The sequence below is a fragment of the Jaculus jaculus genome, chromosome 9 (genome assembly GCF_020740685.1).
Source record: "Jaculus jaculus isolate mJacJac1 chromosome 9, mJacJac1.mat.Y.cur, whole genome shotgun sequence".
Taxonomy (NCBI): domain Eukaryota; kingdom Metazoa; phylum Chordata; class Mammalia; order Rodentia; family Dipodidae; genus Jaculus; species Jaculus jaculus.
In genome coordinates, this window is record NC_059110.1 from 28,289,209 (window position 1) to 28,433,387 (window position 144,179).

A 144,179-nucleotide genomic window follows, 5' to 3' on the forward strand; every position below is an offset into this window, starting at 1 on the left:
GGAGATGGAGGAAGTAAGGAGGAACCAGTGACGAATACTTGGTCAGCAACAGACCCAGTTATTCCATTACTGGGCATTTACCCTGAAAGCTCCAAGCCTCAGTTCAGAGATATTTGCTCAACCATGTTTATAGCTGCTCAATTTATAATAGCTAAGAACTGGAATCAACCCAGATATCCATCATTGGATAAATGGATTACCAAGATGTGGTGTATCTACATGACAGAATTCCACTCAGTATTTAGAAAAAAAAATACAATGAAATTTGTAGAAAAATGGTTGAACTTGGCACAGATCATTCTCAGTAAACTCACCCAATCACAGAAAGACAATCATCGCAGGGTCTCACTCATTTGTGGCTCCTAACCTGGATCAGCCCGAGCTGCTGACATACCTAATAGGCATCTCAAAGACCAGACAATGGGGGGGGGGGGGAGTGCAGGTGTTTGCCTGCAAAGCCAAAGGACCCAGGCTCAATTCACCAGAACCTATGTAAGCCAGATGCACAAGGTGGTGCATGCATCTGGAGTTTGTTTGCAGTGGCTGAAGGCCTAGGCATGTCCATTCATTCTGTCTCTCTCTGTCAAATAAACAAATAAATAAAAATAAAATATTTTTTCAAAAAGTACAAACTCATAGTGTATAGAACAATACAGTGTATCCCAAAAGCAATATTCAGAATAAAAAGCCAAGTACAAAAAGCTACAAACTGCAAGATTTCATTTCTGGGGCAGTAAGGAAAAGGCTAAACTTATATGGATAGAAAAAAAAAAACAGGGTTCACTGAGGGCTGGCAAGGGAGGCAAAGTGTGACTACAGAGAAAGTGAGGTCACTTTTAGGAGTGTTTGAAAAAAATACTTCAACTTAACTGTGCTGGTAGTTCCATGACTGAATAGGCTGTCAAAATCATGAACCGACACAGCTGGGAGCCATGAATTTTACTGTACAGAGGCAATATTTTGACAAACCTGATTTTAGAAAGTTCCATGAGGACAAGGAGCTTATTCTATTCACAGCTGTGGTGGTTTGAATGAGACCCCACCACCACCTCCACCCCACTCTCATCCCATAGGCTCATGTGTTTTTGAGTGTTAGGTTCCCATCTGGAGACAAGCTGGGAAATGTGTTGAGCCTTCGAGAGGTGGAGCCGTGCTGGAGAAGGTGTGCTGCTGGAGCAGACTCTGGGGTAACACAGCTATCTCCCCAGAGCCAGCTCACGTTTGCTACTTCCTCTCTGTTGCCGATACATGATGATGTGAGCCAGGTTTCTGCTTGTATCATGCCTTCCCCGCCATGAAAGACCTTTCCCTCAAAACTGTAAGCCAGAAATAAACCTTTATCTTCCATAAGCCATGTCTGATGGTTTGTTCCCAACAACAAAAATGTACCTGGTACAACTGCCTTACCCTTAAGATCTCAAATAATAAATAGGACAAAATCAGCATTTATTGAGAGGAGGGAAGATAGGGAAGAGAAAAGGAAAGGAATAAAGACAGATGGTAGTTAAGGAGGGAAAGATAAGGAAAGGAGAGAGAAGTAAGATCAACCTGTGAATTTTGACTGAAAGATTTTTTTTTTTTTAGGTTTTCTAATATATGTTTGGGAACTAGTATGTAGTTCACCCTAAATTCAAGGTCCAGAACATATTTACTAAATATTTCACTTCTAACTTATTGAATGTTTCATTCTGTATTTCTTTTTACAGATTAGAGTAGGGAATAAAAGCTGATATTACGGCTTTCTGTTCATCTTGAAAATGGAGACAAGGATGGTCAAGACCACATATTTCTGGTTGTGATAACACAGACATAAAGTAGAAGAGAAAAACACACCATACAATACATCTTGCTGATTGATGGGGAGCTTGTGAGAATACAAGGCAAGGATAACTTCACATATAACTGTTTTTTTAATCTATTGTAATTATGTAAGATAGAAGTGGAAAATCAGTCATTCAAACACCTATGTCTCAACATAGATTCAGTGAGTCCCAGTAGCAAGAACTAAAATAGTAAAGAGAATTGCCTCAAAATTACCAATGCATTTTGTGCCAAACTTCTGCTATATTACTAAAGGGCAAAACCGGCTCTGAGTAGTGCCAAAGCATGAAGTATAGAGGTCACCTCAACTAGTGGCCAACTTTAAAATAACTGTGACCAAGAGCAAGTGACCCACTAGAAAAAGTCAACATTAAAAGGTGTTTTAGGGCTGGGGAAATTTGCCTGCAAAGCCAAAGGACCCTGGTTCTATTCCCCAGGACCCAGTAAGCCAGATGCACCAGGGGGCACATGCGTCTAGAGTTCGTCTACCATGTCTGGAGGCCCTGGTGCACCCATTCTCTCTTTCTCTCTATCTGCCTCTTCCTCTTTCTCGAATAAATATATAATAAAAAATTTAAAAAGGTGTTTTTTTAAAGAGATACTGGGGGACTGAATATATGGCTCAGTGGTTAAAGGTACTTGCTTGCAAACCCTGACAACCAAGGTTCAACTCCTTAGTACCCACATAAAACCAACTGCAAAAGGTGGTGCATGTGGCTGGAGTTCGTTTGTAACAGGCAGAAGTCCCTGGCATGCCCACACTTTCCTTCTCTCTCTCTCATCAATAAATAAATACTTTTTTTTTAAAAAAAAGAGGTGCTGGCAGCTTAGCACGCTATTTCATTTTCATTTATTTGTAAGCAGTGAGAGACAGAAAGAGAGAAAAGGAGAGGGAGAGAGAATGAGCGAGCCAGAGCCTTTAGCTGCTACAAATAAACTCCAGATGCATGTGCCACTTTGTACATCTGGCTTCGAGTACTTTATGTAGGTACTGGGAAATGGAACCTGGGCTGTTAGGCTTTGCAGGCAAACACCTTTACTGTTGAACCATCACTCCAGCACCAACTCAGCACTATAAATAGTAATAAGTGAGACTAGTATTGAAGCCGCCCAAGATCGGGACGTCGCAGCCAGAGAGGAACTCCTGTACGACCCTGGCGAGGGCAGCAAGGCCTCCGCTGAAGCATTAGCCACGGTGGTGCCCAGTCCTCCACCTCCTCTTCTTCAAAGGACAAAGTGCTCTCAAAGGGAAATGATTTTTTTTTTAACATACTTAAACTTAGAGTATTCAGATGTTTTAAAAAAGTATAATAAGATGCTTTTTTGAAGTAGTATTTAAATATCTGTTACAGGTTTCCAAGGTGGACTTGAACAGATGGCTTTATATTACCAATATTTTTCATGTTCTAGCTATTTTTGTACCTTTTTTAAAAAAAATTTTGTTACTTTTATTTATTTATTTGAGAGAGTGACAGAGAAAGAGGCAGAGAGAGAGAGAGAATGGGCACGCCAGGGCCTCCAGCCAGTGCAAATGAACTCCAGAGACTTGTGCCCCCTTGTGCATCTGGCTAACATGGGTCCTGGGGAATTGAGCCTCGAACAGGGGTCCTTGGACTTCACAGGGAAGCGCTTAAGCGCTAAGCCATCTCTCCAGCCCTGTACCTTTTTGCATACAAGTCGAACGTTCAAGCTTCCTGTGCATGCAGTCAAAGACTCAGCACAGATTTTCGAGGAAAGAGTCAACCTTGAACTAGGAAGCTGGGTTAGGCTTTGCCCTGCGTTGAAAGCCAGAACTTCCCCCGCACTCCACAGCAGGCAGCCACACTTGGCCTGGACTGGAAGTCTCTTATTCTCATAGTCTCAACAGATGTGCATCAAAGTGTATGAACAGGTTTTAAAAGGCAGCGAGCTACTCTTCTCCTCTACTTTCTTGAAAGCTTACCTGCCTGGAGCCTTGGAGGCACCAGCCAAGTGCAGGCCCTCTCTTCCATGGGCCGGCTGCTTTCCCAGGTACCTCCAAGCATCAGACCAGAAGTGTGCCAAGAAAAGCACTGTTTTCTTGAAACTGCATTCATTTTTTATAGAAATGTGAAGGCTGGATTTATTTTTAAAAAATAAGTAAAAAACAACAACTTATATTTATATAGGTCTTGAAGTGAGTAAAATAGCTATGCTTTTATTTTCGTATTCTTTTCATTTTTATCTTTTTGGCTTTTTTCAGAGGAGACTGAAGATGGTATTCTGTTCTAATCAAAAGAAAAGTTTTGTAGTGGGACCAGAAATTACTAAAACCGACCACTCCCTCTTCTGCTGCCAAGACCTGTTTGTCAGATTAGATTGCCTGGTGTCCTTGCTCTTGACCCCTGGCCTCATGATGTTGCTACCTAAGAAACTCTTCCCTGCAACGCCCCGCCCCCACCCCTGCTAGCCTGGTCACAGAATTGGAGGAGGATCAGACAAGAGCATCTAACTGTGAGATTAAATGTCTTGATTGTATCTATTTTGTGATTTAGCTTTGTATTTAAATAGCAAACAAACAAAAAAGGAAATAAACTTGAAAGTTATTTGTCATCATAAAAATGAAACAAAAAATTTAAATATTTATTGCCAGCTCCTCCCCCCTCCCCAAATGAAGTTCTGGCATGGTGGTGCACGCCTTTAATTCCAGCATTCGGGAGGCAGAGGTAGGAGGAGCGCCCTGAGATCAAGGCCAGCCTGGGACTACATATTGAATTCCAAGTCAGCCTGGGCTACAGCAAGACCTACCTCAAAAAAAAGAAAGAAAGAAAGAAAAAGAGGGAGAGAGAGAGAAGAAAGAAAGGAAAGAAGGAAGAAAGGAAGGATGAAAGAAAGAAAGAAAAGGAAGAAAGGGAGGAAAGACAGAAAAAAAGGAAGAAAGAAAGAGAGAAAGAAAGAACAATGAAGTTCCCATCTGTGACTGACTTGTCTTTCAGATGCTGGAGCTGCCGAAATTTCCGAATGTTCAATTTGAGAATCACTTGTTGTGATCAGCCTCAGTTTTTCAATGCCAGTTATAGATTGCCAGCATGAAGTCTAGCTACCTGCCCTCCCTATGGTTTCTCATCTGCACCCTAGGTCAAACTCACCCTTTATCTCGGGATGGAAACAGCTACCCTAACCTGCTGAGAAGGAATAGTAAGAAATAATACAAATAGGCAAATCGATTAATGAATCATAGAACGTGACAAAGAAAATGAACTGCATTGTGCAACAGCAAGAATAACAAATCGCAAAAGGCAAGCAAACATGAGGAAAGATATCACCTTACCTGAAACCTGAGTGGGCTTCCCTCAACTAGAAACCTTCACTAATGATGCATAAGCCAGTAGTACTAAGAAAGCCACACAGAAGACAATTCTATATGTCATATGTCACTAGTAGGAGCCATATTGGTGAAAATATTTTTTGGAATACTTATCTAGCTTTTCAAGTGTTCAGATACTTTGACAAATAATTTTACATCTAGATGCCCACTTAGTAAATAATCAGGAGTACAGAAAAGTACTTCTGTATTAAAATGTCAAGCACTGCATTGCTTGCTTGACAAAGAATCAGAGACAAATTGAATGTCTACCATCAGAAGAATGGGCAAGTACATGATGAATTACTTATTAATTCAAAATAAATACAGCATTTCAATTTTATTTTATTTATTTATTTGACAGGGAGAGAGAGAGAGAGAGAGAGAGAGAGAGAGAGAGAGAGAGAGAGTATGAGTGTGTCAGGGCCTCTAGCCACTGCAGAGAAACCATGGATGCACCCACCTTGTGCATCTGCCTCACATGTGTACTGGGGAATCAAACCTGGGTCCTTAGGCTTTGCAGGCAAGTCTTTTATTTGCTAAGCCATCTCTCCAGCCACTAAACACAGTATTTTAAAATGATGTTTATGCAAAGCCACTCACAAAAAATACTAGAACATAATATCAAGCCAAAATAAGACAGGATTCAAAGTTGAATACTCAGCACATCATAGGTATATAATTTTTTTAATTTATGCAAAAATAATTGGAAAGAAATACCCATAAATCTAATAATAGTTCTCTAAGGTTATGAGATTTTTATTAATGTTTCAGGTTTTAGTTTTTTGTTGTGTTTCATTTCTTGAGGTAGGGTCTCTTTCTCTTCTCTCTAGCCCAGGCTGACCTGGAATTCACTATGTAGTCTCAGAGCGGCCTTGACCTCATGATGATCCTCCTACCTCTGCCTCCTGAGTGCTAAGATTAAAGGTGTGTGCCACCATGTCAGGCTTGCAGCTTGCTTGGTTTTGTTTATATTTCTTTGAGGACTTTGTGGGCGATCTTATAAGAATGCATTGAAACTGGGCATGGTAGTACACACCTTTAATCCTAGCACTCCTGAGGCACAGGTAGGAGTCCAGCCTGGTACCACAGAGTGAGTTTCAGGTCAGCCTGGACTAGAGTGAGATCCCACCTCGGACAAGCTAAGACACCAAACCAAAACAAACAGACTAAAGCATGCACTAGAAACTTCAAAGACAAAGTTTTACAGTTATTGGTAGCGAAAGCATCTAGACCCAAAGGACCCCTGCATGCTAGGAATGTAGCTCAGTGGTGTAGCTCTGTCCTCACAGGCACGGTGCCCTGGGTGCAGACCTCAGCATGGCCAAACAGGAAGGAGGCATATGAAATGAAATCTCACACACATACGGCACAAAACCAAGCAAAATCCACTTCTCCTGCTAGCGATAGGGGAAGAGACTCCCCTTGTGCCCCAGGGTAGAGAAGCCAGAAGCATGAGGGAAACTTAAGGGTACTGGTTACTTAGAAATATTCATTTTCCAAAAATGAATAATTATATTGACTTAAGACATGCAGTTGTCTGCACTTCAAAATTAGCTGAAATTGATTTTAAGAAAAAGCATTAGTTTACTTCCCAGAAAGAGTCAAAAATTGGACCTTGAGAGCCCCTACAATTGTTTATAAAACTAAATTTCTAATCATAACAATCTATATTCTTGGTAAAGAACTTAATATATTCTATCATATAAAGCAATCTAGCTCTCCAGGATCTCACAGATACAAGGCTGGCTATGAAATGTTTAGTGAATAGAACTATGCTTAAAAAACAAAGCAAGTGCCGGGTGTGATGGCGCATGCCTTTAATCCCAGCACTTGGGAGGCAGAGGTAGGGGGATCACCATGAGTTCGAGGCCACCCTGAGACTACAGAGTGAATTCCAGGGCAGCCTGAGCTAGAGTGAGACTGTACCTTGAAAAAAAAAACAAAACAAAAAACAAAGAAAGAAAACCACAAGAAAGCATTAAGGTAGAAACATGACTCATCTAGAGGTTTCTGCTGGTGAGAAATTACATTACCATTTCCTTTTGGGAAGGTGAGAACACCTTTTGTAATCCTTTCTTGCAAAGGAGTAGAAAGGGGAGAATGAGGGCAGTCAAGCAGAGAAGGAGGGCTGGACCTCCAACAAGTTTGCCCTTCCAAGGTCTCTCCTGAACATCAGAAGGAAAGGATTATTGGTAAATACTAACAATTATTTTTTTACATGTTTGTGTACAAGTACACATGCATGTTCATATGTGTGCAGGTCCACACATGTGAACATGTATGTAGAGGCCATCTGATGGCCTTCTCCACTGCTTTCACCCTGATTTATTGAAGCAAGGTCTCTCACTTGAACCCAGAACTTAATTTTTTTTTTTTCCGGCTTGTCTCAGGGATACCTTGTGTCTGCCTCCTGAGGGCTGAAATTACAATCCAGTAAAAAGTCCACTGACCATTTATGTAAGTGCTGTGGACTCGAACTCAAGGTCTCTCAGTTGCACACTGAGCAGTTCACCCATTGAATCCATTACAAACCAATTCTGGAGCATCAAGACCAGTTCTTGTTATATCAGAAGCCAGTAACAAGAGATGGTCCCCATGCTTACTGAATGCAGAGACATTTAAGGCCATGGTATATAAAGTGAACTACAAAGGCAGGAAGTAAAATAATGTGGAACAATGTATATTTGTCAAGATGGTTTAAAAATATTTTCCTTTACTTTTTTTGGAAGACACAATATCCATACATACTTATAAGGTGGCATTTTGATCCTATGTACATTGAGTAGTGTAAACTCAGGGTAATGACTGTACTAATCTTTAACAAAAGTTGTAAATTTGGAGCCGGGCGGTGACACACGCCTTTAATCCCTGCACTCAGGAAGCAGAGGTAGGAGGAGGATCGTAGTGAGTTTGAGGCCACCCTGAGACTACATAGTGAATTCCAGGTCAGCCTGGGCTGGAGTGAGACCCTATCTCGAAAACAACAACAAAAAGTTGTTAATTAAGCCAGGCGTGGTGATGCACACCTTTATTCCCAGCACTCGGGAGGCAGAGGTAGGAGGATCTCTGTGAGTTCAAGGCCACCCTGAGACTCCATAGTGAATTCCAGGTCAGCCTGGGCTAAAGTGAGACCCTATCTCAAAAAACCAAAGAAAAAAAAAAGTTGTTAATTAGAAAAAAATGTGGCTAATGGAAAATATAATAGGAAGAATGAGTATCAAAAGAAAGAAGAAAAACATTGATCTCTTTTCTTCCCTTCTCCACTTGTTTTCGCCCTCAGGAAACAGCCTTCTCCTGGAAAGGATCCAACACACAAATCTGCTTCCTCAGTGGTACAGTGACTCATCTTTTCAGCACAGCTGGCCATTTTCCTCTTCCCACAGTACAAAGTGCCTCTGATAGAAAGTTCACCAAAAGTTTGAAAACACAAGCTTTCCTTCAGTAATTGAGGCCAAGGGAATTTTCACGGAGAATGACATTAGCAGGAAGTTTGTAAGAACGGAAACTTCCACATCACATCTGGCCAAGGGTGAACCAGCCAGTCACCTCACTTGGGAATGTGGGCCAGCCCCTCTCTGTATCCACAACCCAAACTGATTACCCACGTTGGTGCAACAGATAGCTTTTACCACTGCTGAGAATCCAATCATATGCCACGTACAAGGGCTTCTTAGACTAGTGACAGGTTCTTGTTGGTATTGTTGTATCAGAAGCCAATAGTGAGAGATGACCCCATGCTCAGGCCAGCTGTGGGGTAAAAATCAAAAGTACTCAACATAGTTCCTGGACCAAGGCCCCAAACTGGATGCCTCCAATTTTAATTCAGAATGTGACACATGTTATTCTTCACATATCCTTTATTTAAAAAAAAATTATTGACTTGAGAGAGAAAAAGAGGCAGATAGAGACCCTTTCATAAAAACTTGTTTGTTTATTTGCACACATGTGTGTATAGGTGAACCAACATCCCTATACACTGCAATTGAATGCCTGTCCAGCTTTTGTGGGTGGCTGGGAATTGAAATTTGGCCAGCAGGCTTTGTAAGCAAGCACCTTAAACAGCTGAGCTATCTCCCCAGGCCCTTCATGTCATTCTTTTTATATGGCTTAAATTAACTCATGAGCAAAAATAAAGCTATATATTTATTTCTTTACCTATGTGCATGAAAACAGAAAACCAGTAAAATGGCTTTCTTTTCCCTAGTTCCTCTCATACTCTAGTGCTTATTTCTTTTACCAAAGCCCAGTCTTCAGAGACCCTAAGATGTCCCCATATCCTCTCAACAAATTCCACATTTTAGAATAAATCAATAGACAACTTCAAAGCCTCATACTGATGCAAAGGAAAGCCAAGGTAGATTCCCTGGAACCTCCTGCTTAGAAGATAGAGTTATTGTCAATGTTAAACATGGTATAGAGGCAGTGAACCCCACATTCATCCTCATACGGTTCTGACTGGACCAGAGAATTAAACTGACATAAGATGTAAAAGGCAGAAAAGTGTGCACATTTATGTACAAATTTTACATGGCATGAGAGCCCTCACAAGGACATGAAGAGCCCAAGAAGCAGTTAGAGTCAGGTACTCATCTACAAAGTTGAACAGAAAACAGTTGTGAAGTAACGACAAACCCTGTGTGGAGAATCAAAGCATATCTAACTTGGACTGTGGTCCTTCCAGTGTGGTTCGGGCAACTTTTACATGGGTAATTCAGTTGTCTTTATGAAACAGTCATCTTTCTGTATCTGTTACTTTTCAAGTGTCTTTATGCTAAATAGTCAAGATACAAGAATAACTTCTTTTTGTTTGTTTGTTTGTTTTTGTTTTTCGAGGTAGGGTTTTACTTTAGCTCAGGCTGACCTGGAATGGTCTATGTAGTCTCAGGGTGTCCTCGAACTCATGGTGATCCTACCTCCGCTGGCTGAGTGCTGGGATTAAAGGCATGCGCCATCATGCCTGGCAAAAATAACATATTTTAACCCTTCCCACAGCTGAAGAAGACTTGACTGGTAGGAACAAAAGATGTGGGTATGGTGGGAAAGAACATAGTAACATATGCCAGGCTGCTGTGTGGCCAACCAGGACTACCTAAGACCTACACAGTGACCAATCACTCATACACAGAGGGGAAAAAAAGCCGAAATGGTGGACAACATTTTGTGGCCTAGCAGATTTTAATTTAAGACATATGTATCAATTTTCAATTTTCTATTAGCTGCGTTAAATAACCACAAAAGACATAAAAATGGGAGAAATTAGTTACTGTAATATATTTTAACTCAATCTATGTAAAATATGATTATCTAATATGTTATCTATAATAATCAAGATATTAAGGAAATATTTTGCTTGTATTTAAAAAATATTTTATTGATTTATTTGAGAGGCAGAAAAGAGGGAGGGAGAAGGAGAAAGAGAACTATGCTAGGGCCTCTTGCTGTTGCAAATGAACTGTAGACACATGTATCATTGTTTTGCAGTTGGCTTTGTATGAGCATTGGGGATTTGCAAGCAGGTGTCCTTAACCACTGAGCAATCCATCTCCCCAACTCTTATTGTATATGTGTATACATGTGTGTGCACGCACGTGTGTGTGTGTGTGTGTGTGTGTGTGTGTGTGTGTGTGTGTAGGCCAAAGGACAACCTTGGTTGGTATTCCCAGGTAGATGGTATACCATCTACCTCTTTTTAAAACAGGGTCTTTCATTCACCTAGCACACATCAATCAGGCTAAACTGGTTGACCAGAGGGATGCAGGGACTCTCCCAATTCTGCCCCCAAAGCACTGGAATTCAGATATGTAAGGAAAGTGAAAGAGAAAATCAGACCAGACTTGATCTCAACAGTTTATTGAAGCACAGTGAGGGGAAGCAACCTTCCCGCCGGACGGAGGCTAAAGCCCTGAGCTAGGCTTGGGTTCAAGTTTATAAGGAGGATCCTAAGAAAAAGCAGCAGGTCCAAGGGAAATAGAAAAGGAACTTGTAGCTATTTGTGTCTTTTGCTCGGAATAGGCTTGTTTTTTTTTTTTTTTCTTCAGCAAGAATTGTCTAAGGGAGGGTACTGCAGATGGCTTCTGTTCCTTCAAGGCCTTCCAAGTTAAAGGAAGTTCATCAATCATGGGCGTTGCCAAGCTAGTCTGGGAATGGCTGCCTCTGATGTTTCTTTAAAGCTTTCTAGTCTTAGGGACAGTCATTAACTCTTCAAGGTGCATGCCATCACATCCAGCATTTTCTGAGGACATGGGGATTGAACTCAGATCCTCATGTTTGCCAGGACAGCACCTTACCCATGGAGCTATCTCCCCAGCCCTTGAATTATTCTTTTGCTCAAAGTCATCCAGATCTACTTGTGACATTTGTACTTAGGACACATTTCCATTTGGCTAGCTATACTGGCCAGTGCCCCTGTTTTCTGGAATGGGGCTTGTGATTGTGTTTGTGCCCACAGGGCACCAAGACAGGATCAGGATAAAATTCACCTCCTTTCACCAAATTCTTCAATAATTCGCCTTCTCTTCTGCCTCAGATTTGCAATTTTCTTAAGCCAAAAAAAAAGCACTGAATATAGTACTGACCATCTTGAACAATGAAAGTTTAGATGATTATGACATCTTAAGATGTTTTAATTTCCCTACATAGAGACCTACTTGTAGTAAATAACTTTTTTAAAAAAATCTAAATATTTACCTTTTAAAAATAGAATCTATGTTTGAGCAATTTTGTTTGTTTCAATTTCACTTGGAGACTGAATCCATTCATATAAGTTAGATTTTAAACAATGCTCACAGTGAGTGTTTGGGCAAAAATGCCCACAACTACAGCTCAACAATACCCCTGCATCCTCTTCACTTCTGACATATTAACCCACTTTTCAAACCCTAGAATAAAAAAGCAAATCTTCTGATGAGACGAGGTAATGATTAGAACTTAACACCTTCTAAAAAGGAATCCTGTTACTGTTGTTGTTTAATCCTCTAAGCTCTAATTCAAATCTCTCTGAAAATTTTTGACAGAAAAAAAAATAACCATTTATACCATCTAAAGATCGTTACTGCCATTTTAATTCCCTTTTCCTGAATGAAATATAAAATAAATTACTATAATCATCAGTAGCATAACCATTTTATAATAAATTTATCAAGTAATGGGTCATTTTAAAACAATAAGAGGTAATAATAGAATGTGTTTCCCATGAAATTGGGCACAAGCACCACTGTCTTCAGGACTGAAGTTTTTCTGTGCTCATACAGTCACACATGGTACCTGCATCCTGCAAGACAAGATCAGAACATGACTTACCTCCCTCCCTCAACCTCTTCCATCATTCACCTTGTCTTCTGCCTCACACTTTCAATGTTCATAAGGCAGCATACCTAGACTACATGAGAAAGATATATACTGTACACTGATCTTCTTCTCCCAGAAACCACTGAGCCAAATTCAATTATGTATCTGGGTAGTCTGGCCTTTCTCACCTACTACTAAGTCTGTTTCGAGGAATCTGGCTCTGGACCAGCTTCAGCCCACTCAGAGATAAGCCCCCCAGACTACAACCGAAAGATAAAACATGTAGCAGACACCTTCAGGTTGCTGGGATGCACTTCCAAACCAGGAGGAAGGAAATCTACTTGAAGATTCCAGATTCAGGGCCAGTTCCATTGTGGCAGAAGAAGGTGACCCCTTTTCATAGGATCAGGTAGAGAGAGAGAGAGAGAGAGAGAGAGAGAGAGAGAGAGAACAAGAGGGACAAGCCGCCACTCAAAAGCAAGCAAGCACACTTCAGGAACTCCAGGAAAAGCTCAAGCGCTTTGTGTAACCTTAAACAGGAATTCCAAATCCACCCCACACCTCCTCCAGCCAGGTGGATACAGCTTGAAATTATAAACTTTAAGAAATTCCTGGAATTTCTTAGGCATGGTGGCACATGCCTTTAATCCTGGCACTCGGGAGGCAGAGGTAGGAGAATCGCCGTGAGTTTGTGGCTACCCTGAGACTACATCATAGTTAATTCCAGGACAGCCTGAGCTAGGGTAAAACTCTACCTCAAAAATAAAAAAAGAAAGAAAGAAAGAAAGAAAGAAGGAAGGAAGGAAGGAAAGAAAAGAAAAGAAAAGAAAGAAAGAAAGAAAGAAGGAAGGAAGGAAGGAAAGGAAGGAAGGAAGGGAGGGAAAGAAAAGAAATTCCTGTGTTTTGGGAAGACATCCATTCAAACTACTTCACCACAGTAGTAATTCTGCCAGCAGGCAACCAGCAGACTCAAACTGCAATGCTAGTTGTTCCCAGGTTTCCAGTCTCCTGGCTATTACAGTTGGATACAAAATATACTTCCTGGGGCTCCAGCTTATTAATCCACCCTGCAGATTTTAGCTCTGTTGGTTACCATAATCATGTCAGCCAATTCCGTAAAATCTCCCTTACTCTAATCAAATACAATCTGTTTTAAATATTTTATTTATTTATTTGTAAAGAAGCAAGGAGGAAGGGAGGGTGATAGAAAGAAAGTAAGGGAATGGTTGTGCCTTTTGCCACTGCACATGAATTCATGATACAGGCACCACTTTGCACAACTGGCTTTATGTATCTTCCCAGCCTCTGTTTGGAATTTGTAGAAAATTCTATGTCAGTAAATAAAGTTTGTTTGTTTGTTTTTTAAGGGGAGAATTGGGGCTGGAGAGACTGCTTGATGGTTAAGCACATGCTTGAAGCCTAAGGACCCTGGTTCAGGGCTCGATTCCCTAGGACCCATGTAAGCCAGATGCAGAGCAAGCTTTTCTTATAGTATTCTACCAAATTGCAAGTGTATTTAAATCTAAAATGAATGGCTAAGGAATGGAGTGGAGGGGAACCATTTGTGGGCCAGACAAATGTAGGAGCTGAAAAAGGCACAGACCAAAAGCCAAAATGGTAAGCAGTAAGCATGCTCTTCAAAAACACCTCATTTCTTATTAGTCTAAAGAAAATGCATAGTTCAAAGGTCTCCATCTTCTCTGCCATTATTTGGCAGTTGCTAGGAGCCTGAGGTGAGATTAGAAACTGCTTTCAAGGTTCAAAGATCCCTTCCTATTGCAGAATATCCTGATCACCTACTGCCTGTTGGAATAGAAACAACACCTCTCCCTATTGTGTTCTCACCAGAGCCAATGAAAAGCTCTATTGCAAGCCTCAAAATGCTGTAGCACTTTTTTTTTTTAGTCTAAAAACCTCTCTTCTCTCAAACCAAGCTCTCATTAAGTCACTGACATGGGTAGATGGGAATCTAGGCATTAAAAAACCACAACTAATGTTAACTTATCTGCCTACTTGTTAGGCATAGGAGTAAGCCTTTTTCATAATGATCTCACTTGAACTTCACAGAGATCCAATGTGGTATCCATTATTTTTCCTTCACTTGACACAGAGACCTTAAGAAACTGCCCAAGGTCATGTGACTGACCAGTGGCAAAGGGAATTTTCAAATCCAGGAGGTCCAGCCTGTGGAAATTCATGCTGATCACATAGCTCAACTGACTCACTCACAAAATGACTAGCTGACTGAAGTCAAGGTGACTTGCTCGCTTCTGACATGATTCCTGTGACAAAATTAACATATTTGTGTAGGTGCTATCACAGATAAAAATTACTTTCAACACAATTTAGAGCAACAAGAAATCATGTTTTCATTTTCAGCCAATTTCCAGTCCAAAAGTCACATCATAAATCACTTACTTGTGCAAACTTTATTTTAGTTCTCTCTTAGTAATAGAGATGTTCATGCATATACATTATTTGATCAAGGTGTTGATTATAAATCAGAGTGCAGGAGAGAAGTGAGATCTTTTCTCACCCATGGTTTATGGTGGATGCATGGACCACAGAAGACAGATTAACTAGAGAAATGCAAACAAGTATATTTCATGCAAGTTTTAAGTGAACAACAGCCTTTATAAGAAAAGGCAAGTCCATGGAAATCTGTGTTTTTGTGCTAACGTTGATGAAGTGAGTTGTGGTTGTAGTAAGCTGCAGGTCACTGGGATGAACCTCCAGAGCAGACATAGTTGATGGGAGGAAGAAGGGACTTATTGAAGCTCACAGAGAGAGGGGAAGTTCCATCATGGCAGGAGTTGGTGCCCCTTTCACAGATCAAGCAGAGAGAAAAATCCACCACCAGCACAAGCAAGCAAGCACACTGCAGGAACTCCAGACAAAGCTCCAGCGCTTTGCGTAAGTTTAGACTGGAATTCCAGGTGCGCCCTCAAACCTGAGGGCTGGACCCTAGGATCCACCCACAGTGACACCAAGTTACGAGCTTTCATAAAACTCCTGAGTTGATTGGGGGACAGCCATTCAAACCACCATGGTGGTGGAGAGGAATGACTGCACAACAGAGGTGTGGCCTAACTGGAAGGAGCAGTGAGCCATGCTTGTCTAGATTCAGCTCTGTGTCCCTGTGTCTTCAGATACAAGGACATTCTTTTCCTCCAGTTAAGAAGTTAATTCAGGGCTGGAGAGATGGCTTAGCGGTTAAGCGCTTGCCTGTGAAGCCTAAGGACCCCGGTTCGAGGCTCGGTTCCCCAGGTCCCACGTTAGCCAGATGCACAAGGGGGCGCACGCGTCTGGAGTTCGTTTGCAGAGGCTGGAAGCCCTGGCGCGCCCATTCTCTCTCTCTCCCTCTATCTGTCTTTCTCTCTGTGTCTGTCGCTCTCAAATAAATAAATAAAATTTTTTTTTAAAAAAAAAAAGAAGTTAATTCAGGCCGGGTGTGGTGGTGCACGTGTTTAATCCCAGCACTCTGGAGGCAGAGGTAGGAGGATCGCCATGAGTTCAAGGTCATCCTGAGACTACATAGGGAGTTCCAAGTCAGCCTGGACCAGAGTGAGACCCTACCTCAAAAAACCAAAAGAAAGCCGGGCGTGGTGGCGCACGCCTTTAATCCCAGCACTTGGGAGGCAGAGGTAGGAGGATTGCCATGAGTTCGAGGCCACCCTGAGACTACAGAGTTAATTCCAGGTCAGCCTGGACCAGAGTGAGACCCTACCTTGAAAAACCAAAAAAAAAAAAAAAAAAAAGAAAAAAAAGAAAAGAAAGTGAGAGAGAGAAAGGAAGGGAGGGAGGGAGGAAGAAAGAAAGAAAGAAGTTAATTCAGGAATGAGAATCTCAGAAGGTCAGAGAATTATTTCATTTCCTACTTTAGGGAAGAAGGGAAGGAGGTTAGAAAGTCCTTCCTATTTCCTGTTTTCTCAAGTGCCAAAGTACCATATTTTGGCATAATGTGTCTTCAACACCACCAGTAGCAAATGCCTAAAATAAGAACCAAGTAGTTAAATGTAAGTGCACAGGTGTGTGAAATTGAGATAATGGCCATGGAGCTCAGCTATGAAATTAAGGGCCACCAAGAAAATCTTCTTAGTTCTGAACAATTAAACTTTTAGAAGCATCAATTAATTAACTTATGGTATATGTATGTGTGTGTGCCCCATTTCATTGTGGAGACTGTTCTTGGCTTCATTAGACACAGATAACAGACCAGAGTAGAGAGAAATATTAAGTAAGATGAAGCCTTGTGGATTAGAGCAGTTCTATCTAGTCCCAAAGAAGGAAGGGGCTGGGTGCCTGCAAAAGCAGTGAGGAGCCACTGGGCACTGGAGCAGCAAGTTCCCTATTTGGTGAGCAGCCCAGAGAGGAAGATGCACTGAAAGTGCAAGGAAGGGGCCCAGGGGACAAGATGCAAGGAAGGGGCCCAGGGGATAGGCTGCAAGAAGGGGCTCAGGGGACAGACAGCAAGGTTCTTTAGAGTGCTCAGTTTTTTTTTTTTTTTTTCAAGGTAGGGTCTCACTCTAGCCCAGGCTGACCTGGAATTCACTATGTGGTCTCAGGGTGGCCTTGAACTCACGGTGATCCTCCTACCTTTGCCGCCCGGGTGCTGGGATTAAAGACGTGCACCACCACGCTCAGTTCTTTTAGCAACAGGTTTTGTTTTCTTTGCATCCTAGTGTTTTGAGTGATATGGGGAAATGTTTTCTCAAAGTACATGGTGATCATCCTTTTCTGAGACTGAACATATGGTTAGATGTTGCCTTAGTGACAAGGGACGGCCAGAAGAGGAAGGGTCACCTCAGAGAGCACCATTTAGGGCACATGGCAGTCCATCAAGCCTTGCCCCTGCTGCAGTTGTTTGGTTTCAATATTTCCCCCTCCACAAGGGGTCTTCTTGGCACTGCTAGTCTAGTTTTCTCTGCACTGAGCCTGCAGGGTGGTCTCTTCCTTTCCTCTCCTCCTCTTCTATCCTCTCCTCTTTCTTCCCAGCCAGCCTCTTCTTCACTGTGTTTGACATCCAGCTCTCAAAAACAGAACTTATTTAGGACAGTCTGACATTGAGTGAAATGCAACACAATTACCAGAAAATCAAGTTGAATGTTGGGGTCTGGAGAGGTGGCTCAGCAGTTAAAGGCACTTGCTTGCAAAGCCTGGTTACATAGTAGACTGGGTTCGATGCCCCAGTACCCATGTTAAACTAGACGCACAAAGTGGCACATGCGTCTGGAGTTCATTTGCAGTGGCAGGTGGCCCTTGTGTGCCCATTCTCTCTCTCTTAAATAAATAGTTCTTAAAAGAAAGTGGCTTAAATCAACAGGCATTCTCTGTTCTATAAGAAGCATCTAAAGATGGGTTGCTGCAGACACTGGCTTAGCAGCTCAGTGACACACAAGGTTTCAATATTCATATTCTTCCATTTAAAACATTTACTTATTGATTGATTTCTAAGCAGAGAGAGAGAGTAACAGTGGGGGGGGAGGTTACAGAGAGGGAGAGAGGGAAAAAGGTGGGATGCACCAGGGCCTGTAGCTCCAGATGCATGTGCTATTTGGTGCATCTGGCTTTATGTGGGTACTGGGGAATTGAACCTGGGTTGTTAGGCTTTTCAGTCAAGCACATTAACCGGTGAGCCATCTCTTCAAGCCAACTTTCTATTTTTAGTTGTTGACTTTTCACCCTCAGTCTTTCTGTTCTACCCTGGCACATGACCATTGCAGAAGTAGACATTGTGCTATTTCCAAAGCAGGAAACTGGAAAAGTGCCAAGGCATTGCATCTCTTCTCAGAGAAGAAAGTTCTCCCAGAATGCCCCTCACATACCTACAGATCCACAGATACTTGCTTATAAATAAAATCACTCACCAAAATTATAGCATACAACTATATTCAGCTACAACAGCAGCTAAGGAAGTGCCATTAAGTTTTTAGAGCCTCAGTGGAGGGAAGGCAGTGAGGTAGGAGATTAAGGAGAGATTCTAGCAGTCAGCCAATGCTCCATGCTTGGAATTCTGCCATGCAGCACATGGCATTTCTCTTAGGCAGTGCTGTATGATGGGCCACGTAGCAGGTGACTTTGCTGCCCTATAGTTAACTGTCATAGAGCCAGGGTTGGTCTGACATGATCAGATGAGGTTGCACAGGGCAAGAACTTTTCTTAGTATGATATAAAAACCCCTAGAAATTCTCATCAGTTATACCTTAATAAACCATAAGTTTCACTATAACTTTTCACTCCACATCTCTATACGCTTGCCTTGTTTATTCATATATTTATTGAATAAATGCTACTGGAATGATAGGCACGTGTTAAGATGCAGGGGTATGGCAGTGAGGAACATAAGGAGTCCATTTTCCAGAGGTAAAGAGACAAGTGAGGGACTGGGAAGATTGCTCAGTGGTTAAAAGCAATGGTTTGTATAGCCTGCCAGGCACCGTGTCTGTCTTGCTTGGCCTGTGTCTCAGGGCTTAGTCATGGTGGACACATGCAGACGCAGTCAATAATACCTAATGAGTGAACATCTTTGGCCTCCCGCTGCCTGGTACAGGATCTGGGAAGAAGATTTTGCAGTGGTTTTCTGTATTTGTGCAGCTTTCTCCAAACACTCCTTCAGGAAAGGAAAACTTAGTCCCACACTGTCCCTGCCACCAATAGTGCGGCTAATAGGCAACCTCTGCCTTCTTCCCCGGCAGTGGCTCGCATTAAGTCCTGGAAGACCCAATTATGACCTGTTCCAGGAAATGCTTGCATTCAATGCTAGGAACATATGGCTTCCCTCACACCCATTCTAGGCATCCCTATTATGCCATTACAGCTTCAAGGCATCAGGTGATCAGCATTACATTGAAATGCCTTGCGCTTTCACTGTCTCCTCAGAGTCTACTTCCTGGGTAAGCTAGCCTGTGATGCCAAATACAACAATGTCTGCAAACTGAGTACTAGCATCTGTCCTACTCCATCAATTCCTAAACAGCAAACATCAGCTATTTGCTCTTGTACCCTTGCAAGGACTGGAAAACACCTTTCATGTGTTGGATATCTTAAGCACAACAAAGGAAATATTCTCCCAAACAGCCTAAAGCCTTCCTATTCAAACTGTACTCCCAAGCACTAAGGGAATTGCCATTCCCTGTGTACTTGGCAGGCATGTAAAAACCCCCGCCCCTATCCTATTAGATCTACTGAATCACATCCTGCCTCTTTATAAGATCCCCACTGACACTAAATTTTTAATACCGAGCCAAGGAATTTATCAATATAAATAAAGAGATCTAGCCGAGAATCCCTGAATGATGTCTTCAAAAGATTTTTGTTCTCTCTCTCTTTAAAATTATGCTGAAGATCATGTAGTGATGCATTCTTTTCATTCAACAAATACTAAGTGGGTACCAAGCAACCATTCTAGATAAAACTAACATGAATATTGTAGTGGGGAGATGAGTGAGAAGCGTCATGAAAAAATAGGGTGGGATAAAGAGAATGGGAAAGTAGATTGCAATTTAATATTTTTGTTGTTGCAAATAATCGCGATAGCAGAGAAGTGAAACCAGGTGGGGCAGGTATGTAGCCACAGTATATTTGGGCACAATCCTTGAGTCCTGTTTATGTTAAGGGCGAAGATACCAAAGTGGCTGGAGTGGATGTGGAGAGACACAAACTAACAGATGTGGTCAGAGAGGCAAGAGGGCCGGTTTCTTGATGGGAGACTGCTAATAAATGCCATTTAAGATTTCATTGCTAAATAGGTCATGTATGTTGAGAGAGAAAAAAGTGAACCATTGGCGGTATGCCCAAATCATTTCGAAAACTAGAGAAGCCTTAGGTTCCTCAAACGAACTGCGGGGGACTTGGAGAAGGCCAGACTCCTTGACGCCTGCATGACGATGTCAAATTGGGTGAAACAACGCTGGCGGCCCGCGCTGCGGACCAAGACCGAGCGCCGCAACCTCGGGACACTACGCCAACGCGGGGAATTGCAGGGGGAGGCGGGTGACAAGCTGAAAGAAAGGAAATAAACTTTGGATTCAAGTTCCACCCCTCCGAGCCTTCCTTGAGCCCGCAACTCTTCACCCACGCCTCACACCCACTCCGACTCCTCCCCACGCCGAGACTGAGTCCAGGCCCCGCCTTTATGAAAGCCCACCCTTCCGGGTTTTCTCCATCCTAGGCCTGCCCATCACGATTATGGCCCCGCCCCTCCGCCTCAACGCCCCGCCCACTGCCGATCTCTCGCTCTACGCCTGGCGTCCGGACTAGGCTGTTGGACCCGCCCAGGTATCCCGGACCTGACCCTCAAGGCCGCGCCCTGTCTAGGCCTGCCCGTTGGCGCTCTCGACTCCGCCTATCTCCCCACACACCCTGCCTGCTCTAGATTTCCTGCACACTGTACCTCCGAGTCAGGGTCTTCGGCCCGTCCATTCTCCGCCCCTTCCCATCTCCTTCAAGTTAGGCCTGCACGTCAATCACTTGGCCCCGCCCAGGCTGGGGTTCCTCGTCCAGGTCCCGCCTCTTCCCGTCTCCTTCACTCTAGGCCTGAGCGTCAATCAATCATTTGGCTCCGCCCCTTCCCCCATCTCCTTCACTCTAGGTCGGCCCGTCAGTCACTTTTGGCTCCGCCCAGGCTGGAGCGCCTCGTCCAGGCCCCGCCCCTTCCCGTCTCCATCTAGGCCTGCGTGTCAATTACGTGGCCCCGCCCCTTACCCCGTCTTCGTCTGGGCCTGCGCGTCATCGCTTGGCCCCGCCTCTCCGCTCCGGCTCCGCCCCCGCCGGACAGTCGAGCAGCTCCGTGAGCGCTCAGGACTTAACAGCCGAGCCTGCTGGACCGCTGGGGCGGCCGCTCGCTGTTGCTCCTGGGCGAAGCTGGAGGTTCCCCAGGAGCAGCATGATTCTCCTCGTGCTCCTGATCCTTTCGGTGGAGGCCGACAGCCGAACGGTGATGAGCATCCCGGAGCCAGAGCCGTCCTCCGGTACTGTCACGGTCTGAGCCGCTGCAGGGTGGGGCGGGACGGGACGCAGATCGGGACCGCGAGCGGCGCCAGGCGGGAAGTCCCGTGTGCTCAGGCCGCCCCCGCTTCTCCGCGGGCGGCCGCGCCTGCCCCGCACCCACACACCGAGTCTCCGCACCCACACACCGAGTTTCCGCGCGGGTGGGCTCGGGGCGGGGACGACGCGGTTGTCACTGCGGTTTACCCACTTCACTTTCGACCTCTTGGCGTCTCTGCGGACACAAACTAAACACACCTCCTGATTTCTCTGATTCTTCGGGTCTCTTTTTCGATAGTGCATGTCCAGGTCAGCTTTGACTTTGTGGCCGCAGCTCACAGATGCCCAAATCCTTGGTGTGAAAGAGTCAGTGGTGTGCGGCCTTCGGTGATGAAGTGGTCTTCAGTGGTGGCCTGCGCGCACTCTCTGGGGTTCACCGCGTAGCTTAGGTCCCCGGAGCCTGTGATCTGCGGAGTGGCGTTTCCCAAAAATCAAATGCTGGTTTTATAAAGTCCATAGTGCTCATGATTAGCAGCTCAAGTGAGATCGGTAAGCCTTTTCTGCCAGCCCCTGGCGTTGGATGCCTGCAGAATTCCCAGTTAGCAGACCTGGAAGGCTTGGAGAAGCCCGCTGTAACCTTTGTTGAACTCCAGCTCTGAACCTGTCTTTTACTGTGATCTCCATAAACTCCTGTTAGGGGTGCTCAATTCATATCAGCCTTCCTTTGACTTGATCTTCAAGAGTGAAGCACACAACTGTTCCCAGTAGCTGAGTAACGGAACCAGCCTAGGTGTCCATCCATAGATGAATGGGTAAAAACAAAATGTGGTGCATATACAAACTGGAATTTTACTCACCTGTAAAGAAAAAAATCAAATCAGGACATTTGCAGAAAATAGATAGCAGTGGAAATGTAATTAAGTGAAATAAGTACTGTGTTTTCTCTCATCTTGGGACCTAGTTTTAAATATGTGTATGTGTATATGTGTGTGTGTGTGTGTGTGTGTACGTAGTGAAAATAGAAAGTGGACCATGAGAGGTGAGGAAGAGGTTTTAAGGGAAGGGAGAAGGGATGAAAGAGAGGGTAATGGAATCCAGGTAGCATGAAAGCAGGAGCTTGCACTGTTTGAGGAAGTTTCGAAAGGGTGCCAGCAAGAGGAAGGGTACAGGGGCCAGGCTAGGATAGTGGGGAGGGACATAAATTAGGAAGTATAATATACATATACACATTATATACATATATAAATGCCATACTGAAACCCATTGCCTTGTATGCTAACTTGGAAAACTTAATTTAAAAATAGAGCACTCAGGGCTGGAGAGATGGCTTAGCAGTTAAAGCACTTGCCTGTGAAGCCTAAGGACCCAGGTTCCATTCCCAAGGACCCACATGAGCCAGCTAAACAAGGTGGTGCATGCATCTGGCGTTCATTTGCAGTGGCTGGAGGCCCTGGCATGCCCATTCTCTCTCTCTCTCTCTCTCTCTCTCTCTCTCTCTCTCTCTCTCTCTCTATATATATATATATATATATATATATATATATATATATATATATATAATCTTCCTCTCAAATAAATATACTTTTATTTAAAAAACTAGAGCACTCGAATGATAAGCTATGAAAACTATATTTAGCCATTCCTTGGGACACATGTGATGCCAAATGCTAGGAAGATAAAAATTGTGACTACTTAGTTTGCTTCCAAAGACCATGATGACAATAGCAAGCATTATAAATGGCTGACCATGATCTCCAGTGAATAAATAGATCTCATTTTCACAGCCACCTCTAAGGTAGGTGCGGTTGCTGTTTCCACTTATGGATGAGAAGTCAGTGAGGTACACGGGGCTGCCCAAGTCACACAGGGGTCAGTTTATGGGGGAGCCGAGGCACTTGGCTTTTTAACTACTTGGCAACAGCCATTGTCTAGGACAAGTTGCCCATCGATTGCAGTACACTGTGACAAGAGGCTGAACTTTTTCAGGCTACTGGAAAGCCAGATGCCAGGTTCTATCCAGGGGGCTCTAGAAAGATGTCACAGAGAATTAAGAGGTTAAGAGTTGTATGTAGGGTGGGAAATTGCACGCTGAGTAGCTGAATTGTAAGCATTTTGTCATAGACCAAGGTTCATTAAGTAAGTAGAGAGGTAGGAGCCAGTTAATGAAGTACCTCCTGCATAGCAGCAAGAGGTAGAAACATCACTCTAGCTAACCTCACCAAAAAACAGGTGCAGAGAATCCACAAAAAGCGCTAAACAGTAGAGAAGTCCGCAGAGCCTCAGGAAGCTACCACGGGAACTCAGACTGTCAGAACCCACCGTTTTTTATTCCAATTGCCTGAGTATTGGCAGGCTCCTTAGTTGGCAGAAATCGTGGTTGCCCATAGCTTTAATGTAACAAAATCCCAGAGAAAGATTCAGGTTTGCATCGCCAGATGCTGTGGAGGGACACCGGTGAATGCTGTGGAGTGAGAGAGTTCTCACAAGTAGAGGCGTGATGTTCCTGAAAGAACTGAAGGTACCAACCGAGCCCACAAAGTACCGTGCCAACTGTTTCTGACTGAAGCCAGTGGTTGATTTTGTGTAGGATTAGGGAATACTGTATGGAAAGGCCAAGTAGTTTGAAGAGAGCCCACGAGAAAGCTGCCACTAAGGTCTCAGGAGGAGTCCATGAGAAGCAGCGTGTCAGATGGAGATGAGAGGACCCATTGAAGAAGCATGTAGGGCAGAATCAGTAGGGTTCTTACTGGATTTGGGCAGGGAGGAGGATGGCATAGCTCCCTGGCTGGCATACAGCATTAAACCAGGTGCCATAGGCAAGTCATCCTAAGTCAGAGTCCTCCCGAGTTTGGGACTCCTTGTGACTCACAATTTGCTTATCTTCTCAGCCTGCCTGATAGTGGCACTGCATGCCTGCCATGAGAAGGTCTTTGGCATTCCCAACAGAAGCATTTTATAGCCCAAGTGGGTGTAGGCCTCCCTTCCCTTTTTATTTTCAGTACATGGCTTAGTACATTTGCTAACTTCCAGTGCATTTCTCTGGCTTTTGTTGTGTTTCCTCTGTTGACTTTGAATATGAAATTATTTTGGTTGTGCATGAGAAGTCACATCCAAGTCATGAGATGATGAAATTTAAAAGATGCTCAAGGATTAACTCATCCCTCTTTTTCTTTTCTAAAGCAGGAAAGGCCTTTCATGTTATTTCAGTTCCTAAACTATTTCTCAACTTGGAATAAATTAACCCAGGTACAGGGGATATCGCTCAGTAGTAGAGCACTTGCCTAGCATCTACAAGGCCTTGGGTTCAACCCCCAGTGCTACTCCCAAAAGTGATCAAACAAACAGTTCTCAACATGTCCCTATGTAGCTTAAATCTAGCTGCTCACTAAGATGGAATTTGGAGAGCCTGATGAAAAAACAGCTATTTTATCTGCACTATGAAGTCATTCCAGGGGTAGATTGTTGTCCAACTAATTCAATATAAATAACTAAGTCAAAAGAAAAGAAACAAAATAACAAAAGCCTTAATATTACCCCCTTACCCAATCTGAATTTCTCGTGCCATTTCTCAGTTTGCAGTGCAGAAGTAACCTCTGAAAAAAAAAGCCATGGCCCCCTATCCTTAGATAGATCTTTGCTCTGAGAGTGTTTCTTTCATAAAAAGACCTGGGTGTTATAATGTGGAGCATCTAATTTTGTGTCAGATGACGTAGAAAACACGTGCAAGTTTAATCACTCTTCTCTTCCTTCGGCCTCACTTCTTTATGGTCCCCACAGAGACAGGTCAGGGATGGACTGTTGGGAGGGTATGGGCAGAAGCTATAACTCCACCCTGGCAGTTTCCATGGGCACATCTTTTAAATGGCTTCTGATAACTAGTGTTTAAATGGCTGGTGAACTCCTTGAACCACCTCTCTTTCAAAACCAGGGCAGTTGTTTAGGGCAGTAGCAAGGTGGCGGCTCTTAGTCCTGTCACCCATCCTCAGACTGTGTCTTCTGCTTCTGTGCTTGCTTTCCTGTGATCACCAGCTCTGGCTGCTGCCTCTGGTCCTTCGTGATATGCCTTCAGTGGCACTGCTTGGTCACCTGAACACCTTCCCTACTTAAAAAAATAGCAACGTACGCTGCACAAGTCTGTTTGCGATGTTATGATGTGTGACTCAGTAGCCCCGTCCTAAATACAAATGCACTATGATAGAGTGTTTAGCATGTAATTGGAAATTCAGATTGAATCTATACCGTCAGAAAGTCATTTCTATTGGGAATAATTAAAAAGAGAGGCTTAGCAGGAAGTGAAAGACTTGTTATTAGAAATTGGAGGAAGGGGATTCCTTGTTATATAGAGACAAAAGTTGCCTTCAGTGACATGGAAAGCAGAAAATGTGCTTCATGCTTCATGGGCTGTGGGATCTTGCTCAGTTTTCCAAGTAAAGCATTGAAGGTGCCGCTTGATTTCTTTTTGCTTCTTGTGTAAAAGGCAACTCTAAACAGATTAACAATGGAAAGGAAGGGGGCTGGGGAGATGGCTCAGCAGCTAAAGGCATGTGCTTGCAAAGCCTGCCAGCCAGGGTTTGATCCCTAGTACTCATGTGAAGCCAGACCAGAACAAGTGGTACATGCTCATTGGCAGTGGGAAGAGGCCATGGTATACCCCATCTCACACATACAGGAAATAATTTAATTTAATTACAAAAATGCAGGATCTGATGGTTTGAGAATTTTCAGCCTCCCAAGAGGCAAATAATGTTAAATGAAGAAATGGCTTGTGAAAAAGGTTCAGATCCATTAGTATTTTCCCCCATTTTTTGAGATAGGCTTTCACTATGTAGGTCAGCCTTCAACTCTCAATGCCCTTGCTTCTGGCCAACTCAAGTCCTGGGATTGTAGGCATGCTCTACCACACCTGGGTTTTGCTTTATTTGTAGGTTTGGATTTTTTGTTGTTGGTGTTTAGATTTTCAAGGTAGGGGTCTCTAGCCCAGGCTGGCCTGACACTCACTGCAAATCTCCTACCTCAACCTTCTGAGAGCTTTTGATTTGGATTTTTGAGCCCAATCCAGAGTCATGCCCATGATGAGACTCCTGACTCAGCCCCCCACGCTCTGAGATTCTGGTTGTGAGCCACCGTGCCCAGGCACATCTGATTTTTGTTAGGGTTTTTCTTAGCTTGGGCATATTTCTAGTCTGGTTGCAAAATTATAATCCACAGTGTGGTTATTTGATATTAATGTTGAACTGCTCCCGAGAGAGAGAGAGAGAGAGAGAGAGAGAGAAGGAAGAAGTAGCTTTTATTTCTTGTGACCCTATGACTTTGTTCGGAGGCTGGGGAAATGGCTTACTAATGAAGGCACTTGCTGCTCAGGCTTCGGTTCTAAGGTTTCAATCACCAGACCCCATGTAAAAGCCAGAAGCAGTGATGGACTTCTGTAATCCCAGCACTCAGATGATGAGATGGGAGACAGAGAGCAGAATTTCCTGGGAGCCCTAGGCCAGGCAGCCCGGGGAATGCAGCACTGCGTGACCACAGCGACAAGACAATGCGAGAACTGCCTCAGAGGAGGTGGAAGGGGAGGACCAGCCTCAGAAAGTTGTCCTCTGCCATCCTGTACTCTCCACCATGACACCTATGTGCACAAGCGTGTGCGCACACACTCCTACACAAATAAGTGATTACACCCCATCCATAGACTGAACCTTGATGGCTTCAGAAGGTTGAAGCAGAGACACACGGATCAGAAAACAATACCCTCTCAAGGAAACCTCAGCATTCCTTGTTGCATGTGGTCATGACACTCGCCCAAAACCAGTCGAGGGGAAAGAGCCAGGAAGTTGCTCAGGGAACCAAGGAGGGTCAGCACCAACAGACAGCTTCAGAGGGCTGGAAGCATTGGAAAGTTTGCATTTGTGGCTAGTGGCCCAGAAAGGTCAAGTAAATAGTTTGGAATGTTTTCTTATTGGATAGCTTCATAGTCTCAACCTTTGGGCACAAGTTGTTATATTACTGTGGTAGATGATATGGAAGCTAGATATTTTTGCAAAAACAAGTCTATTGGGAGATCCCCAGATACACAGTAATCACTTTGTTATGAAGCATTTTAAAATCTGTTTTCCTTACTAAGTTAAAAAAAAAAAAAGAAAAAAAAAGCACTTACAGTTATAAACACACACAGCAGAGTTTCTCAGTTTTGGTTCTCAGGACCTTTTTGGGTGGGTTATTGCTACTGCTGAGCTGTGTGTTATGCACAGATCGTACCTTCCAGATGCCCAAAGTACACCTACCCCTTCCCAATCCCTCCAGGTTGTAAGAACCAAAAATGCCTGCAGACACTGCCAAATTTCCCGTGGGAGACAAAAATCAGTTCCTTGTGCAAACCTCAAAGAAAAAGTTAAACAAAAAAGAAAAAATAGTACTGGTATATAATTCCCCTTTTAAGTCTTAGTAAGAGAGATTTTCTGAACTGGTTATTTAGGTAAAGGCATATCTCAGGTAGGAACTGTGGCTAAGCTGGGTATAGAAGCTCAAATTCAGAGTGTCGCTCAGCAAGCACTCCGTCACTGTGCTACATTGCCATTCCCTAAATGACCTTTCATACATGTTCTGCTTTGAAAAAATAAGAGATGTACTGGTTAACTGTAAACTAAAACAGCCTACCAGTTTAGCTTAAATATTGAATTTTTTTAAAAATATGTTTTGTTCATTTTTTATTTATTTGAGAGCTACAGACACAGAGAGAAAGACACATAGAGGGAGAGAGAGAGAATGGGCGCACCAGGGCTTCCAGCCTCTGCAAACGAACTCCAGACACGTGCGCCCCCTTGTGCATCTGGCTAATGTGGGTCCTGGGGAACTGATCCTCGAACAGGGGTCCTCAGGCTTCACAGGCAAGCGCTTAACCACTAAGCCATCTCTCCAGCCCTGAAATTTTTATTTTAGGAAATAATCTAGTAGGTGTTTCCTTCAACATTAAGCAAATATCTTACAACCTATGTAAAATTAACGCCTTAAGGAAATGTAAATTAACTCTCCTTTAACAGGTTAACCAGGAAGAATCCATTTTTTTTTTCTTGAAGTTCTACCAAGGGAGAATCTTTTATTAGTGAGCCTCATTACTATCTGAGTGCCTTGAGAAAATATAAACTGGTGCTTAAGAGCTTAGGGTTTTGAGGATGTACAGAAAGTGGTCACATTGGCATTCATTTGTATATTTTAGTGTCATTCAAATCAATGCTGGTTAATGGTTAAGCCAAATAAGATGGAATGATCTTGGGGCATGTCAGCATCTGTCTACTACTTTATGTTCATCCACTGTTCTCTCATGGGCCCCTTGTAAGTCTCACCAACAGATATTTTCTGAAATGGTTGCTTGGGTAAAGGCACTCAGGTCTCAGGTGGGAACTGTGACGAGGCTGGAATGGCCCTTGGCTGCTTCCGTCACGGCGAGGCTCATTCTTGTACTCTGTGGAAAAAGTACAGGTGTCATAGCATGGGGGACGGAGTGGAGGACGTGGTATTGTGAGCGCCAGTGACAACCCCTGGTATGGCCACTTGCTCTGTAGACATTAATTACAGTTGCCGCTAGCAGATACCACAAGTTAGAGTGATTAAGTGAATCAACGGTTGTTATTTTTTGTTTCGTTTTAGGAAATCCCTAAAATGTTATTGGAATTTCTTGCCTCCCGCAACAGGTGTTTCTCATATGTAATTAGTGACAAAATACCCAACCAAGGCAACTTAAGGAAAAAAGGGTATATTTGGGCTGATAGTTTGAAGGGATATAGTCCATCATGGGGAAAAAGGCATGAAAATGGCAGGCGGCTGGTCACATTGAGTTACTGTCAGGAAACAGAGCGAGATGAATGAATGCTGGTAGTCAGCGTGTGTTCTCCTCTCTCATGTTTTATTCAGTTCAAGATCCTGCCCATGGGGTAATGCTCCCCACATTCATGATGGCTCTACCTTTTGCAAGCACTCTCAAGTGTTTCTCTAGGTGATTCCAAACCCAGTCAAGTTGATAATGAAGATTAACCTCACATCATGATAAAGTTCCTGTAATTCAAAGTGAATCAAAACTCTTGGCCAGGGAAGATGGCTTAGCAGTTAAGGCACTTGCTTAGTGGTGCAAGCATCTGGAGTTCAATTACAGTGCATGCGGCCCTGGCATGCACTCTCCCTGTTTCTCTAAAATAATAATAATAAAAGGCTGGTCTGTTGTGCTTGTCTCAAAAAATTTAAAAGAACACTTCTGTATATTTTTTTTCAATAAAATGCATTTCTAGAACTTTGTTCTTAGCTGAAAGGGCTTTGGTATCTGTTCTGGCGATGGCTATATGAAACATACAGATTTGTCTAAGCTGACATTTCATAAGGTTTTCTATTGCTGATGTGAGTTTCTAACAGTGTCCCTTTTGTTTTCTTTTTAATCTCTTACAGTGCCCATACCAACCAATGTGATACTTAAGGCTTATAACTTAAACCCTGTACTATACTGGGAATACCAGCACATGCCACAGCCCCCTGTGTTTACTGTGCAGGTAAAGAGCTATTAGTGAGTATGACTCATTTATCACTTTCATTTGGTTTTTTATTGGACTCTTTGTATATTACATAACTCTGTTCTATTTATCATCTTCCCTCCTACTTGGCAAAACTTGTTCAACTACTTGTAGATGTCCTAAAGTACTGAGGATTCAAATTAGTTCTTTGCAGAATACTTTCTACCTCTTTGTTTCTTCTTCCTGTCAATATTAAAGTAAAGAAATATTACTAACATCTAATATTTCTCCTCTCTACCCCTTTTAATAAAACTCAGACTTATTAATTGCAAGCAAGGAGCAGCTAAATGTATTTCAGTTAATGGAAGTAAGAGTCTACACCAACTTGGCAGAAGTTGAGAAAATTCAGAATAAATAATTATAGCTCAAATGCTCATATTGGAAAAAAAAGATTTCAATATGGGTTCATCTACTTTTTTTTAAATTTATTCTTATGACCTAATTGAAGTTAAGGATTTTTAAGCATATGCCTTTAACTGCTGGGCCATCTCCAAGTCCTGAGGTTAAGGATTTTTGACATTCAATGACAGAACAGTGGCAGAAATTAATCTCATTATTGGTGCTACGTTGTTTGGCAATTTGACTAAGGTATTCAGCTCCCAGATTTACGCATTATATGAGTTCTTTTAAGTGAATAATCTGCGGGGCAAAACTTTATGAGAATGTAAATATCCTGCTCCACCTACATTCCACAAATATTTCAGGACTTGTTAGTTTTCATGTCCCTTACTAAATTGGTAAAAATTTCAAAACTTCGCAGATATGCTAGGTGAAAATTATTAGAGGTAAGCACTTTCATACATCACTGGTATAAATGGGAAGGACTTAGCAGTATCTTAGACAACTCCAGGTGCTTACCTTGGCACTTTAAAAACAGTGCTGGAGATCAAAGTTGGGGGACCTTGCTCATGTGAAGCAAGTACTCCACCACTGTACCCCTGTGTTTGCTTTTGATCTGAAAATACCACATTGGGAACATTCCTTTAAGGTACTTGATGGCATTACATATATGTAGGAGGTTGATTACAGAAATAAGCTTTAGGGCTGGAGAGATTGTTTAATGGTTAAGGCACTTGCCTGTAAAGCCAAAGAACCCCAGTTCGGTACCCCAGGAACCATGTAAGCCAGATATATAAAGTGGTGCGTGCACTTGGAGTTCGTTTATAGTAGCTGAAGGCCCTAGTGCACCCATTTTTTATTTCTCTACCTGCCTCTCCCCCTCAAGTAAATAACTAAATAAAAATAAAATATTAAATAAAAAGGAAATATAGCTTTATACAAGAATATGAAGAAAAAAATGTCCTATATGTTGTGATTTCCAGGATATATTGTTTAGTGAAAAGAGCAGTTAAGTTCAGTAAAGCATATGTAGTATGTTCCTTTTGGGGTTAAAAATGAATGGGAATAAATATTTATGTAGGCTCTACCTTAATTTGGGAAAGACACGTGGGAAGTGACAACCTGAAGCTAGTGAGATGACCCACAGGAGGGAGGTGACAAGGACATGGAAGTGTCTGTCACCCACTTTGTCCTCAGTGAAGCACTGATTTCAGGTTGAAGCCAGGGGAAGCATAAGATTTTCTGCTCTGCTTGTTTTTGTGTTTAGTTTTCTTTTTGGAGTACTGAGGATCCAACTCGGGCCCTTGCGTATGTCTGCTAGGCAAGCGCTCTACCACTGAGCTGTAGCTCTAATCTGGGAAAGTCTAAAGTCATTAGAAAGTCTCCTTGTGACATACAGATGATGGGGACATGTCCAAAGGATCCAAGGGGTACCACTGGATAGGCTCCTCCTAGACAAAGGATGGGACAATTTAAGCAGCTACATAATTAAGAACCCCATGTTTAAGTTGTTAAGTAGCAACAATAAAATAGTGAAGAAAATGAAAAAAATCTTCCATAGACAAATCATACAAGAATTTAAAGCATGAAATGTTATTACTTCAGATGTCATTTGCTTGTAGTTGTTATAAATTATAATAGAAATAAACTTCAAAAAACTTATTAAGAGTCTTTCTGATGTATTTTGTTCTGTAATTGAGTTGTATTGGCATTAATAGAATTCAGACTTTTTTTAAAAAGCAGATTTTTAAAACTTAAATGTGAAATGTATTCATACAAGTCTACCTTTTTTTTAAAAAAAAAATTATTTTTTAATTTATTTATTTGAGAGCGACAGACACAGAGAGAAAGACAGATAGAGGGAGAGAGAGAGAATGGGCGCGCCAGGGCTTCCAGCCTCTGCAAACGAACTCCAGACGCATGCGCCCCCTTGTGCATCTGGCTAACGTGGGACCTGGGGAACCGAGCCTTGAACCGGGGTCCTTAGGCTTCATAGGCAAGCGCTTAACCGCTAAGCCATCTCTCCAGCCCCAAGTCTACCTTTTGAACGGAATTCTCTTTATTATAAAGTAAATTTTAGTACAGAAGCTTGGAGGCAGAGACAGGAGGATTGCCATGAGTTTGAGGCCACCCAGAGACTATACAGTGAATTCCAGGTTAGTCTGTGCTAGAACAAGACCCTACCTCAAAAAAACAACAACCCCCCCCCCAAAAAAAAATTAGTTAAAAAACATCCTTTACCTCAAGTGCTTGGGACCAGAAGTGTTTCATATGTATGAATTTTTTTTTCAGAATTTGAAATATTTACAAACACAAAAATAGATATCTTGGTGATGTGACCCAAATCTACACCCAAAATTCATTTATATTTCATAGCTTGAAAGTCATATTTGTAACTTCTTAAAAGTGTGTGTGTGTGTGTGTGTGTGTGTGTGTGTGTGTGCATGCGTGCGCGCACGTGCACGTGGGCCTCTCGCCACTACAAACAACCACCAAATGCTTGTGTTACTTTTTGCTTCTGGTTTTACATGGTTAGCTTGGGAATTGAACCCAGGCTAGCAGGCTTTGCAAGCTAACTGCTAAGACATTCCTAGCTCATTTTTGTGATTTTTTAAATAGTATTTGATTTTCTTTTAAATTTTAACTAGTTTTATTTTTGTAGCATTGAATTTTGATGCCAAGGCCTGAAACCACATCCCAGCCAAGCTTTCTGCCACTGAGCTACATCCCCAGTCAGTACAATATTTCAAATAAGTAATTTCATACGTGAAGTAAGTGTCATGATACAAAATTTTCTACCAGTGGCATCAAATGGACACTCGAAATGTTTTGGATTTTGTAGCAGTTTGAATTTTATATTTTTTGGATTAATGCTACCAGGCTTATTCTAACTAAAGAGTAAGGGCTTCCTATCTTGTCCGGCTTCTACATTCTAAAAGCAAAGCACAGGCAGGGATGGTTCAGGGTGGTGTGATAATAAAATTGACCTGTGCTTCATCCCTTTTCATTTCAGTAAGGGAAAGTGGATTGATGTCTGCACCAACATTACTCGCCATTCCTGCAATATTATTCAGGAAGTTGATGATCCAACTGTTTCACTCTGGGCCAGAGTTAAAGCTCGGGTTGGACAAAATGAATCTGGCTACGTAGAGTCAGAAGAGTTTGTTTTGTGCCAAAAAAGTGAGTAGAATGTGCGCATTGGTAAATTGCAGTATGTCTTCCGTGGGCGCTTGCTTTCGTGGGCAGTTGCTCCAACTGATCCCACAGTCTAGACAACATTGAGAGGAGGCTGAGCGGTTCAGGAAGGAGTCAGTGTCATCCTTCCGCCTGAGCCCCGCAGCATAGGGCTGAGAGCGAACTTCCTGTTGCCACATCTACGCCACTGAGCACCCATTCCACACATATCTGGGCCAGGGCTGTCCAGCTCAACTGGACATCAGCCCAGTTCATTTCAGTTATATCCACAGAGAACTGTGCCCCTGGGCACTTATTCTTCCTATCTCCCTGAAATCTCAATACATAAACAGCTTTAGAGTTCCAAGCCAGACATGACGGCTCACCTCTGTAATCCCAACACTTAGGAGATCCAGGCAGAAGGACCAAGAGCTTGAAGCCAGCCTGTCTAAAAACAACTACACCTTTCTATCTCTGCACCCCACGATTTTCAGCTGCTCATTCACTCGGCCTTTCATTCCCGAGTTTACCCGGTCTTGGCTCTTCCCTCCAATTCGAAAATCTGCAGTGCCAACTCTGTTTTCTGACCGTGACGTCTCCACCTTAGCCTTTAGTTTGGGGGTCCCTGCCCTGGTCTCCTGGGTCTCTGTTCCTGTCCTCCCAGCTTCCCTGCCTTCCCACTCAGATTCCGCCTCTCTTACTTTGGCCTTTACCGCCCCTGGTTCTCACCACTTTGATTCTCCTCTGGCTCCACTGATTGCAGCTGAGGCTTCTTCCCAAGCCCTCCCTCTCTTTGCCCTTGAAGTAATTTTATCCTCTAGAGTCCCCATTTTTGTCATCTGCTTTAGACTATCTGAATGCCACATTTGTCACCAAGAAAGTATTGCCAGGCTCTGAGATACATTGGTAGTCAAAATAGACCTGGTTGGGGTCTAGGGAGATGGCTTCATTAGTAAAGTGCTTGCTATACACACACGCCCCCTGGGTTTGGATCACCAGCACCCATGCCTTTGGGTTTTTTAAAATTATTTTAATTTTTTATTTTTTTATTTTAATTTTTTAAATTTTTATTAGCATTTTATATGATTATAAAAAATATCCCATGGTAATCCCCTACCCCCCACACTTTCCCCTTTGAAATTCCATTCTCCATCATATTATCTCCCCATCTCAATCATTGTACTTACCTTATATACAATATCAACCTATTAAGTACCCTCCTCCATTCCTTTCTCTTCCCTTTATGTCTCCTTTTTAACTTACTGGCCTCTGCTACTAAGTATTTTCATTCTCACGCAGAAGCCCAATCATCTGCAGCTAGGATCCACATATGAGGGAGAACATGTGGCGCTTGGCTTTCTGGGCCTGGGTTACCTCACTTAGTATAATCCTTTCCAGGTCCATCCATTTTTCTGCAAATTTCATAACTTCATTTTTCTTTACCGCTGAGTAGAGCTCCATTGTATAAATTAACAGTACCCATGCCTTTGAAAGTCAGGTGTGGCAGTGAGTTCCTAGAATCCCATTGCTGGGCAGACAAGAGGGTCCCTGGGACTTGCTGGCTAGCCAAATCCATGCGGTTCCGATTCAGTGAGAGACCTTACCTCAGTGAGAGACCTTACCTCAAGAAACGGTGAGGGGCTGGAGAAATGGCTTAGTGGTTAAGTGCTTGCCTGTCAAGCTTAAGGACCCCGGTTCGAGGTTTGATTCCCCAGGACCCACGTTAGCCAGATGCACAAGGGGCGCACGCGTCTGGAGTTCATATGCAGTGGCTGGAGGCCCTGGCATGCCCATTCTCTCTCTTTATCTCTCTACCTCTTTCTCTTGCTGTCTGTCGCTCTCAAATAAATCAATAAAAATACAAAAAAAAAATTAAAACAAAAAAAAAGAAATGGTGAGGAGTAAAGAAGACTTCAAACACACCCACCATGGCTGAAAGCATTTTACAGAAGATGGGGAGGCAAGACTGTAAGAGCCACAGGGTGAGATGTCATGCCCAGAGGCATTCTTCCCTGCTCAAAAAAATAATAATAATAATTGACTGCTCCTATAACACATAACCCATAACCCCATGGGGACTACCTGAAACTCCACTGAGGAGGGTCCCCATGGAATGGGGGCAGGGTCAAGGGAAAAGAGGGTACCAACACATAACATATCCATACAAAATAGTTGTTAATAACAAAGTAAAAACTAAAAAGAAAAAAAAAAAGATAGTGATGGAGAAACACACCCATCTCTGACCTCTGGCCTCCTCCCATCCACGTATGTACACCATCACACACACGTATCCATACATGTAAGAACAGACGTGCATCTACTACACACACACATGCAAAAACAAGATCTAGTTGGCAGACAGTGAATACATAGTCAATAATATGAGACGGATGCAAAGATGGTTCACCGTGCAAGCCCCCAACACCAAAGACACAGGAAATACTGGCTGAGTCCTCGGCTGTAGTTGTGGTTCACAGGACAAGTTCTGCTTTCAAAGAACCTTCTCCTGAGACCCTGAGGCCGTGGTGGCTGCGGCGCTGCGGGAGGTCCCCCGGATGCCCAACCAGTCTGTGTTTACAAGCCACGCTTCTCAGTCTATGGGAAACAGCACTGAAGGGAGAAGTTCTCAGTGGAGTTTTCACTTCTCTGTGTGGGGCGGTGGGGTTGGCATCAGTCCAGCCGTGGATGTGCCAAGCAAGTGCTGTGCTACTGAGCTACATCTCCATCCTTCCTTTTACTTTGTATTTTGACAAAAGGTCTCACTAAGTTGCCCAGGCTGGTCTCGAACTTACTGTGTTGCACACACACAGCCCTTGCCCTTGCAATCCTGTTGCCTGACCCTCCTGAATAGCTGGTTTTTACAGACCTGTATCATCAGGCCTAGCTTTTTAATACAGTTGTTTTTTTTTTTTTTTTCTTAGAAGTGAAATTAAATGGCCAGAGAGGGGTTAGGATAAGGGAACTTCCTGCTAGATCTTTGTAATCCTACTTAAAAAAAAAAGAGCCGGGCGTGGTGGCACACGCCTTTAATTCCAGCACTCGGGAGGCAGAGGTAGGAGGATCGCCGTGAGTTCGAGGCCACCCTGAGACTGCATAGTGAATTCCAGGTCAGCCTGAGCTAAAGTGAAACCCTACCTCGAAAAACCAAAAAAAAAAAAAAAAAAAGGTAGGTAGGTGAATTGCTTTGAATAGATGTAGGAGATACTTTACACAGTCCCTAACCTGGTAGAAACTCTGTTTCTCCTTTCTTTCCCAGGCAAGATTGGACCACCGTCATTAGATGTCAAGGTGTGGGACAACAAGCTCCTGGTTAACGTATACCACCCTGTGGTGGAGATAAATGGAGAAGGGCTGGGACCCATGTCTGTCAGTGAAACCGCCTGCCACACCCTCCTGTACAGCGTGCATGTGAGGACGAGTAGAAATGAGGTATATGTTTCTGTTTGTCTTTTTCAAAATTATTCTTTCTAAAATGTTGATTTATTTGAGTGAGAGAAAGAGGCAGGTAAAGAGAGAGAGAGAGAGAGAGAGAGAGAAAATGGGCACACCAGGACTTCCAGCCACTGTAAACAAATTCCAGTCACATGCGCCACCTTGTGCATCTGGCTTATGTGGCTGCTGGGGAGTTGAACTTGGATCTTTAGGCTTTGTAGGCAAATGCCTTAACCTCTAAGCCATCTCTCCAGCCTGGATCATAGAACAAAAAAACATACAAATGCTATTGAAGGGACTGGTATGGAGTTTGTCACCCATGCTGACCAGGTAAATCCATTTATGTTTTTTCTTTGCCTCATTTAACATCGAGACCGTAATCTAGAATTTGACCTTTGCTACCCCAATTTTCCCACTCCAAGGATAATTTTAAGATCCCCTCCATCACATATGGTTAAGACAATATGTAGCTTGATTTAAATCATCGTTTTTGAAAGAAAAGCTAACAGCACAACTGTGGAATAGTGACATTGCTGTGGCGCTGGCTTGCTGTCCATGTTCAGTGAGATGTGTGCTGCACTTGTACATTAGAAACTGTCCGTCAGTTATGAATGGGGTGCCTTCTACAGTAGTGAACAGTGCAGGCCAGACTTGAGGGGCTGGGAGATAGACGGGTGGATACAGTGCTTTTTTGCAAAAGCATGACGACCTGAGTTCAGATTCCCCGCAGCCACAGGGGAGGCAGAGGCAGGAGGGTCACCTGGGCTTGCTGGCCAGCGAGTCTAGCCAAATTGGCAATCTCTGGGTTTAATGGTATACCCCGTCTCTAACCATAAGGTATAGGATGACTGCAGAAGGCACTCGACAGCAACTTCTAGCCTCCACGTGCATACGTACCCACGTGCACTCACACCTGTGAACAGTGTACACCCACATATCTAAGAACACGTGTATACACATACATCACATGTATACGCGCCCCCCTCCTAAAACTCATAAATTCTCCAAATACTTGCCAGGCAGCGGGGAAGGCGATGATGGATAGATAAATAGTGGTTTTCAGCAGGGATCAGGAGTAGGGGACAGAGTAGGCATCCCAAGGAAGCGGTAAGTAACTGGAACCAAAGCTGAGGTGAGGAGCTATACATAGAGACAGGATTTCAGGCAAGGCAGAGGTGCCAGGGGAGACATCACTGGCATCGGAGGGCAGCAGCCAGGGGGGCCGGAGTGGGATGGGGTGGGTCCGAGGGAACAGGTGAGGGTAGAGAGGGCACTGAGGAATGGGACTTTGAGGGCCTTCTCTTGACTGAGCTGTTGCTGTGTGGAGACAGACATAGAAGAGTGGCACGGGGGTTGGAGTTCTGGATCTTTCCTTGTCTGCTCCCAGAGTTGCCGGCCAAGTCTCAATCATATTATTCCACTACTTGAACCTTCCCGTCCTTTTCCAGCAGCTGTGACGTAATATGGAAAGTCCCTTCCTTGGCATGGCTGCCCACATACCCATGATTTAGTGTTCTGTCTCCTTCCCTGTGTCCCCCATGCTCTGATGACCTGTTTGTTCTTGGTTCACTGAGAGTGGCACGCTCTTTCCCATCATGCCCTTCTCCTCCTTTGCCATTGGGTACATATCTGTTCATTCTTCAGTAGTCACAGGAGCTGTCATCTCCCCTTGAGTTCCATCCTGCTCAGCAGATTGAAGCCTTGCCTGGGGCTTCTCCTTGTTCCTCTTACCCTGTCCCTTGCTTTCCTAGATTTCTCATCTCTCTTCTGCACTGAATTGGTGGGTAGTGGAAATCAGGCACTGTCATACACTATGTTAAGTCACTTTATGTTACTATAACAAAACATCCGAGACAATTGAAAAAGTGGCAAGGTTGATTTAGCTCATAGTTTTAAAGGCTTGAAGGCAACAGATGTGGCATATCCTAACTGAAACACGTGACTCTTGTTCATACTCTCTCCCTTTTCCTAGTGCCAGGAATCAAACCCATGGCTTCTGAGCTCTCCCCCTAGCCCAGGTGATTACAGGGAGGAGGAACTGAGGTGTCAGTATATTTCAGGGGTTTGTCTCCAGTGGCCTGTGGATTTCTATAGTTAATTTCTCATCACCAAATACCTGACAGAAACAGCTTAAATTTTAAACAAAAGAAATAAAACTAAAAAATATTTTTTTTTTTTTTTTTTTTTTTTTTGCTCACAGGTTCAAAAGGTTCAGTCCTTGGTCGCTTAGCCCCGTACACTTAGGCAAATGTCCTGGTGGCAAGAGAAATTCTTCTCCAGCAGAATGAGGCAACACACCCCCAAGGGCTCATATTTCCCAGGGACTCACTTCTAGCTAGGCTCCACCTCCAGAAGTTTCCAGAACCTCTCTAAATAGCACTGCCAACTGGAGACCTAAAAAAACCTCTTAGCCACCTCTCATAAGGCTCTGCCTCCTGAAGGGCCAGAGCACCTCTCAATAATGCTACCTCAGAGAACAGTCCTTTAACACAAGAACGTGGAGGGACACTTAGCTGCGCCTCAGTCCCGCATGCCTATGTCTAGGCCTTTGCACAGGGGTCCATGTACCTTGTCTGGTAAATGAAGTGAACCAAGCCGGGTGTGGTGGCGCACGCCTTTAATCCCAGCACTCAGGAGGCAGAGGTAGGAGCTTCTCCATGTGTTCGAGGCCACCCTGAGACTACATAGTGAATTCCAGGTCAGCCTGGGCTAGAGTGAGACTCTAAAAACCTCAAAAAACAAAAACAAAAAAATAGTGAACCACTAGGAACTGCTTCACTCTTACGTATTTATTGCTCAGAGCTCCTACAGCCTTTGGGTAGCACCTTCATTATACACCCTAGAACATGCTTCTCTCTCCCCAGCTAAGGTTCTCGAGCTCTAGGCATGGGACCAGGGAGCATTTGCTGGGTCAGCAGCTCACAGTGAACAGCTGTCTGAGTTCTTAAACTTCCTGTCCTTCTAGAGAACATTTTAACAGGTACACGTCATCACTTGTCACAGTGAAGTACAAACTGACTTGTTTGATATCAAAGCTATTATTCTGTTTATATGCACGATTATCTGTGCTTTCCTTAGGTGTTTGACCCTGTGGTGATGATTTTTCATAGACTGCAGAACTGTACCTTTATTGCTACTTTTTTCCCTTGTAGACCTTCTATACAAAATCCGTCTACGAGAATGACTGCAATGAGGTTCTCTGCCAGCTGACCTTCACGGTGCCCTCACTTGACGCTGAGTACTGTGTTTCTGCACAAGGAATCTTAGAGGAATGGCATGTCACAACAGACAAATCAAACGAAATCTGCATTCTTGTTCTCAGTAGCAATGACAAAAGTGAGTTCTTGCCCCTTTCTCCCTAAATACAGAGAGTGACAACTTCAATAGGGCAATGTGAAAAGTGGCAATCCTATGTGCAGGTTCAACCAATCATTTTTTAAAAACGTGCATGATTCCCATGCCTCAGAAAGGCTCAGTTTCTCAGGACTGAAATACAAAAGGAACCAGTTTAGAAAGCCACCTGTTGATCTTTCAACACTAGAAATAAAAAAATATACAGCAACTATATAAAATCTATGTGCATAAGTTTCTGCATTTCAAATCTCCATTTGTATTTGTCAGTATTGAACGAGAAGAGAACTGCAGTCTTACCATCCGAAAAGCTACTCACAGCTTAATGTTTTTTTTTTCTTTTATTCTGCTTTTCTCTTCAGTTTTTCTCATTAGCGTGCTGACACTTTGTGTTGTGTATAACTGTGTATTCTGCATGAGGCATGGGGATTTTTTTTTCACTTTATTTCACTGGCGTAATTATTTTTAATGTCTATAGGAAATTTCATCGTGGAATCTTGCTAAAGATAAATACATCCCCGTGTTCATTTGTCCCTTAAAAATGAGATCCGTGGGCTGGAAAGATGGCTTAGCAGTTAAAGTGCTTGCCTGCAAAGCCTCAGAACTCAGGTTCTAACCCCATAACCCACATTAGCCAGACGCACATGGTGGCACATTCATCTAGACTTCATTTGCAAGGGCAAATTGTTCTGGCAATCCCATATATTCTCTCTCTTTCTCTCAAGTAAATAAAAATAAAATTAAAAATGCTGTCCTTGGGATGGAGAGATGGCTTAGCGGTTAAGCGCTTGCCTGTGAAGCCTAAGGACCCCGGTTCGAGGCTCGGTTCCCCAGGTCCCATGTTAGCCAGATGCATAAGGGGGCGCACACGTCTGGAGTTCGTTTGCAGAGGCTGGAAGCCCTGGCGCGCCCATTCTCTCTCTCTCCCTCTGTCTTTCTCTCTGTGTCTGTCACTCTCAAATAAATAAATAATTAATTAATTTAAAAAAAATGCTGTCCTTGAGCTAGAGAGGTGGCTCAACAGTTAAGGTGCTCGTTGTAAAGCCTGATGATCTGGGTTTCAGTTCCCCAGTCCCCATGCAAAGCCGGCTGCACAAAGTGGCACATGTATCTGGAGAGTGTTTGCAAAGGCAAGAGGTCCTGGCACTCCCTCTTATACTCATTCTCTCTCTCTCTCTATTTCAAATAAATGAAAACAAAAATTAAGTTTCTTTTTCTCACCAACATTTTCTTGGTGCATCTGTTGTATGTGTGAGCACATATATACATGTATGTATGTTCCTCTGTGTATGGTACATGTGTGGAAGTGTGTGTGCACATGCATGTGGAGGCCAGAGGTCGATGTCAGATGTCTTCCCCAGTCATTCTCATCCTTCTTTCCAAAATATTTTATTTTTATTTATTTGAGTGAGAGGGAGAGAGAGAGAGAAAGAAGGAGGCAGACACAGAGAATGGACACATTGGGGCCTCTTCCACTGCAGACAAACTCCAGATGCATGCACCGCCTTGTGCATCTGCTTACACAGGTCCTGGAGAGTCAAACCTGGGATTTTAGGCTTCTCAGTTAAGCGCCTTAACTGCTAAGCCATCTCTCTAGACTCTGATGTTCTTGAGAGTTTCTCATTGAACCAACAGTGAGAGTTTACTGATGAGGCTAGACTACCTAGAGATCCTCCTGTCTGCCTCCCCAGCACTGGGATTATAGTGCCTGCTGAGCACTGCCAAGCCCAGCCTGTTTATGTGGCTACTGGGGATCCAAACTCGGGTCCCCATGCTTGCCTGGAAGCACCTACCCACTGAGCCGTCTCCCCTGAAGTTGGTCAGTGTTCCTGTTTTTATTTTTTTTTTTTTTTTTTTTTTTTGATTTTTCAAGGTAGGGTCTCGCTCTAGCTCAGGCTGCCCTGGAATTCACTCTGTAGTCTCAGGTTGGCCTTGAACTCATGGTGATCCCCCTACCTCTGCCTCCTGAGTGCTGGGATTAAAGGCGTGCACCACCACGCCCGGCCTTGTTGTGGAGTTTATCGTTGCCATTCTAACTGGGATGAGAGGGTTTCTCATTATCGTTCTGACTTGCATTCCCTGATGGCTAGTTGAAGCTGAACGTGTTTCATGTGGTTGTGGGACATTTTTAGATGGGCCTGTTCAGATCTGTCACCAATTTTTTAACTGAATTACTCACATTTTTTATCATCAAAGATACTGGTTTATAATTTTCTTTTTTTGTATTCTTCCCTGGCTTAAGTAGTAAGGTAATAAATAGCTCATAAGAATGAGTTTAGAAAGAGTCTTTTTCTTCCAGTTTTTCTGAATAGTTACAGAAAATACAGTATTAGAGTTAGTATTTAAAGGCTTGGTAAAATTCAGTAGGTAAGCTGGGATTTCCTTTGTCCAGAAACTCTTTATTACTATCATATTGTTTATTGTTGTTATGTTTATGTCCTCTAGCCCAATTATGATAACATCATATTTCCACAAATCCATCTCTTCTAAGTTTTCCAATTTGTTGGATTATAGTTTGTTTGTTTGTTTTTCCTTTTTTTAGTTGACATGAGATTTAGGTATCTTTATTCTGGAATTTTTAGAGACATTGTTTTAGTTGAATCCCATTCACTGCTACAGTCTCCAACATCCTTTCCTCCCTACTTCCTTCCTCCAAAATCCTGACCCTTTTTGTTTATATGTCATGCTGTCCTTTCACCCTTCCCTCATCACTCTTCCTACTCATACTTGCTCTTGGTGGTTATTCTATCTTACAGGTTTTACCTACAATCACATCTATTACAAGCTAGGATCTGCATATCAGAGAGAGTGTGTAGTTTTGGTCTTTCTGAATTTGGGTCACTTAACCTAATAAAACGTTACAAGTCCATCCATTTTCCTGAAAATTTTATAATTTCGCTTTTCCATAATGCTGAATATACTTTTGGTATGTATATGTGCTACATTCGAATTATCCATTCATCTGCAATAGGTACCTTGGCTGATTCTAGTTCTTAGCTATTGTAAATACACATGAACATAGGTAAGCAGCTATTTCTGTGGTAGAGTATAGAGCCCTTGGTGTGTGTGCCCAGGAGTGTTGTAGCTGAGTCATATGAAAAGTCTACTTCTGTTTGTCAAGATATCTCCAAACTGATTTCCGTAATCTGTGAGCTAGTGTGCCCTCCTGTGAGCAGTGAATATGTTCTTCTTTCCTCACGTCCTCACCAGCATGTTTGACCCATTGTCCTGGGCACAGCCATTCTGACTGGGGTCAGATGCTACCTCACTGTGGTCGTCATTCGCATTTTCCTAATATTTTGCTACTTCAGTGTGGCTCTAATTAAGACTTACAGGTTTCCTATCTTTTTCAATTACAAATAAATCCTATTTTATTGTGTGCTTAAGAGCCACTATGATAATTTATTGGTGAAGTGTCTACTTATTCTTTCCATTTTTTCTGTACCATTCTTGTCGGTTTTATTGGTTTGTGGGTGTTCTCTGTTGGTTTTATCAATGTTTTTTCTGTAATTTAAGGATTTTAATTTGTCCATTGTCTTTCATCATTGCTTATGGGTTTGGATGTGCATATTATAGCATGATCAGGCTTACTTATCTTTGCTCCATATCCTTGTTACCCTAACGCCTTCTCCAGTTAAACTGTGTGCATATTTGTGTATAAAACACATACAGCATACTTATATGCTGTATACATGAAAAATATGTGCAAATGCATAATGTTATAATGAATACATGATCACAATATACATAGTAACATGATCTCTGGAAACTTTTTAATTTTTTTTTTACTATTTTTTTTTTTTTTGCTGTTAAGTCTGATTTGTCAGGAGTTTATTTTGATTTGAGATTCAAAGCATGCAACTTCTTAAACTTTTTAAACTCATGAACATCTTGTTTTCTCAACACCAGCTACCAGTAATTTGAAATACTAAATTTTTTTATATGGTCAGTTATATTTTTAAGTACTTAAGTGCCATTTGTATTTCTTCTTTTGTGAACTGTCTGTTCGTTTTGTTATTCTGTTTGGTGATTGGCAGTTTTGGTTTTGAAGTTTTCTGTAAATTCTGGTTATTAGCCCCCTGTTTGCAGTTTAGCTGGAAAAGATTTTTTTTCTCACTCTCAGGCAGTCTGTTCACTTTGCTGGTGGTTTCTTTTGCTGTGCAAAAACTTTAATTTCATACAGTCTTATAGCATATGTTTGTTTGTTTTTTTTTAAATCCCTGGTAATCCTTGGTATTTTTAGAATGATTACTTTCTATCTACAATTAAAAAAAATTTGGGGGGTGTTGATTTTTATTTATTCATTTATGTGAGAATGACAGAGAAAGAGGCAGAAAGAGAGAGAGAGAGAGAGAACGGGCGCGCCAGGGCTTCCAGCCACTGCAGACAATTTCCAGATGCATGCGCCCCCTTGTGCATCTGGCTAACGTGGGTCCTGGGGAATCGAGCCTCGAACCGGGGTCCTTAGGCTTCCACAGGCAAGCGCTTAACCACTAAGCCATCTCTCCAGCCCTACAATTTTAAATAATAAGTATCTTCTTAATGAATGGGAATTTAGGCTAAAATGATAGTGTAGACATCACAATTTTAATACTAATAGCTAATCATAAACAATTCTATGAAGGCTCTAAATATGACTTAATGCAACATATTTTGTGATCATTTGCACTATGGGATTTGAAAAGCAGCATAATACTGAATATGCAGAATTTAGAGTAATGCACCCATCCCAAATCCAATTTTGTACAAAGCCCGAATGGAAACCGACTGTCCTGACGAGAAGGCCACCCAGTGGTAGCACTGCTGCTCGTAAACAGCTTTCTGGCCTGTGTCTCAGAGCTTCCTCAGCCCAGGACAGTGCTGGTATTCATTATGTCATTCTTTTGTTATTGTTTTGTTTTGTTTTGATTTTTAGAGATAAGGTCTCACTCTAGCCCAGGCTGACCTGGAACTCACTCTCACAGCAATCCTACCTCTGTTTTTGTGTTGTTGTTTTTTTTTTTTTAATATTGTAATGATTTAATTTGCTTCAGCATAGCCCATAGCAGACATGCTCCTCACTCAGCAGTAACTTCCACAGCTACTGCTCCAAAGCAGTGCCCGCCAGGGACTTGGAGCTGTGTCATGGCTGGGAGGGGGAAGCACACACTGCCGCAGTCACGTCCAGGACTGCTGATTTTGAGAAAAGCATTACAGATTGTGATGTGAACAAATTCAACACAGTGAAGAAAACAGGTGTATATGCTGTGGACCAAATAGTTACCATTTTTACAAATTATTCTTTATGCCTTATTTGCAATAAAGGCAACTGGCCTGCACAAATGTATGCTTATTCTGAGAAGGGCTGAAGTATTTTTTTAAATTTAATATATAATTTTATGTACATTATAACAGGTTATACTCTTTCATCTCCTAGCCTCAGCTCCTGATGCTCCAGAAACCCTCCTCAGTGGTGTAATATACTCACTGTGGGATCGTGAAGGCCTCTGCCAGTGCCTGTGGGGTAGTGGGGGACCATGCCTCAGAGTATTTTATCCACTCTGTGGCTCTTACAGTCTTTCTGCCTGCTCTTCTGCAATGCTTCCTGAGCCCTAGCAGGCCTATTGGCAACTTGAATTAGTGTTGAGTTCCCCGCAGCCTCTAGGTTTCTGCATCGGTAGGTTTTGGTTGATCACCACATCTGCCACCGTCATCATGGAGCTGGCTGTCAGGCTGGGCTAAAGTATTTATTTTAAGAGCCATCCATGTTGTGAGAATTTAATTCTCAAGAGAAACATTTTAAGAATTCTTGGGGCTGGAGAGATGGCTTAGCAGTTAAGCGCTTGCCTGTGAAGCCTAAGGACCCCAGTTCAAGGCTCGATTCCCCAGGACCCACATTAGCCAGATGCACAGGGGGCGCACACGTCTGGAGTTCGTTTGCATTGGCTGGAGGCCCTGGTGTGCCCATTCTCTCTCTCTCTCTCTTTCTCTCTTTTTCTCTGTCTCTCTCTCTGCCTCTTTCTTTCTCTGTCAACTCTCAAATAATTAAATAATAATAAACAAACAAATTATTTTAAAGAATTTTGTTGGCTGAGAAAAAAGTGTGACCCGAAAAACACCCTAAATTGAAGCTATAAGAAAGCTGTTACTGAGAAGTTATTTTAATTACCTTATATCATGGTACTACACTCCCCAAAACCCCTAGAAATGTAGAACTGGGAAGAATCAAATCACTATCTAGAATATTGTCTTAGTTGACTCAACTTTTTGTTGGACAAAATCCCCAACCAGAAGCAGCTTAGGGAAGGAAAGAGTTTCTATCAGGTGACAGCTCCAGAGGATGGAGGCGGTCAGGGCAGTGCAAGCCAGGCAGCAGCAGGAAGCTGATGTCATGTCATCACATGTAGCCCGCAGTGAGGAAGCAGACAGCAATGCATGGTCCTGCTCAGCCAGCTCTCTCCTTGTGTGTAGAGCTTAGAACCACAGCCCATGAGGGGCTGCCCACAGTGAAGGGGGGTTCCCACCTCAACTAACCCAATCACGATAACCCCTCACAGACTGACCTAATTTACATAAAGGCTCACCAGTGATTGTAGGTCCTGTCAAGTTGACAGTCAACATCAACCACTACACATATCACCGTGTGTACTCAGCTTGCCTGAGTTCTGTTCCAGTGCCCTTTAAAAGTCTGATTAAGTTGGCCATTGTGGTACACACCTTTAATCCCAGCACTTGGGAGGCAGAGGTAGGAGGATTCCTGAGTTTGAGGCCAGCTTAGGTCTACAGAGTTCTAGGTCAACCTGATCTAGAGTAGACCCTACCTGGAAAAAACAACAACAACAACAAAAGAAAAAACCATTTTGGGGGCTGGAGAGATGGCTTAGCAGTTAAGCACTTGCCTGTGAAGCCTAAAGACCTCGGTTCGAGGCTCAATTAACCCAGGACCCATGTTAGCCAGATGCACAAGGGGGCGCACATATCTGGAGTTCGTTTGCAATGGCTGGAGGCCCTGGCGCGCCCATTCTCTCTCTCTCTCTCTCTCTCTCTCTCTCTCTCTCTCTTTTTCCTCTCTCTCTCTCAAATAAATAAATAAAAGCCACAGCCATTCTCTATCTGCCTCTTTCTCTCTCTGTTGCTCTCAAATAAGTAAATAAAAATAAAAAAAAAACAATTTGGGTATAGAGAGATGGCATAGTGGTTAAGGTGCTTACCTGTGAAGCCTAAGGACCCAGGTTTGGTTTTCCAGTACCCATGTCAGCCAGATACACAAGGTGGCATATGCATCTGAAGATTGTTGGCAGTAGCCCCAGGCCCTGTCACACGCATTCTCTCCCTTCCCCCTCAAATAAATAAAATATTTTAATAAAAAATTTGATTGATCACTATGCAGATCTATTAAGAATAGCGCTAGCCGGGCGTGGTGGCGCATGCCTTTAATCCCAGCACTTGGGAGGCAGAGGTAGGAGGATCACCATGAGTTCGAGGCCACCCTGAGACTCCATAGTGAATTCCAGGTCAGCCTGGGCTAGAGTGAGACCCTACCTCGAAAAACCAAAAAAAAAAAAAAAAAAAAAAGAATAGCGCTAGAGTTTTTAGTTCATAATAACAGACTCTCTTAATTCTAATTTGATTTTCCCTTTTTTAGATGCAGTTTGGATTCCCATTGTGGTGACTTTAGCACTCTTTCTAATAGCTGTTGTGCTATTTTCATGCTGTTATATTAAGAAGAACTCATATAGAAGGAAGAGCACAATATTGCCCAAGTCTTTGGTAATGTATTTAAGTATTTTCTTTAGTTATAGAAGCTAAACTGTTAACTTGAATGTCTTATGACGGTTTCTTTAATTTTATTATTAAGTTTCATGACAGTATATTCAGGAAAATGATGTGACATGCTGAGCATAATTCCATTTAATTTCAGTTCGTACTTTTCTTTAAAAAGAACTCATCTCTGGGGCTCAGTAGATGGAGACACCCATCAACTTCAGTCCTCTGCACCCACGCGTGTGAACACATGCATGTACATACACACATGTGCAACAGTAGTGAGAAACCAGCCGGTCTCTCAATCTGCCAGAACCACACATGTTTACAAGGAAGTGGGTGCTTCTTAAATATTTAGGATGAAAACAGACAAGTTTGGTAAGGAGCTTAAAGTCTCCTGGGAAGAAAAGACAGCTCTACAGTGAGAATCAGTGCTATAGTGTCAAAGATAGAAGCCATTGAGGAGTTCATCCAGCTTTGATGGGAAGGGTTAGTGAAGACTTTCCCGGGAGAAATACTGTTTTAGCAGTCTTGAGGGACAAGAGTTTATCTGGGTACTTATGTTTGGCGTATAGAAGGAAACATGGCCCCAAATGAAATTAAGGCAGAAATCTGACACTTGAGTGTCAATTATTTGAGTCTCTTGAACTGAAGAAATTTATACTTGGAGGTTACAAAATAATTAGTTGATCCAGCCGTGGGCACATTACAATGTGATTTATGACAGTCCTCCTTATGAGTAACTTGCACCAGGCCCCTTGCAGGAAGTTTTCTGCAACTAAAACAAGAAGCATGGGGCTGGAGAGATGGCCTAGCAGTTAAGCGCTTGCCTGTGAAGCCTAAGGACTCTGGTTCAAGGCTCGGTTCCCCAGGTACCACGTTGGCCAGATGCACAAGGGGGCGCACGCGTCTGGAGTTCATTTGCAGTGGCTGGAGGCCCTGGCACGCCCATTCTCTCTCTCTCTCCCTCGATCTGTCTTTCTCCCTGTGTCTGTCACTCTCAAATAAATAAATAAAAAATTAACAAAAAATATTAAAAAAAAAAAAAAGCATGGAGCCAACTCTACACCAGAGCTTGTCACCATGTTGCCTGTGTGCAAGCGAAGGAAAGCACAGTCATAGCTGGAGAGCAGAGCCGTGTGCGGTGTGCAGCATTTTACTCTCCATTTTGGTTTCTTGAGTCAGAGTCTCGTGCTAGCCCAGGCTGGTCAGGACGCACACTGTCACCCAGGCCGGCCTGGAACTCACATCAATCCTCCTACCTCAGCCTCCCGGGGGCTGGGATTCCAGGGCTGCACCACCCCACCGGGTGAGGTGCAGCAGATGCCTTACCCTTTGGTGTAGTCATTCTGATTGTTTAACCTCGGGCAAAACTTTATGAATAAAAAGATGTAAGAAGGGCTGGAGAGATGGCTTAGCAGTTAAGGTGTTTGCCTGCAAAGCCAAAGGATCTTGGTTTCATTCTCCAGGACCCACATAAGCCAGACGCACATGGGGGCACATGCATCTGGAGTTCGTCTGCAGTGACAGGAGGCCCTGGCATGCCCATTCTATCTCCTCCTCTGTCTCTTTCTTGCTCTTTTAAATAAATAAAAAACATTTTAAAAATAAAAATAAATGAGTCATTGAAATATGAAATTTATAACAGTAAAACTATTGATATAACTCCTACTACAAATATATCAGCATACATGTAGAAGATGATATACAAAGTCAGTGTGGATTTGATGAGATATTAGATGCCTTAAATGGGTTTTAATCTTAAATTTTGTTCATTAAAAATAAAAGATAATCCAGGTGTGGTGGTACAGGACCATAGTCCCAAGCATTTAAGGAGGGGTAGAGGCAAGAGGATGGGTGTTCGAGGTCTTCCTTGGCTACAGAGTGAGTTAGCTGCCAGCCTGAGCTACGAGAGCCTCTCTCAAACAACTAAAGTTCCATCAAGAAAAAGGAAGATAATATTGTTATGGCATTAAATATTATGTTTTGATACTAAATATACCATTTAGTGGTCAGTTGTTTTCAGTCATTTGTTGTAAAAAGAGTAGCTATTGAATAAGTTATCTTTACTCTCTTCTCTCCACTTAGCTCTCTGTAGTAAGAAATGGCATTTCAGAGACAAAACCGGAATTACAATACGTATCGTTCATTGCATCATGTCAGCCATTCCCTGTCCCAGACAGTGAGACCTCGATGTGTGTGGACGAGGTGTTGTCGCCAGCAACGACCCCAGACAGTCCAGGCAAAGCAGAACAAAGGAAGCTTTCTAATGAGCCCGAAGTGTTCCCCACTGAAAAACATGCTGCCGACACGGTCCCCGGAAGCCCCTCGGCTCCAGTAAAGAGGGACCATTCTTCCCCTTCAAGCAGCAGCCAGTCCGGACTCTTCGGCGTCACCGTAAGCTCTTATCACACCAGAATTGGCTCTGACAGTGGCCTTGTGGGCTCAGACAGCACAGGGTCTGCCCCCGAGCTCCCTTCAAACCACAAGCCTGAAATAAAGGCAGAAGATCACGAATTGACAGTGGGGAGGCTCGCCCCCTCCTCGTTTGGTTATGATAAACCGCACGTGCTCGTGGACCTGGCAGTGGGGGACGGCGGTCAGGAGTCACTGATCGGGTACAGACTTGCAGCCGAGTCCTAAGACCTGCCAGCTGGAGCTCTGCTGCCCAGAGAAGAAATCATGTCTTAGCAGATACCCACCTGGCTGGGATATGTGGGGAAAGAACCTGCTGCCAGGGTCACCTGTGCTCTTGAGAACTGCTCGGGGCTTCAGAGGCTGCTGTTTGGACTGGGGCAGTACTGGCTTTGGTGACTCCTCTTGTGCCTTCCTTCTGGTGGGGTGTTTGCTGCAGCTTAATGCACTTTTGTTTGTTGTTTTGCCTTTTTTTTTTTTTTTTTTTTGAGGCAAGCCTAATACACTGGCCATTTTTTTGATGAGCGAGTGAGCGTGAGTTGTGAGAGAGAATTGGCGCTCTAGAGTCTACAGCCACTATAATCAAATTCCAGATGCATGCGCCACCTTGCGCACGTGTGTGACCTTGCGCCCTTGCGTCACCTTGTGCATCTGGCTTATGTGGGACCTGGAGAGTGGAACGTGTGTTCTTCCTTAGACTTCATAGACAAGCACCTTAATTGCTAAGCCATCTCTCCAGCCTAGATAAAATGGCTTTTTTTTCTTGCCTTTTTTTTTTGTTTGTTTCTGTCAGTTTATGTACATTGTATTTTTTTTCTGTTTTGATTTTTTTTATTAAGTATGTACCTTGTATGGAACATCATGCATTGGTAACCATCATTGCTCTCCTTGCTGTATTTTTGCCTGCTATACTTTGAAAGAAATTCTGAAAGCTGTCAAAATTGAACTTAAAGGCAAGCTAGTAGAACTGAATAGAGTAGATAAATGGAAATGTACAGATTTTTTTTTAAATGGAGCATTACTTTTACTGATTTTTTTAAATAAAGTGTTTTAAAGTTATTTTGGTATTTTACTTTTGCTCAAGCACTTAGACCATCTTTCATAGTTAACCAGAATGTCATATCCATTATTTGTTCCTATACATTAATACTGTAGGATTATTTTCTAATTGTTTATATCTAATCTTTAAAACAGCTCTGGTGCCAGGCGTGGTGGCACATGCCTTTAACCCCAGCACTCGGAGGCAGAGGTAGAAGGATCGCCGTGAATTCGAGGCCACTCTGAGACTACATAGTAAATTCCAAGTCAGCCTAGGCTAGAGTGAGACCCTACCTCAAAACAGAAAAGAAAAACCCACACAGCTCTGAAAATCTCTCCTTTAAAAATGGTATGTTTATATCTATTTTTCAGTATGTAGTTCCTGGTGTACAAAAGTCTGCTGAAATCGTGTGGGAAAAATGGCAGATTTGGCCATAGATCAGTGAACTAGACTGAGGAACCTTTATGAAGTGGAAGAAGGAGTTTTGAGGCATATTTCATTAGAGAATGAGAAACCAGCAGTTTATACCTGTTTTATAGGAGTTTCTTGGAATTACTAGAATGATAGACATATATTCTCACATTAAATTAAGCCAAAATAATTTTAGTATAACTTAGTAAGTTAGGAAACGAACCATGGCAAAATATTTCTATACTCACTTAAAAGTGCAAATTTAAATTAAATGCCATTTTATTCTATTTTGTGTGTTGGGGAGGTGAAGATAATAGTAAATATTAGTGTAGTTTACATGAAACTGAAATATTTATGGGGACATTGTCTTATGAATTGCTTTTTTGTTACACCAGTACATACCACGTTCTATGAAAGTGTCTCTTTTTTTTTTTTAATATTTTTTTGTTCAATTTTTATTTATTTATTTGAGAGTGACAGACAGAGAGAAAGACAGATAGAGGGAGAGAGAGAGAATGGGCGCGCCAGGGCTTCCAGCCACTGCAAACGAACTCCAGACGCGTGCGCCCCCTTGTGCATCTGGCTAACATGGGACCTGGGGAACCGGGCCTCGAACCGGGGTCCTTAGGCTTCACAGGCAAGCGCTTAACCGCTAAGCCATCTCTCCAGTCCTGAAAGTGTCTCTTTCAACACACTCTTGTGATAAAATTACTTCCTACATGAAAATGCATACGTTAGAGTAAGAAAAGATGTAAAAATGTAAAAAGAGTCAAAATATCCAGACTTCAGGTAATCATTGCTACCCTCCAAAAGATTTACACCAATATGCTTTCTCACACAATATGAAGAGCCTGCATTCATGTCCTAGCTCATTCTGATACAAAGCTTTAACCTCGGTGAGGAAAACATTCTACTGTTTGCAGTTGCCTCATTTAGTCATAGGTAAAGTTGGTCCTAGTTTACATTTGGGACCTCGTACTTCATGCTACAACCAATCTTGTCCTTTCTTCATCTCTTTCTGGGCTATTTCATCATGTACCTGGCATGTGCTACACGTTTATTTTAAAATTTCTTGCCTCTTCATTCAGTTACCACTCATTGAAAATGCTTATGGTGTTGATAATGTCACATTTATTCATTGTTTCTTTCCATTTGTAAGAAGCCCCCAAGAAGCAAATTGCTGCTCATGTTGTCTTCGGGAATTTGGAAGTCTCTGGTCATTTTTTCCATACACTTCTATGCATGTCAGGTTCATTTCTGTAGAAGAAGAGATCAAGCTTTATTGTTTCACCTCAGTTTGCTGCATCCACTATAATCACTACAAACTTGGGTGGCTTAGAACATTAGTCATCCTTCTCCCCTGGTTCATAGGCTAGAAATCTGAAGCGGACGTTTCGGGAGGCAGGGTTCTGTCTGAAAGCTGTAGGATATGAAAGCATCACTTCTTTCTGGCTTCCAGCGGTGGCTGACAGTGCTCAGCCTTCCTTCCCTCACAGCCCTGTCACTTGAATCTCTGCTCTCTCCTGCAGTCTGCATGGAAACTTCGGGTCCAGTGTGATTTCATCTTAACCTGATCACATCTGCAGAGACACTTCATTTCCGTATATCTCACATCCATAGATGCAGTCAAAGGTATTTGAGAAAAAGTTGCATCTGTACAGACATTCTTATCCTTGTTATTTTCCCTAAACAACTTTTTATTTTGAAAGAGAGGCAGACAGAATAGGTGTGCCACGGACTCCAGACACTGTAGACGAACTCCAGATGCATGTGCCACCTTGTGCCATCTGGCTTACGTGGGGCCTGGGGAATCGAACCTAGGCCCTTTGGCTTTGTAGGAAAAGTGCCTTAACCGCTAAGCCACCTCTAGAGCCCCCTACACAACTTGTACATCGCACTTGCATGAGTGATCTGAGAATGAGGTAAAGGAGGAGCTGGAGAGATGGCTTAGTGGTTAAACGCTTGCCTGTGAAGCCTAAGGACCCGGTTTGAGGCTCGATTCCCCAGGACCCACGTTAGCCAAGATGCACAAGGGGGCGCACGCGTCTGGAGTTCGTTTGCAGAGGCTGGAAGCCCTGGTGTGCCCATTCTCTCTCTCTCTCTGTCACTTTCAAATAAATAAATAAAAATAAACAAAAAACCCTAAGAACCCTGGTTCAATTCCCCAGTATTCATGTAAAGCCAGATGTACAGAGTGACATATGCATCTGGAGTTCATTTGCAGCTGCTAGAGGTCCTAGTGTGCCCCATTCTCATTCTGTCTCTCTCTCTCTTTCCTCCTCCTCCTCTCCTCTCTTCTCCTCTCCTTGCAAATAGATAAAAACATTTAAAATAAAAATGATTTAACATATGCTAGAGAATGTGCACATACTGTGCCATTTGACATAAGAGACTTGAGCAGACCTTGGTATCTGATGAGGGAGGCTCTGAGAAGCAATGCACTGATAGGACCAAAGAACTGTTTCCATATATTTCATTCATACGTGCCAGGCATTAGTCTATCTGCATAGGCCTTTTTGAGGGACACAGTTCAATTCATTTACCCCTGACAATCATCTGGCTTTTCTGTGCTAAGCTCATGTCACATGTATCACAGGGCAGATTCTCTATGCTCCTGGAAGTATCATTGGTCGGTGTGTATGCATCTTACTGCTTTATCTATTATAGCGTGACACAGTCATGTGCATTAGACATGTATCACTGAAAGAAACAATTTAAATCATAAATACTTATTTTGCGACATGGTTTCAGAAGTTTTAGTACATGATCAGCTGGTTTGATTGATTTTTAAACTGGCTAGGCAGAAACATAATGGAGGGGAGGGCATGGTAGAGGAGAGCTGTTTACCTCATGATAGCCAGGAAGCAAAAAAGCAAGAGGAAGGGACCAGAACAAAGATATGCTCTTCAAAGGCATGCCCTCTAGTCACTGATTTCCTCTAACGAGTCCCTAGCCTCCCACGGTTCCACCAATAATCTGTTCATATTTTGAATTTATCAAAGGATTAGGCCAGAGCCCTCCATGACCCAGACCTTTCTGGAAAGGTCCTTATAGATATACCCAGGGGTGTGCTTTACTAAATCTACATATCTCTCAAACCAATAAATCTTAGCAATAATAGTTCTTTCAGGAGTACAGAATTTTTGCCAAGTTTTGCCTCCAAATTTTGAAAGGCTTTTGGAATTTGTAACGGGACTGCGTTAACTTACTGTAGTGTTTGGTTTTTCCAAGTTGAATGTTCTGCAAGAATGGGGAACAACTTAAATGAACTTGCACTACTGCTTGTCCTGACGGGCGCGGTGGCGCACACCTTTACTCCCAGCACACAGGAGGCAGAGGTAGGAGGAACACGGAGAGTTCGAGGCCAGCCTGAGACTCCATAGTGAATTCCAGGTCAGCCTAGGCCAGGGCAAGACTCTACCTCGAAAAGCCAAAAAACTCCTACATATTAGATACTAAATTTTGTACACATGGCTTTGGGTTAGCTTCATTTGTGAAGTGCAGCATTTCCTCTCTAGCCCTTTGAGCCTTACTGTGTCTGGAGCTCAATCTCTTTTCATGACTTTCTAGAAGACCTACCAATTGGGAATGAATGAATTGAGTGAATGAATGATTGAAGGAATTATCTGTAACCCCTTGCTATAGGCAGATGCTCGGGCTCCATGTCTTTTTACTACTTTCTAGAAGACCTACCAATCGGGAATGAATGACTGAATGAATGAATGAGGGATTGAATGAATTATCTATAACCCCTCGCTGTAGGCAGATGCTTGGCAAAGTTTCAAGGGCTATTCTGGCTCCCTGGTATAATTAAGATTAAGAAAGCACTGTGTCAGGAAGAGGATGCCATTATTAGTTTACCCAAGAAGACAGCAGAGCTTAGAACTCAAGGGGAGAGTCTAACACGGTTTCCATGAGGCTAGGTGATGTATCCATGTCACCCAGCCGGATTAGTCACTCTTGCTCAGTGACTTTTTCTAAATGAGGAAACTGAGGCACAGAAAAGTTGGAAGCTCTCTTTTAGGTGAACTGGACACCAAAGATGAATTTCTTGAAAATATAGGAGGAAATCTGAATGTAAATAAAACACTGAGACAGGGCTAGAGCCTTATAGCATGGAGAGATGGGGAAGGAATAGGACCCAAGATAGGTGGAGCCTGGAGAATGACCAGAGACTGCTAAGAGCTGGCATGAGGAAGCCTGAGGGCCAGGATGGTCCTAGGACTGCGGCCCATTGGAATCAGTGTGGCTGATGGAGGGACTCTGGGGACTGGGGAACTCCTCTAAACTAAGGCAAAACCAGCATTGCAGGCAATACGAGATACTTCTATTGGTTCAGTTTAGCGCACAGGCACAAAAATCAAATGAACCCATATGAGACCTCTGGGTCTGGGTGGCCATGTGCAGAGTGTTGAGAAGTAACATTGCACAGGTGTGCAACCCTTGGCCTCAGAGGCAGAAGCAGGCAGATCTCCATTTCAAATGCCAGCCTGCGCTACCAAGTGAGACCTTGTCTGAGATTTTAAAAACCATGAATTAAATGGCTACCTTTTCTAAAGAAAATATAATATAGATGAAGTAGAAACTCTAAACAGACTAGAATTAGAATAAGAACAGTAGCTATTGAAAGCACTGGTGTGCCCATTCTCTCTGTCTGTTCCTCTTCTATCTCTGCTTGCAAATAAATAAAAGTATTTTTCATTTATTTATTAGAGAGATGGGGGAGGGAGGGAGAATGGACATAGCAAGGCCTTCTGCCACTGCAAATGCACTCCGGATGCATGTGCCACCATGTGCATCTGGCTTATGTGGGACTCAGAGAATTGAACCTGGGTCCTTAGGGTTCAGAGGCAAGTGCCTTAACTACTAAGCAATCTGTCCAGCCCATTAAATAAAAATATTCTTTTTAAAATGTCAAAAAAGACTATGTAAGCCTGAAAGTGGCAGGTAAATAGGATGGTTGGAGGGAGACAAATCTGGAGGAAATCGGATCAGGTAACGTACGGCCTGAAAGGTCTGGAAGGAACAGATTTGGACTCTTTCTGATGATAGTGCAGTGTACTGAAGACAATGTGCTCATGTCACATTTAGAAGTAACACTCTGCTTGGTTAGTCAGGAGGCTGTGGCCACAGCCCCGCCAAGACATGATAGTATCCAGGACGTAAGCAACTGTAAATGGAGGAAGTGACAGTGGTTCAGATTCTGATAAAAGCACTTGCCATCGAAGGGTCAACACCAGCCACATGCACGTGCTTACACGTGGACCTCGGGACTGATGATAGCTTGTAGTGTTACAGCAGAAGGGAAGGGGCGGGGAAGGGAGAGCTCTGCTGTGGGTGAGCGCCCAGCTGAAGTGGTTCTTAACCAGAACGCAGTAAGAAATAACTGACCCAAGTGAGACACTTCCCAAGGCAAGAGAGAGAGAGAGACAGACAGGAACATAGAATGAGCACTCTAGGACCTCTTGCCACTTCAAACACATTTCAGATGCGCATGCCACTTTGTATATCTGCCTTCTCATGGGTACTGGGGAATCAGACTCAGGCTGTCTGGCTTTGCAAACAAGTGCCTTGAACCACTGAGCCATCTCTCCAGCCCAACAGCACATTTTATTAGAAGCAAAACAGCACCCTCTCATAGTGGGTGGGAGCCCTGAAGCCTGGGACTCATCCTAGAAGCTAAATATGGGGGGGGGTGTATATTAGGGCTGTCCCTAACATATGTAATTGAAGGTGTCTTAGACTGACTGATTCCCTATTGAAGGCTTACTTAAGAATTTTATTGACTTGGAACCAGCAGTAACTTAAGCTTATCTGTAATGTTTATGGCTATATTTTGTACTTTGGGTACCCTGTTTGTTTATAGCTTGCATTCCCAGAGCCTTGTCCTTATAGTTAACTCTGTAGTTAGAAGAAGTAAGGGCATTCTTCAATCTCCCTGGCTACACTCCTGAACCTCTGCCCCTTCTGTTCTGCTTGACTGCCTACATTAATCCTTTCCTTTTCTCAGTAGGACTTCCAAGTTCAGTGAAGGAACTGTCAGGAACACCCAGGCTGAATCAGTAACTGCTCTGTTGCAGTCAGGTTCACATTGCTGGTAGAAATCACCCAACCAAGAGCAGCTTGTGGGGGAAACAAGAGGTTTATTTTGGCTTACAGATTTGAGGGGGAAGCTCCATGATGGCAGGGAAAACGGCATGGGCAGAGGGTGGACATCACCCCCTGGCCAACATCAGGTGGACAATAGCAACAGGATACTGTGCCCAACACCGGCAAGGGGATACTGGATATAACACCCACAAGCCCTTCCCCCAACAATACATTGCCTCCTAGAGGCATTAATAACCAAACCTCCATCAGCTGGGAACCTAGCATTCAGAACACCTAAGTTTATGAGGGACACATGAATCAAAATATCACATTCTGCTCCTGGCCCTCATAAACTGATAACCATCCATGATATAAAATGCAATGCATTTATTCAACTTTAAAAGTCCCCATAGTTTTTATCAATGCCAATGATATTCATACATCCCCATAGTCCAAGATCTTTTAACTGAGCCATAAAACCAAAAAATTCCCCAAAAAACCCACAATAGCACAGATTAAACTCTCAAACTGCAAAAGATGGCATTGGGAGTAACAAAGAAATATTCAACTAACACAAGATTTAAAGAGGGCAAACATCAAACTGTAGCTCCAAGTCCAACAACTCTAGCCAGTAACAAATCTCCAAGTCCAATAATTCTAACCACCAACAAGTCTCTGGCATTCCAATTCTGCCCCTCCAGCTAGGCTACTCACAGTCCTGGAAAACTTCATCTGGGGCTGGCAGCCCTCCTTAGCAGCCGTCTCATGGTCCTGGCATCTCCACTGGGTCTCCATTGCAAGCCACAGTCCATCCTCAAGGTCTCCATGCAGGCATCCAGCAAACCTGCTTCACACTGCCCATGGCTATTTCCAAAATACAAGACCGTGTTGCAAACTCAATGACCCTCTATTTCCTACATTTCTTATACTCCACAATATCAGGAGGGGGTGGGGAATAAAACAGACTTTAAAGAACAGGACACTCCTTGAGCACTCAGGCTCCCTCAGAAGAGTGTACATTCTTCCTGTTGCTCCAATGCAGGTCAGCTGGCCCAGTATCAGTGGTTGTAATCTCTCAAACAATTTGCAGGTGAATAGGTAGCAGTTTAGGCCAAAAGATTACATTTTTCCGTGCCATATCCCTCTGCTCACACCAGTCCATTTCTACACAAAGCAACCCTGCACAACTTCATAGGACATGTGCATAACAGCAAGCTTTTCACACAAACTGCCTCTAGCCCAGTGCAAGCAAAGCTCTTTCTCACCCTAAGAAGCCAAACCTCACAGTCCATAGTTCTTACTGCATTCAGATCTTTCAACTCTGACCAGAATATTCCATCAAGCTGTACTTACAACACTGCAAGGTATCTCTTAGGCCAAGGTTTCAAATCCTTCCACATTCCTCTTGAAAATCAGCTCCAAAAGGCCAAAGCCACAATCAGGTGTCCAGCAGCAACCCCACTCCTCGGTACCACTTTACTGTTGCAGTCAGGTTCACATTGCTGGTAGAAATCACCCAACCAAGAGCAGCTTCTGGGAAAAAGAGATTTATTTTGGCTTACAGGCTCAAGGGGAAGCTCCACGATGGCAGGGGAAAACGATGGCATGAGCAGAGGGTGGACATCACCCCTTGGCCAACATAAGGTGGACAATAACAACAGGAGAGTGTGCCATACACTGGCAAGGGGAAACTGGCTATAACACCCGTAAGCCCGCCCCCCAACAATACACTGCCTCCAGGAGGAATTAATTCCCAAATCTCCATCAGCTGGGAACCTACCATCCAGAACACCTAAGTTTATGGGGGACACCTGAATCAAACCACCACAAGATGTGAATGCCCTGAATGAATCAAACTCTAAAGCTGTTTAAGAGACGTGTGAGGTGCATGGACCTAGAGAGCACATTTTCTACCAGAGACCAAGATAATCAGACGACACAAAAGCCCTCATTCTGATGCATCCCAGCCTAGCTGCTTTGAGGCACCTTGGCCACTAGCAACAAACAGACATTTGTGCCAGGTTTTGCATCAGACTTACATGAGTGGTTTGTGAATTGAATCGGGGCCTGCAGGCTTTGTAAGCAAGCCCTTTTAAACCATGGAGCCACGTTCACAGCCCTGGATTTTTTTTTTAAAATACAAATCGAATTGATTGTATCAGAAATGCTTGAAACTGGGCTGGAGAGATGGCTTAGCGGTTGAGCACTTGTCTGTGAAGCTAAGGACGCCGGTACGAGGCTCGATTCCCCAGGACCCACGTTAGCCAGATGCACAAGGGGGTGCACGTGTCTGGAGTTCATTTGCAGTGGCTGGAGGCCCTGGCGCGCCCAATCTCTGTCTCTGTCTCTCTCTCTCTCTCTCTCTCTCTATCTGCCTCTTTCTCTCTGTGTCTGTTGCTCTCAAATAAATAAATAAATAATTTTTTTTTTAAAACCTATAAAAAAAAGAAACACTTGAAACCAGGAATGTTCAGACTTTGAGTTTTTTCATTTTTGAATATTTACATGTAAGCAAGAAGAAATCTTTAGAGATAGGGCCCATGTCTAATCACAAAATCCATGCATGTTTCACTGACATTTTCAGCTTATGCATTTGCCTGACGGGAATGTGAATTTTAGAGCACCTGCCTTCTGACCGTGACCCACTGCGTGAGATCAGCTGTGCGGTGTTCTACTTGCGGTTCAGGACTTTAAAAGTTTCAGATCTTGAAACACTTCAGATTTAAATTTTTCAGAGCAGGGATATTCAACCTATATGGCATTACTGTTCCCAGTCCAAATATTATCAAAATTGAGCTTGGTTTGGGCTTATTCCTTGTATTTGAATAAAATAACCTCTTCTATTCTGAATTCTAGTCTGCAAATTATTTTGCCTCACTTTCTTCAATTGTAATATCAAGATGATTATAAGACCAATCTCCTAGATTTTTTGAGAAGATCAAAGGAAAGTGTGGAAAACAATTAACATATTGCCCCATAATCATTACATCTTATTACTGACACCAAGACCCTGGAATTATCCAAACCTTTATCAAGATGGCATTTAATACATAAACTTATTTTGTTATGAAAAGTTATATACAGAAGTAGAGTATGGTCACCATGGACCTAATTCCCAGCTCAACATGTTCCATCTTGTTTGCACTCTCTTTTCTGACCTCTTGTTATTGTGAAGCAAATCTTTGAATGCTATTCCACTTTTCCTGCAATATTTCAACATGTACCTTAAAGTAGTAATAAAATAACTAACAAGATCCCATGTCACATCTGAAAATAATATTTCCTTACTTAGATGAATTCTTGATCTTCCAGAAGCCATGAGAAAAAGGAAGAAGAGAATCAAGTCGTCCAAGTTGAGGACTTGAACAGGCCACACACGAATGGAGGCATCCACTGTCCCAATCAAGGTGGATGCTCCCTCCCTCCTGAGGGGTCAGCGAGGAAAGAGAAAGGCAGAGAACAATAATAAAGCCAGCAACTCATGCTCAAAACAAGGCAGAGCAGAGGGTCCCACTAACTAACGGGCGTACTTTCTCACACAAAATGGCATTTCGTTTGAAATAATTCTATATAAATTCCCTTAGTGCCAAATTAGAAGGAAATAGAATTTAATCTATCTTTGCATCTACCAAAGACATTGGTGGAGATGTTGGCTGCTATTCAGGTTATGATATTATACAATAGAGGCCCCATTGAATGATGAAAAACTGGCTTCTTTGTGGAATGTAACATGACACAAAAGCTCAGGTCTTTGGAAGAACTCAGTTCTTAGATGTCGGTCGGTTTGCTTGTTGGCTTTTCATTTTGGATGCTTAGAGTTGAAACCATGGCACAGCATATGCAGGGAAAGGATCCATCCTGGTATAAAACTATAATCCAGCAAGAATTCGGTTCTTAAAGGTTCTGCACTCCTCCTGACTTCCTCCTCTTTATTCCAGGTCGATAAGCTCACGGGAAACACCAGTTTCACCCATCCTCTGCCATTCTACCTTGAGTGAAAGTGTCTTCCTTTACTTCTGAACGGAAGCCTGGAACAATCTTATTCCTTCAAAATAAGACTCGTTGTTGTTAAAGATAGGGAAGATCAACAGTTCAAATGTAGCTTTTCACCCACCATGAAACCATGAGACGTGTCAGGCAAGCGAGTGAAGGGTGGAGCTACACAGCCTGAAAGGTCCCAAAGTCACAGAAAGGGAACAGAAGACACATCACTTTTCCTCTTCAAGGAACATGGCAGCTTCCGGTGGTGAAGATGGGGCCCTTCACTGTGAGGTCAAAGCTTGACCTCACAAGCTTTTCCATACAGTGCTGATTTCACAAGTGTCCTCAAATAACTGTAGTCTACCTGGCAATGACAGTGGCTTTATCCATATGTCTGAGGAAAGTCCTCAACCGGCTCTGTTCTGAGACTTTTGGTCAAACTGAGGCTCCCTCTAACATAATCTCATGTCCATCCAGGGCCTCAGAGTCTCAGGCAGGCTTGTATCTAGAACCACTGGCACAGATGCTGGGCCATGGGGCTGGGAGAGAAGGGAAGGGTCTGCCTTCAGCTCACTTCCCTTCTGCTCCTTTCGTCACACAGCGCTCAGCCTTCCTTCTGTCTTTGAAGTTGGCCCCCTGCACCTTAGCAGCACATGCCCTGTCTTGAAGTTCTTCCAAAATCACCCTGAGCTTCCCACAGCTTTAGTCTTGACTAATTTTTATGGTGGACTATGGAGGCAGTGAATGTAGCAGCTTTCCAGCTGCCTTATGAAACTTTCTTTCCTATTTAAAATAGAAAGAAAGGGCTGGAGAGATGGCTTAGCAGTTAAGCACTTTCCTGTGAAGCCTAAGGACCCCAGTTCGAGGCTCGATTCCCCAGGACCCACGTTAGCCAGATGCACAAGGGGGCGCACACGTCTGGAGTTCATCTGCAGTGGCTGGAAGCCCTGGTGCGCCCATTCTCTCTCTCTATCTGCCTTTTTCTCTGTCTGTCGCTCTCAAATAAATAAATAAATTTAAAAAATAACTAAATAAAATAAAATAGAAAGAAATAGAAAAGAATAGAAAGTCACAACCCTACCTTAGCTCTTTATTATCTATACCATGTGTGTGTGTGTGTGTGTGTGTGTGTGTGTGTGTGTGTATGTGTGTGTGTGTGTTTTCTAGAAGCTTCAGGGAGTCAGGAACAGCCTCTGTCTTATTTGCTGCTTGGAACAATGCCTGGTTTAGGGTAGGGCAGTATATATTTGTGAACCATGAATTAATGGATGAACGAACGAATACTTCTCATAAGCCATTACTGATGGGAATGATATACCAAGAACTCAAATGGGACTGCTTGAATACCAAGAAAATGAAACCAGAATGCATTTCCTCTTTTGAACCCAGGAGCTTCTCTCTTTTTTGTGAAATAAAACAAATCTTTATGACTCTCTTGTACTTCGCTGTTGTAAAACAATATAATGAATATAGACAAAGAGCAGACAACCAAGGACCATCTGACTTCAAAGGAGATAGAAAAAGATTTGCAACTCAAACTAACTGTCTTCCAGGTTCACCATTATTAGGCATCTTTTGATTTTGTAGCTTTAAAAGTCCTTATTAAGGGGGCAGAGAGATGGCTTAGTGGTTAAGGCATTTGCCTGCAAAGCTTAAGGACCCAGGTTCAATTCTCCAGGACTCATGTAAGCCAGATGCACAAGGGGCTCATGCATCTGGAGTTCTTTTGCAGTGGCTGTAAGCCCTGGCACACCCACACCCATTTTTTTTCTCTCTCTCCCCCTATTTCTCTGTCTCAAATAGCCAAATAAAGTATTTTTAAAGTCTTTATCAAGGGCTGGGGAGGTGGCCTCATGGATCAAGGTGTTTGCTTGCAAAGCCTGATGGCCTGGGTTCAATTCCCCAGTACCCACATAAAGCCAGGTTCACAAAGTGGCATATGTGTCTGGAGTTCACTTGCAGTGGCAGGAGGCCCTGGCCAGGCCCATTCTTTTTCTCCAGTAAATAAATATTTTACTTTTGTCTGTTTTTATTGATTTGAGAGCAAGAGGCAGAGAGAGAGAGAGAATGGGCACACCAGGCCACTGCAAACGAACTCCAGATGCGTGCGCCCCCTTGTGCATCTGGCTAATGTGGGTCCTGGGGAATCGAGCCTCAAACCAGGGTCCTTGGACTTCACAGGCAAGCGCTTAACCGCTAAGCCATCTCTCCAGCCCAAATAAGTAATTTTTATTAAAGTCCTTATTGAGATGAATTTCTGGAATATTAAGGTGGCCCCATTCACTGAGTGGGGACCAAGCCTCCCACGGAGCAGCAAAAAGACCATGAACATTTCAGGGAGCCCTGAAGGGAGGCACGGAGTGCCAAAGGACCATAGGCACACCACAGAGGTACACTGAGAAGCCAACCAAAAGGGGAGGAGAAGGAGTTATCAATGAGAGGCTCTGCCTGTTTCCACAACTGCCAGGGGCGTGTCAGCTACAAATGCCAAGCACATTACTCCAAAGTGCCACTGCCAACAAAGCCCTGGTCTCAGTTGGGTTCCCTTAAGATTCCTTCACTTGCCAGTGAGCAACTTGCATAATCGGTCCTACCCTGCCCTCAAGGTTTACTAGCCAAGTTCCCAACAAAAACAAACTTCCACACACATTTTTTTTTTTTTTTTTACTTATAGACACTCCTTCCCCGCCCCCCTCAGTTGTCTGTATGCTTTTCCCAGTAAAATAGTGCTACAAATTAAAATGCTTTTAAGAAAGCATTTGTCATTGGCTAATCCTACGTAGGGATGGTCCACTGAGAATGCCCCAGTTCCCTTTTCTGAGCTGTCTCCTCGTAGAAGGGAATGCTGGTGATGGTGACGGGCAAGGCGCACTTGCAACCAGCATGCCTACACACTGGTTCCTCTGTTTCCTCATCAGGTTGGTCCTGGCCGGCAGAGGAGGTGAGAGAGGAGGTGAGTGCCTCATTTGCTTTCCAGCTGCCCAGCTGACAGTCTGAGTCTGCCCAAGGCACAGTTAGGGATGACATCAATGTTGTTCTGGGCTTTGTAAAGAGTTCAGCTTTCTTAGATCACCATGGGTCAGGAGAGACAAGGGATCAATTTCTCTAGGCAGCCAGAATGGCTCCAGAGCAGCTCTGCACCCATGGGAGAACATCATAGGGCACTACTGGAGCTTCTTTTGCTCCAAAGGGCACGGCCATAGAACCCGGAGCCAAGTAGTCTTTAATTTCAACTAACATTTACTATCTTCAAAAAATAAGCAGTTTCCTTAACACCCTGTGTCTTTCCAGTTTCCTGATCTGTGCAGTGGGGATTATAGGTCGCTGTGAAGATGCAATGAGTTAATGTGCATGCTGAGTGCTAACAGCAATGTCCCTCATGGGACAGAGACACAAATGGTATTTACAGAAAGATCTTCAAGAGTAAATAATGTATTTTTAATATTTTTATTTATTTGTGTATGTGTATGTGTGTGTGAGAGAGAGAGAGAGAGAATGGGCACACCAGGGATTCTTGCCACTGCAAAAGAACTCCAGATGCATGTACCACTTTGTGCATCTGGCTTTATTTGTTTGTTTGTTTTATTTGAGAGCAACAGACGGGGGGGGGGGGGGCAGAGAGAGAAAGAGAGAGAGAGAGAATGGGCTCATCAGGGCCTCCAGCCACAGCAAACGTGCGTGCACCACCTTGTTCATCTGGCTTATGTGGGTACTGGGGAATCAAGCCTCAAATGGGGGTCCTCAGGCTTCACAGGCAAGCACTTAACCACTAAGCCATCTCTCCAGCCCCTTGCACCTGGCTTTCTATGGGCACTGGTAATTGAACCCAGACCAGGAGGTTTTACTTTATTTTTTTTAATTTTTTTGGTTTATTTTTATTTATTTATTTGAAAGTGACAGAGAGAGAGAGAGAGAGAGAGAGAGAATGGGTGCTCCAGGGCCTCCAGCCACTGCAAATGAACTCCAGATGCATGCGCCCCCTTGTGCATCTGGCTAACGTGGGTCCTGGGGAATCGAGCCTCGAACTGGGGTCCTTAGGCTTCACAGGCAAGCGCTTAACTGCTAGGCTATCTCTCCAGCCCAGACCAGGAGGTTTTTAAGATGAATGCCTTAACAGCAGAGCCATCTCCCAAGGCCATGAGTGTAGAATTTCTTATTGCCACAATATACCTCTCAGCAAGACCACTGGAATCCCAAGTCAATAGATGGGTACCGCAGGGTACTTTATGCTGACAAGCATAGGATTTTTTTTTTTTTTTTTTTTTTTTAGGTAGGGTCTCACTCCATCCCAGGCTGACCTGGAATTCACTATGTAGCCTTAGGTTGGCCTCAAGCTTACAACGATCCTCCTACCTCTGCCTCCTAAGTACTGGAATTAAAGGCATGCGCTACCACACCCACAAATAAAACATTGTTTGGTGACCATGCATAAAAGCAACTCCAGGCTGAATCTAATAGAATTCTTTAAACTGAAGTAGACTAGGCCTCTGGTACTTGGTAACAACAAGAAGTCACTTAGCAGGTGTTCAAGTGCCATCAAAATGACCCTGACTCTGCAACTCACCAGGTTTATACACAATTTTAGGCCGGAGAGATGGCTCAGAGATTAAAGGTGCTTGTTTGCAAGGTCTAAGGGCCTGTGCTTCAGTTTCCCAGTACCCACATAAAGCCAGATGCACAAAGTGGCGCATGTGTCTGGAGTTCATTTGCAGTGGCAGGAGGCCCTGCTGTGCCCATACTCTCCTCTCCCTCTCTAAAATTACTTTTAGAAATATCTTTATTGATTTTCAACCAGAAAGAGATGGAGAGAAGAGAGACAGAGAGAGGGAAAGGGTACTCCTCCAGCCACTGCCAAGGAACTCCAGATGCATTTGGCACCTTGTGCATCTGGATTTATGTGGGTACTGGGGAATAGAACCTGGGTTGTTAGGCTTTGCGGGCAAGTGCCTTGACCACTGAGCCATCTCTCCAGGCCCCCCAATTGTTTTTCATTTTTTTGTTTATTTTCATTTATTTATTTGACAGTGACAGAGAGAGAAAGAGGCAGAGAGAGAGAGAGAGAGAGAAAGAGAGGGAGAGAATGGGCGTGCCAGGGCCTCCAGCCACTGCAAATGAACTCCAGATGCCTGCGCCCCCTTGTGCATCTGGCTAATGTGGGTTCTGGGGAATCGAGCCTCGAACTGGGGTCCTTAGGCTTCATAGGCAAGCACTTAACTGCTAAGCCATCTCTCCAGCGCCACCCCCAATTTTTTAAACACACACACACACACACATATATATATATCTTCTTTAAGAGCAGTTTCCACATCTGGAAAGTTAATAATAACAATACCAACTTCATTTGATGGGTGTGAGAATGAAACAAGTTGAAAAGAATGAGCATGGTGCATGTTACATATTGAGTATTTATGTCTGTTCAATGTTCAATGGGAGTCAATAAGGAAGAAGAGGTGGAAGGAGGTGAAAGCATATGTTCACCTCTGATGATTCTGCCTTTCCCATTAGCTCCTCTCCCCAAGGCTTTGAGTAAAAGAGTGAGGTTGTAGAGTCAGCCAAGGAGCAAAATCACCTTCAACCTTTGCTGCTGGGCACGATTCCTTCACCTTTCCCCATCTTGGTCTTTAGATTGTATGAGGAAGTCTATCGGAGCACCTTCCTCATCAAAGAGCTGGTAAATTCAAAGAGGGAATAAAGGTAAAAAGTCCCTCAGGGCTCGGGGACAGAGCTCTATGCTGAGTTTGGTGGCAGTACTGAGGTTGTTTCAAAGCTCACAGAAGAAATCCAGACAAAAGACATGGAGGGCAGAAGCCATCTTTCTCCAACTTAGGCTCTCAATTCTATGTGGATCATCAAGTAGTTGTCCTTGTCATCTCCCAAGAACTTCTGGAATCTTTGTGTTTTAAATATGATTAAGCAGGTAGCGATTTGGGTGAGCAAAATTAACTGTGGTCGTGGTCTCTTTCCAAGGACACACCAGCATATACGTGCTTCGAGAAGCACTCAAAATACAAATAAAAATTAAATAGCTGGGCTGGAGAAATGACTTGGCAGTTAAGGAGCTTGCCTGCAAAGCCAAAGGACCATGGTTCGATTCTCCAGAACCCACATAAGCCAGATGCACAAGGTGGCACATGCGTCCAGAGATTGTTTGCAGCTGCTGGAGGCCCTGGCGTGCCTGTTCTCTCTCAATCTCTCTCTGTCTGCCTCTCTCTATTTCTCTCAAATAAATAAATAAATATTTTTTAAAAATTAAATAGCAATGTTAACATCATTTGGAAACCATCCCTTTCTCTTCACATGTCAAAAATTTTGGGTCCTGGGAGAAATTTTGCCACAAGTACCCTGCCTTCATCAGATTAAATGTGGGTAAAACTGAGTACTCGTGTCACATGATTTGAGGAATAAAATATAAGCCAAGCAAAGTCATTTTCTCTTCTGGCTGGGTTTGACTGGCTCCAGAACCTGAGGCCCTGTGGTAAGATCCTGAGGAGGTTTTGCTGAAGCATGGGCCAGAGTAGGGGAGCAATTCTGTTTTGGGGCTGGGATTCAGAAGGCAGGGTCTTCATCCATCTCTCCTCATGTTTTGCGCCTCAGTCATTATATCTCATCACTATGTGGGAAGGAAATTAGGACAATAATCTCTCAGGAGTCTCATTGCTCTACAGCTTGGAGAGAGCAATGGAAGGATACCACATAATTCTTCTACTCTAAAACACATCACTGGGCGATTTGACCTTGAGCAATTGCCTAGCATGTAAAGTCCTGGGTTCAATCCCCAAACTGAAAAGTAAGAAGAGTGAAGGAAGGGAAGGGAAGGGAAGGGAAGGGAAGGGAAGGGAAGGGAAGGGAAGGGAAGGGAAGGGAAGGGAAGGGAAGGGAAGGGAAGGGAAGGGAAGGGAAGGGAAGGGAAGGGAAGGGAAGGGAAGGGAAGGGAAGGGAAGGGAAGGGAAGAGAAAGGGAGGGAGGGAGGGAGGGAGGGAGGGAGGGAGGGAGGGAGGGAGGGAGAGGAAGGTTGTTTGTCATGAAACAAATTCATCACATTGACAAGTTAAAAATATCCACTTCTAGCTCTGTCTCCACTATCTGCACTTGGAGGGATTACCCCAGGGAATCCTGATGCAGGAAGTATATTAAAAAGTTCTTTAAAAAATTACACTGGGTAGGGTGGCGCATGCGTTTAATTCCAGCACTGGGGAGGCAGAGTTGGAGAATCGCCCTGAGTTTGAGGCCACCATGAGACTGCATAGTGAATTCCAGGTCAGCCTAGGCTGGGATCGAGTGAGACTCTGCCTTTAAAAAAAGAAAAAAAAAAACACCTTCTAAAAAAAATAAACATTTCAAAAAAAAATTTAAGGGCTGGAGAGATGGCTTAGTGGTTAAGGTGCTTGCCTGTGAAGCCTAAAGACCCATGTTCCACCCTCCAGACCCCACATAAGCTAGACGCACAAAGGTGAGGCAAGTGCAAGGTTGCATATATCCACTAGGTGGCGCAAGCGTCTGGCATCCGATTGTAGCAGCTGAGGCCCAGGTGTGCCAATTCTCCCTCCCTCCCTCCCTCTCTCTCTCTCCCTCCCTCCCTCCCTCTCTCTCTCTCTCTCTCTCTCTGTCTGTCTCTCACTCTCTTTCTCTTGCTCTCTCTCTCTCACACAAAATAAAAAAAATAATAATAATGGGAAAAAAAAAAAAACTTCTGCCAATAACAACAGGGCTCATTCAGTGTCCTGGGATTTCTTCTCTTATTTTAGAAAGTCAGACAGCCTATGAACCTCTGAAGCCTCAGAGGGTCCGATTCCAATCTCGGAATTTCCACAACATCTTGCATTGGCAGCCTGGGCGGACTCTTGCTGACAATAGCAGTATCTACTTTGTGCAGTATAAAATGTAAGTAAATTAACTTTTTTTTTTTTTTTTGTATTGACAGGGAAGGCCACAGAGTAAGTTCTAGAATGCAGTGGAGTGTTTTGGGATCTGAGATCTGTTTTGTTGTTGCCAGGGTGTGTGTGTGTTTTATAAGTTGAGAAGCAGAGACAGGGACAGAAGGCTGTCACATAAAGGCATGGCAATATGCGGTTTTTAGAACAGATACATCAACCCTAAGAAGCCCAGCAAGTAGACTTTTGGTTGTATTCCAGCCCATGGAGACCTCCCAGCATGAATGCTAGAAGCCACTTGCTTAGCTAGCACTGAGCCAGTACTCAGTCAAGGTTAAAATGGGCTGTGGCAAACATGAAAGTGACCATGTAAAACACATTTTAAATCCATCAGTTATTGTTTAGAGAAGATTTACTATCAAACAAAGTCTTTCCAAATATGAATGACTCCTATAGACATGTGCATACAATGGGGCAGGCTGCCACATGCCCCGCTTGTGAGATCTTCAATCTAGTTTTGCTGGATCATTGTCAAAACTCAGATATAATCAACTCTTTCCTGGGTCAAGACATAAAAACAACCACTCCTGACTTGGAGATAGCAACTTTCCTCCCCTCACATAGACTGAGGATCTGGCCAAGCATGAGAAGGAGGTACTACTTTTTAAGCTTTCCTGGCTTGTCATTGGAAATTCAGAACACCGGGGCTAGAGAGATGGCTCAGTAGTTAAGACACTTGCCTGCAAAGCCAAAGGACCCAGGTTCAATTCCCCAGTACCCACGTAATCCAGATGCACAAGGTGGCTCATGCATCTGGAGTTTGTTTGCAGTGGCTAGAGGTCCTGGTGTCCACTCTCTCTCTCTCTCCTCTCTCTCTCCCCCTCAAATAAATAAACTATTAAAAAAATAAATTTAGAAAATCAGATGTAGAAATGATCCAAAATATCTTACTCCACGAATTCACCTATGTTTCTCCAGCCTGGAGTAGATCTTAGCTCAGATTTTCTTATCAGTTTTATAAACTATATCTCTAGAAGTTTCCATATCTTTCATTGTTCCTGCTTTTCTCTACATATCTTGTTGAGCAACTATATTATGTATTAATCTTTACAATAAATATTATTCATTGCATAAGTACATTTGTACATGGCTTGAGGGGCTTTGAGCATATAGGAAGCAGACATTGGTACTCTTATTATACATCCTCTGAGGCAGTATAAATGAGACCAAAATGAATCTGATTGGGGCCAAAGTCATAAGTGGGTTATAAGGTGATTCACCATGAAGTTAATGAAGACCTTGAAGGAAAATTATAGTTCTTTTTCAATAAGCTCCAAGTTTATATAAACCTCCTATTCCAAAGTACCTGGAACCATTTCTGTCTCTATAGTGTTGTCAACAGCACAATGAAAATTTATAATTTTGAAAATTTCTATTTGATTATATCCAACTCATGTGGGTCTACTCTTAACAGCTGTCATTTTGGACAGGGCAAAAAGGAGGAATCGTAGTGAAAGAGAAGCAGTCATTTTCCTTAAGTTCCACTAGCAAAGACAATGTGCCATTAACAAATAATACTAGTCAGGCATGGTGGCACACATCTTTAATCCCAGCACTTGGGAGGCAGAAGTTAAGTGGATCGCCATGAGTTCAAGGCCACCCTGAGACTCCATAGTGAATTCCAGGTCAGCCTGGGCTAGAGTGAGACCCTATCTCAAAAAACCAAAATAAATAAATAAATAATACTAATGAATCATCAACTTGTGTTCCATGTGTGTGGATGGTTCTTTTTTTTTTTTTAAATTTTTTATTTATTTATTTATTTGAGAGCGACAGACACAGAGAGAAAGACAGATAGAGGGAGAGAGAGAGAATGGGCGCGCCAGGGCTTCCAGCCTCTGCAAACGAACTCCAGACGCGTGCGCCCCCTTGTGCATCTGGCTAACGTGGGACCTGGGGAACCAAGCCTCGAACCAGGGTCCTTAGGCTTCACAGGCAAGCGCTTAACCGCTAAGCCATCTCTCCAGCCTGGTTCTCTTTTTTAATTGTTTTATTTATTTATTAGATACAGAGGGTCAGAGGGGGGGAGAGAGAATAAGTGCATCAGGGCCTCTAGCCACTGCAAACAAACTCCAGACACATGTGCCACAATGTGCATTTGGCTAATGTGGTACCTGGAGAATCAAACATGGGTCCTTAGGCTTTGCAGGCAAGGGCTTTAACCACTAAGCCATCTCTCCAGCCCTGGATGGTTCTCTTTTAATCCTGATTCCATGATGCTATAGTCACTACATAGACTGCAGGGTGTAGAGACCAGCAATACTGGCTATTTTTAAAAATAACTTATTTACTTATTTATTTGAGGAAGAGATAGAGGAAGAGACAAACAGAGAGAGAGAATGGGAGCACCAGGGCCTCCAGCCACCGCAAACGAACTCCAGACGCGTGCGTCCTCTTGTGCATCTGGCTTATGTGGGTCCTGGGGAATTGAACCAGGATCTTTTGGCTTTGTAGGTAAATGCCTTAACCACTAAGCAATTCCCCTAGCCCCAATATCAGTTATCAGATGGTCTTGAAAGTTAGATTAGAAGCTATTCTGCGAGGAGGACCTTTCTCCTCAGCCTCTGCTCCCTGCTCAGCTCCATCACCTTCCTGCATTCCTCTAATGTGTGAAGAGAAGCGTGACTCTTTCCTTTGGAAGTTCCACCACTTCCTGGACTCAGTAGGTACCTTTGTCTCATCACCTTTCATGAAATCTTCCCCCGTCTCTCCCAGTCCCTAGTCACTGGACTTCCTAGGGAGCCCTCACTACAACCTCTACTCAGGTTTCAAAAAAGAGGTGAGCCTGTGTGGTTGGCAACTATCACCTGATAGGACGCATCAAGGCAACTTCTGAGAATCAGCTTTATACTCAACAGTAGGCTGATGAGAAGTAGGGGCGAAAAACCCCACAGTTGAAACCTCAGAAGCAGTAAGGATTCGAAGAGTGAGTATTTACAACATGGAAATTGGTCCATACACTAGTAGACATACGTGGCTAAGAAATACAGACAATAATAGTGAGACAGAAGTTCTCAAGGTTGAATTTATCTTTTGGCAAGCTAACACTTTGGTTAATGGGCAGGAATTTTTCCATATTCTTCAAGATAGTCCATCTGTATAAAAAAAAAAAAAAAAAAACACCAATAGAACAGAAGGGTCCTCAACTGGAGAAAAAAACCTGATGGCTTTGTCTTTCCCTGCTTTAGGTACGGAGAGAGACAATGGAAAAATAAAGAGGGCTGTTGGGGGACCCCAGCACTCTTTTGTGACCTGACCAACGAGACGTCAGCTCTGGAGGAGCCTTACTATGGGAGGGTGAGGTCGGCCCGGGCCGGGAGCTATTCAGGCTGGAGCCTCACGCCACGCTTCACTCCGGTGTGGGAAAGTGAGTTCCTGGGTGCTGCTCTGATTTTCCCTTTCCTGCCTTTGCAGAGCCTCTGGGTGCTTGGATAGGCCACTCCGGTCCATGCAATCATCCCACATGATGGATTTCTCCAGACTACACGACACACTGCTTTTATTACCCTTCTGGGGCAAACCAAATGCAGTGCTTGAGCCATGACCCAGTGTCATAGTTTTCACTACCCTGCCCGGACTGCAGCGACTCTGCTCTGACAGGTCGCCAGACTGTTATTTTAAAAGACAAAAGTATTTTTAGACAGCAGAATCCAAGTTATATTATCTAATCCTTCCTTCAATAAGAGGTTTAAGCTCCTGAAAATAGCCATGTTAGAAAAAAAAAATTGTCAATTTAGGAAATTAAGACTTTCAGTTGCCTCCTCAACCAGACCAGGGACTGGGAATGTAGCCGTGGAAGAAAGCTCACCTCCCTGCCTGAGACCTGAATTCGTCCTTGCTATAGAAAACAAAATGAGAGACCAAAACTGCATTCAGCATTCACTTCTGGATGAAGCTTATTTCTCTCCTAGTTGAGTCATAATCACAGAAGGCTGTATGGATAATCTAAGGTGTAAATTGTCCAAGTAACCATCACCAACAGGTTTCATAAAATATGTTAGAACCCTCCTCTTGGGCCAAGGCAGCCTGCTTGGAATTTTCATCTACTGCAAATCTCTATAATGAGGTTGTGTTTTGTTTTCTAGTTCAGCAACAGTATGCCAGTATTTAAAAGGGAAAAAGTATATTAGGAGAAATGGAGTGAGAAAAATTGGAATGTGTACATATTAAATATATGCATAACAAAACAGGAAAGAAAACACCAGTCCTTAGGTCTTTATAGTCACAAGGACTTGTGAGATTATAGTCACCATGAGTTCTTCCCTCATTTTCAGTCAGTGTTTATTTTACGGTCAGTCACCAATTTTCCCCTCCATTCATCAGGTGTCCCTTTGTTTTTTCTTTTGCTAACTTGACGTGATCTTATGGAAATTTTCTTATTGGTTATAGAAGTTCTAAGCGGCATCTAGAGGATAGTAAGCACACTTTGAATTCTCCCTTGTATAACAGCTCATTTTCCCCTGATAATCAGAACTAACCTTCATTCTCTAAACAACACAAAGAGCACCACATGGTCCAGAACTGTTCACAACTTCTGATTCTTTGCAATTTATTTGTGTTATAAGCCAGAGAAATTAAAAAACAAGCCTACGGTAGAGAAATTTCACAGTAATTCACTGCATGGAAAAGTAAGAGTCACCTTTCCCACTCTCACTTTTGATTCCTACATCAGTGAACACTATAAAAGAAACAATATCATATATTGGTCACAGGCTTAGAGCCTATGCCATTTCATAAACCAACTCAGTTTTTAGTTTTTTTTAATTTTTAGTTCATTTTTATTTATTTATTTGAGAGTGTCAGACAGAGAGAAGGAGGCAGAGAGAGAGAGAGAGAGAGAGAGAGAAGGAATGGGCACACCAGGGCTTCCAGCCACTGCTAATGAACTCTAGATGCGTGTACCCCCTTATGCATCTGGCTAAAGTGGGTACTGGGGAATTAAGCTTTGAACTGGGGTCTTTAGGCTTCACAGGCAAGCACTTAACTGCTAAGCCATCTCTCCAGCCCAGTTTTTAGTTTGTTTTTTTTTTTTTTAATTTTTTTATTTATTTGAGAGCGACAGACAGAGAGAGAAAGACAGACAGAGAGAGAAAGACAGAGGGAGAGAGAGAGAATGGGCGCGCCAGGGCTTCCAGCCTCTGCAAACGAACTCCAGACGCGTGCGCCCCCTTGTGCATCTGGCTAACGTGGGACCTGGGGAAGCGAGCCTCGAACCGGGGTCCTTAGGCTTCACAGGCAAGCGCTTAACCGCTAAGCCATCTCTCCAGCCCCAGTTTTTAGTTTTTAATGATATATTTCACCTTCTTATAGAGCCAGATATTTCTAAGCAAAGAGATATTTGGCAAAAATATTCCTATATGGGACTTGACTTACTTCTTACAAAAAAATCACTATCAATCCCAGCACTTGGGAGACAGAGGTATGTGGATTACTGTGAGTTCAAGGCCACCGTTGAGACTACATGGTGAGTTCCAGGTCATCCTGGACTAGAGTGAGACCCTACCTCAAAAAAAAAAATCACTATCATAAGCAAGTTATCATGGGGTACTGTGCCCATGAATAAGGTATTCACTATATCTGTTGGTGTGTGTAATAGCAGGAAATCTGCTGATAAAAGCATTAAAACAGTAGGGAAGTCGGGTGTGGTGGCGCACGCCTTTAATCCCAGCACTCGGGAGGCAGAGGTAGGAGGATCATCGTGAGTTTGAGATCACCCTGAGACTACAGAGTAAATTCCAGGTCAGCCTGGGCCAGAGTGAGACCCTACCTCGAAAGACCAAAAAGAAAAGATAAAAAAAAAAAAAAAAAAAAAAAAAAAAAACAGCAGGAAAACACCAATGTACCAGAAATACTATTCCAATATCACTTGTCTCTCCCAGTTTGACAGCACAAGAAAGGTAACAGCAACAGGGTCTCTTGCCGCTGCAAATGAACTCCAGACACATTTGCCATCCTGTGAAGTTTTTCACTATTTGGATGGTGTCATTTAAAAGACAAAAGTTTTTAAGTTGATGAAGCCCAAATTGCTGGGGTTTTTTTCTTTTATTGCTCAGACTTTTGGTGTCCAAAATGCTAATGCAGTAGAACTCATAAAAACCTCCCTTCTCCTCCCAGCCCTCTAATTAGCAGAAGAGAGGAAGAGAAATTGAACAGGCTAATCTGCAGCACCTTGTGTTTTGGCAGAACGTGAACTTCAAGCCCAGTAGATAATTCTCTAGTTCAGGGAAAGGATTCATGACTAAACTGGTGTGTCTCAATTAGGGGAATTTGTGGAGTAATTCATTACATTTAAGCTTAAATAGGGCAAGTTTAAACAAAGTATAACTCATTAGATCCAATAAGTAAGAATAAACAAGGACACAGACTGAGGTAAGAGGAGGCTAAGACCATCCTGTCAAAATAGGGATGGTGTGGAGTCCATAGGGTTTAGTTCTTTCTATAGGACCACTCCCTATTAAAAAAAGAAAAAGAGCAGTGTTCTTTCTTTTCCTTTCTTTTATTTTTATTGTTTTTATTTTATTTTTTGTTTATTTTCATTTATTTGAAAGCGACAGACAGAGAGAGAGAAAGAGGCAGATAGAGAGAGAGAGAGAGAGAATGGGCGCACCAGGGCCTCCAGCCACTGCAAACGAACTCCAGACGCGTGTGCCCCCTGTGCATCTGGCTAAAGTGGGTCCTGGGGAATTGAGCCTCGAACTGGGGTCCTTAGGCTTCACAGGCAAGTGCTTAACAGCTAAGCCATCTCTCCAGCCCTCTTTTCTTTTATTTTTTAGGCAGAGTCTCACTATAGCCCAGACTGATCTGGAGGTCACTTTGTAGCCCGGGCTGGCCTAACAGTGACCTCAGCCTTCCAAGTGATATTAGACGCCTGTGCCACCATGCCCAGGTGGCAGTATTCTTTAAAATTGTGCTTTTATAGACTGGAGATATGGCTTAGTAGTTAAAGTCATGTGCTTGCAAAGCCTAACAGCCTTGGTTTGATTCCCTGGTACCTACATAAAGTCAGATGCACAAAGCAACACATGCATGCTGGTTTAAAGTGGCAAGAGGCCCTGGCTTCTCTCTCTCTCTCTCTCTCTCTCTCTCTCTCTCTCTCTCTCTCCCTCCCCCCCCTTTCTACTTGCAAATAGATAAAGTTTTTTTTTTGTTTTGTTTTTTGAGGTAGGGTCTCACTGCAGCCCAGGCTGACCTGGAATTCACTATGGAGTCTCAGGGTGGCCTCGAACACATGGTTATCCTCCTACCTCTGCCTCCCAAGGGCTGGGATTAAAAGCATGTACCATCACGCCTGGCTGATAAAGTATTTTTAAAAGTGGTTTTATGCCAGAGCCCCACAGGTAAAGAGTAAAAGCACTATAAAAGAATTAACTTGAGCCATTCTTATATCAACGATGAGGAGCCTCACCCACTCTGCTGCCTCCTCACCTCCAGCTTGGTCCTTTTCCAGGATCCTATATTTATTTTATTTACTTTAAGAAAGATACATTTGATTTATGTCCATGGTGCAGTTCATAGAGTAACTCTGGTGTTTTAAAAGAGGTTACATTAATTGAAAAAATAATCTTATCCTTCTATTAAATCAACTTCTTATAAAATCAAGTCTGGTTTGATTAAAACGACAATAGTAATTACAGGTCATGGATCCAATTTATCTGTTTCTGTTTTTGTAATAGAAATTTATGGGGTATTGTCAAACCCTTTCATTCACATACTGTCTGTGGATGCTTTTATACCACAGCTAATAGTTGCAGCACATACCATTAGTTCACAAAGCCTAAATTAAAGTGCCTCTTTGGTCCTTTAGAGAAAAATATGTGTTGATGATGATAATATACAAGAACACATTCATGCATTGGGGGAAGACAGACCCCAGAAGTATTAATGATGAAGGAAATCAGTCTCACTAATAAACTGGATTACATTAAAGTTAAGAACTCATTTTCAAAAATTATAACATATGTGAGTGTATAAACTGAAAATTAAAATGAATACCTAAGAAAAATCTACACTTAGCAAAATTTTAGTGAACCTGGGGACAATTAAATGCCTAAAATTTTTATATTTCATTATTTATTTATTTATTTGACAAAGAAAGAGGGAGAGAGAGAGAATGGGCATGCCAGGGCCTCCAGCCCCTGCAAATGAACTCTAGATATGTGCGCCTCCTTGTGCATCTGGCTAACGTGGGTCCTGGGGGATCAAACCTGGGTCCTTTGGCTTTGCAGGTAAATGCCTTAACCACTAAGCCATCCCTCCAGTGCAAATGTCTAACATTTTTACATCACAACATATATAATATCCTGCCTGCTCTAATATCTTCCCCTAAAATTTATTCCATTTAATTTCTTTGAGCAATCACTATGGGTTTGGAATTGACAGATATCCTATTTTATTTTTAATTTATTTATTTGAGAAAGAGAGAGAGAGAAAGAGAAGAAGAATGGGTGTACCAGGGCCTCCAGCCACTGCAAACAAACTCCAGAAGCATGTACCACCTTGTGCATCTGGCTTATGTAGGTCCTGGGGAATCAAACCGAGGTCCTTTGGCTTTGCAGGCAAGCACCTTAACTGCTAAGCCATCTCTCTAGCCCAGATATCCTATTTTTAAAAATATTTTTATGTATTCATTTTCAAAGGGAGAAAGTGCAAGAGAAGAAATGGGCACACCAGGGACTGTATCCATTGCTAACAAACTCCAGATGCAGGTGCCACTTTGTGCACCTGGATTTATATCTGGGGAATCGAACCCTAGGCCATCAGGCTTTGCAAGCAAGTGCTGTTAACTGCTGAACCATTTCTCCAGCCCTGGCAGATGTCCTTTTAATGTGAAACAGAAGCATTGGTCTTTAGAAATAAAATTATCTCCAAAGAAACATTTCACGTATGTGCATTGTAGGCATCAGCAGTAGGTTTTCATAATGATATTTGGCAGGTTTCTGCATGTAACAATGACTGACTCTGACGTGTAAGGTGTGCGTGTGTAATAAGTCCTTTTCATTCTTTCTTCAGCCACACTAGACCCTCCAGTCGTGACTGTGACCCAAGCTAATGCATCTTTGCTGGTGGGTCTCCATGCTCCAAATTTGCCATATAGAGACCAAAATAGAAAAAATATATCTATGGAAGATTACTATGAGTTTGTATACAGAGTTTTTATAATTAACAACTCACTAAAAAAGGTACGTCCGGATAAAAAGATGTTAGCATTTTTCCATTGCTTATTAAAATTTCAGACATTTATATGTCATGTATTCATATTTTATCTCCTTATTTTTTCTGCCTTTTTATTCTCTCATTATCATTAATAAGCAGTCAGTGTGTGCATCACAATCAGAATTTATGAGTATATGCACTTGTGTGTATGTATGTGGGCATGTATATAATGTATATGTGTATAGACATACATGTAATGTGTGTTGTGTGGACATGTGTACAATGTGGTGGGGACATGTGTAACGTGCATGTGGACATACATCTGTGGACATGTGTGTAATGTGTGTGTCATATGTATGCATTGCCCTTCAAAACACTCAGCTTACAAATCCACTCAATCTTCCTTGCATATGTAGAAATTGGTATTAATAATATTTAATTTCATTGGCCTGCCATTAATGTGTACTTTTTATTGGCTTGCACATCTTATTTACTTTGCTAGGTTTTGAATCTTAGCATTATCTATTTACCAATTTTACTATGGTAATTTCCTGTTAGAGAATCCACCATCAATGTCTTCATCGAGGTTTGGTGGTAAACACAAGGTTCCTGTTATAGAAAAGTTTCCTTTGGTTAGAAGGAGGGAAAACCCCATTCAAAATGGGTCAGATGAAAAAGAGGAGAAGCTGGGAGTTTATTAGGAGATAACAAGCTCTCTCATGGAGCATTCAGAAGCAGGAAACTAAGCGCCACCAGGTTTTGTCAGAACAGGAAAAGGTGCACCGGAAGTGAGTCCAACTCTCTCTCTCTCTCTCTCTCTCTCTCTGTCTCTCTCTCTGTCTCTGTCTCTCTTACTTCTTGTGGCACTTCTTCAGTTATCTCTGCAAGTCCCCACCATTCTCCTCACTGCAAGGTTCAAATTCTACAATGTGACATTCTGACCACTGGGTTGGTCCATGGTTTAGTACTAAGGGAGAAGCTAGGTGATGTGGTGCCAGCTCGGCCACGCTACTTTACTGGGTTGTGGCCCAAGGGCTCTAGGGAACAGAGTTGTGTCTGGGAAGGACCATTATGACCCATTGACTATGGGGATCAAATACAACTCACAGATTTTAACAGAGTTAAAGCAATTCAGTGACTCACTGGAAACCATTTAGCATCTGAATTTTTCCCCTTCACGCAGGAGCATAAAGTGTATGAAGGCACTCAGAGGGCTGTTCAGATTCAAGCCCTCAAGCCTCATTCCAGTTACTGCATAGTGGCAGAAATATACCAGCCCATGTTGGACAGAAGAAGCCAGAGAAGTAAAGAGAGCTGTATGAAGATTCTATGACTGCTTTGGAGAACTCTGCAATGTGGAAATCATAAACACTCTGATAATGAGATGGCTCACGTGTGAAGAATCTTATAGAACTTTTCTTTTCATATGTTCTTAAAGCAATTTCCCCACCTTTACTTGTTAGGAACCTCTGTATTTATCCATACTTCCTTTATCTTTTACTTATAAAGTAAATCCTAACAACATCCCTCAAAACTTAGAACTTTAAGAGGCAAAGAATAAAGGGTTCTCGAAAACGTAGAACTCTATTCTTGAGTGTAGCATCCCTAACAAGAGTCTTTTCTTCACCTAAACAGAAAAATAATAATCAAGAAACAAGGAACAATAGACATTTATGAAATGTTAAGGTTATTTTCTACTTTTTTATATTTTATTTTTATTAGTAATAGACATAGTTAGTATATAAACAGCCCAGGTTGGTACCATTCTTACCCTCATCCATGTCCCTTTTCCAAAGGGACCCATTTAAAAATGAAAATACAAACTGAGGTCATCCTCAAGCAGTCAGCTTTCAGCCTCTATTGTACCAGTGGCTTTGCCATTTGTCTGCCAATTTAGCATTTTATTGAATGACTATTTCTATCTTATATAACTAGATATTCTGATGTTTTTATTTCCTGTTATATTTTTGTATCGTGAACCAAAACTTGAATAAAAATTCTCTTATCATATCTGATTTGATACCTAGATTAAGATTATCAACAATAATAGCTACATATTGAATGGAGTCCCTTCAATATAATTTCCCTTCATTTAATGCATGCTCACGTTATGATTATCTTTTCTGATTTTGTTCACTTTTAATATTGCCTTAGAATTTACCTTTGTTCTTAAAACTGGATGTAATATTTTTCAATAGCAAAAGTACAATAAACCTTAGCCTCACATCTATGGGGGACCCTATGAACCCCATTCTCCTGAGCAAAGAAAGCTGCCTTCGTCACCGGGGGCTAAATCCTCTTGCATAGGTCATTAAACTGAATGTCACCTATCTTGTGAGATGTGTATCAGAGAACATGTGTACAAGTCATTAGTGAAAATTGCTACAAAATATAATTTTCAAACAATACAATCCATACTTCTGGTTATGTGCATGAACAATAACAAGTGGACCACAAATCCAAAAATGCAGGAGGAAGATTAAAAAAAAAGCAAGAACTAGAAAATGGGTTTATTATGGAAACACTGATTTGAACATAGATATAGAGGATAAAAATATGACTTTTGTGTACCTTTTTGAAGTAGCAAATTTTCTTTTCTTTTTTGTGTCCTATTTTTTCACCTTTTGAACTTTAAAAAAAAATGAGGTTTGGAAAGGCTTTCTGAGATGAAGAGAAAGAAAACGGAGAAAGTACAGAGAGCTTTTACCATGTGGAAGGTGGGAGGGGGCAGGAGGCCTACATGGAAGAGGGATCCCCGTCTCAGGCCAGAAGGGCCAAGATGAGGGGCACTTACCAGAGCACGGGCCTGTAAGTTCAGGAGTGGACCCCCAAAAGAGAGAGAATTTTTTTTTTTTGAGGCAAGCCCAACAGACTGACCTTTATTATTTATTTATTTATTATTTTTAATGTGAGAGAGCAAGATCAAGCGTGAGAGCGAATTGGTGTACCAGGGCCTCCAGCCCCTGTAACTGAACTCCAGACATGTGTCCCACTTTGTGGGCCTGTGTGACCTTGTATGCTTGCATCACTTTGTATGTCTGGCTTACGTGGGATCTGAAGAGTCAAATATGGGTCCTTAGGCTTCCTAGGCATGTGCCTTAAGTGCTAAGCCATCTCCCCAGCTCTTCTTTTGTACTTTTATGAGGAGGATGATTACTTGAGCAAGTGGGTTGTATGGAGAATAGGGATTCTGTACCGTTGCAGCACTCTGTGCATGGAATTCAGTAGTCCTAAAACCTTACATTTAAAAAAACAATTGTAGTTGTTTCATGAATGCGATTACATAATATCAAGTTTTGCTCGGCTTTGGTTTTGCCTTCATGCCTGAGCACTTGGTCATGCTTAGACAAGCAGGAAATACTTTGTGGGAATGACTATGGTCACATTCTTTATCATGCTTGGAATACATTGTCGATGTTATTTTAATAAATATTTGGCATCTGGCTTTGCATTTTGAAGCTGTTGCTTGGGCTTTTACAAGAAGAACTTCGTGATTGAGTCTGTCTGATGAAATCCCACCTGGGCATCTTATTCTCACACTAAGTTCCAACCAAGGAGCCAGGTGATTAGGGCCCCTGGCACTCACGGAGTGCGGGCAAGAGCACTCACTGAGCATACAGGACGATCAGATGGTGGTTCCATGACAACAGCTGTCAGGCCAGAAGCACAGGAGCCGTTTTTGTCATGTCCCTTACTCCAGAATTGATATTAAACACATCAATAAATTCCACTGAGGCTACCTCAAAATAAGACGCCTTCTAACTACCTTATTCCAGGCACACCCCCAGGATGATGACTTCCAGCATTGTGCCCCTTGCTCGGCCAGCATCCTTGTAATTCAAACAGGGTGCCCTTGAGCCCTTGAACATGAATCTTAGACCTTCAGTGGCTTTCCATTTCATACAGGTCAAAACCAAAGTCCTTAGAATGGTCTCCCAGGCCCTGAATGATCAGTTTCCTGCTATCACTGTTTTCTGAGACGCCGGTCAGCCCCTAACCCTCGCCTTGCTTGCGTCCTTTAGCACAACAACTCCACCGCTTGCCCTCAAGGACAACCTCTGCACCAGCTACATTCTAGAAGTGTGTGCTGTTGATATTCATAAGTCCACTCCATCAGGTCTTGACTGGAAGATGCCTACTCACTGGTGTTTCTCTCATCACCTACCGCTTGCCGCTCTCTCCCCCTAGCTCTCTGCTGACCGCTTTAAGAATCTCCCATCCTATGGAATTTCCACTTTGATCTCATTTAGTGTCTTCTCCTCATCTACTAAAGCATGGGCATGATGGTTTGGATATGTTGGCGCCAGCTGATGACACTATTTTTTTTTTAATTTTTTTGGTATTTTTATTTAGTTATTTGAGAGTGACAGACAGCCAGAGAAAGAGGGAGAGAGAGAGAGAGAGAATGGATGCACCAGGGCCTCCAGCCACTGCAAACAAACTCCAGATGCATGCACCTCCTTGTACATCTGGCTAATGTGGGTCCTGGGTTAATTGAGACTTGAACTGGGGTCCTTAGGCTTCACAGGCAAGTGCTTAACCGCTAAGCCATCTCTTCAGCCCCTGATGACACTATTGAGAAGTGATCTGGCATGAGGGTGTTGACTTCAAGTATTTATTTATTTTTTTTAATTTTTTTCAAGGTAGGGTCTCACAATGGCTCAGGCTGGCCTGGAATTCACTGTGTAGTCTCAGGGTGGCCTCGAACTCATGGTGCGCCTCCTACCTCTGCCTCCCTGAGTGCTAGGATAAAAAGCATGCACCACCACGCCAGGCTTCAATGAATTATTTGACTGAAGTATTCACAGCTGAATGTTCTGTTGAGATGTGTGCCCTCCTTGGTGGAAGGAGGTCACTGAAGGAGTGGCTTTGATGGGTAGATCTTATCTTTGTCCCCTCCTTTCTCTCTCTGCCTCCTGGCTGCTTGGAAGTTAGCAGCTGCTCTCTATCAAGCCTTATCATACTTCTAAAATACAGAGACAATGTGCTGGAGAGATGGCTTAGCGGTTAAGCGCTTGCCTGTGAAGCCTAAGGACCCTGGTTCGAGGCTCGGTTCCCCAGGTCCCATGTTAGCCAGATGCACAAGGGGGCGCACGCGTCTGGGGTTCGTTTGCAGAGGCTGGAAGCCCTGGCGCGCCCATTCTCTCTCCCTCTATCTGTCTTTCTCCCTGTGTCTGTCTCTCTCAAATAAATAAATAAATATTTTTTAAAATACAGAGACAAGTGACTATGGACTGGAACTATGAGCCAAAATCAATCTTTCTTTCTTTAAGTTGATTTCCTCAGATATTTTGTTAAAGTGATGGAAAACTGATTGGCACCGCAGAGTTTCCTGTCTCACTTGGCATAGCTTTTGCCAAGACCTAGCTTCATTGCAAAGACCTGTCACACAGTAGACACTTACTATGTAATTCAGTGAATTAATGACGCCAAAGGAGAAGCACTGCGCTCATGAATGGGAGGTCAGGTGAGCAGGGGGAGGGTTTTCCTGTAACTTTGTACCACCTGCTGCCGCATCTTCATCCACCAATAAGCTTAGGAGAAATAACAAGTCCAAGATATACAAGGGCCATGTCTTGAGCAGTTCTGCTGCTGTACTGGAGTTATTTTAGAATAATTGTCCTTCCACCGACTGAATATCCCCCCCTTGGCTAATGACCAAGTCCACAAAGTCCTGCCCCAGATTTTATTCAAAAGGTGAGACAAAAATTGAGACTACCGCTGGGCGTGGTGGCGCACACCTTTAATCCCAGCACTTGGGAGGCAGAGGTAGGAGGATCCCCATGAGTTCAAGGCCACTCTGAGACTCCATAGTGAATTCCAGGTCAGTCTGGGCTAGAGTAAGACCCTACCTCAAAAAAAAAATAAAAATGAGACTATCAAAAGGATATAGCCACATTGACAGAAAGGAACCTTGGAGAAAGTCCTTAGGACAGGGTTGAGGTGAGGGAATGAACCCTTTGAAAGCTCAGATGTCAGCCTGAAGAGATGGTTCAGTAGTTAAGGGTGCTTGCTTGCAAAGCCTGACAACCCAGGGTTTGATTCCCTAGTTCCCATGTAGAGCCAGATGCAGAGTGGCACATGCATCTGGAGTTTGTTTGCAGTGGCAGGAGGCATTAACATGTCCATTATTTCTCTTTCTCTCTTCTGCTCTCTTAAATAAATATTTTTTTAAAAAAAAACCCTGATGTCCTATAAGCATGAGGCCTTTTTCATTTTGAGAAGGATCGAAGTTGTTTGAGGCAGGGGCATGAGAAGAAAGCTGACTTTGTCATGCTATAAGATGTTCCAAGCACTTACCTACTGTGCGGCTGTCCATGGGATAGTGATGAAATTAAAGGGACGGTTCCAATAGTCAAACAAAACATGGGATTTCTTTAATGGTAGAGGATATGGAATGTTAAAATGGAAGAGGTCATCTAGACAAGGGTGAAACTCCTGAGACCCTTGTATATTCCCCACTAAGCCATGAGGCTGTGTCCACTGCCATTTGCTTAGAATAAGCCTTTCTGTGTGAGAAGCCCTCTGCATCATGCCCGGAGGAATTAATCCTCTTTGGGTTCCCTTCTCATCTATCCTATTAAGGGTTTGACTGAGGACCTGTCTGCTCACCAAAGCCCAGACTGGTGGCTTGACTGTGAGAATAGATGCATTAAAATCACATTTTCAGGTAGACTCTTCAGCAAGTCCAGGCTTACAGCTGTGTGAGCTCTATGCTCACATACACCTCAGTTTTTCAGTGCTCACACTTGGCTACAGACAGCCATAATTATTCCATTTTCCAGGTGAGTTTCTTTCAGGTTCAGTTCCACAGCATAAGCTCTTTTATCAGACCCTCTATAACTCCTTCTAGATCTTTATACATATAGACTTCCCTTTAGTATCTTAAATCAAATAATGTCAGCTTTACTCTGAACTTGGTGACTTTTTAAATGTCAAGATTTTGAGGGGCAAGTACTGATCTTCAAGACAACAAGCTATGGAGACAGAAAAGTCGGATGAGACAATGGAACAGCTGGGTGTCAAACAGGAGCAGAACCTAACAGTGCATAATTGGAAGATACATATTCACTAGAAAGATCTCTTCAGTCCATATATTTATTGTCTATTCAGTCATTAATAAATGCTCATATCTGAGTTGTTTTTATGGTTATATCAATTTCTATTCTAGCTTTATTTCAAGGAAAGCACCAAACCAAAACTTATTTTATAAATATAAGGCCCCATTTTTTTTCCCTAAAAGTTGAGATGATGTCCAATTTCTAGTGAACTCTAAACAAGCTTCTTAAATGTATAACCATTTTCAAACAATTACATGGAAGTAATCAGTTTCCTTAATTCGTGCACCAAAGAAATCAATGAGCCTGGGTCACATGTTGTTCATGGATTGCTGAATTTCCTTGGTTTGTTTTCTCCTACTGGCTTAGATAATGATCCCTGGAAAGGATCTTTTGTATAGGCACAATGGCAAAATGTCCCACCCAGCCTATTGCTAGATGCGAATGAGGTTGAAAGACCAAGATTGATGTCTAAAGAACAAGGGTGGCCCTATGAGAAGCCCTTTACTGCCTGTGGTCCAAAGATGGATATTCCCATTTCAGCTAAGACCTCAGTCCCTTTCCATTTTCTCAATGGCTGTTTGCTGCACACACCCCCAGAAGCAGGCCAGACTAAGGGCTGGCCCACGGGTCTGTCCTTCCGTCTTAGGAACCCTGTGCTTACCTCCTTCAGATCCCTGGTCAGAGAAAGAAAGTAGCTAGTTACATTTGCTGGCACTGTTACAAAGAGGTGCCACGTACCTGTACTTGGGGCTTTTAACTGTAAATACACTGAGTGACATTGACTCTAGACAACACTGCAACCGCACATACTTATTTGAGGTAGAAATGGTCAGTTCCCTGCATCCAAAATCATACCAAAGTTGAGAGTCCTGGAGTTGGCTGTATTTCACTTTTGAATTGAACTTGTAATGTATACACGTATGTTTGCAGGTATGTGTGCAGGCCTGTTTATATGTGTGTGAGTACACATTTGTGTGCAGACGTGCATGCACATGGGTGTGCAGATGGAGATCAGAATAGACACGGGGCGTCTTCCTCAGTCTCTTTCCTTCTTATTTATGGAGACAGGGGCACTCACTGAACCCGGCCAAGCTCAGCAATTCAGCTAGTCTAGCCAGCTCCCAAGCCCTGGGACTGTAGGGCAAGTGCTTCACTGACAAGTGAGCTGTCTTCCCAACCCCAGTAGTTTTAGACATTTTTCCTCTTTTCAAACTTACCCATCATTTTTCTCACTTACCCTGAGATTCTCACATGACATTCTCAGAGCCAAGTTCACTGGCTCTCTCCCCTTCCTATTTCTGTTCGTGACTATATCAAAGAGATCCTCCCTCCCCTACAAATAGGCACAAGGGGGTCACCTTGTGGAAACTGACTCCCATCAGATATTCAGAGCTCTTTTCAGCACTAATAGGAGGGGCCTCTGCTCGAATGATGTTCTATGAAGATCAGCTGAGCCCGAAGCTGCCCAAGGCAGCTGGCCCAGGAGATGGGTAAAGCCCAGCAGAGAACAATGTTGGCAAGGATAGCGGAGCAGAACGGGAAAAGCTGACCCTGATGCTAATCACATGAATCCACCTGTGCTGAGTATAAGAACTGTGGAATCTACGTGGTCAAGTTAATAGTTTTTTCCTCTTACTTTACTTTGACTTGAATTTCTATCACTCTAAACAGATGGGCATTGGCTAACAGGACAATAAAAATGTCTTGGCATGCATTATGTGTGGCCTTAGCCAAAGTAAGCATTCCCCATGTCTTTTTTCCTTTTCAATGTTCAAAGGAACATTGCCAGAAAATACTTCTTTGTGCAAGGGACAGAATTTATGCTCTCGGGCACTTGGGAAGCTCTCCAGGAGTGTGTGTGCATATTTGGGTCGGGACTCTATTAGAGGTGGTGCCAATCAAGGTCTTGTGTGTTCATCAAATTCTCAATTTGTTATGTCACTTGGTCTAACTTTTTAGCTTTCTTGGCACCAAATCCACGTGGAATTTCACTTCTATTCACTTTCTTAACAGCAACGCAAGGAGACTGTGTCATATGGTTCAGTGGTCATGTGGCTATGTAAAGACTATACCAAAGGGCCAATAGTTCTTTTTGTTCTGCCAATGTAATATTAAAGGTTAAAAAATCTTTTCTTGAGCCAGGCGTGGTGACGCACGCCTTTAATCCCAGAACTCCCAGCACTCAGGAGGCAGAAGTGGGAGGATCACTGTGAGTTCAAGGCCACCCTGAGACTACATAGTGAATTCCAGGTCATCTTGGGCTAGAGTGAGACAACTCTACCTCGAAAATAAAAAACCAAAACCCTTTTCTTAGAGTTAAGGATGTTGCTCAGTGGGTAGAATGCTTGCTGGAGCACATGAAACCCGGGCTCAGTGCTAGGTTTCTATGTACTGGCTGTGATGATGCACTTATATAATCTCAGGACATAGAGGCAATAGGTTCAAAAGTTCAAGGTCATCTGCAGCTACATAGTGAGTTCAAGGCCCATCTGGGATACATGAAACCCTTTATCAAAAGAGAAAGTATTTTCTTGTTAAAACTGAGCCAGGATCTTGCTCTGTAGCCCAGGTTACCCTCAAAGTCCTTATCCTTCTTTCTGCCTCAACCCTCCCCAAGTACCGAAATTATAGTCATGTCCCACCACACCTGGCTCAAAAAGCCATTTGGGGGCTGGAGAGATAGCTTAGTGGTTAAAGTGCTTGCCTGTGAAGCCTAAGGACTCAGGTTTGATTCCCCAGTACACAAGTAAGCCAGATGCACAAAGCGGTGCATGCTTCTGGAGTTCATTTGCAGTGGCTGGAGGCCCAGGTGTGCCTGTTCTCTCTGTATGTCTTTCTTCTCTGTATTTCTCTCTCTCTTTCTCTCTCTCTCTCTCACTCACTCACTCTCTTTCCCCTTGCAAACATAAAATAATTTTTAAAGCAATTTTCAGAGGTGAGGGGAAGGGGGACAAAAAAGCCATGTTCATCAGTTTTCAAACTCAGACCAGGAATATTATATGGCTACTATACATATCATTTTATATGGTTGGTTAGTGCTGGTGAACTCCAAAAGATGACTCTGCAACACAACAGGGACGTCTTTCTTGGCTACTCAGATTCCAAATCTGGTTCTCTGTGCTTCCAACTCCCAAAGTCATATAAATAATACATAAATAACTCCAGATCCACATTTTTAATGCTGGGGGTGAACCCAGAAATCAATACATCCAGGATTGCATCTCCACTGCCCATTCTTTTCTTGGTAAATAGATCCCACAGGTAAAAGTGTATACATCTAAATAACTTATGACATATGTAACTATATGCATATGTAAATGTGTTTTTCACTGTGTTACCACTGACCAGATAAAAATACACCATAGGGTGGTTTGAATTTAAAATGCCCCTCATAGAGTCATGTGTTGGAATACTTAATCCATACCTAGTGGTTCCACTGGGGGAAGTGGTGAAATCTTCAGAGAGAGAGACTTGCTGGAGGAAATATGGCACTGGGGGTTGGCCTTGACGTTTTATAGGGCAGCCCCACTTGGTGCTTCTCTCTCTCTCTTTTCCCCTTTATTCCTACCAATGGGACTCCAGCTTCCTGCTTCCTCCATACATTTCTTCCTGATTAACTCCCCCTTGAATTTTTAAGTCAAAAATAAACTCTTTCTTCCCTTGCTTTTGGACAACTGTTTTGTCCCAGCAATGAGAAAGTAATATACACTAACTACCTTTTGACTATAGTGAATATGTTTCAAGACCCTTAGTTGATGTTGGAAACCATAGATAACACTAAATCCACGATATCTATTCTGTCTATCATCTATCTATCTAAATATGTTTTCCCATACATACATACCTATGTAAAGTTTAATGTGTAAATTTTCTAGAGTAAGAGATTAATAACAACTAACACTAAAATAGAATAACAATATACTAATAGAATTATGTAAATGTGTTTTCTCTCTCAATGTAGCACCGATAGGTTGGACAAATGGATAATTCATGTCCTAGATGTGGTAGAGTGGGACAGTACGAGATTTCATCCTAGTATTATTCAGACTGTAGAATAAAACTTGTAAATTAGCTGGGCGTGGTGGCGTCTACCTTTAATCCCAGCACTCAGCACTTGGGAGACAGAAGCAGGAGGATCACTGTGAGTTTGGGGCCATCCTAAGACTACATAGTGAATTCCAGGTCAGACTGGACTACAGTGAGACCCTACCTCAAAAAAAAACAAAAAAAAACTTAAATTATTCATTTCTGAAAATTTCCATTTTCTATTTGCAAACTGTGTAATTATAATTAATTGAAAACTAGGCAAATAGAATTTCAGATGAACGGAGAGTGCTACATAGACTGTTTCCAACACACCAAATACTCTATGTAGAGCCATCCCTCTTAATATCCCCCCCCCGACACACACAGTATGTAATTTTTACCATATCACTGCTTTCGTTCAATGTCATGTCTATAAAACCACCCATATTGTAGAATGTATTGACAGTTCATTTGTAAAAAAAAAAATAAAAATTAATGTAAGGCTGGAGAGATGGTGTAGTGGTTAAGGTGCTTGCCTGTGAAGCCAAAAGGATGCAGGTTTGATTCTCCAGGTCCCACGTAAGCCAGATGCACATGGTTGGGCATACATCTGTTGTTCGTTTACAGTGGCTAGAGGCCCTAGCACTCCCATTCTCTCTCTCGAATAAATATATAAAAATAAATAAATCAGAAAAAATTAATGTACAGAGTTCCTTCATCTATTTACAATGGAATCCATGCAATTACTGCTTTTCAGTAGGCAAGCATAGATTCTACTGGCTACATAGCCAGGAATAGGCCACTGGGGTTGAGTGTGTTTTGCTTCAGTGACTATTGTTCTAAATTGGTTGTCTCAATTTCTATGTGCAGCATTATAACAGCAATATAAGGGAGTGTTGCTTTTTCTATGTCCTTGTAGATGTCTGGCAACGTTAGTATTTTTAATTTCAACTATCCTGGTAGATGTGTCATATTTCATGTGTGTATATGTCTTTAAAAGTCTATGTTAAAGATGTAACTTATGGGCTGGAGAGATGGCCTAGTGGTTAAGACATTTGCCTGCAAAGCCTAAGGATCCAGGTTTGATTGCCCAGGACCCATGTAAGCCAGATATAAAGGTGACACATGCATCTGGAGTTTGTTTGCAGAGGTTGGAGGCCCTGGTGCAGCCCTTCTCTTTCTTTATCTGCCTCTTTCTCTCTTTTTCTTGTTCTCTCAAATAAGTAAATAGAAATAAAAATTTTTTTTAAGATTTAACTTATGTCTAAAGCAATCAAGAAAAAAGTAAAATTTGTTCAGAAGATTATAGACAATATGGAAATATTTAGTCATTCAAAGAAATGAATACTAATTTAGATTCAAACTTGGCTGAAGAATTACAGACCAACTAAGCCATAACCTTTAGGGTTATATTTTTCTATAGGGAGTCATTTACATGTCTACACAAAAACTTCTGTCTCGTTACTCTGGAGAAAAATGTACACGTCAGTCAAGTTTATTTTCAAAAGTTAACATTTATCTGGATGTTATGAACTAAACCCTTATATCCCTCATACTACAGTACTTATGTTGAAGTCACAATATTTGATGTCATGGTACCAGGAGGAGGGTCACTGAAAAGGTGATTAGGTCATGAGGGAGGTAGAGCCCTCATGAATGGGATTAATGCCTGGGTTACTTACTTCCCTCATGGAGCTTGTCAAATGCCTGCCAAGAAACAACTTCAGGGAGAAAGGGTACAGTTTGGCTCTCACTTTAAGAAGGGATTAGTGTTGGGTGTGGTGGCGCATGCCTTTAATCCCAGCACTAGGGAGGCAGAGGTAGGAGGATCACCATGAGTTCGAGGCCATCCTGAGACTACATAGTGAATTCCAGGTCAGCCTGGGCTAGAGTGAGACCCTACCTTGAAAAACAACATAAATAAAGAAAGAAAGAAGGGATTAGTCCTTCACAGTGGGAGAGTCACGGTAACAAGAATGTGAGAAGGCAGGTGACTTTGCATCCACATTCAGAAATAAAGAAAGATGAAATTTACTGCTCAGCTCACCTTTTCCTTTATATTCTCTTGAGACAACAGCTCATGAGATGATGCCATTCATATTCATAGTTAGGGGTTATGCTCCCTCTCAGTTAAACCTTTCAGGAAATACCCTCACCAACATACCCAGAGATGAGCAGTCGAGGTGAGAAATCTAGTGAAGTTGACAATGAAGTTGAGCCTCCACGGAATTCCCACAAGAAGACACAGCACAGAGATGAGTTTTCTCTCTCCAGTGTGAGACCACAATGAGAAATGGAAATCTTCAAACCAGGGAGCGATGTATCCCCAGACAGGATCTGCCTGTACTTTGACCTTAGGCTTCTCAGCCCCCAGAGCAGTGACAAAGGTTTATCTTTTTAGCTCGCGAGGCCTAAGGTACTGTCCCAATATTAGCGTATGTGTGCATGCCTTCACTCCTAGCAGCGGCCATTCAGCTACGCCTCCCCCACTCACCTCTAGTTTGTCTGCTCCAAGTTTGGGTGCCAGTTGTTTTCCATGACTTTTCCTATGGAGATAGATGTTTATTAAAAAAAAAAATGTATTCATTCTAGACAGGACACAGGAAACATAACAAAGCAATAATTCCACCCATGTCTATCATGGTGAAGAAATGAATTTACTGCAACTATGTACAGGACCATGGGTGCCTTGGGCAGCTACGACACCAGAAAGCCTACTTCACCACAGTAAGGAGCCACATGAGCTGCGCCACTGGAGGTTCCTGCACAACTCGTGGGCAGATCCTCGAACATTCTCATCTCTCTCCAAGCAATTGTTCATCGCTTATATACCCTCAAGGGGTCTCATGAGTCTTGTGACTTTATTGTGAGTGCTCTTGGCCATATGAGTCTCTCTTCTCCCCCCAGTGAGAACCATTTAAACTAAGGAGACACAGCCATATAACAACATACTACAGACACAATACACTCTACAACATACACATATGCACATATCACATATACAGAATACACTCTACACTGTCATATATCATATGGACCATTTATTTACCATACATACTACATACTATCTAGAAGCATACCACATACCATAACCACCACACCACACACACACACACACACACACACACACACACACACACACGATGCTGTAACTATTTGATTTGTATAAGTATATTCTATGACATTTGCCCCAAATGAAATGGGTTAATGATGTACTTCTCAGAATATGTTCCATTAATTCAGGGCTCTACAGGACTCTTTAGTTAGTCCTTATGGTTGAAAAAAAAAACAAGCTAGTCTGGGACTGGAGCATACCGTAGTTGATATAAAACACCAAAGGCAAAGATGAAGGATACAGAAGGCAGCTTAAGAGGGTTCTGAACTAATATATATTTGTTTGCAAGCATAAAGAGATAGGAGAAAGAGAGGGGGTGAGCACACCACAGCCTCCAGCCACTGCAAACAAACTCTGGCTGCAAGTGCCACCATGCCTCTGGCTTTACATAGTCACTGAGGAATCAAACCTTCAACCACTGAACCATCTCTCCAGTCCTGAAAATGAGATTAAGAATTTTTTTTAAAAAAAAGAAAGCTCAAAAGTAAAGGTAAAAATGCATGAAAAATTAGTTGGAATACCAACTCAACACACAGTGCTATTCGTAAAGATTCCTTCATTTATATATGTGTACATATTTTGAACTATGTATGCATTTATTTCCATCCACAAAGAAAAAGTAAGCAAAAGCACATTGTGAGCCACGAGGTCCCAGACAGATAACTCGATCACGAGAGGAGAAAGCTCCTATGTGCTATGTTGAGTTTCGATGGCAATTAAAGAGGCAGGGATGGAGTGCTTACTGACTTCTCGGTTACTTGGGATGATCAATTGAAAGGCAGCCAACTCAGGACTGTGACTATTAGGACTCTGGGTTCTAAGTTCATGTTTTGAGAAGTCAGCCCCTGGTCCTAGTCCTCCATAGACTGCTACTTTCCTTGTAGACTGTGAATGTATTCAGGAATGCATATGTGATAACATAAATATTCATACTTGTCTAATTATCTGTTCTATATTAGTGCTGCTATATGAAACACTTGCGGATATTCTGAAAATACAGAATAAAAAATTTATCTATCTATATTTCTTTCTTTCTTGATTTGAGAGTGACAGAGAGAGAAAGAGGCAGATAGAGAGAGAGGGAGAATGGGCACGCCAGAGCTTCCAGCCACTGCAAACAAACTCCAGATGCATGTGCCCCCTTGTGCATCTGGCTAATGTGGGTCCTGGGGGATTGAACCTCAAACCGGGGTCCTTAGGCTTCATAGGCAAGCACTTAACCACTAAGCCATCTCTCCAGCCCAAAGTTATCTAGTTTTAAAATACAGTAGCCAGTGGAGGCACCCAAAGAGATATACTCACTAAATGTCTAAAAGCACACTAACCAGAGAAACTCAATTTCCCATTCTTTACTAATTCTAGTCACTAGCAATAAAAGTACTGATGATAAATATGTGATTGGGGAAAATATGGATAGTCTATAGCCACATAATTATATGTACAGCTGGTCTCATAAAACCTCAAAGGAAATCCCATTTGGAAAAGAAGACATTGTTTTCGGTAGAAAAACTAATAGTTCCAGAGCAGAACAGGCCTCAAGGTGCCATGAGAGAAGAAAAAATATCCAAGATTATAATTTTATCGGGGACTTTTTGACAGAAGTGTGATTTGCCCGGTGTAGGACCTTGACCTTCTTTATCCTAGTACAAGATTAGATAGAGTCCTGCAATTTGAGTTAGAAGAAACTTGTAAATGATCAGAACAAACATGACAAGCCAAACTGGAATGCGTTGATCGTATCTACAGCTAGTATCAAAGACTTCAGGCACCTCCCTGGATCTGCTGGTACCAGCATGAAGCTTCTTATATCACTACAGTTTTATTTAGTGATAACATACTGGGAAACTCCGGGGGTAGGGTGAGATCAACCAACAGTTCCCAGGGGCAATTGTGGCACTTACAATTCAGTGTGGGAACAGCAAGGTGCAGCTGAATGCAGACAAACAGACAGGCTGATCTTCATCTAACAGGCCACCCTAGAGCACTGCTGGGGAGTGAGGAAGTTTTCACAAAACAGGTTCAGCCAGTGATCAACACTTGGGTTGGAGTTGTTTTGGGGGAGTGCAACTGAATTTGTGGTTTCTGCACAAGAAACTGCCCATCAGTTTGGCTTCATTTTCCTTTGGGTCTAGTACTAAAAGCTGAATCATGTAGGAAAATAGTGACTGGCAAGATAATCAAGACATACAGAACATGTTGGGCTGGAGAGATGGCTTAGCGGTTAAGCGCTTGCCTATGAAGGCTAAGGACCCTGGTTTGAGGCTCCGATTTCCCCCAGGACCCACGTAAGCCAGATGCACAAGGGGGTGCACGCATCTGGAGCTCATTTGCAGTGGCTGGAGGCCCTGGCACGTCCATTCCATCTATCTGCCTCCTTCTATCTGTCTATCACTGTAAAATAAATAATAAAAATAAACAAAAAAATTTTTTTAACCTACAAAACATGTAAAAAAGAAGCCCTGGAAATATGAACATTAAGAATAAAAGGTTGGGGCTGAGGAGATGGCTCAGAAGTTCAGGACACCTGAAAAGCCTGAAGGCCTGGGTTTGATTCCCCAATAGCCACCTAAATCTACATGCCCCAAGTAAAGCATGCGTGGGGAGTTCATTTGCAGCAGCAGAGGGATCCAACACACCCATTCTTGAAATAAATAAGTAAATAATATTTTTAAGTAATGTTTATTATAAAGTATTTATACCTGTTAATAGCTTTAATTAGTCATGTAAATGTTAAAATATTTTGTATTTTTGTGCATTATGGGATCTACAGCTTTTATGAGTCTTGATTTTAATTGCATTTTAAGATTTTTTTTTAATTTTTTATTTATTTACTTGAGAGTGACAGGCACAGAGAGAAAGACAGATAGAGGGAGAGAGAGAGAATGGGCGCGCCAGGGCTTCCAGCCTCTGCAAACGAACTCCAGACGCGTGCGCCCCCTTGTGCATCTGGCTAACGTGGGACCTGGGGAACCGAGCCTCGAACCGGGGTCCTTAGGCTTCACAGGCAAGCGCTTAACCGCTAAGCCATCTCTCCAGCCCCATTTTAAGATTTTTAAGAATGATTAATTTTTGATAACAAAAATGTTCAAATTTAGTAAACTCATAAGATTTTTTTTATTTATTTAAGTATGTAGGGAAATATTGCAGTTTTAAGCATTCAACTTGATTAATAAATTTAAAATATCTATGAATTAAACATTAAGCCATTCATAAGTATTCGAAGCACATTTTCTTTATGCACTAACATTCCTTGAACATTTTTTAAAAATTTACAAACTCTGGGGCTGGAGAGATGGCTTAGCGGTTAAGCGCTTGCCTGTGAAGCCTAAGGACCCCAGTTCGAGGCTCGGTTCCCCAGGTCCCACGTTAGCCAGATGCACAAGGGGGCGCACGCATCTGGAGTTCGTTTGCAGAGGCTGGAAGCCCTGGCGCGCCCATTCTCTCTCTCTCCCTCTATCTGTCTTTCTCTCTGTGTCTGTCACTCTCAAATAAATAAATAAAAATTAAAAAAAAAATTTACAAACTCCCTTCTGCTCTGTGCTCAACATCACTAGATCAATTTTCAATTCTATTGTCCTAATTACCAAGGAGTCTATGGTTTAGTAAAAATATGTTGAACATATTTGTCTAACATATCCAATGTATTACACGAATAACCCACATTCAAAACATTCACTTTCTTAACCAGTACCACTCAGACCACAGTGAGACATTTCCCTTCATTTCCTGCCTTATGTCTGGCAACAAAATTAGTTGTAGAATGGTAGGTGGATCCTTAATAGTGGATATACCAGAGCAGATAGCCTCAGACTTTTCAGGGGCACATGACAGATGCTTCATAAGAGAAAAGAGAAATTAATTTGCCAAATTCCTCTCTCCCCTGAGTGTTAGCCTAGTAGATTGATACTACAAAGCATCATTTTCTAGAAGTATCCATTTCCTTATTTCTGCTCATGTTCTAAAACATGTCTCTGGATGTTTTCACCAATTAATGTGGTATACACAGTACCTAAGAAATTACTTGCACTATTAAACTATTTGATTGCTTTCTTAACTTTGTATCCTATAAGCCTATATGTGACACCATAAATAATAAAATCAGTTACTTACTTAGACAACAAAAGGAAAATGAAATGCTAGAATTGTGTTGTTTTTAGAAAAATAAGTAATACGACTAATAAAAAATTCAAATCAGTAATGTTTTCATTTTATTTAAATAAGTTTAATTGTGAAACTTCATTAATTGTAAATATAACTTTTAAAGTTATTTATTTATTTATTTATTAGAGAGAGAGAGAGAGAAAGCGAGAATGGGCATGCTGGGGCCTCTTGCCACTGCAAACAAACGCCAGATGCATGTACTACCTTCTGCATCTGGCTTATGTGGGTACTAAGGAATCAAACCTGCGTCCTGAGGCTTTTGCAGACAAGTTCCTTAACTGCTAAGCAATCTTCCCAGCCCATTTTAGTTTTTTTAAGTTATTCACTTATTAGACAGAGAATACAATTTTAGTTATCCAATGGTCACTAACATTTCATTTTATTCTTTATTTTAATAAGATATGTTTAATATTTTGGTGAAGAGGTAACTTTTTTCTTTTGTAGCACTGGGGATCAAGGCAAAAGGCCTGCACATACTAGTTAGGCACTTACCACTGACTTTATACCTAGCCTGAAAAATAACTTTTTGAAGACAATACTATAACAATTCTTGTATTCTATATTGACATTTATTTAAATTATATATAAATTAAGATATATTCAAATTCCAGAGCCTAAAGACTATGTTAAATACTACATATTTGAAAATAACTATAAGCCAAGAATACAGTTTAAATTATCTATCTAGATTGCATTATGTAAAAATACTAATATATTTTTTTAATCTGGCTACACATGAAACAACTTGGCAAAATATCTATCAAAAGCAGAAAAGGTAAAAGAACAATATGTAGAAATCTTCAAAGAAATTAGCGTTTAAACTATTAAAATGTGGAAATGACAGAAAGTAGACTTTATAAATTCTTTAATAAAAATTTAATTGTTGGTAAAACCAATAAGAACAAACAGGAAACATAGTCATCAATGGTACATCATAAAAACAGATTCCCTGTCACTGATCTTGGCCAAATGAAGGTTTAATAACTGATGATGAAACATCAGTTGTGCACATACAATTATCGAGCTGAAAAGAGTGAATAAGCAATAATCAATAGGACTTAATGAAGGTCAGTAAACACCAATAGGGATAATCAATGTGATGCTCTTGAAAGAACGCATGCCTTTTCCAGCCAGGTATCATGACGATTGTGTTGCAATAACAACCGAAGAGTGAAGGAAAGCAATGGGACATCTCTTGGCTCTGTAGATATTATTTTGAAAGTTAAATAGTGGCCCAACATAATTATTATTTTTTTTAATGAAATAAATACAGGGCTGGAGAGATGGCTTAGCGGTTAAGCGCTTGCCTGTGAAGCCTAAGGACCCCGGTTCGAGGCTCGGTTCCCCAGGTCCCACGTTAGCCAGATGCACAAGGGGGCGCACGTGTCTGGAGTTCGTTTGCAGAGGCTGGAAGCCCTGGCGCGCCCATTCTCTCTCTCTCCCTCTATCTGTCTTTCTCTCTGTGTCTGTCACTCTCAAATAAAATAAATAAAAAATTAAAAAAAGGAAAAAAAGTAAATACAAGGTTTATCTACAAGGTTAAAAATCATAGTGATTTTGTGCATATGACTAATCTAAAAGGAAAAGTAAACAAGGACATTAAAATAAATGATGACCTTATTTTTTGGACCTATTATAAAAATTCACAAGTTTGAAATTTTAAAAAAAATTTAACTTGACATTTTAGTCACTGTTGCAGTTAGCTCTTTATTGTTGGCACAAAGCACCTCACCAAGAGCAGCTTGTGGGAGAAAAGGGCTTCTTTTGGCTTACAGACTTAAGGAGAAGCTCCATGATGGCAGGGGAAAATGATGGCATGAGCAGAAGGTAGACATCACCTCCTGGCCAACATCACTGTAGATAACAGCAACAGGAGAGTGTGCCAAACCCTGGCAAGAGAAAGCGGGCTAAACTACCCATAAACCAGCCCCCAACAGTACACTGTCTCCAGGAGGTGTTAATTGCCAACTCTCCATCAGCTGGGAACCTGGCATTTAGAACACCTAAGTTTATGGGAACAGTCGAATCAAACCACCACAGCCACCTAAAATTTACCAATCAGATGTAAGATGCCTGTGTTAGTCCACACTTTGTTGCTAAGACAAGATAATTGACATAAGCAGGAGTAAAATAACTATTTTACAGAAAGTTAGTCAGGGACAGATGCCCAAAGAGGGTACAGAAACATGCCACTCTGCCCTCCCTGGCAAAACTAGAACTCACGTTGAATCCAGTCTCACCCAACATGACTTGAACAATTTCTCAGCCCCCTACTTCTACCCCAGTCTAGCACACCTGGGTGGGCTGGGAAAACCAGTTAGGTATTGGCCTCTCTTAAGTCAGCCCCTTGAGTCCATGAACCAATCAGGTCTCTCCTTACAGGCCTGCCACTGATAACAAAGTTCACCCTAATTGGATGTCTTATCTGTATAAATCTGTTCACATTATCACAGGGAGAGCACTTCTCAAGGCCTGGGTATTTTCCTGCTGGCCTTCTACATGTGTCTTGCTTTGGGGTACTTTCTCACTTTGTTACATGCCTGAGCTTTCTTTGATCTCTGGGTTTTTCTTACTCCTCTCTTGTCTTTTATGTGATCATGGTCTTCTGGTTCTTACGCTTTGCCTTCCACCTGGGGGTGCCTGTGCCTCCTCCAGAGGCCTTTTACCCTGGGATATTTCTCTGTGATGAAGATTTTGTTTTTAACCCTATCCTCTCCCTTTCCAGCCAGGCAAGGAGGAGCATTCTCCTTCCTTTACCTTAATTCTCCCTACAATAAACCTCATGACTTCTCCCTAAATAAACTTAATAATTCATAATTGTAAACATAAAAAATACCTAACCTAAATAACTTGAAAAGAGGAAAAGATTTACTGTGCTCACAGCGTCTGAGGTTTCAGTCAGTGGCTAGGTGGGCTTGATGGCTTTCAGACCTGTGGTGAGGTTAAACACTGTGCTGGCAATGTGTGACAGAGTAAATCTGCTCACCTCTCAGCTCTTAGATGTCAGAAAGTAGAGACGGGGGGAAGACCAGCCATAAGGTGTGCCTTTTAGGATGATTTGTCTCCATTGTCAACTTGAAGGGATTTTTTAAAAAATCACAAACCTCTAGGCACATCTGTGAGGTAGTTTCTAGACTGGGTTACTGTAGGTAGGAAGACCCCACTCTATTTGGATGGTACCACTCCATGGGCTGGCATTCTGTGCTGGATAAGAACGTGAGCTTAGCCCTAGCATTCATTTGTCTGCTTCCTGACTATGAATGCAAGGTGATCAGCTGCTTCATGCTTCTCCCACCATGCCCTCCACATGCCGTGACTGGCCCGCGAACTGTGAGCTCGAATTAAAGCCTTCTTGAGTTGTTTTTGGCAGATGTTTTGTCACCAATGAGAAAAGGAACTGTTACCCCAAATCAGTGCCAAGGAGCGGGGCTGTGGCTACAATAAGCCTGCCCGCGCAGTTCTTAGCCAGTAAGAATGAACATGAATTTCATGACAGTAATGAGAAAACTTCCCAATAGACCTTATAGAGCACATTTCTAGTTCCCTCTTTCTTCCAGCCAGATCTGACCTCCTAATAGTGCTACCAGATTGTAAATCCATCAGTGGATATCTCCATTAATTAGGTCAGAACCTTCATGAACCAACACTTCCCAAAAGTCCTACCTCTGAGCATTACACTGGGGACTAAGCCTTCAAGAAGGGCATTTGGGATTATAATTCATATCTAAGCTATGCAAAGCCTATAAGGATGGCAGTACCATGCTGTTAGTGAAAATAGCATCATATAGAGATCAAAATGTATTCTCTATGCCATATATGATAACTAGAATTTATTCCTAGCAACAAGGCCAAACTGCAGGAATAGTAATATCATTCTTGGGAAGAATTTTGGGACTATATCAAATATTTTCCTCTACTTAAAGACAAAACAACCTGTTGAAACCCATATCATATAGAAAATTTGCTCATATGAGCCATGCTTAGACAAAAGAATGAACATGCCGAGGAACTGCTGCTGAATCACGTGTTTGGTGGTTTTTTGTTTTGGTTTTTTTTTTTGGTGTATGTGTGTGTGTGTGTTACGTGTTATATGCTGACCTGCTGTGAGGCAGGGTGATCACTCAGTCCTCATGCTTGCAATTAATCCCTGAGCTGTCTCTCCAGCCCTCAGCTGGTTTTTAATCTAGACATTATATAGGTGATCCTAAATGAAGAGCATAAATAAAGCTCTCTAAGGATCAAATCATGTTTTTTGATGAAAAATGGACTTCATCTTGAATTTTTATTCTCTGAAATTGTTTAGTCTAACCATTATGTACTGCAAAAGGCTTATACAAATAAAACAAAGACACCACCATGCCAATCTAAGCTTGACTATTTTTAAAGCAATTTCTACGCCTCAGCAGAGCAAAATTTCACCAAATTGAAACCAGTATGAAGCTAAGAACTGCAACAATGGTAGGAAATTTAATTTGTTCTTATTGTCAGTGGAGCATAAGTGAAAAACCTTGATTAAAGCAATATGATTAGTAATTATGAGTAGAGGTTACTAGAAACAAATGCATTAGTAATCAATGTTATGGAATAAATAATAAGTAGGTATCATTGTGTTAATGATTCTTGCCATCATTGGTCAATTGAATAGAAACTCTAGATATACACAACAAATTTAGCCATCATTGATATTTGGCAGACTTTCAAGTCACATAAAAACATAGATTTATATAGTTTCAAAATTTGAACTTTTCAAGGTACCCTTGGCAAAATTACAGAAAAATAGTACATATGATTTAACAATTTGTCCTGTTCTTTCATTGTTTAGGCATGTGAAATGTGGGCTTCATTAGCCTGTTCTCTTGCCTCACTTCCTGTAAATGTTGAGGTCAGATCTACTCTTTTTTTTTTTTTTTTTTTTTTTTGGTTTTTCGAGGTAGGGTCTCACTCTAGCCCAGGCTGACCTGGAATTCACTATGGAGTCTCAGGGTGGCCTTGAACTCACAGCGATCCTCCTACCTCTGCCTCCCAAGTGCTGGGATTAAAGGCGTGCGCCACCACGCCCGGCCAAGGTCAGATCTACTCTTGAGACAAAGGGCAGTACCAGTGGCTTCCATTACAGTCGTCCTTACTTTTCCCAACACATACCTAACATTCAGTGGAAGGAGACTTTTCCCACTGTCTTGCATCGGTGCCCAGCCAAGCACCTCTACAATCTAAAGTGGGCAGTGAAGTTCTGCCAGTCATCTCTCCAGATCTGCCAAGTGGAGGGCAAATGAGACCTTGACGCTCATACCCACCCACCCACAGCTGTTATATGAGCAGAAGTCCCCATTCCTCCACAGAGCTATCCGAGGGTAACTCCAAGGGCATGAATCCGGCATAACAGTGTCCCACTTCCCCTTGGGGTTGGCTCAGCTGCCAGAGCTCACCAGCTCACCCCACTGCAGCAGAGAGGTTGCTGACAAGAGAGCTCTTGGGAGAGCCCAGAATTCTTGTTCCCTGCATTAGTGGGCATGTGCACTCATAAATATGTATGATTCTGGGCTGGAGAGATGGCTTATAGCGGTTAGGCGCTTGCCTGTGAAGCCTAAGGACCCCGGTTCGAGGCTCGGTTCCCCAGGTCCCACGTTAGCCAGATGCACAAGGGGGCGCACGCGTCTGGAGTTCGTTTGCAGAGGCTGGAAGCCCTGGCGCGCCCATTCTCTCTCTCCTTCTGTCTGTCTTTCTCTCTGTGTCTGTCACTCTCAAATAAATGAAATAAAATAAAATTAAAATTAAAAAAAATATGTATGACTCCATTCCTCCAGAAGAATTGTAATGGTAAAAACTGGTCAAAACAGTCCAGGATGGCAGCAGAAGGAGAGAGTTAAGCACAAAAACCTGTATTTCTAGCGCTCGCCCTTCAAGGATGAAGGTTTTCTCCAGAGGCAAGTGGGAGAATTTGCTACGTGAGCAGAATTCAGTACTGGGGCCATTGGGGCGAGAAGACTCCAAGAGTAACTCAATGCAGAAGAGAATGGAAGCTCGATTCCACAATGGCCTTCCCCACAAGTCCCTACCTCTGGGTATTCACTCCCTATAGTCCTCTCCCATGTTATATCAAACCTAATAACAGCAGAAATGAGAGTGTGCCACTTTGAGACTGGAGTGTAAGATTGCTGCTACCGTATTTGAATCTCCTACTGTTCTCAACTTCAAACTCTTAGATAAATCCTCCAAGGGCCCACCAGGAGTGTCCATCACACCAGCCCTTGTTTCTCAACACATACTTAACAGGAAGTAGATTGACATGTGCCATGACATGAGCAAACTATGTAGAAAACCATGTGCAATAAACAGACCCCTCTACCCAGTGCCTGGCTTGAATGGCCTGGGGTTTCAGTGTACATTTTCCAGAGGCCACACTTGAGCCTTGAGATAACTGTATTCCCCATGAGAGAGATGGACTGCAATGTCATGAGAGTGAAAGGTCCAAAAGCAGCTGGTTCATCCATTTCATACTCTTAAATCTCAACAGTATGAGAAATGGAATGTTTGTCACCTTAAGCTGCTATCATTCAGTATGCAGCAATGGCTAAGTGGAGCATTGGAGAAAGCATTGCTTGCCTCATGGGATTGTGCAGAGGGAAGAGCCTCATAGGAGTAAATGAGAAACCACTAGAAATGGTACTTGGATACCCATTATAACGTTAAGCATGAAAAGAAAAAAGAAAAAACCACATAGCTCCAACTAACTCTGACTCCTGGCCTAGGGACACCCAGATGGATTTAGAGAAATCCAGGAAAAAGGAAAATTATTATCCAGCCCTCTCCCCCTTTTTAAACATTTATTTGGGCTGGAGAAATGGCTTAGTGGCTAATTGCTTGCCTGTGAAGCCTAAGGACCCTGGTTTGAGGCTTTGATTCCCCAGGACCCACGTTAGCCAGATGCACAAGGGGGCACATGCATCTGGAGTTCATTTGCAGTGGCTGGAGGCCCTGGTGTGCCCATTCTCTCCCTCCCTCCCTCTCTCTCTCTCTCTCTCTCTCTCTCTCTCTCTCTGCCTCTTTCTCTCTGTCTGTCATTCTCAAATAAATAAAAATATTTTTAAAAACGTTTATTTATTTGCATGTGGGGGAGACGTGGGAGTGTGTGTACATGCCAAGGTCTCTTGCCACTGCGAAGGAATACCTGCCTAGCTTTATACAGATGACTGGAGAATTGAACCTGAGCCAGCAAGATTTGCAAGCAACATCTCCCCAGCCCTTGCTCCCATTTTGTGAGATAGGGTCTCATGTAGCCCAGGCTAGTCTCAAACTTGCTACATAGCCTACAGTAGGACCTTGAACCTCTGACCCTCCTGCCTCTACCTCCCAAACTTAGGGATTACAGGTGTGTGCCACCATGACTGATTGTATACAGTGCTGGCAATCAAGCCCAGGGCTTGGGAGCACTGGACCAACCGAGCTACATCCCCAATCCAGGATCCACCCTTCTTCCCTGCAGTTTTGTTTATGCCTCAGTTCAGTACGGAGCTAGTGAGCAACAGTGAAGAAATAGCACAGGTAGGAGAAGATTGGAATTCAATGACATTAGCCTAGACAGGAGGTTTGGGGTTTTTAAAAGCTATGATAAAATACAGAGGCTGGAGAGATGGCTTAACAGTTAAGCACTTGCTTGTGAAGCCCAGTTTCGAGGCTCAGTTCACCAGTATCCACATAAGCCAGATGCACAAGGGGAGCGCATGCATCTGGAGTTTGTTTACAGTGGCTGGATGCCCTGATGTGCCCGTTCTCTCTCTCTCTCTTTCTCTCTCTCTTCTTCTTCTTTCTCTGTCTGTCACTTTCAAATTAATAAACATAATAAACAAAAAATTACAGTTATAGTAAAACACACAGGATATAAAACTTAGCATCCTAGCTACCTGAAGAGAACAGCTCACATTCACGTGGCTCTGCTTCATCACCTCCGTCACCTCCTGAGCATTTCCACCTTCCCGCTGCAGCTCCGCGTCACAGGACGCCAGCTCTGTGTCTCCTCCTCCCAGCCCTTCGCAGCTGCCAGTGGGCTCTCTGAGTCAGTCTACTTCAGATTTATCTGAGGAGAATTCTTTGTTTTGTTTTTGACGTATTTAGGTAGAATTATGTAACATTTGCCTTGTTTGCTGGTTTTTTCCATTCTGTACAACGTCCTCACGTATTGAGCATCTTCTTGCTTTGGAAGAGGGAGAAAACATGTTGTTGGATGCAATACCAACACCTCGTGTGTCCACGGGTGGACACTGGGGTGACTTCCTTTCTTTGCCATCATCAGAATACGGCTATGAACTTGAATATTCAGATATCTCTTCAAGCCTTGCTTTGAGTTCTGGGAATATATACATATACATATACATATACATATACATATACATATACATATACATATACATATACATATACATATACATGTGTGTGTGTATACATACATACACACACACACACACATATATATACACACACACACACACACATATATATATATATACACACATATATATACATATACATACATACATACATATGTGTGTGTGTGTGTGTGTGTGTGTGTGTATCCAGAAATGGGATTAGATTATATGGGAACTCTTTGTGTTATTTTTGGAGGAACTTCCAGCGTGCTAATCACAGTCACTGTGCCATACTGCATTTCCCCTAGCAGCACACAAGGGTCCCAGTTTCTCACACCAACACTTACTATTCGAGTGGCTCACTTTTCTTTGATGGTATCCACCCAAAGGAGTGTAAGGTAGTATCTCATTATGGTTCTGGCTTGCATTTTTCTTTTCAAATAATTTATCTTTATTTATTTATTTGATAGAGAAAGGGGAGAGAGAGAGAGAGAGAGAGAGAGATTGAATGGGCGTGCCAGGGCCTCCAACCACTGCAAATGAACTCCCGATGTGTGCGCCCCCTTGAGCATCTGGCTAACATGGGTCCTGGGGAATCGAACCTGGGTCCTTTGGCATTGCAGGCAAAAGCCTTAGCCACTAAGCCATCCCACCAGCCCAGGACTTGCATTTTTTTTAATGATTAATGATAGTGAGCATCTTTTCACATATTTCTTCATTATTTTTATATCCACTTTGGAGAAATATTTATTTAAGGCCTTTTTTATTTTTTAATCAGGTTTTTCTAGTTGTCATTGAATTGGAAGTTCCTTATATATTCTGAATATTAAATATCAGATTTGAAAATACTTTCATAATAACATTCAGTGGAAGGAGACTTTTCCCACTGTCTTGCATTGGTGCCCAGCCAAGCACCTCTACAATCTAAAGTGGGCAGTGAAGTTCTGCCAGTCATCTCTCCAGATCTGCCAAGTGGAGGGCAAATGAGACCTTGACGCTCATACCCACCCACCCACAGCTGTTATATGAGCAGAAGTCCCCATTCCTCCACAGAGCTATCCGAGGGTAACTCCAAGGGCATGAATCCGGCATAACAGTGTCCCACTTCCCCTTGGGGTTGGCTCAGCTGCCAGAGCTCACCAGCTCACCCCACTGCAGCAGAGAGGTTGCTGACAAGAGAGCTCTTGGGAGAGCCCAGAATTCTTGTTCCCTGCATTAGTGGGCATGTGCACTCATAAATATGTATGATTCTGGGCTGGAGAGATGGCTTAGCGGTTAGGCGCTTGCCTGTGAAGCCTAAGGACCCCGGTTCGAGGCTCGGTTCCCCAGGTCCTACGTTAGCCAGATGCACAAGGGGGCGCACGCGTCTGGAGTTCGTTTGCAGAGGCTGGAAGCCCTGGCGCTCCCATTCTCTCTCTCCTTCTATCTGTCTTTCTCTCTGTGTCTGTCGCTCTCAAATAAATGAAATAAAATAAAATAAAAATTAAAAAAAAAATATGTATGACTCCGTTCCTCCAGAAGAATTGTAATGGTAAAAACTGGTCAAAACAGTCCAGGAAGGCAGCAGAAGGAGAGAGTTAAGCACAAAAACCTGTATTTCTAGCGCTCGCCCTTCAAGGATGAAGGTTTTCTCCAGAGACAAGTGGGAGAATTTGCTACGTGAGCAGAATTCAGTACTGGGGCCATTGGGGCGAGAGGACTCCAAGAGTAACTCAATGCAGAAGAGAATGGAAGCTCGATTCCACAATGGCCTTCCCCACAAGTCCCTACCTCTGGGTATTCACGCCCTGTAGTCCTCTCCCATGTTATATCAAACCTAATAACAGCAGAAATGAGAGTGTGCCACTTTGAGACTGGAGTGTAAGATTGCTGCTACCGTATTTGAATCTCCTACTGTTCTCAACTTCAAATTCTTAGATAAATCCTCCAAGGGCCCACCAGGAGTGTCCATCACACCAGCCCTTGTTTCTCAACACATACTTAACAGGAAGTAGATTGACATGTGCCATGACATGAGCAAACTATGTAGAAAACCATGTGCAATAAACAGACCCCTCTACCCAGTGCCTGGCTTGAATGGCCTGGGGTTTCTGTGTACATTTTCCAGAGGCCACACTTGAGCCTTGAGATAACTGTATTCCCCATGAGAGAGATGGACTGCAATGTCATGAGAGTGAAAGGTCCAAAAGCAGCTGGTTCATCCATTTCATACTCTTAAATCTCAACAGGAGGAGAAATGGAATGTTTGTCACCTTAAGCTGCTATCATTCAGCATGCAGCAATGGCTAAGTGGAGCATTGGAGAAAGCATTGCTTGCCTCATGGAATTGTGCAGGGGAAAGAGCCTCATAGGAGTAAATGAGAAATCACTAGAAATGGTACTTGGATACCCATTATAACGTTAAGCATGAAAAGAAAAAAGAAAAAACCACATAGCTCCAACTAACTCTGACTCCTGGCCTAGGGACACCCAGATGGATTTAGAGAAATCCAGGAAAAAGGAAAATTACTATCCAGCCCTCTCCCCCTTTTTAAACATTTATTTGGGTTGGAGAAATGGCTTAGTGGCTAATTGCTTGCCTGTGAAGCCTAAGGACCCTGGTTTGAGGCTTTGATTCCCCAGGACCCACGTTAGCCAGATGCACAAGGGGGCACATGCATCTGGAGTTCATTTGCAGTGGCTGGTAGCCCTGGTGTGCCCATTCTCTCCCTCCCTCCCTCTCTCTCTCTCTCTCTCTCTCTCTCTCTCTCTCTCTCTGCCTCTTTCTCTCTGTCTGTTATTCTCAAATAAATAAAAATATTTTTAAAAACGTTTATTTATTTGCATGTGGGGGAGACGTGGGGGTGTGTGTACATGCCAAGGTCTCTTGCCACTGCGAAGGAATACCTGCCTAGCTTTACACAGATGACTGGAGAATTGAACCTGAGCCAGCAAGATTTGCAAGCAACATCTCCCCAGCCTTTGCTCCCATTTTGTGAGATAGGGTCTCATGTAGCCCAGGCTAGTCTCAAACTTGCTACATAGCCTACAGTAGGACCTTGAACCTCTGACCCTCCTGCCTCTACCTCCCAAATTTAGGGATTACAGGTGTGTGCCACCATGACTGATTGTATACAGTGCTGGCAATCAAGCCCAGGGCTTGGGAGCACTGGACCAACCGAGCTACATCCCCAATCCAGGATCCAGCCTTCTTCCCTGCAGTTTTGTTTATGCCTCAGTTCAGTACGGAGCTAGTGAGCAACAGTGAAGAAATAGCACAGGTAGGAGAAGATTGGAATTCAATGACATTAGCCTAGACAGGAGGTTTGGGGTTTTTAAAAGCTATGATAAAATACAGAGGCTGGAGAGATGGCTTAACAGTTAAGCACTTGCTTGTGAAGCCCAGTTTCGAGGCTCAGTTCACCAGTATCCACATAAGCCAGATGCACAAGGGGAGCGCATGCATCTGGAGTTTGTTTACAGTGGCTGGATGCCCTGATGTGCCCGTTCTCTCTCTCTCTCTTTCTCTCTCTCTTCTTCTTCTTTCTCTGTCTGTCACTTTCAAATTAATAAACATAATAAACAAAAAATTACAGTTATAGTAAAACACACAGGATATAAAACTTAGCATCCTAGCTACCTGAAGAGAACAGCTCACATTCACGTGGCTCTGCTTCATCACCTCCGTCACCTCCTGAGCATTTCCACCTTCCCGGCTGCAGCTCCGCGTCACAGGACGCCAGCTCTTTGTCTCCTCCTCCCAGCCCTTCGCAACTGCCAGTGGGCTCTCTGAGTCAGTCTACTTCAGATTTATCTGAGGAGAATTCTTTGTTTTGTTTTTGACGTATTTAGGTAGAATTATGTAACATTTGCCTTGTTTGCTGGTTTTTTCCATTCTGTACAACGTCCTCACATATTGAGCGTCTTCTTGCTTTGGAAGAGGGAGAAAACATGTTGTTGGATGCAATACCAACACCTCGTGTGTCCACGGGTGGACACTGGGGTGACTTCCTTTCTTTGCCATCATCAGAATACGGCTATGAACTTGAATATTCAGATATCTCTTCAAGCCTTGCTTTGAGTTCTGGGAATATATACATATACATATACATATACATATACATATACATATACATATACATATACATATACATATACATATACATGTGTGTGTGTATACATACATACACACACACACACACACATATATATATACACACATATATATACATATACATACATACATACATATATGAGTGTGTGTGTGTGTGTGTGTGTGTGTGTATCCAGAAATGGGATTAGATTATATGGGAACTCTATGTGTTATTTTTGGAGGAACTTCCAGCGTGCTAATCGCAGTCACTGTGCCATACTGCATTTCCCCTAGCAGCACACAAGGGTCCCAGTTTCTCACACCAACACTTACTATTCGAGTGGCTCACTTTTCTTTGATAGTATCCACCCAAAGGAGTGTAAGGTAGTATCTCATTATGGTTCTGGCTTGCATTTTTCTTTTCAAATATTTTATTTTTATTTATTTATTTGATAGAGAAAGGGGAGAGAGAGAGAGAGAGAGAGAGAGAGAGATTGAATGGGCATGCCAGGGCCTCCAACCACTGCAAATGAACTCCCGATGTGTGCGCCCCCTTGAGCATCTGGCTAACATGGGTCCTGGGGAATCGAACCTGGGTCCTTTGGCTTTGCAGGCAAAAGCCTTAGCCACTAAGCCATCCCACCAGCCCAGGACTTGCATTATTTTTAATGATTAATAATAGTGAGCATCTTTTCACATATTTCTTGATTATTTTTATATCCACTTTGGAGAAATATCTATTTAAGGCCTTTTTTATTTTTTAATCAGGTTTTTCTAGTTGTCATTGAATTGGAAGTTCCTTATATATTCTGAATATTAAATATCAGATTTGAAAATACTTTCTGGGCTGGAGAGATTGCTTAGTGGTTAAGGCACTTGCCTGCAAAACCTAAGGGCCCATGTTTGATTCCCCAGGACCCACATAAGCCAGATGCACAAACTGGTACATGCATCTGTAGTTCATTTTCAGTGGCTGAGGCCTTGGTCTGCCTATTCTTTCTATCTGCCTTTTCCTCTCTCGGTCTCTCTTTCTCTCCCTCTCTCTCAAATAAACAAATAAATAAATAATATTTTAAAAATAAAAACACTGTCTGCCATTCTATGTATTGTCTTTTCACTTTATTGTGTTTTTCATTTGCTTTCTGATTTTTCTTAAGCTTTTATCTTTTGACATTTCATACATGTACATATTTTGATCTTATTTATCACCCCCATTACCCTGTCTAATCACCCATGCCTGTGAAGCCTAAGGACCCCAGTTAGAGGCTTGATTCCCCAAGACCCACATTAGCCAGATGCACAAGGGGGTGCATGCATCTGGAGTTTGTTTGCAGTGGCTGGAGGCCCTGGCGTGCCCATTCTCTCTCTCTCTCTCTCTCTCTCTCTCTCTCTCTCTCTTCCTTTATCACTCTGTCTGTCACTCTCAAATAAATAAATAAATGAACAAAATTTAAAAAAAAAAGATTTCTGCCATGAGTATGGGTGGGGGACAGTTATTTACTGGAGTATGGAAAACTTACTAGTGCTTACACTACTACAGACCATGACTCCTCCTCCCATAAGCTGTCATAGCTACTCTGGGAAGAGTGGGGGATTGTGAGCCACTACCACACCCATGATGGAAGGTTGACAGGATCAGACTTGTGCAGGAAACCAGAGCTGCTGTGAGTTCATGAGTGGAATGGCCATGTCACCTCCAGAAGGTAGCTTTCCCTAACACTCTTCCCCATCCTCCTCCTCCTCTTCTGTTCTTTTCATTCGTTCTTCTGTGAGGTTTTCTGAGCCTTGAAGGTGTGGCTCAGATGTCTTGTTTAGGGTCAAGCGTATAATACCTACTTATTCTTGGCTGTCTAGTGCAGAAAGACACTTCCGTGGTCAAGTATGAGTATCTTTTAGGGTTTTCTTGTGAATGGACCTATGAAACAGTAATTCATGTATGCTACGTAAATGCTGAACCATAGTCATATTATTAGCCGATGACTGTTCTTTGATAAATTGAATTTTTTTTTTTTTTTTTGGTTTTTCGAGGTAGGGTCTCACTCTGGTCCAGGCTGACCTGGAATTAACTATGTAGTCTCAGGGTGGTCTTGAACTCATGGAGATCCTCCTACCTCAGCCTCCCAATGGCTGGAATTAAAGGCGTGCACCACCACACCTGGCCAAATTGAAATTTTTACTTTTTATTTAAGCCAATATTTTTTTCTTTTATTCCCTGCATTTTCCATTTATGTTTTCTTCCTGGAGTTTTATAGTTTTAGCTACTATAGCTGGTCTTTGATCCACTCCAAATTAACTTAAAAAATAGTATAAAGTGGGCTAGAGAGATGGCTTAGTGGTTAAGGCGTTTGCCTGCAAACCCAAAGGATCCTGGTTCAACTCTCCAGGACCCACGTAAGCCAGATGCACAAGGGGATGCATGCATCTGGAGTTCGTTTGCAGTGGCTGGCAGCTCTGGCATGCCCATTCTCTCTCTCTCTCTCTCTCTCTCTCTCTCTCTCTCTAGTAAATAAATAAAATATATTTTTAAAAATGGTATAAAATAAGAGCCCAGATTTATGTTTCTGCATGCAAATATTCAATTTTCCCAACACCATTTCTAGAAAAGAAAAAAAACCTACACTTCCTTTCACTGAATGGTCTTGACACTCCTCTCAATAAAGATCGATCATATGAGCATGTTTGTGAGACTAGACTTGAGATTTTTTTTTTGTTTGCTTTTGTTTTTCGAGGTCAGGTCTCACTCTAGCTCAGGCTGACCTGGAATTCACTATGTATTCTCAGGGTGGCCTTGAACTCATGGCAATCCTCCTACCTCTGCCTCCCAAGTGCTGGAATTAAAGGCATGTGCCACCACGCCAGGTTTAGACTTGAGATTTTAATACCTGCAACTGTAAACTACCTAGTCTGCCTGAGTTACTGTCAGAAGTTGGGAAAGGGAGATTTCTGCCTTTTGACTGGAAGATGTGATGGAGAACAATTGAAACTTTTTCTTGATTTGATTATATCCCCATCAAGTTTGGACCATTTAGTAAGATAGGAATGTCCTGTGTGTGAACTTCTGTCTTGTAGTAAAAGGAGAAGCAGACTCGTCTAGAGAGCACCACGCAGTAAATTTAAGCTCTTCAGCCCTTCAGATCTCATATGATCTCTGGATTATTTTGTTCTTTTAAAAATCCCTCAGAGGCCTAGAGAGATGGGTTAATGGTGAAAGCACTTGCCTGCAAAACCTAAGGATCCAGGTTGGATAGTCTGGAGTTCGTTTGCAGTGGCTGGAGGCCCTGGTGTACCCATTCTCTCCCTCCCTCTCTCTCTCTCTCTCTTTCTCACAAATAAATAAAATCAATATATATATATATATTTTTAAATCCCTTAGAAAATGTAAATTCTTAAGCTATGAGGTACACAAAAATAGGTGAAGGGGTTGTATTTGGCCCCTGCACAATAATTCATTAACTCTGGGGCTGCATAATCTAGATTTATGGGAAAACATTGTTCCTCTTAACACAGGAGTTTGGGGATGTCTTTGAGAGCCCTGGAGCCTCTCTTGGGTGGGCAATAACTCAGGAACAAGAATGCTAGAGACTCATAGTTACATAAAGCTTTAGTGAATCAGGAGCCTTCTGAGTCCTTGTCTTATGAATTTTAACAAATGGAATGCACAGACAAGAGGATGAAGTTAAAAAGACTTATTATAGGGCTCATACAGATAGGATTTCTAGGGATTAAGATAAAACTTCTTATAGGTATAAAGAGAAAGCTTAATAAAAGGAAAAAGTCTAGTTGGGTAAGAGTGGGGCTCCTGAAAAATGGGAAAGACCGCCTACAGACCCAGATGGGGATTGTTTATAGACTGGATGGGGGAATAGAGTAACCAGTCCAATACCAGGTTTCTAGGCAGGGATCAGATTTTCTGGGAAATAGAAATTTCTCTAGGAATCTTAACGCTCCAGGGAGGGTGTAACCTTGTTGGACAGGGTGATCATCTCTCCCAGGAAAGGAGAACTCCTTTGAGGAAGAAATTAGGAAAGGCCAGAGCTTTCTGACATTTCTGAGCTTCTAGCACAGTAGAAAGACCCAGCTATTTCATCTTCAGGCTCGAAGACATGCCTCTCTGTTACCCCTTAGCTATCCCACCAGTAATGAAATTAAGTTATTAGAACCTTAGGGTGAAATGGACCAGCAAACTAATCTGTATTGAATGGAAAAACCAATGTGAAATGTGAACTTTTTTTCCCCCAAGGTAGGGTCTCACTCTAGCTCAGGCTGACCTGGAATTTGCTATGTAATCTAAGGGTGACTTCAAACTCATGAGAATCCTTCTACCTCTGCCTTCCAAGTGCTGGGATTAAAGGCATGCACTTCGCCGGGCCTGTGAAGTATTTTTAAAATGCTAACTGTATTATAGCTTGCTAGAGAACAAACTCAATATAATATATTGAGATACATAAGAGCAGATTCATTGTGGAAATTAGCTCTCATTACTATGGAGGCTAAGATGCCGTACACTATCGCATCTACAAGATAAAGATCGAGAAAATCTGGTATTACTCATTGTGGATATGAAAGTCTGAGAACCAAGGAGGCCAATATTATAACTGATCATCCCAGGTCAAAGCCTGAAAACTAAGTAGACACACTAGCCTAGGTCTCAAAGTTCAAAGCCCATAGTAGACTGACATCCAGGAGCAAGAGATGGATGTCCTGGTTCAAGAAAAAAGAAATTAGCCTCTACCATTTTGTTCTTGCAGTACTTTGAATCAGATGTCCCCCATAAACTCATGTGTTCCGAATGCTCTGTCTCCAGCTGCTGGCAATTTGGCAGGCAGAACCTCTCTGTAGGAGGTGTGCTCCTGGGCTAGGCTTAGGAGTGCTATAGTTAGCTCCCTCTTGCTAGATATTGGCTCACACTCCCGCTGCTGTTTGCTATCTACTTGGCAGAGGTGACGTCCAGCCTCTGCTCATGCCATGCTTTCCCCTGCCATCATGGAGCTTCCCCTGGAGACTGTGAGGCCAAATAAGAAAAATTTTCCTCCCATCAGCTGCTTTTGGTCAGGTGCTTTGTCCCAGCAAACAAGAAGGTAACTACGACAGTCCTATCCTGGCCCATAGGGAATGAAGTAATCCTGCCCATGCTTGTTAGGATAAATCTTCTCTCAGTCTTCTGATTCAAATGCTAATCATTTCCAGAAACACATACCCAGGCACACCCAAGATTGTTCTTACCAGCTATCTGGGGTATTCCTTGCTCCAGGAATATCAAGTTGACACCCAAAATTAGTCATCATATTGATGAATATCCATTTAAGAAAAATTTAAAAATCTTCAGCGTTCGCATTGTTTATAAAGGTTATCAGTATAGGGTCATCTATAGCTTTGTACATGATTCATAGACCCTTTTGAAACTGGACAATGAATACGTTAGTTCCACATAGTGAACTTAATGATATAACCATGGTCAGGCCATCAGCTTCCATGTAGAAGAGATTGTCGGGTGGCCTTCAATATCGCTCATCCATGACACAGCCTCTCTGAACCTAGAGGTGACTTTTTTTTTTCCTCATCGGACTGGTTAGCCAACAAGCCCTAGTGATTCTCCAGTCTCTGCTCCCTCAGAAGACTGGGGTTACTGGCATGCATAAACATGCCCAGCTGGCTCCATGGGTATTGTACAATTGGACTCAGGGCAAGGCAGACCCTGTTGCTTATACAACAAGAGCTCTTTCACTCTGAACCATTTCCTCAAACCCCAATAATAACATTTCTAGAAAATATATTTTCATTTCATAATTCAAAATACCATTTCTAACATATATACCTGTCCAACAAAATTTAGCCCCTTAAATCCTTACACTAAAAGTGTCATCTAAAAGAAAATATCACTTCCAAATCCCAACCATGAAAAGTGTGTATAATGGTTATACATGGTTTCCATTGTGTTGTGCTTCTGTTTTTGTAAGTTATGAAGGAATTTTAAATTCTAATTCATGCATACAAAGATTCTAAGCCAGAAAGGCAACATGTGAAGACTTTGGTTTTCATTTCACAGATCAGATATATTTCCATTTAGGTTGAAAAGTTTTCTTTGTATTGGCAGTAGTCTGAATTCAGTGAGGTAATGACATTTCCTGGCAAGTGAAGAGAGGCAAGCACACTGAAAATGAACCCTGCTTTCAGTGGCACGTGATTATCACCTTCATCAACTAAAGTGCTTCCTGCTTCTAGGAGCAAAACCTCACCACACTTCGGTCAGGTGGAGAGAAAGTGGAGACACAAACAAAACCAACTTGCTCTAAAGGGGATCTAATAAAATCATGGAGTCGAGTAGTTCACTGAGGGAAAGCCAGATTTACCCTTCAACTTTACAATTAATAGCTAAGTAAAATCTTTAGGTGATAAGTGGTTATTTATCAGTTCCTGGAAGGCTTTCGGCTGGCTTTATTCTTTGGGATGTCTAAAAGAAACAAGAAACAGGGCTGTCTGAAAAAAATGGATTTGATCCAAAGTGCAACATGTGTGTGTGTGTGTGTGAGAGAGAGAGAGAGAGAGAGAGAGAGAGAGAGAGAGAGAGAGAGAGACTGTGTGGTATGTGTCCCATACACATGTTATTATGTAAATATAAGGATGTTTGTGTACATTTTTATCTAACTCTGAAAACACAATTGCTTTTGAAAATATTTTTATTTGCAAGGAGAGAGAAAGAGAGAGAGCACATGCACACTACCAACTTCTTGCCACTGCAAGTGAACTCCAGATGCATGCACTACCGTGCATCTGCCTTTATGTGGCTACTGGGAAATTAAACCCAGGCCATCAGGCTTTGCAAGCAAGTGTCTTAACTGCTGAACCACATCTCCAGCCCCATAAGTTTTTTTTAAAGAGAATCTTTTTTTTTTTTTTTTTTGGTAGGGTTTCACTCTAGCCCAGGCTGACCCAGACCTCATGCTGTAGTCTCAGGCTGACCTCTGCTCCCCGGTGCTGGGATTAAAAGTTTGTACCATGGGCTGGAGCGATGGCTTAGTGGTTAAGGTGTTTGCCTGCAAAGCCAAAGGACCCAGGTTCGATTCTCCAGGACCTACATTAGCCAGATGCACAAGGGGGCACATGCATCTGGAGTTTGTTTGCAGTGGCTGGAGGCCCTGGCATGCCCATTCTCTCTCTCTTTTTCTCTCTTTCTCTGTCAAATAAACAAATAAAAATAGTTTTAAATAATGTTTGTACCACCACACCTGGCTTAAAACTTGTGTGTGTGGGGTGGTGTATGAAAGCATGTTTGCACATGTGTGTATGGGTACATTTGCCACTGAAAACAAATACCAACTACTTGCACAACTTTTTGTGCATGGCTTGAATGAGTGACTTGGGAATTCAACCCAGGCTTGCAAGCTGTGCAATACCTTTAACAGCTGAGCCCTCATTTCTTCCTTGACATGCAAGAAGTGCCTTTTTTTTAAACTGTCTTTAAAAAGTTTAAGTAATTTTGCAGAGCCTGCAGAATCAGACAAACTTTTTTGGAAAGCCCCTGTGTGTTTCTCTCAAGACTTTGGTTTGGGGGTGGCTGGATGTGAAGGGGAAGGGGAGAGAAATGCAGAAGAGGTAAAAAAGAAGCCTCATGAGAAACAACATTTTTCTGTTTTCTGCTACGAACTGAATTATGGTTCCCATATTTTTACTGAAGTTGAAAACCCCAAGGTGCTTTTTCCACATGGAGGTGAGCATGACCCAGAACTGGGTAGTCTTTGGGGGGTCCTCATATGGATCAGCCAACTTCTCTCTAAAGCTTAGAGAATATTTTAGGCTTGGGGCCGTGGAATATTTGTCAAAACTACTCAACTTGGCCACCACGGCACAAAAGCAGCCATGGACATAATGTGAAAATATGAGGACACCTGGGTTCCAATGAGGCTTCATGCGCAGGGCAGATTTGGTTCACAAGACATAGTTTACCCACTCATGGTATAGAGGTAAGTTCAGGAATGTTGCATGTAGAAGAGTATTAGGAATCTATAAAGGGCTCATAAAAATTTTAATGGGGCTATGGAAGTGGCTCAGTGGTTAAAGGCACTTGCTTTATAAAGCCTACTGACCTAAATTCAGTTTTCCTCAGTGCATGCCTAAACCTAGATATGCAAAGTGGCACACCTGTCTGTAATTTCAATGCATCTGTGGCAATGGGAGGCTGGACCAGGAGAATCAGCTCACAAGCACAAGCAGCAAGAAAGTCCCTGTTGGGCTGAAGAGAAGGTTTAGTGGCTGAGACACTTGCTTGCGAAGCCTAAGGACCCATGTTCGACTCTCCAGATTCCATGTAAGCCAGATGCACAAAGATTGAAGCAGGCACAAGGTCACACATGCCCACTAGGTGGTGCAAGCATCTGGAGTTCCACTGCAGTGGTTGGGGCCATGGTGCACCAATTCTCTCTTTCTCTCTCTCTCTCAAATAAAAATAACTAAATAAATAAGAAAGAACCTGTCTTGAATGGGTGGAAATAGAGGGGAACACCCCAAGGTTGGCCTCTGATCTTCACATACACACTGTGGCAACCACACACATATACATACATACATAAATAAGTAATTAAAAAATAGAGGGCTGGAGAGATGGCTTAGCGGTTAAGCGCTTGCCTGTGAAGCCTAAGGACCGCGGTTCGAGGCTCGGTTCCCCAGGTCCCACGTTAGCCAGATGTACAAGGGGGCGCACGCGTTTGGAGTTCGTTTGCAGTGGCTGGAAGCCCTGGCGCACCCATTCTCTCTCTATCTGTCTCTCTCTCCCTCTCTCTCTGTCACTCTCAAATAAGTAAATAAAAATGCACAAAAAATATTTTTAAAAAAACTAGAAAAAAATTACATTAAATATCATAACCCTCCAGATGCACAAAGTGGTGGATGCGTCTGGAGTTTGTTTGCAGTGGCTGGAGGCCCTAGTGTGCCCATTCTCTCTGTCTGTCAGTCTCTCTTCTATCTCTCTCTTCTTGGAAATGAAAAAAAAAATGTTTTTGGCTTTTTTTTTTTTCAAATCATAACCCAACAGAAAAAAAATAATAAAGGCTGAAAAGAAGCAGTCCTAAAACCATGAAAAAAAAATCTTTTATAAAGAAAGGGAAATTTTTTCAAAATATTTAAAGAAATGTAAACTAAGGTGAGATACCATCTTATACATAAAACAATGGCAAACCTGAAAACCTTCAAAAGTTGCTGATTTGTTATGCTGTAAGAATGGAGGTGCTCTTAATTTATCTTTCGACATTCAAAGGATGTCTTCAGAAGCCAGATCAGTGCCACTATCAAAATTTCAAGGCACAGGGCTGGAGAGATGGCTTAGCAGTTAAGCGCTTGCCTGTGAAGCCTAAGGACCCTGGTTCGATGCTCCATGTTAGCCAGATGTTCAAGGGGGCAAACATGTCTGGAGTTCATTTGCAGCATCTGGAGGCCCTGGCGTGCCCATTCTCTCTCTCTATCTGCCTCTTTCTCTCTGTCACTCTCAAATAAGTAAATTAAAATGAAAACAAAAAAATTTTAAAAATTAAAAAATTTCAAGTTACAAATGTTTATTAAGGCTTATTATAATCTGCATATACTATGTGTGTTATCTGCAATATATAATGTAATGCATAGTATATAGTATAAGGAATAACAATACATTAGAACCAACCTAGAAACTCACCAAAAAGACATGGTTGGAAAATGACAGCATATTTGATGAGTCACAGGTTGTATATGTATATGAGAGATTATTTGGTCCACACACAAAATTATCTTCATCATTTCCATGGATAGAGCTGCTCATGTTTGAGATATTTTTCATGTGCTGGAGGGATGGCTTAGCGGTTAAGGTGCCTGCCTGCAAGGCCAAAGGAACCAGGTTTGATTCCCCAGAACCCACGTGAGCCAGATGTACAAGGTGGCACATGCGTCTGGAGTTCGTTTGCAGTGGCTGGGTGCCCTGGCGTGCCCATTTTTTTCTCCTCTCTCTCTCTCTCACTCTCTCTGCCTTTCTGACTCTCAAATAAATAAATAAATAATTTCAAAAAGAAAAAGAGATATTTTTCACCTTCCTTTACAGGTAGGTGCACTCATGTGCTGAAGCTGATCAGGAATGAATGGCATTGGCTTGTATTTATTCTTTCTCGTTCATCTTCTAGAAGATCCTGACTTTTGAATCACTCTTGATTTCCCCGTTTCTGTAACGGCCATGAAGCTGCCTGTCAGAGATCTCTTCAGTCATTTGGGCCCTAAGTGATTTCATGGAGCAGGGTCCGCTGACCGCTTCTGTGTTGGTAACAAAGAAAGGTCTGCCATATTTAAACTTTGTGTTCTCTTTGCAGCAGCTTAGCGTTCGCCCGGACACACACAGAAAGGGCAGCGCGGCTCCACTAAACCCTGAAGTGTGATAACGGTTTAGTGGAAGAGCTGTGGTATTGGGACCCAGGGATTGCAGACTGAAAGGTCGATGACCTCCTTTCTGTTGTCACAACACATTTGATAAAAAAAAAAAAAATTATCATCTGCCATTGGGGCTGGAGAGATGGGTTAGCATTTCAGCTTGCCTGCAAAGCCTGAGGACCCAGGTTCGATTCCCCAGTACCCAGGTAAGCCAGATGCACAAGGTGGCGCATGCGTCTGGAGTTCATTTGCAGTGGCCTGGCACTCCTGTTCTCTCTCTCTCTCTCCAATAAATAAATAAAAAATAAATTATCATCTGCCATAAGTAACTCAATCTCCAGATTCCTTCTGTTACTTCCACGCAAGCTGCAGGCAGTCCTCAGAATGGTGATGTGCACTGGTGCCCTGTCATTTGCAAAAGATTGTCTGAAACAGTGAGAAACTAAGTTACGACAGGGCAAGTCTGTGGCAGAGATGGAAAGACCCATGACAGTGAGACTTGCAAGGTTGGCTTGAAAAGGCAACAGATAACACACGCCAAAGTTGTGGGAAGTAAAACTAGTGATTAGACTTTTCACAGAACCTTGCGAGGACTCCTCAGCCAAGGAACCCAGAGGTAAAGAACAGACTTGACGTGCTGTCTTCCTACCCAACCGAAATTTTGGGGGTGACCTCAAGGCACCTGCTGGAGAGGAAAGAGAAGTATGTCAAACGTCAAACATACTAGCCAGGAAGTAAGTCAGACTTCAGATCTAGGTACAGAAAGGAACATTGAGAGTAGTCACTGGCACAGATATCTGACAGGAAGCATAACCACGCTGGCAAGATCAGAGATAGTACAAGAATCTCATCTCATAATTGCGTTGCTTTCACAGGATGTACTAAGACTTGTTCAGATCTAGCAAAAGCTTAAGACAGTTTTTGTTGTTGTTGTTGTTGTTTTTGGTTTCTCGAGGTAGGGTCTCACTCTAGCCCAGGCTGACCTGGAATTCACTATGGAGTCTCAGGGTGGCCTCGAACTCATGGCGATCCTCCTACCTCTGCCTCCTGAGTGCTGGAATTAAAGGCATACACCACCACGCCCGGCTCAAGACAGTTTTGATCTGTCTTTTCTTGCATCCTGGCTCCTAAGCTTTTCAGGCCTCAGAGAAGCCTTCTTAGTTTTTTGTTGTTTGTTTGTTTTCTTAATACTTATTCTCAACATAGCTGTTTGCTGTTGTATATTGTGTGCTTTTACGTTCTGACTGGTAAGATGCTGTGCTAGCAATTAACTGGACTCATGGCCACAGGGAGTCAGTTTTCATAAGACACTGCCATCAGGAGTTACTACTGACAGTGAGGAATGCCAGGGGACAGGTGGGCCAGATAGAACACCTAAGGGTGCCGTTGTACTTCGTATTATAGAAAGGGACCTGTGTGTACACGTTGTGAATGGTTCAGCACAGACACATTGCTAATGGTTTGTTTGTTCTGAGTTAACCCATAGCCCAGATGACGCTGTGAGAGGATGCAGCCTCAGGAATATGAGTCTGTGCTCAACTGCACAGAGACAGGCATTCATGAGGGCAGAAAAGCAGGGAACGGTAAGCAGAGAAGCATCGACACCGTGGATCTCAAAGACAAGCCTAGCCTCCTGACCAGAAGGGCAAGACTAAACATTGGGGTGACGGACTGCTCTTGTCCCCATTCCCTCGCAAACTTGCAGGCTGGGATGAGGCGTAAGGCAGATCTGCGGGACATGAATCGACTATTTCCTCCGAATGCTCGCTCTCTGAATAAAGCGCAGCTTGGAGATTCTATTTCTGTCTCTTCTCACTTGCTTTTGTGGTGACAGGCAATGCGAACTCTGTATTCTAGTTTCAGACCCCAAACCAGGAACATCTGAGCTCTTTTTTTAGATGCAGTGTTGTATGTGAAATGGGTGGTAAATGAGACCTTCATCAAGCCAAACCTAGATGTGTCTCGGAAAGAGACTGAGTGGATCATACATGTTCAGTGTGGATTCCCTTGTCCTTTGATCCTCAATGTCCCGAAGTCCCTTGATGCTGCAGAATTCTCAGCTAGAAAAGAACCAGGCTAATACTACAAGCAAACGATGCGTTTATTTGAGAATAAAAATGACAGTTCTGGCACACAGTCAAGGACAGACCCAGGAGATGCTCTGACAAGGGACAAGGGAGGGGATTTTTTTCAAGCAGAGAGGTCGTGTGATCATGAATCATTTGTTTGGACACCATGGGGTTTGGCTGATAGGGGCCACAGGTAGAAGATTGCATGGTCGGCTTGTTTTACAGCAACTAGCCACAGAAGATCCCATGACCAGACAATTTTGGACAGCCAGGAAGTTGCTTAGTCATGCACACTTGCCACTTTACCTTTCACAATGACAACCAGCGGAACGACATGGAGTTGATTTGGCTTGAAGTAAGTTGCACAGGCTGTGGTTGGATTCAGTCTTGAGACGCTCCTCGTGGCTCATGGCTGGGGAGTCCATCGACACGTGATGGGATCCTCAGCCACATGATCACATGACCGGGCCTTCAGTCTGCCTCTGGTTAATTAATTCATTAATAAGCCCATTGTTGTTTATCAGAATGAGACTAATTATCAGCTGAAGAGTAGAGGTATAAGCCTCAGCTCTATGTTTCTATCAGGACCTGGCAAAGACTTCCTGTTTGGTCTCGTGCCTACTGTTGACTTCTTCCTTCTAGTTTTCACAACCAGCCAGGGTAATCTTTCTGAAAGTAAAATCATAACATGATTCAAATATATTCCTTAATTCACTCAGTGACAATCGTTTCACATACATTTAATAAGTATGTTAAACTATGTGTCCGATCTACATCTTGAAGATTCAACAGAGACTGAAATAGAGGACCTTTGTTCTAGCTTTTTCTGCAAAGCTCACACTTGAAATTCTGTCATCAGACAGCTACTGTTTGGATAAAGTTATCCATCTTAGGTTAAAGTGAAAATGCCATGGGGGACAGGTGCAAAAGAGAGCTTTTACAATTTCCTTTAAACATTTATGAACTTAGTACACTTCATGGTTTTTAATGCTTCCACTGAACAACAACAGCAACCATGTGAGGAACTGTAAGAGGTCTGATCTTGGACCCTGCTTGTCAACACTGGTCAGATGCTGGCAAAAAAAAAAAAAAAAAAGGAACCTGATGCATCAGAGACACAAGTCTTTAAACAGCAGTGGTGGCAACCGGACACTCAGCACTTTGTATTAGTTTGTTGTACATTCGGTCAGGCTTGGGGCAAGTATAGTAGCTAATTTAAATGCAGCATCCTAAATGGTGCCTAGGGTCAGGGACAGGGCCACTTGGTAAAAACAGAGGGCAGGGCTGGACAGATAGATGCCTTAGCAGTTAATGTGCTTATCTACAAAGCCAAAGAACCCAGGTTCGATTTCCGAGGACCCGCATAAGCCAGATGCACAAGCTGGCACATGCATCTGGAGTTTGTTTGCTGTGTTGCTGGTGTGCCCATTCTCTTAATCTTTCTCTCTATCTTCTTCTTTTGCTCTCTCTTAACATATATATTTATATAACCAAGGGCATTTAAGTTTTAAAATGGATTAATTTTAGGTCATTAATTATGACAACTTTTATTTATTACTATTGATGCTAATAACAGGGAAACATTTGGTGCCAATGTGAGCACACTGTGCTACCTTCACCATTATCTTTGGTAATTTGGAAGTTTTCTAAAATTGTATCTCTAAGTTGCATACATTAAGAACATTCAATAAATGCTAGTACATATTGTACTTGAATACAAGAATCCTGGTGAAAATCTGAGCCAAGTGGACATAGTTGGCAAGATTGGCAATGAGCAGAGTGCAGCGGTGGCTGACCTGTCTGCTGGCCTCTCATTCATTCTTTCCCACCAGTGTGACGGGAAGGTATGTACCCAAACCACAGAACCGGGTGCCGACAGGTGACAATTTCAGAGGATTCTTTTGCAGCAATAATTAGAAAAGTCTTACATCAACCACTCTGAAAATGAGCAGAGATTAACCACCGAAAGCAGAGCTGAAACTAGCTGGAGGGTGAAATGTGTCTTTCTCTGGAAGGAAGCAGGTCTTCTGAGAGGTCGGGATCTCAGGGGCTTTCTCAGCAGAGAGTCACTACTAACACTTGGGCTTTGGTTTACCACAGGGCTTGGCTGGTCAGAGCCCTGTGTCTTTTAGTAATCCAACCCTTGGCAAATACGAACCCTTGTCTGTACACAAAACTCTTTGCTCTGGGAGACAGGAGAGGAAGTTGAGGACCATACCCAGTGATGCCACTCCTTAACCACCCTTACCATCTCACTCTGTTCATGACCACAAGGAGGACTTGAAGGGCTGGTGACTCAAGGCAGCTGAGCCCTACCTCCAGACTTCTTGCTCAGTAGGGCCAATGATTTGCATTGCTGAACAAGCCCTTCGGTGAGACTGAGGCCCACTTTGAGAGTACTGGCTTAAATGAGGACAAAAGCATCTTTCTACTTTCATATGTATTAAATCCATGTCTCATGCTCATGTGATGATTAAAAAAAAAAATCACCTGGAAGCTTGGTCAACTATACAGATTAGCAGTCTTCACCAGAAACTTTCTGACTCAGAACCTTCGATGAAATCAGAAGAGTTTGGGAAACTTCGTTACTAGAGAGCCCAGGACACCACTGGCAAGAATGAACATAGACTGGGTCATGTTGGGGAGATCACGGATATCCAAAGAGAAGCCTATGGGCCCAGGAGAAATGATGACAGCTGAAGGAGAGTGTAACAATGATGAACAGGGTCAAAATTTTGCCCTGACACTTTCTCACTATATGCAAAGCACTATAGAAAGCATTTTAGCCATTCGAGATGAATCTCTGCTGTTTTACTACCAACGCCATGGGGTAAGGGGAGCAAAGGACTCAAGGGAATACAAATGGACAACATGTCTCCAATCCAAAGGGCAATACTGAAAGGTCATCAAAACACAACACAGCAGGCTGGAGAGATGGCTTAGTGGTTAAGGCACTTTCCCCACACAGCCTAACCACCTGGCTTTGACTCCCTAGCACCCACGTAAAGTCAGACGCACAAAATGGCACATGTGTCTGGTTGATGCACCAATTCTCTGTCTTTCTCTCTCTGTCTCTCTTCTCTCTATCTCTCTCTGCTTGCAAATAAAATAAAGTAAAAAAAATTAATAAAAAACAAAACTGGCCTGGGGAGATGGCTTAGTGGATAAGCACTTGCCTTTGAAGCCTAAGGAGCCCAGTTCAAGGCTCGATTCCCCAGGACCCATGTAAGCCAGATGCACAAGGTGGCACATGCATCTGGAGTTCGTTTTCAGTGGCTGGAGGCCCTGGCACACCCAATTCTCTCTCTCTGCCTCTTTCTCTTACTGCCTATCTGTTATTCTCAAATAAATAAATAAAAATAAGCAAAACAAACTTTTAAAAAATTTATGAAAAGGTAATTAATTTATTTCTGTATCAGCTTTTAGGAATATAGTAGTATTTAAAGGCAAAGTTTATATCATTAGTAATTAGTATATCATTAGTAATTACATTTTTATGGCTTTATAGCCCTAAATAATAAAGAGAGTTTCTTCAAAAAATAGTATTTATTTGGCACTAGAATAGTCCAGCAATGAGAACATGTATGCCATCGTAAACTATGAGGACATAAAGAGGTTGAGACAAGGGGAAGTTTTTAAAGGTGAAATGGAAATTGCATAAGATATTCTGAAACAATGAGCCTTGGCCACAGGGATTAATAACTGGTTGAACGGTCTCTTAGCAGGTGGCCTGGTATAGCATTTTTGTATAATGCTATGGTGACCTCTGAATAGTCACAGTTCTGACAGAGCGATTTGTGAGTTCCTGTCAGGAAATCATGCATGAGAACCCTTCCTTCTTAACTTCTCCATGTTACTTACTTCATGTCAGTGTTTGCATGAGGGACTCCATCCTTTTTTTTTTTTTTTCCTGAGGTAGGGTTTCACTGTAGCCCAGGCTGACCAGGAACTCACTCTAGTCTCAGGCTGGCCTCGAACTCACAGCGATCCTCCTACCTCTGCCTCCCGAGTGCTGGGATTAAAGGCGTGCGCCACCACACCCTGCTTTGAGGGACTCCATCTTCATTTTGACAACTTTCACAGCTTCTAGCACCTTGTGTAGCCAAGACCACCACCATGGGCAGGTTCTCCCTGGGTAATGTCCTCCTAGCCCAGACTTGCTACAGCCTTCATTTTCTTTCTCTCAAAACATTCTGGTTTGCTGGGCGTGGTGGTGCACACCTTTAATCCTAGCACTCGGGAGGCAGAGGTAGGAGGATCACCGTGAGTTCGAGGCCAGCCTGAGACTCCGTAGTGAATTCCAGGTCAGCCTGGGCTACAGTGAGACCCTGCCTTGAAAAAAAAAAAAAAATTCTGGTTTAGAATGGTAACTGTTTGTATCACCTTAATCACAACCCCAGTATTCCAAATGTTCATAAAGATCTAATTATAACCATATATATGTGTCTTCTATCATAAATGTATATTTTTAAATCTTATATCCACTGTGAAATCTGAAAATACTCTCAGAGAGGCCAAATGATATGACCAACATCACAAGGTTAGATTGGAGGTGGCAGAATACAGACTAGTGCCTCTCCTAATGCCTAGACCAGTGAGTTTCTTCCAAAATACTGTTACTGGAAGATAGAGTGGTCCTTTTTCTTTCTTTGTTTCTTTTTATAGTTTTATTTTTTATTATTTTTGGTTATTCAAGGTGTGTCTTGCTGTAGCCCAGGTTGACCTGGAATTTACTATGTAGTCTCAGGGTGGTCTTGAACTCATGAAGATCCTCCTAGCTCTGCCTCCCGAGTGCTGGGATTAAAGGTGAGCACCACCACGCCCAGCTTGGTCCTCTTCTTTCAACTGTTTTCACCTGTGTGGCCTAAAAGGTGTGGAAGGTGAAATCCTGCTACTAAGATTTTCATTCTTTTGAGTCTTTTAATATCAGTATTAGGAGGTCTTTTTGAAAAAAGTATATATGTATGTATATATATCATGCTAAGCTTCCATCAACTAACAGAATTAAACAGGGAGGTAGGAGAAATCTGGGTCTAGCCTGTCAGGTAAGGAACAGCATGGTACTTCCATAACCCCACCCTCCCTGGAAATCAGTAGAAAGAACACAGTGAAAGAAGGAAGGAATAGAAAGTAGAGGGAGGCCCTGCCAGAGTACCTGGGTTCGGGAGACACAGGTTATAAGGCCCAGAGGGTGTATTAATCACTTTTTTCGATGCTATTATAAAATTCAAAATACAAAAGGCTGCGCAGACCACCATCCTGCCATCTTTACCATCCTCTGCCTTAGCCATCCAACGGGAAGAAATGAATAGGAAATTCCAGCAGTGAGGAGTGAACAAATGTTTGGAGCTGAAGACCTTAAGTGCTTACTTTTTGCCCATTCGTCAGATAAACTAGAACTCTCTGTATTGTTTATGCAACATGGTTCTTTTTTTTTTTTTTTTAACCTATAGATGTCTCTTTTTGGTAATGATAAACATGCTTTGTTTTGTTTTGCTTGTTTGTTTTTTAAAGCCTGGTTTTTCTCAACATACCTTTAAAGGCTTTTTAATTGTTTCATATCTGGTCAAGTTAAAATTTTTAAGAACTTCATTTTTAATTTGTAATAAAATAAAAGTTTACATGTTGATTCCTCCCCCTGCCACAAAAAAGTCAACAAACTACAAGCACCTGTTAATAAAAGTCTTAAATTTTAAAAAGGTGGGGGAGGGGAGGGGAGGGGGCTGGAAAGATGGCTTAGCAGTTAAGGTAGTTGCATGCAAAGCCAAAGGATCCATGTTTGATTCCCAAGAGCCCACATAAGCCAGTTTGCAGCAACTGAAGGACCTGGTGTGCCCATTCTCTCACTCTTTCTTTCTCAAATGAATAAATACATAAAATAGATATTTGTGAAAAGGCAACTTAGGAGAGAAAAGGTTAATTTTAGCTCACAGTTTTCCTCCTGCTTGGGGCCACTGGTCCCCTTGCACCCACAGTTAGGAAAAGAAAGAGATGCATGTTGGTGCTCAGCTCTAGCGCCCGAGTCCATTGAATGGTACCACCCACATTTACAATGTGTATTTTGCTACCTCAGTAAAACCTCTGGAAATGCCCAGATATTTCTGGATGATTTTAAATCTAGTCAAGTTGGCAGTGGAGATTAAACATCACCATAGTTCTGCCTCCTCCTGCCTGATGGTCCTAGTAAAGATTAGTTTATTTGAGTTCAACAAGAATGAATATTGATTGTTGCTGGAAGCAATGTGAGGCTTTACTTAGGCCTAAAATGTCTTCTTATGAATTAAGGGGCAAAGAGAACCTTCTCCCTGTCAAAAAGGAAAAAATAAAATAAAATAAAACAACCCTATCCAGGGATGGCAGTCCAAGATGCTTCATGGAAAAACATGATTTCAAATGTTATCATCCAGCCGGGCATGGTGGTGCATGCCTTTAATCGCAGCACTCAGGAGGCAGAGGTAGGAGGATCACTGTGACTTCCAGGCCACCCTGAGACTACGTAGTGAATTCCATGTCAGCCTGAGCTAGAGCAAGACCCTGCTTTGAAAAACAAAACAAAACAAACAAACAAACAACAACAACAACAACAAAAAAAACAAGTTACTATCCAAAAGATAAGGCTATGTCAGGATGAGACCAAAAATCTAGAAGGAGTCTGTGAATCCAAGTCATTTCTCTGAAAGGCAGGATCCTGGGCCATCTCATTCTCCCGGGGTGATCTTTCCTTCCCTCCTTGTGGCATCCTGGGGCTGTTCCACTACACTTGAGGCTCAAGGATAAGGCTGTTAGGAAATTGGAAAGAGAAGCAGCTAGAGAGCAGATGCTCCTGCCTTATAAATTAGAAGAAGATTATGCACGGCCAGCTGTACCATATAAATGCCCAGTTTTTATACCACACCATGCTCCTCTGTGTTTATCATATGGTCCAGCATCTGGTCAATTCTGCCCCCGACTCCCATATATCTATTCAAATCAAGCATTGGCTGGGGATTTATTTATGTATATTTCTCCACCTCAGTCAGGACCCCCTCCTGCAGTCTTCACTTGCAATGCGGTAGGGAATTAGGCCAGCAAGCCCTTTGTATCATAGCTCTAAGGATCTCCATTCACCTAGGAGTAATCAGTTAACTTTTCCCTAGGTATATACAGGAGGGGAGTGGGTGGCCAAGTGAGGAATTTAAAGAGAAAGCAAACACTGGAGCTCAAAGTCTTCACATATCAACAGAAATATTCTGAAATAAGATTAAAGTAGCATGTGATTTGCCTTGGATAACTTAAAGAGAGAGAGAGAGGGAGGAAGGAAGGGAGGGAGGGAGGGAGATTCCCCCTGTGTTTAAAAAGAAATAGAGCTAAAGCTGAGATTATATAAGTTTCCCAAGAGTCTTCCCTTTGTAAAGATGGGGTTTCCAAGAAGAAAATTCATTATTCAATTTCTCAGCTATCATTGTTCCTCTATTTTAATAGATTCTGTGAATGACGACCCATCTTTGTAGTTAAAGACAATTCTTCTTTCACTCATATCACATACAAAAACAAACTAGAATCTAATTGAAGAAAGATCAAGCTAAAAATAAACTTAGAAGAAAGCATTTTTATTTTTCTGACCTTATAAGGTATATTATTCTGCCTTCGTAAAACTTTGAATTTTAGGAATTTTAATCATATTGATTTTTAATATTTATTTATTTTATATTACTTATTTACATGCAAAGAAAGAGAGAAGTGGAGGGGGCATGCCAGGGCCTCCTGGCACCGCAACTGAACTCCAGATGCCTGCCCCACACTGTGCATTTGGCTTTACATAGGTACTGGGGAATCAAACCCAGGCTGTCGCTTTGCAAGCACCTTAACCACTGAGCAATTTCCCCAGCCCCAGTTTTACAAAGTTGTAAACTTAGCATAAACCGAGACAGTGAAAGACAGAGAGGTGTGAATTTTGTTGCAATGATAATGAAAAAGAGTTAATATTCTTAGTATTTGATGCTTTCTTATCAATCAACAAGAAACAAAGCAATAAATAAGAAAAGACAAAACCTCAAGAGAGAAAAATAGCAACTGCCAGTAATTGTTACTGTTCAATTCATTTATAATTATCAGACATTAGTTTCAACAAGATACCATTCTAGATCTATCAACTAGAAAAAATTAAATCATAACATTCATTTTGGCAAGAATGGGATGATATCAGTAGATCAGGGAAACCAATTTAGAAAGTAAATTGGTCTTAATTTGTTCAGATCCTCTGACAGTAACAGTATTTCTGGGCTTCTATACCAAAGATTAAAAAAAATAAGTGCAGCTATAAACCCATCAAAATAATGTTTACTACAATGTATAATATTAAGTAGTAAAAATATTACCACATTAATAATGATTATTTTTAATAACAGCAAAATAAAGCAGAAACCATATACATGCCCTTCAACTGTAAGGAGGTGGTAAACTGCACAGGTGTGTTCTTTAGGCTGTGATGTTCTCATTAAAAACCTATTCTTGTGCTGGAGAGATGGATTAGTGGTTAAGGCACTTGCCAGAAAAGCCAAAGGACCCACGTTCAATCCCCCAGGACCCATATAAGCCAGATATGCAAGGTGATGCATGCAACTAGAATTCATTTGCAGTGGGTGGAGGCCCTAGTATGGCCAATCTCTCTCTTTCTCTCTCTCTCCCCCAACCCCTTCTTTCTGCCAGCTTCTTTCTCTCTCAAATAAATAAATATATGATTTTTATTTTTTTTTAATTTTTTAAAAATTTATTTATTTGAGAGTGACAGACACAGAGAGAAAGACAGATAGAGGGAGAGAGAGAATGGGCGCGCCAGGGCTTCCATCCTCTGCAAATGAACTCCAGACGCGTGTACCCCCTTATGCATCTGGCTTACGTGGGACCTGGGGAACCGAGCCTCGAACCGGGGTCCTTAGGCTTCACAGGCAAGCGCTTAACCACTAAGCCATCTCTCCAGCCCAATATATGATTTTTAAAAAAACCTACTCTTAACAAGACTCTGTAATAAAATAGGCTAGAGGAATAAATGCACACGTCTCTGGCTTAATTCATGTGGCATCTTTTCCATGCACACTGATCTAAAGAGGTAGTAAATCTACATAAAGCTCTCACCCACTGCCTGGCATGGAGGATTTCCTGCATGGATTTTAGCTAATTTTTTTTAATTTTATCATTGAAGTAACCCTAATCAATTTGGCATTGTTTTTCTGTTTGACCAGACAATGAGTCAAATTTCCATAAATTCAAGCTCAAGGACATTTGTCATGCTGTAGTTTGAACACAGATCATTCACGTACACAGTGCATGTTCTTCCTGACACATCATGTTGTCACATGTTGAATGACTCCAGATTTGTTCAGAAACTCAACAACTGACCCCATTAAGAATCCGTTGCCAACTCTTTGGAAACTTGTGCTTTTGAACTTTAGGGTAGCTGTGGAAAGAGACTGCTAACTATGACTCTAGTATAAAGGGAGCATTTCAAGATTTGAATGTCTTTTTTATAACAAAGAGCTGTCATGCTAATAGTGTTTACTTGACAAAATAGTTATGTAGGAAAATAGATATAGGACCTTACTATTTAAAAACAAATTATTGTAATTAGGTTTCTGATATCTGGAGACAAGCATGCCTATAAATTGCAAATCAGAAAATCTAAACCTGGACTCTGAATTGTTATTGAGCGAAATGCTATAAATGTGTCCCAGCTGCTAACTACACAGGCTACAAACCCAGGGGTGTCAGAAAGGCTCCTGGAGTGACTTATTGACTTGTAAATATCAGCCATGCAAGGAGGAGGAGCCTGGGGTTTTCCTACTATCCTGTGGTCTTAAATCCACTTTTATTATTAGATTCTAGTTCCTACACTTTTCCTTTGTCTGTTTTTGAAGCACTGTACCTTTTCACTGTATTACAGGCACACATGAGGATGGACATTTAAATGTCAGAATTGATGGGGGGCAGAGAAGCTCTAAATTATCTTTAGCAGAGAGAAGAGTTATGTAAAATTAAAAAGAGTTTAAAATCCAAGAGAGTGAGAATTAAGGGAAAACATTACTAAACAAACCACATTATTTTAAGGAGCAGTTTTAAAATACAAAGGAGTTTGAACCAACTCTCTCTTTAAAAGGATTTTACTTCGCTTTAACTCTTTTTCTTTTCTGTTTTGTTTTTCGAGGTAGAGTCTCACTCTAGCCCAGGCTGACCTGGAATTCACCATGTAGTATTAGGGTAGCTGCGAACTCTCAGTGATCATCCTACCTCTGCCTCCCAAGAGCTGAGGTTAAAGGAGTGCACTACCATGTCCAGCTTGCTTTAACATTTTTGTAGCTATCCTACAAACAGATCTGTAGACATTGCAAATTGGAAATCATACATCTTGAATTTGAAGCATCCTTTGGAATGGGACACTCTAAATATGATCACAGCTGTTCCCTCACATGCTTTAAGACATAGACGCCCCAGCATGGTCATCCAAGTGCCTTTTAAATATTGATGGTGCAAGAAAAATTACCTTGGTTTTTATATAATTGGACACCATTGTGATTTTGTAAGGCTTCAGATTTTGCTGCTTGTAAAAGCTGTAGATTGAGTCTTCCCTTATCACCAATCTCTTCATCGTAGACCTGTCCCCAAACCCTACTTTTCCAACATAATAAGCAGTTGAACCCCAGCATAATTACTCAATTTTATAAGATGGAGTTATCAGCTAGAATGCAGAGGATACAAATCTCTTTTCATAATAGGGGTGACACACTTATGCTCATTAACATTATGAGATGGCCCTTTTTCGCCATACTACCTTGTTTCCCAGGACAGACTGGTGAGGGAACAGAGGTTACCGTTGCCCTCCAAACTGTCAGGCAGTAAACTTGGATTTAGAAAACCAAGTAGCTCTGGTTTGGAGTTCTGTTTTCGTTTTGGATAGTGGGTTTGTTTTCAGTGACAGCTTTTAAGTCATAATGAACCATTTCAAAAATCAATACCATTTAACTTCAGAAATTGAGCAACAGTCTTTCTAATATCATCTGAGGAGCAAATATTTACCATCTAACCAACGGTCAGTGGCCATATGGAACTATTGTGTGGCTTGTGCTTCAGACCCCGTCTTTAATAAGGAAACATCCTCACATGCACGTGAGCACACAGTGTGCCCACCAGTCTCTTCCCGGAGGACTCTAGTATGGACAGTTCCTCTCACTTCATTTCTTTTTAATTCTTACTTATTTGAGAACGACAGACAAACAGACAAAGAAGCAGAGAAAGAATGGGCACACCAGGGTCTCCAGCCACTGCAAATGAACTCCAGATGCATGCGCCACCTTGTGCCTCTGGCTTATGTGGATCCTGGGGAATATGAGCCTCGAACTGGGGTCCTTAGGCTTCATAGGCAAGCACTTAACCGCTACGCCATCTCTCCAGCCCCTCGGGGTGGAGGTCTGATGAAGGAAGTCATTGGCATAGAACAGGGGTTGAGTACAACCTCTTAAGCTGGATGAAGGGGAAGCCAGGATCTACTTACCTCCTCCAGACAGCCAATGGTGATGAGTCCCCCAGGCATTCTCACATACCCTGCAACTGCAGCATGGCTGAATTTCTGCTCTCCAAGCATAGGAAGTGGGATTTCTACTGTCATGTAAAAAATACTTGTGGACTGGAGGGATGGCTTAGTGGTTAAGGAGTTTGTCTGCAAAGCCAAAGGACCCAAGTTCAATTCCCTCCACATTAGCCAGATGCACAAGGGGGCGCACGCATCTGGAGTTCGTTTGCAGTGGCTGGAGGCCCTTGTGCACTCCTTCTGTCTCTTTCTTCCTCTTTCTCTGTTAAATAAATAAATATATATATTTTTAAAAATCCTTGCATTTTTGAATTATGAAGTTTTTCTTTTATAATCATTATTATATTATAGAATAAAATTAAGGGGAAAAATTACACAGTCTATGAGCCAGAACCCTTTTTTTTTTTTTTTAATTTTAATTTATTTATTTGAGAGCAACAGACACAGAGAGAAAGACAAATAGAGGGAGAGAGAGAGAGAATGGGCGCGCCAGGGCTTCCAGCCTCTGCAAACGAACTCCAGACACGTGCGCCCCCTTGTGCATCTGGCTAACGTGGGACCTGGGGAACCGAGCCTCGAACCGGGGTCCTTAGAGCCAGAACCCTTTTGAACTACAGTTTTCACACTTATGTGAACGTAAGGTAGAAACTTGTACTCCTCAGGGCTTACAGTTACGAATATCAGCGTACATTCCGACAATTATAAATAAATTACAAATTTGTTAGGATGATCTAAGTTATCTCCAAGAATCGTTGAAAAACTATGCTTACTTAGGCAGAAATTAAGATAAGCAAAGCTCCACACTGTCTTGCTAGCTTGGGGTGATCCTGGGAACTTGCCCAGGGCCTCACAATTATATCACATAATATCCAGATGCCCTTGGGTCCAGCCACGGCACAACCATCTGATTGGTCACAGTTTGGTCACATGCCCATGCTTTTAACAGCCAGCAATCAAAGAATAGAAATAGATTTTTTAAAATTATTTATTTATTTATTGAGAGCGACAGACACAGAGAGAAAGACAGATCGAGGGAGAGAGAGAATGGGCACGCCAGGGCTTCCAGCCTCTGCAAACGAACTCCAGACGCGTGCGCCCCCTTGTGCATCTGGCTAACGTGGGACCTGGGGAACCGAGCCTCGAACTGGGGTCCTTAGGCTTCACAGGCAAGCATTTAACCGCTAAACCATCTCTCCAGCCCTAGAAATAGATTTACCTCACTGACAACCACTCAGGTAGTAGACAAGTCCATCTTCTACCCGTCTTTGGAGTCACCCTGCTGGGTATCCGGAACCACAGAATGTTAAGGCCTGGTGACGTGCACTTACCTACATTATACAACTTAACTCATTCCTCACTCACGGCAACTCTACAGATGTGACAGCAAGGTCACAAGAAAATAAGCTAAGACGATGAATAAAGACATTTAAAGTACCATTCCAAATATCATAGAAAGTTGCATTATGCTTAATATAATTCTAATGTTAGCCTTGTCTGAGTGTTTTGAGAAGCAGTGATTTATATGCGATATAGGAAGTATTAATCGGAACCACAATCTAGGATGGATAAAAATACCCATTTCCTCCAATGAACGATTACCTTAGTATTTGGAAGAGATTAATGCCTGTTTCGTCTTATAAAACTAAAAGAAACGCTCTTTAGGGAAACTTATAATGTGTCTAAAAGTATGGAAAAACAACATGCTCCTAGTTTAGAATAGGAAAATTTATGCATTAAAGCTTCATTGAGAGGACTGAGGGCGCCTTCTTTGCAGAGCACGGCACACCACTGCCCTCCTGTGGCCATATTTCAAGGTGCAGCCTTCCGCTCGCACCAGCCTGAGGGGAGGGCATGCGCAAGCGTACGGACCTCGGGGAGATCCTGAGCACACACATAAAAGCCGGGTGAGGCCTCACACACCCGTAACCCCAGCACTGAGGCGAGGGTACATAGCACAGAGACAGGAGGGTCACCTGTCACTGGGGCTCACTGCTCAGCCAGCCCAACCAGATTCACCAAGCGACCCTGTCTCAAGGTCATAAGGCAGAAAAGGAACAGAGGAACACACCCGAGGTCCTCCTCTGGTCGCTAAGTGAACTCATGGGATGCACACACACGCACACACACTCCACGGGCTTGTTCTTAATGGATTACACAAGTATTCTCCCATGGCACAACCTCTGTATGCATTTTGAAAATATGAATGACCCATTGTACTTGAGACATCGGACAAGCACTTTGCCTATGGTTCATTTAATCATCATGGTAACTATACTATTTCCATTTTGTAGATGAGACTTGAAAGCTCAAAGACTGGTGATTTCTCCCCAGATCGGATGTTCCAGAAGGGATGTGGGAAAAAAGATACATACTTCAATATGTCACATTAAGGCTTCCATAACTGCTTTGGACACAGAAATATCATCTCATCAGGAATTTGACACTTAGTATATACTACCTCACCTTATTTTTATATGTGTAGAACAATCTTGGTCACTGATCATGTGTGAAGGGTGTTGATACATAAATAACAAAGAAAGAAATCTCTCCAGAGCCCAGCATGGTGGTGCATGCCTTTAATCTCAGCCCTTAGAAGGCAGAGGTAGGAGGATCGCTAGAATGTGAGGCCAGCCTGAGACTACAGAGTAAATTCCAGGCCAGCTGGGCTTGAGTGAGACCTTGCTTCGATAAAAATAGGGGGAATGGAGAAATGGCTTAGTGGTTAAAGCACTTGCCTGCGAAGCCTAAGGACCCATGTTTGACTCTCCACGTCCCACATAAGCCACACGCACAGGTGATGCAAACATGCAAGGTTGCACATGCACAAAAGTTGGAGGCCCTGGTATGCCAATTCTCATTCTCTCTCTCTCTCTCTTTCTCTCTCTCATAAAAAAAATTATCCAGGCCCAGTGTCTGCAGATGTGGTGGGAGAAAAATGGTGATAACTCTTACTTACCAGGAACCTGCTGCATCCAGGAATGCCTCATAGTCCATTGCATATTCTAAGTAACTGAATCTTTGGTAAGGAACTGATTCTTTATCCCAACTCTGCAATGTAGGACGTATGACTATTCTTGATTCATGCATGAGAAAATTGAGGCACTTTTTGAATTCTGTCTTATAAAATTTGTATCATAATGTCTAACCATCAGTGCCTTAGAATGTGGTCTTATTTGGAAAAATATTGCAAATGCAGTTAGGTGAGGGTGAGCCCCAACTCAGTATGACTAGTGTTCTCATAAAATGAATGCTATGGGAAGATAGATATGCAAGGGCTGCAATTTTGATGCCAAAAAGAATTGCAGAGATTGACAGCAAACCACCAAAATCTAGGACAGGGATGTGGAACAGCATCCCTGGTGGCCTCCGTAAGAAACTATCCTCACTGACATTGGCTGTCAGACTGCCAGGATCTAGAACTGGGAGACAATAAATTTCTTCAAGTCTAAGCCACCCTCTTTAGGGGACTTTGTAATAGTAGCATCCCTAGGAAGATGATATGTTCCTCTAGAACAGACACATCAGGGCCTCTAGCCACTCCAATGAACTCCAGACGTATGTGTCACCTTGTGTATCTGGCTTACATGGGTACTAGGGAATCAAACCTGGGTCCTTAGGCTTCCCAGGCAAGCACCTTAACCACTAAGCAATCCCTCCAGCCCCTGTATGTAACATGCACAAGGGGGCGCACACGTCTGGAGTTCGTTTGCAGAGGCTGGAAGCCCTGGCGCGCCCATTCTCTCTCTCTCCCTCTATCTGTCTTTCTCTCTGTGTCTGTCGCTCTCAAATAAATAAATAAATAATTTAAAAAAAAAAAAAGCCTGGCTATGGGGTCAGATAACAAGCTACATGCTTGTTAAGCTAAGCTCCATCGTCCACATTAGACTCCGGTCTTTGCTTCAGTGTTGACCTTTTCCTTTCATGTTCCTGCTAGCTTAGAACATATGCACACAGGGAGATTGCCTCTTGAGAAGCCCAATGCCTGACAGCCAGTATTCCGTCAATCAGCAGAGGTTTGGAAGGTGTTTGCCTCCCTCTAACTTGCACAGCCTTTTCTGATACTCAAAGTGTGGTCCTCACACACATAGGCACTGGCAAGTACTGTGGGATTGGCACATAGCACTCACTACCGCACACATGGAGCAGTGGAATCGACGTTTCATTAAGGTCTCTAGCCAGTTCTAATACATGTTGCACTTTGAGTAACAAAGACTAAGAGAATTGATAACAGAGGCACTATCTATCGCTTTCTTCCAACTCATCTCAGTATGCTTCGTTTGTAACGATTTTACTATCTTTATCCCTTTATTTAACTTACTATTATATATTCAAGTTTACTTTAGATAATATTTTACAAAAATTTCTTCATAAACTTAGCCAATAGTACTAAACTTAGATCAACAAAAACCTTTTTTTCACATACATAGCACAGATTATAATAAATTTTTTTTAATTTTTTTGTTTATTTTTATGTATTTATTTGAGAGCGACAGAGAGAGAAAGAGGCAGAGAGAGAGACAGAGAGAGAGAGAGAGAGAGAGAGAGAGAGAGAGGAGAGTGAGCGTGCCAGGGCCTCCAGCCACTGCAAACGAACTCCAGACACGTGCGCCCCCTTGTGCATCTGGCTAATGTGGGTCCTGGGGAATCGAGCCTCGAACCGGGGTCCTTAGGCTTCACAGGCAAGCACTTAACCACTAAGCCATCTCTCCAGCCCCAGATTATAATATTTTAAGCAGGGGTAAAATAAAAACGTTTTTATATAGCTTTATATGAAAACAAATAAACTATATGAATATATTCATGTTTTATTTTTTTTTCTGGAGAAGTAGAGTTCAGAATCTTGGCTTCTAGTGATGGCTTCTGTTTCCCTGTAACTCAAGGAGCCACCAGGGCTTCCCTCCCTGGAATAAAAGCTTTCGCATGAGTTGTCTTAACAACCTTGTTTTCATTTTTGGCCAGTGATTCACCACTTTTGACATGAGGGTAAGAGGCAGAAGACGTGACTCTTTTATTTCTCCTTTTAAGCAGTGTGTCGCCCAGAGTGTCATTGCACACAATTCAAAATCATACTGTTGAAAGATAATAAACCCTTGCAATCGTGTGACATGCTACCATTAGCAACACCTTCCCCTGTATTATCCTGTCTCATCTTCCTCCTAACTGGCAAGACGGGTGACATTTAAGTATTCTCTACTGATGAGCAGAGTCAGGCATCTTAACATTAACTTGCTGAGATCTCAGAGTACCAGTTGCAGGAACCCCCAAAGGATGCCTGAAGTCACAGGTGCCAAACTGTATAGATAAAGTATGTTCCTCCCATAAAAGCTTAACTATGATAAGGTTTAATTTATAAATTGGACCCAGCAAAAAGATCAGCAATAATTATTAATAAAATAGAATAATTATAACAATGTATGCTACTAAAAGTTATGTAAATGCTCTCTCCCTCCCTCTCTCTTTCTCTCTGTCACTCTCTCTCTCTCTCTCTCTCAGATTGTATTTTCAGGAAAGATTTGTTGTTTTGGAATGTTCAAATAGCCAATGTCAATACTATTGCTTTGAGGCCATTACTACGTAGCATGAAGTTTACTTGACAACTGGTAAGTGTGGGGAGCAAACACAGTGGGAACACCATTAAACAACCCAGGTGGGACAGAACAGAACGGAGAGTGGTTTCTTTATGCTTCTCAGAGCAGCATGTGGTTTAAATCTTTTAAACTGTGTATTCTAGAACTTTCCATGTAATATTTTCTTTTTTAAATTATTTTTATTTATTTATTTGAAAGCGACAGACAGAGAAAGAGAGAGAGAGAGAGAGAGAGAGAATGGGCGCGCCAGGGCCTCCAGCCACTGCAAACGAACTCCAGACGCGTGTGCCCCTTTGTGCATCTGGCTAACGTGGGTCCTGGGGAGTTGAGCCTCGAACCAGGGTCCTCAGGCTTCACAGGCAAGCTCTTAACTGGTGAGCCATCTCTCCAGGCCTCCATTTAATATTTTCAAACCGAACATAACTGAAACTTTGGGAAACACAACTGTGGGGGTGGTACTGAACGATGCAAGATGATAAAGAAAGAAAGAAAATGCATAGTCCCTGCCCCTAACTCAATGGAGTCTCCAGATAGGGTCTGGGTGGGACATTTCTGAATATATTGGCTGTTCTACAGAGTTAGAGTCCCACATTGAGATGGGATTAATTGTAATGGAATAATTAGAATGTGATAGGTACTGGTATGAATGCTTTACCTCTGAAATTTTCTAGAAATTTACATACGCTAACACAATAACGTCTCACAATAGCACAATAATCTAGGGATTTTTATTACCCTCCTTATACAAATGATATGTATTTTCACAAGTTCTCAATTTGAGCTATGAAACTTTACCAGTATCATATTTAAACTTCTTTTCTATGAGATTTAAAAATCCAAGTATTTTTCTTAGTAGGAGAAATGTATCAGCTCTGGTGATAAATAACTCCAGGCATCAAATGACATACAGTTAGTTATCTTTTGGTGAGTGTCTCAAAACCAGAGTCTGAGAAAGAAGAAGTCTTGATTTGTAAATGCTGTCAATTTCTATGGTGTAAACAGCTCCATCATGGTCCAGTTCATGCTCTCAACTTGACATCCCCATACTTGGAATTGGACAGATGTGTAAAACTGGCTCTTACACATATGTCAAGGGACATAGAAATCTATATTTAGGTTGGTAATCTTCATATTTGTTGAGAAGTCCAAAGTCCTCTGAGTTGAACAGTATTTTATAAGAATTCTCATAAGTTTTTGAGTTACTGTTAATTTTTCCAAATGTTTTCCTAAAATGAATGCTAGTTAGTCTCTAGGCAGTACACAAACTTCTGGGCCAAGGATCAGAAAACATTTTTGTACAGTAGCACACAGCAAATGTTTCAGACCTTGTAGACCACCTACCGTGTCTGTCACATATTCTTTATTTTATAGTCCTTTAAAAATATTAAAATGGCTGGGCATGGTGGCACATGCCTTTAACCCCAGGACTTGGGAGGCAGAGGTAGGAGGATCACTGTGAGTTTGAGGCCAGCCTGGACCAACAGAGTAGGTATCAGATCAGCCTGGGCTAGAGTGATGCCCTACCTAAATATATATGTCCTATATTTCCCAGGTCATAGGTTATTCCAAAATAGCCCGATTTGACCCACAGACCACTAACCCTTTCTCTAAGCCTTGAGAGGGTAGGTGAGGGAGAGAAACACAAATTGTCATGGGGCCAGACACTCCCAATCCTTCCTGTCTGTGTGATATTGTCTGGTTATAGCCTTGTACTTTTACTTCTAACCAGAGCATGGGGTTTAAATTGATGCCCACAAAAGCTCTTTGTTGAAAATTTCTCATGTGCTATTGTAACTACAATCCAATTTAATTAAAGCCTCTACCCAGAGAAGAAAGTAACAGACTCTTAAATCTGGGGGCGTCTACCAGTAGAGAAGGATGGAGAAAAGCTCAAGCCATTCCTGTCGGGACCCTTCATCTGTTGATAAAGACCCCGGTGCTTAGACAATGGATAATCTCTCAACTTCAGCTCTATTTAGCACTGTTCCAGGCTCTGAATCTTCAAATATGTTGTCTGGCATAGAGTAAGAGCTCAGTCAATAGTAAGTAGGTGAGTGATTATATCTTCTTATCTGAGCCTTCACCTGTGAAAAAAATTCTCAAGACACAGACCTCAACCATTCAGCCACCTGGCACCCCAAAACTAACAAGATACCCCATGCACATACAGACTGTTGTCCTGACTCAGTGCACAGGGCAGAAAGAGAAAGGAACACTTTCTACATATCATATCTATTTATCATAATGATTGGAACAGATGTCTCACTTTCTTTACATCTAAAAAGTCAATGAGGTTTAAAAAAAAGTCAATGAGTGTTGGAGAGATGGCTCAGCAGTTAAGGTGCTTGCCTACAAAGTCAAGAGACCTAAGTTTGATTCCCCAGGACCCATGTAAGGAGATGCACAGAGTAGCACATATGTCTAGAGTAAACTTGCAGTGGAGGCCCTGGCATGCCCATTCTCTCTCTCATAAATAAATAAATAAATAATTTTAAGTCAATGAATTATGATTAGAATTACATTCTAATGGTAAGTATACTTATTTAAAAAAAAAAAAAAGAAAAGGAAGAAATTCCACTTTGACACCAAGAAATCCAATTTGAGGGCTGGAGAGATGGCTTAGTGGTTAAGGCACGCTTGCCTGCGAAGTCTGAGGACCAATATTCAACTCTCCAGATCCCTCACAAGCCAGAGGCACAAAGGTGAGGCAAGCGCAAGGTCGCACATGCCCACTAGGTGGCACAAGTGTCTGGAGTTCCATTGTTGGACTTCAGTGGCTGAGGCCCTGGCACACCACTTCTCTCTCTCTCTCTCTCTCTCTCTCTCTCTCTCTCTCTCTCTCTCTCTCTCTCTCTCTGGCTCTCTCTAAAAAAATAAAATAAAAATAAAAATCCAATCTTAGAACTAAATGGGAGTATCATGTGATCCAGGTGGTAGAAAACATCCAGGACAAAGACTATCTTTAGTTCATTTCCCTTCCATCATTATTTGATGTATAGATAAGGTATAATTATTTATAAGTGCTTTATAATAATTTATTAATCTGATGCTCCTTTATGATCAAGGATTTTAGAGCACTTAAAAGCAAAGATTAATTACATTGCTGCTTAGCAAAAGGTGGAGGCACAATAAATGATTCATTTAAAATATGGTGTAGGAGGCTTTGCCCAGCTCATATGTGGAGAGTCAGCTGTACTGAGGGCTCAGAGGTGGTCACTCAAGAGTCCAGTGAAAGTATTGAGATTACAACAAATTGGCTTTTCTTTCTTTCTTTCTTTCTTTCTTTCTTTCTTTCTTTCTTTCTTTCTTTCTTTCTTTTAAATATAGAATGCTGCACGAATTTGCATGTCATCCTTGCACAGAGGCCATGCTAATCTACTCTGTATTGTTCCAATTTTAGTATACGTGCTGCCAAAGCAAGCACACTTTTGTTTCTTTATAAAAAATGTTATTACTTCAAAAGTCTTTTCAGTATTATAGATTTTTTAAATTTCCTTTTTAAATTCTAGTGTTCAAGCTAGAGCCCATTTCTTAAACTGTAGCTTCAGAAAACCTTTTCTTTCCCTTTTGAGTATGAACTTGGAACCTCTTACTAAAACTAGAGATTGCTACATAGATTTGAAATGTGTCCCTGTATCATAAGTAATGTGTCTTACAATTATTTAGCCAATCACATAAGGAATGATACTGGCAGGAAAATTTAAGAATTTAGTTTCAGAAAAGAAAGCAAAAATAAACTTTTTAAATAACACAGAAGGAAAAAAAAGTACAAATAAATATACCTTTAACATCAATCAGAAATTCAAATACAGATGTTGGTGATGAATTACAATACACATTAGCATCTGAAGAGACATCATAGAGCCACACTGAACACAGGAGCTCAAGTCTCTTGTGAACTGGTATTAAAATAAATAGAAAGAAATCTTAGAGGTAGGAGGATTGCCATGAGTTCGAGGCCACCCTGAGACTCCATAGTGAATTCCAGGTCGGCCTGGGCTGGAGTAAGACCCTACCTTGAAAAACCAAAAAAAATGAAAAAATGAAAAAACAATAAATAGAAAGAAATCTCGTTAGGCCAACTCAAAGAGTTTGATATGTTTTTATAGAGTTGGGACATCATGCAGCAGCTTTCAGTTATCTGTTCCACTGTTATGCACTTCTGATGAGGCCACACCCTTAACCTGGCTATTCACTCCTATCAGAAGAAGCGAGCTGTGCCACACAATCGTGGCGTTAAAGCAAATGAGAAGCAAAGGAATTTTAACAATCATCTCTGGTGGATTGAAAGAATGAAATCAAAATGATCCTAATGTCACAAGATTGATCCTGAAAGAACTAGAAATGGATTGTTTTGCCATAATCTGTGACATGTATACAAACATCACTAGAGGTCATCTTTGCCATGCTGCTGTGAAATGAAATGACACTAATTGTCAACACTCAAGGACTTCACTTCCATGGATTCAGCCCTTCTGTGGCCCATTTCAACACCATCTCTCGCCCCTGCTACTCCACAAGCTATGAAGCAGCTTCCTGACTCCCATTCCTAGCCTTAGCTTACTGAGTTAAATGATCTAAGCCTCTGTTTCCCAAACTTCATTCCAATACACACCAGTCTGATGAAAAAGATTTATCATCAAATAAATTTGAGCATATCTACTTGTGATTCCTGTCTTGGTGATTCACTGTGAGTTGGATTTTAAATCTTCTGGAACATGTAATCCTGAATATTTTGAACCTGTGCTTTTTGTT

The 144,179-nt window shown here is 42.4% G+C and overlaps 2 protein-coding genes and 1 non-coding gene across 3 annotated transcripts; 2 read left to right on the top strand and 1 right to left on the bottom strand.

Moving 5' to 3' along the window:
• The first annotated feature begins 21,200 nt into the window (after positions 1-21,200).
• On the top strand, positions 21,201-50,912 carry Ifngr1 (interferon gamma receptor 1). The gene is made up of 7 exons (XM_004651317.3): positions 21,201-21,402; positions 29,849-29,963; positions 33,323-33,489; positions 36,740-36,912; positions 40,068-40,251; positions 47,891-48,015; positions 50,098-50,912. The coding sequence occupies exons 1-7, from the start codon at positions 21,318-21,320 to the stop codon at positions 50,650-50,652; spliced, it is 1,404 nt and encodes a 467-aa protein (XP_004651374.3). The 5' UTR covers positions 21,201-21,317; the 3' UTR covers positions 50,653-50,912.
• Positions 50,913-64,828: 13,916 nt separating this feature from the next.
• Positions 64,829-80,362, top strand: Il22ra2 (interleukin 22 receptor subunit alpha 2). The gene is made up of 5 exons (XM_004651318.2): positions 64,829-64,898; positions 69,691-69,826; positions 73,065-73,243; positions 78,886-79,055; positions 80,213-80,362. Exons 1-5 carry the CDS (start codon positions 64,829-64,831, stop codon positions 80,360-80,362), a joined length of 705 nt encoding a protein of 234 aa, XP_004651375.2.
• A 62,379-nt stretch (positions 80,363-142,741) lies between these two features.
• On the bottom strand, positions 142,742-142,848 carry LOC123463746. The gene has a single exon (XR_006639133.1). It is a non-coding gene; the product is annotated as a U6 spliceosomal RNA (small nuclear RNA).
• Between the last annotated feature and the right edge of the window lie 1,331 nt (positions 142,849-144,179).

Excerpts from the sequence above, each read along its gene's own strand:
- Il22ra2 (XM_004651318.2), top strand. The coding sequence starts at position 64,829 with ATGCCTACACACTGGTTCCTCTGTTTCCTCATCAGGTTGGTCCTGGCC. Across the intron at positions 69,827-73,064 it reads TACTTTGTGCAGTATAAAAT|GTACGGAGAGAGACAATGGA; the intron begins GTAAGTAAATTA and ends TCCCTGCTTTAG. Across the intron at positions 73,244-78,885 it reads CTTCACTCCGGTGTGGGAAA|CCACACTAGACCCTCCAGTC; the intron begins GTGAGTTCCTGG and ends TTCTTTCTTCAG.
- Ifngr1 (XM_004651317.3), top strand. The coding sequence starts at position 21,318 with ATGATTCTCCTCGTGCTCCTGATCCTTTCGGTGGAGGCCGACAGCCGA. Across the intron at positions 21,403-29,848 it reads GGAGCCAGAGCCGTCCTCCG|TGCCCATACCAACCAATGTG; the intron begins GTACTGTCACGG and ends AATCTCTTACAG. Across the intron at positions 40,252-47,890 it reads TCTCAGTAGCAATGACAAAA|ATGCAGTTTGGATTCCCATT; the intron begins GTGAGTTCTTGC and ends TCCCTTTTTTAG.